Source organism: Scomber scombrus, chromosome 9 (genome assembly GCF_963691925.1).
Source record: "Scomber scombrus chromosome 9, fScoSco1.1, whole genome shotgun sequence".
NCBI lineage: Eukaryota > Metazoa > Chordata > Actinopteri > Scombriformes > Scombridae > Scomber > Scomber scombrus.
The window spans coordinates 4,435,087-4,579,265 of NC_084978.1; the positions used below are offsets into that span (position 1 = coordinate 4,435,087).

Here is a 144,179-nt window from a genome sequence, read left to right on the forward strand (position 1 = left end):
TGGATGTGTTTCCAGAGCGTGAAACATGCTGCACTCCTTATTTGGAAGCTCGTGGCTCCGAATGGAGAAGATGGCACCGACCATCAGCTGCAACTCTCGGCTTCTTTCTGCTATAAGACTGCTGAATGCCGACAGTCATTGAAAACAATCAATCAAACTTTACACCTTTTATACAGACTAGAACAGTTCAAAGTGCTTTACAGTGAGCTGATTGACAAGCTGATAATAAGACAGAGCAAGTGACAAAATTTAGAATATAATAATAATGATGAGAAGAATAAAAAATGTAAAAAGGGAATTAAAAAAAAGAACAATTTAAAGACAAAAATGATTAAAAATGTTTAAAAACTTTAATAAAATAATTAAAAATAAATAATAAAATAGCTAAAAACACTTAAATAAATGAGTAAAATAAGAGAGAATAAGAGAAAAAAGGTTTATTAAAAGTTAGAGTAAAAAAAAGTTTAAAATATATTAAAAACACACAAAAATGTAGATAAAAGATGAAGTTTAATAATACATGGACTAGGTTAAGAGAGATTAACAGACAAAATAAATAGACAATTGATAAGAAGATAAAACTATAGAATGATAACAATGAAATAATGTGGCCGCCTCTTTTAAACTTGTGGTTGAACTTGTGTGGACGGCAAATGTTTTTTGTTTTTTTTGGCTGGCTCCTCATGTAAGCTTATATAAGGGGCGACCTGAGGGTGACGGAGGGTGACGGAGGGTGATGGAGTGTGTCTGCTGCTTGTGTTTTTCTTTTGTACCCCTATGCTGACCTGTTGTCATTTGCATATTGATGCTTGAATACTGCGGCTAGATTGAGTTTTTTTTATTTATGTGGAGGTAGGTACTCTGTGGAATTGAATTACTCTTCTGGGATAAATAAAGTTGTCTGAATCTGAATCAAACTGGCTCTAATGAAAACAGGGGTGACGTCACACTTCACTACCTCAGAAGACAGATGACTGAAAAAGGCCGTTAAATCTCTTTCTGTCTAGACAAGCTGTCAGTTTAATCAATTACATTTACATTTTATCCAGTTAGCTGATGCTCTCATCCTCAATTTACATCAAGTTCTATAAAGTTTATTATCCAAAGCTTCTTTAAAAAGACTGTAGCAGTAAAGGAAAAGCAGTTTAAAAAAAGAAAAAAAGGTTTAAAGTGCTTCGGTTTGTTTTATGAACCTAAACTATTGAAGACCTGAGACTGACATATTTCACAGAGTCAGCCCTGAGAGCAGTTTGCTTCCTAAGTCATATCGCGAATGTTACACGATGCTGTGACCTGAGCAACGATCCATGATCCCTTCACTCCATTTTTTTTGAGTAGACGTTCACCCAGGGGATGCAGAAGTTGAGAGACACTATGACATTAACAAGCTTCTAACATCAAGACCCAAAAAGCCAAGCGGAGCAGAATGGAGCCACAGAGTAAAATGAGAGTTGGGGGGGGTGGGGGGGGGGGGGGGGGGGGGGGGGGGGGGGGGGGGGGGGAGACAGCAAGAAAAGCAGAAACTGTTACTGGAGAATTCTGCAGGGACGATTTCAAGCTGGTAAAAATCAAATCTTGAAGCTGTGAAAATGTTCCTTCACTCATATATCTCATAAAATCTTTAAACTGGAATCCAGGATGTGCTATATAATATGTAATATGGTCTTAATTACAGGGACAATCTGACTTTCATTGAAATAATTACTCTATTTGAACATTTGGAGTAAATATTTATCTATTATTCATTTCATGTTTTCGCAATTTTACACTCTATGCAGCATGTGTTGAATTGGTTGCTTGCTTGTAGACAGATTTTTATGACACTAGCAATTAGTTGGAATTAATTACTTGGGTGTGTTGAATACTGTAATTGAATATTCTTCACATTTTTGTTCCCAGCTAAATGATGGGATATTAATATGCAATTAGTATCCTGTAAAATAAAGTGTTAGCATGTCATCCTATTCAGCTGAAAATGGTTCGTTTCTGAGGATTTTATATCTACAAGTCAAGTCAAGTCAAGTCAAACTTTATTTATAAAGCACATTTAAAAACAACCTCAGTTGAACCAAAGTGCTGTACAGTTGTTAAAATACAATATAATCACACACAAATATAATAATAAATAAAACAGTAAAGGAATAATAAAAGCTCAATTTTAAAAAAAGAGTAAAAGTAAAGATAACACTATTGAGTCCTGCTTTTGGTGTCTGAGATTTGAATCCTGTCCTTTTTCTGTCCTGTTATTCCAAATGTAGTACACGAAAAAAACAAGGGAAGTATATTTAATAAACCCAGAAAGGCAGGTGTGGATGAACCTGGTTCCACAAATATCTGAGAGCAGATGTTTTAATGAGTGCAAAGAAGCAGCACGAGTGTGAGGAGATGGGCTGAAGCTGGAGCAGGACATCTGTGCAAGCGACAATATACTGTATATCTGACTGCTATCTTACAGTTTGAGCAGAAAAAGAGCAAATCTAAGCACATGCAGGGACTATCTGAGTGCGAGGGCAGGATTTTGAGGAAAATAATTACACAATCTGAATGTGAAATCAATAAATCATGCTCCCAAATTGAAATACCATGCTCTTGCATAAAGATAGGGATGGGGGGAAATCCCCATAGTCACATCTGTAGTTGTGTGTTAGAGCCTTTTGGCCAAATGAATAAATCGCTGTAATCCTAAATTATGATTCTCAAATGCTCGACATCAAAGCTCACTTCAAAGAAAGTGAAGAGTGTGTGAATATTGTTCTGAAGGCTGCCCACCTGCAGTCAACACTCAGGTGACACACACACACACACACACACACACAATCATGTTTCCATCACTTCAGAGGACATTGACTTACATTTATTTCCTGGAAAGTTACCCTTACCTTAATCTTACCGTAACCCTACCTCAAGTCTTCACCTAAAATGTAATGATCGATGTTATGGGAACTATTTGTCCCCAAAAAGGAGGGGAGTCCCCATATGTCACTGTGTAAATAGTTTCCCCACAACATGAGTCGGGTCCAAAAGTCTATTTCCATTCACCTGAACTGGAATTTGCCATGAGTCAGAGGCTTGCAAACAACAAAAAACACCCATGAAAGACTCATATAAAAAGCAATAAAACACAAACAATACCATAAAAAGATAACGGCAGGTGTGAAATGCTGCGTTAAAAAGTAGTGACAGTCTATTGTGGCCTTGTTTAAAATGGATATTGCAGAAGAAAAACCAAACTAACAGTAAAACCAAACCAAACTAAAGTCAGAGCTGAGAAACAAACAGTTGATGCTGTGTAGAAGTGTTCACCATTAAAAGCAAAAAGCACCAACACACAGTTAGCGCTACCAAGCATTGAATCTGTGAGGAAACTGGGGAGCACTTATCTTTAAAAACCATTTGTGCTCCTGATGTGAAGGCTGCAGATTGTTTGACCTGCTGTGAGCTTGTTTTTACCTCAAATCTTTGTCTCTGCAGGTCATTTTCTCAGGTTTATGTGATACGAGGCACCCGCCATGACTGTGCTTTTACCGGTTAGCCTCCTGCAAGCGGACTTCAATGAACTATATCGTTAAAGGCAGATTGTGGGGACATTTCATTCTTTCACAATCTAATATTATCGTTTGGCTAGAAACTGGAAAAAAGGGATTAATGGTAAAAGACTCATCAACTGGTTAAAAACCTCTCGTTATACAGTTTATAACACTTCCAGTAGTTGTTTTGCTAGTTGCATCCGGCAGCTTCCACTAAAACTATGTTAATCTTACAGGGAAAGTAAAGGTTTCAAATGAAAAAAAAAAGTGTTGTGCTGCACTTTCTGAAGCACCTTTGGACATATTTAGTTCCTCTTTAAAGTGGCCAGGCGTCAAGTGCTGAGCTCGATGTTTATTTTTCATAAATGTCTGATTTTTCATCCTGATAAGATGAACGACAGAGGACCAGAGGCTTGAAAGGGTCGGAGTTCGGAAATATTTGTTGTACTTGCAGCTTTCCAGCGTTGTGGGTTTTAATGTGTGTGAGCAAAGCAGGCTGGAATTTTAGTGTGAAACTCAAGCCAGTGTTAAAACGCTTCACATTTAGAGCTGTTTATACCAGACTGGTTTAACTAGCACAAACTGAAGCTGTTACTTGGAGACAGAGTGAAGTGCAAACCCACACACTACACTTTAAATGCACACTTTTTCTTTCCCAGCATGCTCTGCCTTCTTTAAATGTTACACATCTTTTTTTTTCCTTTTTCCAGAAAAGTCCACAGTGTTTTTGTTTGTATGCTATCAGGATGTTATCTAAACTATTAAACACATTTCATTGGAATTAGGTTATAAGCTGGTTCTGGAGAAAAGGAAAGCAGTGATCATATATCTCAGTCTTCCTCTTCAATCAGCCAATGATGATTTTTATCCATCGTTGATAAGAAGAGATATGATTCCGATGTATTTTCTTCAGAGGTGATAGGATATCTAAAAACAACCATTTGTGGTTCATATCCAGGAAACACTTTACTCTGAACGTTTGATCTCTTTCTCACTAATTTTATCTCAGACCTGAATTAAAAGAGTCTGACAGTCAGTCGTGCATTGCCCTGAAGATTAAAAAAACAAAAAACAAACATGTTTTCAGTCATCACAATAAAAAAAAGTAAGTTAAAAATAGTTAATTGTGAATCCTTGGCAGAGTTAAGCGCTCTCGTAGTGCTTTTAAATGTACCTTAGGTGTTGTTAGAGTGCTTTTAACCATTCACCATACTATCTAATGAAGTAATTTGAACTAAATATGAGTAATTGAAAGAAAGTCAAGGAGAAACATTGAAAAAAAATGTGGAAAAAGAGAAGTTGATCCAGCCGCAAAGGCAACAGAAGGATAGATATTACAGAGAGACTAGAGGGAGCTTCTGTCTGTGTGTGGCAGGGTTGAAGAGGACTGTGTTTACATCAAGGCTGAGTGTGTTTATTGTGTGAACAAACCTGTTCAATTTGCATCTGTGTCATTATGTCTTCGGTAATCAGATTGTAAACCGATCTCGATCTCATAAAAAGACGTGAATGTAAACACACACGTCGCGCTCTGAGACTTTTAATTCACGCGTCTTCAGGGTGTATAAACGAGTGGCGTATGTGTACTTTAAACATTCACACATATACATTCTGTGTACATCCAAAGCAGATGATCAGGGAAGCACAGATGTGGGACCTGAGAGACGAGGTGTTTAGTATATATATATATATATGATGTAAATGTGACAAAAAGGAAGTAGCATGTCTGAAAATCTGATGAAGGTAAGAGAAATTGGACTTCAATGTCTCTGCGATGTCAAGCTTACAGTAAAAGTCTCTTTGCTCTCACTAATATTCAGTATTGATAGATTTCACCTCTTTAAATCAACCCAAACATAAAATAAAAAACTATATTATTGGGAGAGTTTTCTGATGACTTACAGCAGATCTATAACACAAAAACAAATGTCTACTTTTCACAAATAATCTCACCTCAATGTTCATTTAGTGGTTTTAATGGCTCTTCCAATTGTATCACAAGATCTTCCTCAGCGGACAGAGTTTACCCAAATGTCATGGAAATCTGCATCTTTAAATGTTCCATTTTTCTCAGCACTTTCTGGACTTTTCTGTACACAATTGATACTTATTTGTAATGTCAGCTGGATGTGACTCTGTCCAGAACAAAATGTTAGCCTTGCATATTTCTGCAAGTCATGGCAACGTTCAATCTCCGATTTCATCTATGTGAGCTAAATTTCTTATTTGGAGGACGATCGGTTGGGTCGTTCGCTAGATATTAAGCTCGATGGATAAAAGTTGGAAAAGCATCAAAGCAGCAGAGATCACCTTGATGCCAATGTCCTCTTTCCATTTCAACTTGCAAAACCAGATGTTTTTAACGAGACATTAGGACCTTTGCAGCCATTTCTCGGACTAAAACTTGTGTTTTTTGACACAAACTATGAATATTTCCCTTAACCTAATCAAGTGGGTTTTTTTTGCCTAAACCAAACCAGATCTTAACCACAGCGTTGTCACACCATAAAACAGTTATTCAACCTGTTGAACCTGGCCATCAACATTGACACGTAGACATTCAACGTATCTGTGGTTTAATGCCAACATTGAACTGGACGTAAAAAGATGGCTTAAGAAAATGAGAAAATACAGATACAAGATGGTGTGGAGTGAAACACCTCCACAAATGATCTGTTAACACATCTAAATGACACACAAATATGTTTTCTATAGGCTCGTTAAACACAAAAAACAATAAACATTGTAGGCGTTGAAGAAAATACTTTTTTGTACACACTCCTAAAATACTCCTTCAGCTGATCCTCCTGCTGATATTTTGAGTTATCTTGAGCAGACTCAACAAATGCTTAATTCATACTTGCTGATATGCATATTTCTTAAATAGAGCTGTAATTTTTAGGTGGAGCTGTTACACTGTTGGATTATCAGTTGGTCACTTTTCAGGGAGATAAACATGTAAATCTGCAGGAAACTCAGTAGGGGATGATATGTTGATGAATGATATAATCGCTGTGGGAGTCGCCGTAAAGTAAACACACCACAAGTGCAGGAGAAGATAGCGTGTGTGTGTGTGTGTGTGTGTGTGTAGCGGTGGAGGGATTTGTCCTTGTGTGTATGAGTGTGTGGTCCATACACACAAAAAATTTGATTTGTTAATTTTCTTATACACATAGATATCCACGTGTATATCTAAATATAGCAACATACTGATAGGTGTACTGTATGTTTGTACAGATTAATCTATGTGTGTGTGTGTGTGTGTGTGTGTGTGTGTATGTGTGTGTGTGTGTGTGTGTGTGTGTGTGTGTGTGTGTGTGTGTGTGTGTGTGTGTGTGTGTGTGTGTGTGTGTGTGTGTATTCACTTCTACAGTATGAGCTTGGCTGTATTGAAGGTATGCATGTGTGTCCATGTTCATGTTTCTATGAGCAGCATCTACACTGTATATATGTGTGTGTGTGTGTGTGTGTGTGTGTGTGTGTGTGTGTGTGTGTGTGTGTGTGTGTGTGTGTGTGTGTGTGTGTGTGTGTGTGTGTGTGTGTGTGTGTGTGTGTGTGTGTATTCACTTCTACAGTATGAGCTTGGCTGTATTGAAGGTTTGCATGTGTGTCCATGTTCATGTTTCTATGAGAAGCATCTACACTGTATATATGTGTGTGTGTGTGTGTGTGTGTGTGTGTGTGTGTGTATGTGTGTATGTGTGTGAGAGCGTGTCAGTAGCGTTTCTATGCATCAGCAGCGTTTATCAGCTTGTCGACATCAGTGAGTTTATTAACTAGTCTTTTGTCGGAGCGGCAGCTGGTCGAGCGTTGATAAGCAGCTCGGAGGAGACGCTGAACAGTTTAGATCTCTCAGCTGATCTCAGATATGTTCGTCTAAACAACATCTTAAGATGTTCTGAACTCACTCATGCTGCAGCAGACACTGCTTTATGATCTACTTTACTTTTTACACCCAATTGGTCGAGTAGGACACAAAACAGATCTCTCTATTCTCTATCTAGCTGCTTTATAGACTCATTTTTAACCTTTTTTTTAAAAAATAGTTTTGCTATGAATGTACCTTTTCATAAAGAGATTGGCTGCACACTGACAAAAAACAAAAACAAAAGAGACTCAAAGATGCAATATAAGTAATTTATTTCATGCAAAAAGGGCAGAAAGTCCTCCAAATTTAACAAATACATAATTTGACCATTCACTCTTGAACTCAGCACTTCTAAACCTCTGTTGACAGTAATTGGCCAGACAAACATCATTTGTCTCTGCTTTCCTAAACCTTTAAAAGTCACTTTTAAAAAATAATGTTTTTTTATGATGTGACAACGCTGTGGTTAAAGTCTGGTTTAGTCACATAATCCGCTTGGTCTGGATTAAGTAAAGATTATAGTTTGGGTTAAAATGATCACTTTGTTCAGGTTAGATAAAGTTAAAGGTAGGTGAACTCTGTTGTCATGGCTACAATAACAACCGCAGGGTTAAAGTTAGGTGAAGATTGTTGTTACAGTGTTTAAAAAACTTCCAACTCAGTGAAATATGACACTCAGTGAATCAGGAAATGAACAGCGGTCTACTGTGACTGTCGGGTTAATGCCACCATCCAACCCTCCTCCTCTGAATCAGGAGAACTGTTGACATATACCTGAACTGTGTCACTGCTCCACGTCTATAATTACTACATATTTCAAACACAACTACTGTATATGTTAAATTTAGGTGACTGACATGTTGTTTTTCTTGGGAGGATTTGACAAAAAGTGTTTCAGTCAAAGGACCATCGTCACCACAACTTAACAACCACATGATTCTAAGTTTCAAGTTTATTTTATTTACACAGCACTTAGATAAGCAAACAGATTTTGCACCTAAGTGCTTTACAAAGACAAACATATGTACACACATAAAAAAACACAAGGACATTATATGTACATGACAGATTGTTGGTTAAGAGATGAAACACCAGAAAGCCAGAGAATAAACGTCTTAAGGTGAATCTTAAAAGCATCGACAGACGCAGCTTGTCTAATGGCTTCTGACAGGCTACTCCAGAGTTGAGGGGTCACTACAGAAAAAGACCTGCCCCCCCCCCAACAGCCATTTTTTCCCATGAAAGGGGCGCAGCAAACATGTTTAAGTGGGAGGATGTGAGGGGTCTGGTGGTCCTGTTAGGGGTGAAAAGTTCTGAATTTTATAGAGTCAAGACCATGGAGAGTTTTATAGACAGTCAGAAGAATGTTAAAGGTCATTATGTAATGAATGGGGAGTCAGTGTAAGGATGCAAGGATAGGGGTGATGTGGGCTTGTTGTTTTTTTTTTGGACCTTGTTAATAACCATGCAGCAGTGTTTTTAATTAGTTGTAAGCGGGAAATGATAGCTTGAGAGATGCCTACATAGAGGGAAATATATATAGGCTACCAGACAAATGGCAATGTCCAATCAGGAGGAGATAGCTAAAAGGCAAAAGGTGTTTTACAAGAGATAATAAGCTCGGTCTGGTCAAAGAACCTGCATGGAAACCATCATTTATACACATATACACACTTATATGCACTTATATATACACAAAACAGATGTGAATGTACTTCTCCAGCATGTACAAATATGTGAGCACAACACAGAAGAAGAATCTGATGAGTGTAAATCCATTTATGGATGCACGTGTGAATATTGGAGAGCTTAGTAAAAGAAATATGTAAACTTGTTCACTTTATGCACAAGTCATCGTTTTGTATTTCTAGTGGTTTAAGTGACTTATGAAGTCAATAGTCTCCACATAACTCTCATCTGAACAGCAGCTGACAAATGGATCCTCAATATTCCCAAAGTGTTCCTCTTGTGGTCAGAATCAAAGATCAGCAGCAGGAAGAGTAGCATACAGTTAAAAGTGAGGCTTCATTGGCTTCATCTGCATCTGTCTCACCATGGCTGTGAGAAGAAGGGGTGTTGACGGGTGTTGCATCACCTCCACCCCCACATGGCTGGTAAGCTATAGGCTCATTTGTGATGATGTAATGTTATATTTAATGTCATGTGCGAGCTGGTTGGGCAAAAATAGACTCTTTGTGTAAAGATAAAGGAGTGGGGGAAAATAATTGGGTGTGAGCCGTCTCAATGGGAAGACACAGTCATCGTTTCTGCTGCGAGTGGGGCCCTGCAAGTATTAATTAACCTTAAAAAAATGGTGTTAGTGGGGGGCATATATAGATTATATAAAGAAATATATATATATAAATCATTTCCCCACAGCTATGTCTCTAACTGTTTGTATTATAGCTGTTCTATCCATGCCTGAAGGGAGATGTTAAATAAAGATTAACTATAATGAACATATTTATCATTCATGATAGTCTGTAATTTAATACCTATAACTTTATTTATTGAATGATTAATACGGGACAATGGGAGTGCATGAGTAGATAATGTTGCCTTGCAGATATCATTCGCTGTTGGGAAATGATACTGTAGCATTTGGGGGTTTTACAAGACTCTTAATTTGCTGCTGATGTTTCTGATGAAATGTCTTGTTACCTCTGAGTGCTCTGATGGAAGACTTTGATTATCTCCAATCCCTGCAAGGTGACAAGCACGAACTTGGTTTGGGTTTTAATCAGCTCCCCAGGTAAATATGAAGAATCAGGTGTCGTAAAATCAACTTTTAATTTGGAGAGATACTGTAGAGGAGGCCAAAAAAATCCCACTGCAGCTCGAAATGCTGCTGCAAGCTTTTCCTTCACGATTAAAAACACAACGAAATGCACATATTGAAGCTTCAAACCAGCTCCTGCTGGGCCGGTCAGCACTTTGCATGACAGCTCTGTGCACACCAGTGTCTAAATGTGTGTGTGTGTGTATGTGTGTGTGGGTGAATGTGAGATTTTTGGAAAACACTTTGTTCCCAGCATAAAGGTGCTATAAATGTAGTCCATCCATCATCTGTGGAACTTCCAGAAAGTTAAAAAGCTGTAAAAAGGGACAAAACTAAACTTGAGAATCTAATATTTCTTACACCTGGAGCAACAATTAGGCAGTGAGCATGACATGTAATCACAGTCACAGTTTCAATTAATAACATTGTAGCAAGTAAAATGTCTGTCAAATGATTATATGCACAGGGTTTACAAAGTGCATTTTTTAAATTGATTGACAACCATTTAACGTTATGTACTAAACAAAAAAAGGCCAAACTTGTATCCAGATTATCTAATGTGATAATATTCAACTTTCTTCTACTTCATATTTTTGTAATCTGAATGTCTGAGTTTTTCCACTGTTGCTCGGGAAAAATAAGCTATTGCAAGATGAGACTTTGGGGTTCATAAATTTACATTGGTTATATGTCCTTACTTTCTTTCATTGAACATACTAACTAATATATCTGCTGATTAAAAACAAGGATGGATTATTTGGTAATTAAAAGTCACAATGGTCCAGTGGGCCCCATTAATGATATGATATGGTAAATAGACTGTACTTATACTGGACTTTTCTAGTCTTTCAACCACTCAATGCACTTTTTCACATTCACCCATTCACACACATACACATATGATATGATATTAAATAATATATAAAAAGCCAACAGGTGCTGTGCAGATGTACTAGTAAATTAAGGAGTAGTAAATTAAATATTAATATGTTGAATGCATTATTTTCATGCTCATAAGTTATAACGAGCTCTTATGTAAGATGTACAAGGAAAAAAACAAAGATAACACCCCCCCCCCCAAAAAAAAAAAACAGGCTAAATATATGTTAATGGGACATGTGAGATGTTATTGAAGCGGTGAGAGTTACTTGCCTTATTTCCAGGTATATCAGTGATCAGAGAGCCACATAGCACAAATATGAATATAGGAACCACAGTGTGATATCACATACCTGCACATGGAAAATGATTGATATCTTTTTCCACAAGCAGCCAAAGTAGTTTAGTCAGTCGGTTCGGTTTCAGTCGTCTCTGTACTGAGAGCAGCGACGTTTCAGCATTTCTTTGTGCTACTTTTTTTGTGCCAAATCTTTCCATCGCTGCTTTGATGCTCACTTTTTCTTTTTTCCTGACTGCTGATCTCCTGCAAAACCCCTCAGCCGGAAAGCTTGTTGTGTTACCATGACAACCAGCAACAGTGAGATGTCATATCATGAGTTTTAAACATGGTGATTTTAATATTTATTGCTTATTTATTCTGTGTTTGAAAATGTAAGGGGCACTGTGTTTTCTTTCTGATGTGATGCAATGTTATTATAAACACTATACATCAACAATATGATAAATCTCACTGCACCCACTTTGGGAGCCTTCGCCCGAAACAACACATTATAACATGAGCTTTCCTTAAAAGTGCTGGCAGGTAGAGAAGTTAGTTAAAAAATAGGTTTGATAATTTGGCAGGAGAACACACTCATGTTTATCATGCTGTGCAGCTTTCTCTGAACTGAGCACGCTCACTTGTATTTTGCGCTATTTAGCTTTGAACATTTTGATTTATCACTTCCTGCGGGTGCATTTTATACCAGAATTATTACAAGTGCAAGTCCTCAGTGAAGTGAGAGATTCCACCCTTGTCTTCTACATTTAGGACAGAGGTGTGTTGCAGATAAATCAGGATCAGTGCAGGATGTACTTTGGCGAGGGAACTCCTTCTGCAGCTACCAATGTAGAGGCTTTTACACTGTAACGCTTACTAGTTGTGCACCTTAATTGAATTTGGCAAGCTCCTGGTTTGGAGTGGATGGCAGGCAGACTGGCATGGTGAGCAAAGATTCAGTCCTGTGCCAGCTGGCTTTAGTCTCCCCCCCCCATCCCCCACTTCCACCCCCCCATCCCTCCCTCCCTGCTGACTGCAGTGGCCATCCTGTCCAACTATTTGCTTTTTCTGTGTCTGTGTGAAGAAGGCTGAACAGGAAGGAGATGAGAGAAGTGGTTTCAAAGAGAGCGAGCACAGAGGGTCTGTGATATTTTATCATAGAGACATGAGACTGATCTGACTTGTGTGTTTCCATAGCTGCTTCTTTTTTCTTTATAGTGTCTTTTTTTGTGTGATCCAAAAATGTCAAGACGTCCCCCGTGTGCACATAAAGCTGTCTGATGCAGAGTTTAAACCAGAGGTCAGTAGAAGATTACAATGATGCTTTTTGACACATTCATTTTAAAAGATCAAATAACCAAAACAATGTATTTTAGTTTAACAACATAATAGAAGAAAAGAACACATTATGGAGGATTCATGAACATTATCATTAGTGACTTGGAACATTTTAGGTTTCCAGTTTGAGGGTCAGGACCCCCGCAAGATGAATATAAAGGTTTATGGGTATGTTCTGGAGTACTAGAAGTCACACTTGTATCCATAAATTAGACAAAAAATACCTTGTAATCTAATATCTTGTTCCCAATTCTTTCTTTTTTTTCTACTTATACAGAAATTACACATTTCTACAACAAATGGCCTTTTCTTCAAGATAGAAATGTTGCTTTTCTGATGTTTTTTAATGGAATTTTTGCCCTTCTGAATTCTTTAAACTGCTTTGGGCCTCATATAACTCCACCCTTTGATAGGGCAATATATTAAAGTAGTCAAATTATTATTATTAAAGTATTAAAGGGAACATATCAAGTTATTTTTATAATGTTATGATGGTGCTTATTAAACTTAGATGTTCCAATACTCGGGGTAAAGGTATCTAAAATGCTCCCTGCAGGACTTCAACCTGCACTAAAAGCTTCATTTGCAACATTACCTCCACCTCTCCTTATGATGATGTCACATTGTTTGTGCACGCCTATAAACACCTGTCTGTTCTGTAGTCTTTGTTTGTTGTTAAGGCTGTTGCTATGGTCATTCCATGGGTTGTTGCGTTGTTGGCTAGCAAATTTTGGATCAGATTCAGGCTTGAACGTGTACAGATGTTTTTTTTTATAAGTTTATATTTGAATACAGAAGAAGAAAAAATATTGAAATTTGACTACTGTTAACAAAGTCTGCTGAGGAGCTGGCTAATTAGATCACAGTGGGCTCATCATGAGGGGATCTTAAAGAGACAGGAGCTAAAACAGCCTGTTTCAGAAAGAGGCTGCACTGAGAGGCTGCATAAACTTTTTAAACTTTAAATCATGCAGAAATATTCGAGAAGAGCCCCAAAACAAAAAATATAAACCTGGAAATATGCATGATATGTCCCTGTAAAGGAATCACAAGTTAAGCGTTGTGAATCATTGAAAACTTCAAAACACAGCCTTCATGTTTGCATTTCTTATTGCTTCCTCTAACCTGCACTAATTTGGTGGCAGTTTATGACGGATGACCTGCTTGTTCCTCTGAGTGTCTGCCTCTTTATTTTTTATATATGTATGTCTCTCTTTTGGTTCCCTGCTTCTGAAGCTCAACTCAACTGGAAATGAGCATTCATTCACGCTGCAGGAAATGTGAAAATTAACTTACAGAATAAGTAGAGGGCAGATGAAGAAGAAGGAAAACAAATATTTAAGAGGAGAGATAGGGGAAAAAAAGTTAAAAGGCGCAGAGGTTGAGATGTGAGAAGAATGGAGAGAAAAGCAGGAATTTGCAGTTTACTTTGCCTGGGAGGGGTTATCCTCCGCTTCCTCTGAGAGAAGGAGAGGACAGCCACCAACTACCCCAAAACATTTGAAAGAGTAGAGAGAGAGAGGGAGGAGAGAAGAGGAGAGAAGTCAAATGAGTTTAAGGAGAGAGTTCACCAGAGGAGAGCTTGTCCTTAAGCCCTGTAGCACCCTGTAAAAGGAGGGAGACAGACGTAAAGAGCATTCCTGGAGCCGACACTTGAGCATCAGTCCATGAACGCCAGTCTGCAAACTGCCCGAGTATTTACCTTAGGTTGCGAGGTCGATGAGAACTCATCCGTTTATCCTGGCAGGGCTGTCTGAGCAGTCAATAACAGCAGGCTGAAATGGCAGCAATAAGACCTCGGGACCCTTCTCCCTGAAGAAAGAAAAAAACATGCTGCCTGAAATCACAACATGTTGTCAGTTTTATTTCGCTGGCGGTCTCACTTAGTGTGACTTTCACCGTGTGCATCAAACTGACAGGCTGTAGCTGCCACACTGAACTCATGTCCTCTGTATTTTGGTAGTTTGGGTTTTTTTTTTTGTTACCTGTCAGTATATGAATATTATTAATTCAGGTGGAAATGGGTTGTAGAAATTTTCAAACAGTGATCTGCATCCATTTATATTTTTTAAACATAAGCCTTGGTTCTTTTTTTTGAACGCTGAAAGAAAATGCTTGTATTGAATGCATTTAATAATAATAATACTACATTTTATTAATAGAGTGCTTTTTTAACAATACTCAAAGACGCTCTACAGAATCAAAGACAATTAAAACAATACAACTATACTGTACAGAATAAATGAAAACACAATCAATAAAAGCAGAGAAGAAGAAACAAAAAGAAAAAAAAAACATTGAAACAATCAAACTTTAAAAGTGGATTGAAGAAGATTTGATTTATAACATTAAATAAGCTCTATATCACCTTCAGCTTTATTTGAAGTTGCTTTCAAATAGCTGTGATTACTTAACTCCATTAATCATGTGTATTTGTTTAAAAAAAACAAAAAAACAATATAATATTAAAGAATAATCTGGAAATTATCAGATAGTGTTAACAGAAGACTCAGCATTTATAAAATCCTTGTTATGGCCGTTGAATCAGATACATGCAAACAGATTAAACCCAAATATGAATGTGACCATTGCATGAACCCGAAGCGTAGAAAAAAACAAATTACAGTACTAAACGTCGGTCAGCCTCACAGCTTCTTTGTGTTTGTTGATCATAACACTCTTCACTTCTGGTCTCTATAGAGATTTATTCTGTTTAGACAGCAGATCTCTGTCAACCAAGTTAGAACAGACTGAATATCATGTCCCGTGTGTAAATGTTCTGCTGTTACAAAATAAATGCAATCATATGTAATTTGAAATAATGAAGCAGAGCGGTCTTTATCCTTTCACAACAAAAACTCCATTACACTTTGCTGAGAATGAAATCCCACCCAGCCAATAATGAAAATATCCTGAAATGTAAGAAATGTATTGGCAGGAGATAGAAGTTGACTTGAGGAATAATGAGCAGATACTCAGCGGTTCCTTATTCTTGGAAAGCTGAGTAGAACAAAATACACCCTGGATTAATGCTCTGTTCAACTCTTTTTGTTTTGTGTGCACTTAACTTCTTAAACCAATTATAGAGATGAATGAGACTTCATTCTGTTTCCTGTAAGAGAGAGTGGACTGTATTCAAAGAAAATGTCTACTAGGTGAAGTATTGCAGCCGAGCGTTGGACAAAAACATCCTTTAAGAGGTGGTTTTATTTTCCTCTTACAGTAGGTCCATCCTTTAACCTTTGTGTCGTCCTCCTCGTCTGTTTTGACTGTTCCTTCTTTCCTCCCTTCCTTCCGTCTGTCCTTCTTCCCTTCTTCCTTCTCTCTTTCTTTCCTTCCTCTGTCTTTCCTCCTTCCTTCTTTCCTTCCTTCCTTCCTTCCTTCCTTCCTTCCTTCCTTCCTTCCTTCCTTCATTCCTTCCTTTCCTTCCTCTCTTCCTTCTTTCCTCCCTCCCTCCTTCTCTCTTTCTTTCCTCCCCCTAGCTTCCATCCTTCCTTCCTCCCTTCCTCTTTTCCTTTCTCCCTCCCTCCCTCCTTCTCTCTTCCTTTCCTTCCTTCCTTCCTTCCTTCCTTCTTTCCTTCATTCCTTCCTCCCTCCCTCCTTTCCTTCCTTCTTCCTCCCTTCCTTCCTTCCTCCCTCCCTCCCTCCTTTCCTTCCTTCTTCCTCCCTTCCTTCCTTCACCCCTCTTTTCCTTCCTTCCTTCTTCCTCCCTCCCTCCCTCCCCCCTTTCCTTCCTTCTTCCTCCTTTCCTTCCTTCCTCCCTCTTTTCCTTCCTTCTTCCTCCCTCCCTCCCTCCCTCCCTTCCTTCCTTCTTCCTCCCTTCCTTTCTTGACTCGAGGACAACAGGAGGGTTAACCAGCTTGTCTCATCTGCATCCAGCTGTACACTGAGACGCTCTGTGGGAGGGAATATATTTAGCGGCGCTCCAATAGGAGCTGATTTAAGAGGACATGGTTCCCATCACACACTGTTCCCTCAGAGAGCTAACTGCTAACTGTCGCCTGCTAATATACTAGCATTCATCCACTGGGTTCATCTTTTGATGTAATAATGGGTTAACTGTGACCTGGAAGCCAGTTTGGTTGTAAATAATTAAAAAAAGAAAAATCAATCAGTTTTATTTATTTAGGAAAAACAACTTTTAAATCATTACCGGTGAGAGATTCAAATGGAAGACACTTATTATGAGTTATTTCCTCTCTAAATTTAGAGTTTATTATCCCCTCAGTGAGGAACCACATGATGGAGGAGTTAATGGATTTATTACTGTTTATGATTTTTTAGTTGAGAGGACTCGTTTGTTTTCAAAGCAGAAGAGGCAGTAAAACATTCATACACTGCGCTGCTTTAACCGAGGGAACATCCATTAGGGTTAGAGTTAGCAACAGTAAAAAAAACTAAAAATATATAGGCTACTTTTATTGTACAAGCAATGGTAATGGTTTTCAATATCTGTAAGCTGATAAATTATTATTATTATTTCTAAATGTTAACTTCTCAAATACGTCAATACACATGTTTAAGCCGAACTTCGATCCAAAATATGCAAATGGGAAAAGGAAATAACCCCAAAGTAACACAAAGGTTTCAAAATGTAATGAAGGATGATGTAATCTCATTATAATACTGTCATTAGTGGTCATTTACTGATTGAGGTTTTTTTAACCACAGGATCCAACAAGAGCAAATCAATTATAATCAACTACAATTTGTATAATTTTAAAAGCAAATCAGTGAATTTCAGGAGCGTGACCTTTTTGAGAAAAAACATGAGAAAGCGTCTTTGTAAATGGACTCGACTCCCCCTCGTTCTTTTCTCCTTTTTTTTATTTCAGTCTGACAATCTCGATGTGAAGAGACATTTATTTGACGCGTTTGATCAAGTGTTCCTAATGCGCACTTATGTCTGGCTGTTTAGATCAAGTGCTCCTCGAGTGCTTCTGTTTTTATGAAACCATTTTATATTAAATGTGGAATTCACTTAGCTCTGATATTTATTCCACGTACCAATGTCTCAGCTGCTTTAATCAGAATATGACACATATAGCACAGGTAATGACCAATTAACAGTGTAATAGAACAGAATAAATGCATATGAAGTATAAGAGTAGTTTCCTTACAAGAGAGATAATTGGTATCTATTAAAGAAAATTACAGAATATACAAATATATTTACATTTCTACCAATTTTCAATCATGTAGACCTTCTGAATCTACCAAAATTGATTTGTTAAACATTTGGGTGTGTTGTCTAAATGCAGAGAGACTTAAAACCTAAACTGTATGATAACATTGCTAATATTGAGTCACACATTTTGCACATATTGAGCATTTGGTTGCATAATTATGAGACACACTCAAGCTGTCAAATCGAATTTATATTACCACCATTATTCTGTGAGTCTGATATAAGCAGCTCAAATGCTGCCAACAAGTTGTTCAACAGGTTAAAAGTGAATGAACACTGTATTTATTGCTGATTAATCAATAATGAATCGGTAAGGTATTAACCAGCTTTGTGCTGTTAGGAAAACATATAGGGTAAGGGTTACACCAACATGACTAATAAAGAACAGGAAATACTCTTATAGCTACTGAAAAGATCTTTTAACACCATACATGTGAATAATTTGCAATGCTTTTTTTAGATATGCTCCCTATGAAGGATAAAATCGCTCCATGCTGCTGCAACCTGCCCAGTAGAAACCAATGTGTGTATTAAAGATGAATGCTTTCTGGTACAATTTGCAGTCGAACTCACTAGTTACTGTAAGTGTATTTAGTCTTTTAACCTTTGTGTCGTCCTCCCGGGTCAAATTGACCCCGTCTGTTTTGACTGTTCCTTCTTTCCTCCCTTCCTTCTTTCTCTCTTTCCTCCCTTACTTCTTTCCTTCCTCCATCCCCCTTTCTTCCTTCCTTCCTTCCTCCCTCCCTCCCTCCTTCTTTCCTTCCCTCCTTCCTTCCTTCCTTCCTTCCTTTCCTTCCTCCCTCCCTCCTTCTCTCTTTCTTTCTTTCACCCTACCTTCCTTCCTTCCTTCTTTCCTCCGTCCTTCCTTCCTCCTTCCTTATTGCCTTTCCTCCCTTCCTTCCTCCCTCCTTTCCTTCCTTCCTCCCTCCTTCCTTACTGCCTCCTTTCCTTCCTTCTTCCTTCCTTCCTTCCTTCCTCCCTCCCTCCTTTCCTTCCTTCCATGCTTCCCTCCTCCCTCCCTTCCTTCCTTCTTCCTCCCTTCCTTCCTTGACTCGAGGACAACAGGAGGGTTAAAGAGATGACAAGCAGAAGAAGTGTAGATACATTGGATATTGATTTATTAATTAGGTGTTTTTTATTGGTCTGTTTAGAGAGTTATTTTTGAACCTTGGCAGTTGGAATTAAAGGTGTGTCTACTGTGAAAATGAATGATATGCATAATGAAAGATAAGAGGCTTAACTTGAATAAACTGCACCTTGATCATTCAGCAAATATGTTTCATGTATTTTGACCCTGAGCTATTTTTAATCTGGTAATCCTATAATAAAAAAAAGCTTGTTATATAGATGGTATTAGCTGGACATGTAGACACAGACGGGGTGAGGATGTTTCGAAGGTTTTTTTCCCCTCCCTTGAAAAGACGAACGTACTACAGACAGATGTCATTTCCTACTTTCTGCTCTCAGTGTGAGTGACACTAACAACATCTGCCAGCCATCATCCTGTTCAGCTCAGAGCACATAAAAGTCAAGTCAGTGATGGGACATTAGACTAAAAATAGCATCTCATTGCCTGGCGATAACGGAAATGCCATGTTTTTGTTTTTTTGTAAGGTGATTCATGTTTTGCAGTTCAGCAGAAATTCAACACTAATTTTAACCTTTTGTTGTTTTGTTTTTTTACTTCATAGGATTTGATTGCTCATATTTTATTGATTTCATTTCAGTCATCACTGTTTGTTTTTTCCTCGTCTTATTGGTTGACATTTTTCTTTGTATCCTGGTTAAATGCCTTCAGACTTCACTGAGTCCTTAAATAGCTTTTAACTATGACTTAAATATTTTTTCCTGATTCACAATGTCAGCCAATCATCAATACAAATGATAAATGTAAAAAAAATGGTTTAAAAAAAGGCATTCTGCTACCAACAGCTGGTTTTAGTTGGGTGTTTTGTTACCATAGCAACCCCTATTGGCACATTTGATCTCACTATTCCACTAATTTTGTCAGATCTGTGACTACATACTACTTTCAAATTGATCTTTAAATGATATTCTCAATGTTACTGAACACAGAAACTAATATACTCTAAAGGACTCTAATGTTTATGTAATGATCCTATTGTTTATATAGGTTATACAATATATAATGACCACCATTTTCAATTATTTCAACTTTTTGTCTGAGAAATCACATTTAATTCTTGATTTGAATGGACGGCTAAAAAAATACTACGATACCCATGAGCCTCGGCCACAGAGCTATTTGAATTAAAAACTGAATTTATAAGCTTTACTCGCTGCTGTAGTTGAATTCACTTGGAAGTAAAAGTAAATTACTGTTTGTCACTGTTAAGTATTATCAAAAAATAATCATTGTTTTGTCCTTCACATGAAGTCTTTATCTTTATCTTTATGTTGTATTGTGATTCACCTTCGGTCAAACTCTAGTTTACATAGCTTATCTTTTTCTGATTGTTCATCACTATCACTGCATTTATTAATAATTTAATTTACTTTTTACAGTTTAACAATTGCATTAAAGGCCAACTGGTGTCTATGGCTTTAATTAGAAGTATGTCGAGCTAGCATGAGACAACAAAGGTGCTCAAATCTTAGAGTAGTCATTTTGTGCCAAACTTCAATATTTACCTAACTTTTACAAACATTTATTCTAACCACATATTTCTACTGATATTAATGAACTATATCTGCATGGCTCCATCAGTGAGATTCTCTTTATTGGATTCAGTGATTCAGCTAGCCTTTTATTAGACCAACATGTAATATATCCAGTTTGTTTAGAATTACAGAGCTTACTTTTTCCTTTATTTTGTTTAATAAGACTACTTCTCTCTCTGTCAGTTGTATCTTCTCTCTAGATAACAAAACCTCACTTCTCTAGGTTTTGTTGTAGTTTATTCAAAACACGAGTAACTGATAAAGTTTTAATGGACGAAAGCCGGCTTAGGTAAAGTGGCCGTAACGAAGAGACAAATTACAACATTTCATCATAACAAAAGTCCTGGACTGTGTTGAGCATAACAGTGTGACAGCATCCGAGGGTGATATTTACTTAAAGTGGGCAGGAAGGAGTTTTAGTTATGCAAACTTTCCTCTTAGGCAGAGCTGCTCTGCAGGCATAAATAATCTCACTGGTGGGTTTAAACCTCAGTGGGTGAAGCTAAAGGATCACTGTGACTGCTTTAGAAAACCGTCAAAGTGAAGCCCAGTAAAAAAAAGGGAACTTGAATGCGTTTCCATACTGGTCCCAGTTTTTAAGCGATGCTGGTACACGACGAGTCAGAGGTTATTTTCTGTGTTACAGTTGTATCTTAGCGCGTTAGCTTTGAATTGCTCGGGGTGTGTTTGATTCGAGGCCCGGTGAGTCAGCCTGCCAACACAGTCAGTTTCCTTGTGATGAGCTCATGTAATGAATCCTATTTTTAGCTGAGCTCCTGCTGTGTGTTGACTGCTCTGCTTTTGAATTCGGTTCCTTCCTACAAACATCTGAATTGGTTGATGGATTATGTCACAAATGGACCTCGTACATGTTGACCAGGTGCTGAAATTAATATAATAAAAACATAAATTAACACAAGAACGTGAAGTAAAGAAACATACAACTTACTAGTGTATCTCTTAACTTAGTGCAACATGTAGGGTCAAAGGTCGTGTTCCTTATGTCTGACTAACGTTACAGACACGCATGGAACTGTCTATATCGTAAAGTCATTTAGTTATTTTATGCGTGTCATGGGAAACGACACTTGGTAAAGTTTTCCTCACTAAATTCCTGGTTCTGTTGAAGCTACTTAGCAGATAAACATCTTCAGTATCAGAGAAACAGTAATAAAGAGTGATGAAGTAAAGAAAAAAAAAATATATGAGGAAATATGTGGCCCTGATTTATTTTATTAAACACCAAACAGTAGCTAGTTCTGCCTATTTATGGTGCTTGGTTGTTGGACGTGACAGTCAACAGCAGTACTGAATTAATGATCCTTTTACCAGTTGGTTTTATATTAACACATTTCAAAAGGTTCACTCACACTGACCCACAAAGTTTCATCTCTTTCAATCCTCTTTTAGCTCATTGTTTTTGCATTTGTATGTTTGCATGGACTGTGTTTGTTGTTCTCTTACATGCCAGTTCCAGCAGCATTCCTCTGATAAACCTCGCTGTACACTACTAACCAAATAGCTGACATACTTAACGACTTCCTGGTAAATACTGTGGATCGTATAGTAGCTAAAGATATTTTTCTCAGGAATGGATGGGTATCAAACAGAGCTAAAATGAGATTGAATATCAGATCTAAATTCATCGGTCTGACAAAAACATGACTCCAGATGAAAGCCAGTGTTGCTCTGTGTCTGTTGGATGAGTGAATAGTTTCCTAGCAGGGGAATTGTGTCTAAATTCTTCACCATCCAGTGGCTAAAAATTGATTAATGCAGCCTTAAAGAGTGTTGAAGTGTCCCATGTGCTGCCATCAGTAGTTCTATTATTGTAAAAGTTATAATCACAACAGTGGCATGTAATCATATTTAAAGTTGACACGGCAAACAAATTACTGTAGCAGTCATCTGCGTATTTATACAAGCAGGAGATACAGAGCAACATTAGCATTCATTTGAAGTTGTATTCGGGTCTACGTGATGAATTTAAATCCTATATTCTCTCCTTTTATATCTTTTAAGCTCTTAACCAACTCCTGAGAAGAACATCTGGCTCTTTAGCTGCTGCTGCTGCTGTTTTCAGCAATGAATGTGAAACAAAACAGTAAAATGTTAGACTGAAGAATTGAGATAATGGATTTTTTAGCCCTAAAATTGTTCATAAAGCTGAGGGGAACTGCTTACTGGAGGATATTTATCTATGAGCTCCATGCACATATGACACAAAGCCATTATTGCCATGTTTAACTTAAAAAATATTGTTAAGTCTCTCTTTAAGTCAGCACACTTCCGTCAGTCATATGACTTTACCCTCAAACAAATACATGTTTTGTAAGTCAAACATCCTAACATGATAACCTTGTGTAACCTCATGTTTTAAACGTAATCTCACTCATCTTTGCTGGTATTGTTTTAGCATCGGGGCTGTTGTGAGGTCAAGGCTTGGCTTGGTTGATCATCAACTTATGACATGAAAATTATGACTATAGCTCTGGCTTCCTAACTCAGTCAGGATGAGCTCACCTTGCAGTCCGCTCTTTCTTATAAACTGTTTCTGGGAGAAGCAAGTGGAGAACATTTATTTTTATCTTTTTATTGTTTCAAGTTTCCAGTTCTCAGCAGGATGACGGGTTTAATCTAGTCGATAACATAGATAGCAGACAGTTTCTCTGTAGCTAGACGTTGTATCATGCTGCCTCACACATGGCTGTGGACTCTGAGTCAACTCTGTAGTGCCACTGTGCCAGGAATTACTTGCTTAAGACTACCAGGATTATGGCACTCCAATAAAAAGGCATACACACACACACACACACACACACACACACACACACACACACACACACACACACACACACACACACACACATATTATACATGCTTGATTTATGTGCATTATTACTTCACGGTAGACAGCTGCATAACTGTGTGTGTTGATACCATACATTTGGCTGTTTGTCATGCATGGGAATGTGCGGCCATGTGTGGCACTACTAAATAAGTAATACAAATATCATTGAATTCTTTGAAGCTAAAAATATATATCTTTAGGTCCTTAAAACCCATTTTCTTTATTTGAATGAGATAAGTTGAAACTTGTAACTACTTTCAATGCTCCCATCTGCACAATTTGACATTTTACACCAGTGCTACTGTAAACTAATGTATCATCTCCATAGCAACAACTTCCTGTACTTCCATTTTAGGCTTTTTTTTATTTTATTTGGTTTGTAGTTGGATATAATCTTTAGCACCTTAAAATATGAATGAGGACAGTGACATTGAGTTACTTGCTACAGTTACATTTCTAGTATTGATGAAATGGCAAAAACATGAAAAAACCCCCCATAAAAGATGGATCGAGGGTCTCTTTTCCTCTCTCCAAAACTCAGCTTACTCTTTGCTGAATTGACCAGCTGACTACCTAAGAAATTAATTGGCTTTTCCCTGCAAGCAAGCCAGCTGAAGTCGTCTCGTTGTGAATCTTTGGTCTGAATTTAGGCTTAAGAATCTGAATCTTATTGCGGTTTGGTTGCCCGGGCGATGCAGTAAGTGTCATTTAGATGATAAAACACACCCACACACTCCTGACGGGACAGATCATTATGTCTGGTAGCTTTTAATTATTTGTAAGTATAAACTGATCAAATAAACTGTATCATTAAGCTCCATTGTTGTCCAAAAACACATCAGTGAGTCACACTGTTCACTGGATGAACTCAACCTTCATCACTATGAACTAATTCACTTTATTCAACATCATGCTGCTGGAGATATTCACTAGGAGCACCAAATGTGGATTAATTAGACGGAGATAATAGTCCCCGAAAAGACAAAACAATTGCTTTAAATGACATTGCACAGCTGTTTTAGGGAGATATCTATCAATCTTGTCTCTTACATTACTTCAGTCGATCAACATGTGCAACGAAAAAATCACTAAGCGGAAGAAGACAATAGACACTCACTATAAAATAATAAATAATGTAGACTATCTATCACTATAAGTCCCAGACATGGAGAGAAAGTGGTTAGTGCAGTTTTTGTCACTAAAGAGCGATATCGGTCCCTGTGGGGGGAAAGAGGCTGTCGCAGTTTAATGTATAATCAATAACAACAGCACTTTAACTATCTGTCACCATAACAGACAAGGTGGGCAGAAATGAGAGAGAAACAGACTCAATAAGTTGTTGGTTTTGGTCGTGGGATTTCTTAAAATAATAGAAATGTAAAAATAAAAGCAGATTTATCCTTTACAAATAGTTTTAGTCCAACTTATTCAGTAACAAGAATTAAATAAATATTAAACTCAGCTTTTATTCTTCACCAAATTGACCAAAATGACAATTATTCAACATTCCTTCAGAGTGGAAAAGCTCTGAGCAGCATGGACAGATAAATTCAGGGACTTGGAGTCGGTGAACTGTCTTAAATTTAGAACTGGTTGTAAATATATAATAAATAAAAGTCTTCCCAGTATAGCAGTATAACCTTGTAACCTCAATGTGACATGTTTTAACGGACACTGCCTCAAACACTTGCTGTGATCTTTCTCTGATAATGACCAAAAAATGTATCATTTGGACAGAAATGCTCAGCAGGATTTCCCACCGCTGTGTTTGCGGTCAGGCCAGACAGCTCGTTCAGGTAGCAGTTCAGTTTCCGTTGTCGCTAACGAGCAGCTACAGTGATGTATATGTACGTCTGTGACCTTCATGGTCGTAGGTCTTATCGACGCTGCCTAACAGAAACAACCATTAAGGTTAATGGGACTGGGAGCAACGCGCTGGTATCCGCTGGACTCATCCCCATTGTTCCGCTGTGTCTCTGTGAGGTCAGTTTGTGTTGATAGGACTAAATGTCACTTTTAATGGCCTGTTTTTAATAAAGACTTTATTGGATTTGAGTTTACAAACACATACTATGAGGCAGATCTGCACTGGGAGGAGGATTCATCTTACTGGACGTGTTCAACTTCAGTGACGTGAAGCCAAAGACATGAACAAACAAAGTAGTGTTGAGAAGATCTGTTCATTAACCAGTTAGTTAGCGGACAAAACCTATTAATAGGCAACAATTTTGATGATGAATGAAGTGTTTAACCTGTTTATCAAGCAAAAATATGCAATTCCAGCTTCTAAATATTCAGAAAGTCCTCTAAGTCATTAATTTTTTGGGACATTTTACACTCACTAAAGTAATTCTTAATTAAATAATCATTAGTTTTACCCAATCACTAGTACTGAGAATCATAGGAGGCATAAAAGGAAAAGGCAATTAGCATTTTTGCTCCATTTATTGTCAATCAATGGGATTATTTCAGCCTCAAAGACTGAAATAAGGATGCTTATATAACAATTCATCTGCCCTTCTTCTTGATGTTAACAAGTTTGAAACCTTTAAATTGATTTATGATTTTTTTTCTTACAACAATTCACATTTCAAAGGGTTTTAATGACAAGAATGGTTCAATAAGCATCATTATCATCTCATATGTAATGATATAACAATAATATTAAAGACACTTTTTGATCAGTCATTCAGATTGGTTGCAAAAATGGCTTATGTTAATATTTTCCTGTCAAGAGACCACCATAAAAATAATGACTGTCCTCTTAAATTGTGTTTTCAAACCTGTGTTGTTTAATTAAATCAGAATCTAGTTTGTTTTCCATGTTGGTCTGCTGTCAGTCTGGTCCTGGACAAATATTTGGCTATTCATCGGCAGTGGGAATGTGATCAGACCTTGATCCCAAAAACTAGGTGTTGTCTGCAAGTTTGAGCTCAAACTTGCAGAGACTTTATCAAAGCCAAAGCAGTAGCAGTGCAACCAGTGCAATATGTTGCATATGGACGGACCTTCATCAGGACCTTTTTTTGTGTGTTTACATTCCTGCTCCCCCAACACAACCAACCAATAACCACAGAGAACGTTCCCATGTGTTTTTCAGTAATGCATTTTGGTTCACTTTAATTTTGTATGTGTAAAAACAAACTGAACCAACAGAAAAGCAACTAGTTTATGTCTTGTGTCTTATCAAGAGTTTATCATGACGTTTTTATATCTTTTAACTGTGAGTGTGATCTTAACTGAGCAGCTCTACTGACATAAGCTTATCCTTAAACACAGAGCTGGCTGATCCAAACACACACACACACACAAGCTGTTTTGAAAGATGATAACAAACCACCTATTTCCTCATTTTGCTATGAGAACCTGTTTGTTTAATTTATATGATGGTCCGCCCTCCTATTTCTTTTTTTATTACATTATATTTCACCAGCTCGGTGTGTGCGTCTTAGCCTGAAGTTCTTCATATAAAAAGGGAAGAGATTTGTTTGCCAGTTGATAGTCAAAAAAGGAGGTAATGCACTTTTTAAACGTTGAATACGATGATCACAACATCGACATCATCGACGCCACAACAAACCGTAAACTCTGGCACTAACGGGAGATTTGATGACCTGATTTTGCCATCAAACAAAAAGCTCAAGTGTCATTTATTACGTCCACATTGCAAACAGACTGCGTATTGTTTATTCATACACCTTTACATATGAACTAATATAACCAGCATGTGACCTCCAGTGTTTAGACAGTTGAGGGTTTGGTAGATTTGCTCTGGCCTTGGACTTTGCCCTGAATCACCTGAATGAGCTAGTGCCCTAGTTAAATTGTTGCGGGTATTATTGTGTTGTAAAATACACGTTAAATTATGCATGAGACAAGAGACTGCATTGTTCTCCGGTGAGAGAGAAATTAGACATGTGGCCTGGCTGCAGTGCATTGCATCAGTATGTAATGAATTGTCCTTTCGAGGCTGTTTATCCTGCTTTCTTTCATTTTGTCGTTTAGTTTCAGCTTAGCTTGTAATAATGTAATTTATTATAAAGTATAACATGTTTAAAAGGCATATTTGAAGGTCTAATATTACCTGGAAAGATTCAGTGATGTTTTTTTAACGTGGTGTGCTTCTGTGTTGACTCACTTCTTAGATAAAGGCGAAAATGAAGGTTGCAAATTACCTCCTGCTTTCTGTGCTTTTATAACTTGAATTAAGTTTGAATGATAGTCTTAATAATAAAAGTCCTTGCCTTCCTAAAGATACCTTATTTCCATGTTCCTCTTATCATTAGAAATGATATGATTATAAGGTTTTATGAAGGATTTTCATTTGCTACATGAGACAATCATAAAAACGGTGTTAGAAATATGAATGAATCAATAACTGAAATGAAAACATAATACAGACCGCTGGCTTACAGCCTCACATACAGCTACCAGTTTAATCATCTTAAGTGTTTCAGCAGGAATGTCTTGGCTGGTCTCGATTAATGTGGAGCGTGTTTATTGAAACAATTTTTGTGAACTGCGTAAGTTACTCTGACCGATGCAGCACTTTGCAAAGTTGGTTTAAAAAGTGCTCTGCGGTAAAGTTTATTTTAAGGTTTAAATCAATATATAATAATGTGAAAGTTTCACACCACAAACAAATCCAACGCTTGTTGATTTTTCAGACTCAGGCATCTCAGCGGTTGGCTGATGTGTTTGGCAACGTGCTGTGAATCAGGAAGATGAATGCTTTTCTTAAGTTTCTTCCTGCTGTTGCCTGTTATTAGAGTTTATATTGTTATGGGAATATAAGCTACTAGTGACTTTAAGGTTACTGGACATGCTGTTGTCTATATATGAGAAACAAAACACAGATTTAACAGTATTGGAGCATTTTTTTTTGTCTGTTGTGAACCTGCAGAATAGTGATGTTTAACTTCAGGAATGAGGAAACGAAAGTACTGACATAACTGTAATAAGTATGAAACTGTGTGTGTGTGTGTGTGTGTGTGTGTGTGTGTGTGTGTGTGCGTGCCTGTGTTTACATTTGAACTCAAGGAGACTGAAGAGGTAATGACTTATTGACTTATTACATCATTGACTCGTTCAGTAGTGCTCTATTAAATGATCATCAGACTTCTCCACATTTGTCCTCCATGTTTTTTTCTTCTTCTGTTCACTTCTTTTCTTATTCCCTTTCAACTCTGTGCTAACTTTGTTATAGATTTTGCAATCACTGTAAAATGTGTGCGAGAAAAGAGTTTGTTCAGATGTGACTCAGTGTCTCTTTTAGTTGCTCTTTGGACAGTCCAGCGGATTTTAATGGCTTCTGCTGTTCAACTGTCCACTGAGTCACCCAGCAACATGATACTCAGGAAGCTCTTCTGTCTGTAAGTCAGTCAGTCAGTCAGACAGTCAGTCAGACAGTCAGACATGCAGACAGACAGTCGATGAGACGGTCAGGACAGACACACACAGGAAAAAGGCCAGCAGTGTTGAAAGGTCATGTTTTTGATGACTGCCCAGAGCGTATAGGGACCGCTCCTGATTGCTTGTGTTATTAAGTGTTCTGACACTGAGTTCAAGCCAATATCTGAACAAAATACCAGCTGACGTTTATTCCTCCGCTTAGACGTCATTTGTTCAGCTCAAGTGTTTACGGTAGGTTTATCTCCCACTAACAACATCTGTCTAATCAACTAATATCTACCTATTTATTTTGCTCAATTGTGATTACACGATCAAATTGAGTCAAGAAGAAAACATCAAGTAGAGACACAAATCAGGTGTGCAGTAATAATTCACAAACTACAAGATAAAACTAAGCTGCTTTATAGGAGCCTCCTTATGTTTCATTGGGAGTGTGTCTATGTTCCCTTAGCCCTATGTTTCCCTCAGTTTAATAATAAAATAAAGAATTTCACCTGTCTTTCAAGCATGTTCATAGATGAAACATGCATCAGGGAAATTGGTGGAATATCCTTGAGGGAACATAAGGCCTAATTTTGATGGGAGGAAAATGTCAGAGTTAGAAATCGGGAAACAAGGTGGTGGGGAACATATTTGATTAATTTTTGGACCTACAGTGTATTTTTTATTTAGATTAATTCAAGTTTATTTTACTGGAAGATTATAAAGATTGAAGATGTCCTTAATAATACATTTTACTGTGCTACAAGGTGAAAGCATCAATATAAAAGACACATTAAAAAAAAACCATAAAATATCATAAAAGTAAGAGCAGAAAAGCAGCGACAAAGTTTAATTGAAAGTGAAAGATTCTGATTAAATTAAATGTTTTAAGTCCTTTGCATGCCATGTTCATTTATCCAATTTAGTTGCAGAAACTGTAGCCCAAAAATATATAATTCATACTGTTCGGTATCATTAAAACCAGACCTAAGTATGTTTAATAGTGCAAATAGTGCTTGTCACATGTTACTAATCGGTTGCTGCATCCTGCTCCCTTAATCTTAAGTATTCCCTGCTGAATCAGGATGCTTGGTTGGCTTAATGTGGTGATGATTACTCAAAAGTTTAACCGAATTATGAAACCACTTACAAAGGCAAACACTCATGCTACCTGATTTTTGTCAGAGCTACACTTCCTAGTTAAACTTTGACCTTCTGTATTAACTGTCGGCATGCAGTTTTACAGCTTGAAGGAGCATTTGCAGCCATATATGTCAAGCACGCTCCCATTTAGTTTCACTTCACATACATTGGTAGCGTTGCATTAAACGTCGAGGCTGTCTAAAACCAACCTAATTGCTCGGCTTCTTTTGCGCAGTCGTAAAGCTGCGTCGAGTGATGTCAGCAGCACATCTGGAGATTGCAGCAATTAAACCGGCGAGTAAATGAGAGAATAAGAGAATTCACCTTTAAGTAAGTGGGCCCTTCTTCACTTTCATTTCTTCTTCCTGCAGTTGAGTTTTTTTATTCTCAGCCTTGAGGCCTTGAACCGAGACTCCTCTGACATTTAACGGGGAAAATGTCCATGAAATACCATCCAGAGTCAGCCGATATTAGGAATCAATAACATGATGACGCACAGACTCAAATAACTCTCAAGGCAAGGTCCCATCAGCATCTGTCTGTCTTGTATCTGTATTTCTGTGTTGCTTTCTTTCTTTGATCATTTCTTCGTGTTTATGATCTGTTTTTTTATTCTCTGCATCTATTTTGCTGCCTTCTTTCCTTCTCTTTCCCCCTGCTTCATTTCTCTAGCATCCTTATTTTTCTCTAACATTATTATCACTCACATGAATGATTCGAGGCTTCATCCGAATTCCTCAAACGATATAGCTTAATAAACCTGGAACAGCAGTTGGAGTGAAGCATGCAAATGAAAATTGCAGAAGTGGTCTCAGTGGATTTCATCAGAGGTGAAAAAGACTATCTTCTCTGCACAGGGCTCTTGCATACCCCCAGAGAGCGCAGAAAGTTTATTATTATCAGTTTAGCAAATTGGGAGGCGTAGTGCTCTGACTACTAGATTAGCTGCAACCTGAATGCGCCGTAGAAGAAGGCGTATTGAAACAGTCATGAAAACAAATAGACACTTAGTAAGGCTAAATACAATGCAGAAGCTAAAGGAGAAGCATCTGTCTTGTTATTGAGAAAGAGGAGCCCCAAGACTGCCATCAAACTCAGATTAGCATTTAAATTAAATTGGAAATTCATCAAGTAGGTACAGAAGTGTGTGTGTGTGTGTGTGTGTGTACTCATCTCGTGGGTGCAGGAGATTGTCGTCCTTTTTCCAGAATGACGGCAGAAGTTCGTACTTCTTCGCCCGCCTTGATACACAGAGTTAATACTCCACTCTGTCACAGTTGAGTATTAACAGTTGACAGCTGGATTGTCCCTCAGCAAGCAGGTACATTTGATTACGGGCGTCAAATAAAACATCCGTATGCACGCACTTGAATGAAACCTCAAGAGCAAGTCTGCCCAGATGTCTAAAGGGTAATTTCGGTTTGCATGGCAAAGAGGAAAAGTTATGAATAATGAGGGTTTGGATAGAAGGGGCGCTCAGAACACAGGAGCAGGCAGATAATTGGAGTGAATTAAGACAGAAGGGAGCGATACAAAAGGACGACGGCAGCTGGTGTTACACTGGAAGATGGGAAGGGTGTAGCCTTAGACACAGAGTGGGGTTAAGATTTTAATAAGCATGTCCTAAACTAGGACAAAGCATTTACCCTCCCACCCTGTACGGTAATCAGTCATGTTTAGCTACTTGCCATCAGGTGTAAAGAAGCAGAGGAATTCATGTGTTACCTTTGAGGTTTTTAGATCCTTCCCTGTAGTCCTTTTTTTATGAGAGTGGCTGAATCAAAATATAACATATCTAGCAAAATAGTGACAACAGCTGTCTGATTTATGTACTTTAATAAAGTATCCGCAATGCAATACAGTACATATTTGTTCATTTGTCACTGTAATGGTGGATACTGTACTCTAGTGGCACTACAGATCAGCAAGTTTCAAAAACGCTTACACACCGGCAGCGTGATGCAGCAAAAAGCAAAACACCTTGTAGTTTATGTCATTGATGGCAGCGGAAATAAGCACATTAATGACCTAATGAATAGAATAGAATAGAATAGAATAGAAAGCTGTATTGTCAATATATTTGACATATAATGAGATTACAGGTGCCACTTCATTTGTGCTTTAAATAAAATAAAAACATGACAACCAGATAAAAATAAGACACACACAGCTAAAAAAAAAGATGACGAAGTAGGCTATATACAATAAAATATATATTTTTTTAAATATGCAGCATAATATGGAGGGTATTGCACTTAATAAAATACAGTGCTGGTAATGATCAAGAAAAAGAGCAGAAATGAAGATGAAATATCTATCTCTTCACAGATGAGTCTTATTCATGACTTTTAACATCAACTAGTCGCTTTTTAGTTGCCTCAGCAAAACCATAACAGCAGTAATCATGTTAAAGTTGCCTCAAGCACAGGAAAATGTTCTCTTCATAGTAAACTCTTTACATATGTGTCAATGTTTTCTCGATATTTTGCCAAAAAAAGAATATCTCCTCCGAAATGATTTTGTTAGTGCAGATTAGTAAAGTAACTTTGACCCAGTTATGTTTCCTTTCTTGGTTCATGTCCAGACCACTTCTAGGCTCATGTGGCTTCCTCAGGACACATTCAGCGTTTCGGGAGCGTTATCACTGCCAGAGGTCCTGATTGAGTTCTTTGGTCCCTGACAGGGCCCGACTCAATACTGGCTTAACGGGGATTCTCAGTGGGGAGACGGCCAACAGATGGTGTTGGGGGGAAAACACCACAACAAACATCTGGCAGCTCTTGATGATCATTTTAAATCCTAGAAGTGTGACTGTGTGAGTGTGTGTGTCAGTATTTGCAGCTGAATCAGGCCTTTCTCGTCTTGTTTTGGCGAATGATCAATTTGAGTCACGTTAATATTTTATTCCATAAAGACATTTGTTCATTTTGTTGCTGTAGTTTGCTGTATACAGATCTGCTGCTACAAGTCTGATATTGTACATGCTGCGTACACCTCTGATGGTCCTGTGTCACAAACTTTTGAGGTTGAAAACTTTTAAAGGTCAAACAAGCTTTAAAGGTTTAAAGGTTGTGAAAGGCTTAAGGTATCATCCTATCATGTCCACCGGATGAAAGTAAGTCCAATATTCACTCTGCTTTCAGCTCAGGTTTGGCTTCTTCTAACTCCTGACAGAATTATCTGGCTGTTTAGTTGTTGGACGCTTCACTTTCTTCACCAACTAGTTGCTGCTAAGAGTCTCGAACCTCACAGTCAGAGATGTACAAGCAGAGAACCAAACCAGTTAGATAAATGATGCTAAAATTAAGTTAAGAGTTAAGTTTTATTTGCATGTTTTACAGTCCTCACTGGCCAACTATCTGATTCTGGTCCTCTACAGACATCCACCAGCTCTGGATGCTATATAAACAAAGATAAGATTTCACTACTTTTTCTGATTCATTACTCAAAACTTGCTTAACATAGATATCCAAAATGATACAATAGCAATAACTGAAAACCACAAAAAGCATAATGTATCCCATCTTATTTAGCTTTAACATTAACTGTTTTGAAATAGATGCTACTTCAGCTTCTTGTATTTTAAACTAATAACTTCTAATGACATCCAGCATGTGTTAGAAGCCTTAAAAAGCAACCAAACTCAACATCAATTATTAATAATGACAATTTAAATGGCTTTCAAATTAAACACATAAACTGTGTAATATATCAGAGTTGATATTTATGTATGATATATAAAAAAGAGCCAGTGGTAGTTATGAACACTCACATACTGTATACGGGTCAATGACGTATAAGGATTTAGAACAACTCAATTGTAGAATAATAAAAACAAGCATATCTAATGCAGTAGTTCAAACATTCAGAATGTTGTGTACCTGAAGCTCCATATTATACATTTGAAATTAAGTGATTTTAGTGGGTTTTTCAAGTTTATTTGGCACTGGCCTTTAAAAAGAGTCATGTGGTGCGACCATGATTCATCTTGAAATAAATTAATTTACTTAACACGCTTCACATCTTTTTTTACAAGTTTTCAGTAATATAAAGTGTTTGGAAACAAAGTATTTGAATTTTTTTAAAAATCTTTGTAAATGATGATCTTTTATTTATATAAGACATTTCAAGATGAATCATGGTCGCACCAAATGACTTTTTTTTCAGGCCAGTGCCAATTAATCTTGAAAAACCCACTAAAATCACTTTCAAATTGTAATATGAACTATCAGGTACACAACATTCTGAATGTTTGAACTACTGCATTAGATATGCTTGTTTTTATTATTTAAAATTGAGTTGTTGAAAATCCTTATACGTCATTGACCCATACTCGTCCTGATCAACATATTATGTGTAATTTATTATTTCCATTGCGCTGTTTGTTTGCCCACTGCAAAGTTGTGAAAAAAGGCTTGAGAATGGTTCAGAGTGTAAAGAGAGGAAGCATGTCCATGTCCTGGATTGGATTTGACTTATACCATTAACGCAGTTTGACTCCCATCTTGCATGAAAGCACCAGAGTTCTGCCAATGTCTCGGTCATGCTGCTTGACTTTGTATAAGTGGATCTATAGGAGTGACTGTGGTGTAAGGAAATGTGAAATGATACAGTCGGGCTGACGGGTCGCTGTGTCGAAGATAAGAAGCAGTGTAGCTGAAACCTGAATAACAGTAAGAGGAAAAGGAAAGGATGTGGATGAATAGACGATGATGGACAGCTGAATGTTGGAGGAGCAAATAGAGCTGGAGAATTTAATCTAATACAGTTCCAGCACTACTCGGCTCGACTCGGCTCGGTACGGTTCCAGGAACGACCTTTTCCATTACAAAAAAGTACCTCCTCAACGTGAACGGGGTCGTCATAGCACGGCTCCACGAAACTGCCGTGACTTCGTTTTATACGCGACACAAACACATAAACAATGGAGGACATTGAGGCAGTGGTGTACTTGCTGCTGTATGAGGCTTTCTGTCACACACAAAGCAAGAAAATTGAGTCGTACGGCTCTGACGCTGTTGTCGGTATTTAATGCCGGGTTTGATTCTTGTGTGGGACGGCTCATGACTCTTCCAGTGACGACTCTCTGACCAATCAGTGGCCGGCAGTCTGGTGACGTCACATTTAGTATCGGCTTGGCTCGCTTGGAACCTCACCAGAGCAGATACTAACAAAGTACCAACAAGGTACCAGGTACTTTCCCTAGTGGAAACGCAAAAAAAACCGAGTCGAGTCGAGTCGTGCTGGAACTGTGTAGTGGAAAAGCGCCATAAGTGGTAAAAATGATGTTTGGAAAGTTTGTAATATATGAGTCAAAAAATAATGTTTCCTCTCAGACACAAATTCTTCGATTTCCAAAAAAAGGAATTTGCACTAATCATTTATGTTGCACTCACTGTCTTAAAATAGTAATAATTTAAAATAATAATATTGTTTAAAATGTATAAAATGTGTATCTTTAATTCATGTTGTATTATAGGAGCCACTTTCTCCTTTTTTACTTAATTCTAAATGAATGGTTGGATCTCACAGTATTCTGTCCGTATCAAACCTGACACAATAATATTTTAATTTCTATTCTTAGAGCAGGATGACTCTCCATCATCCAGTCTATTGTAATAAAATGTGAATATGTACATATTGTAAATGTCAAAGCCACTGCACACGTCATACGCATTTAAAGAGAGTCCACTTACCAAACTCAAGCGTCACATTTAGCTTCTCCACCACTACACTTTAGTTCGTGCTGCAGTACAATATAAAGTGTGCACGCACCACTAATGAAATGGCTTCCCTGAACCTCTTATTTCTGCTTATTGCGATGCTATGTGTAAAAACACAGCGAGAGGTCATGAGTTGGAAACGGCTCTCCCACTGGTTGAAGTATTCTGATCAAATTGGATGATAGGTCTCTCTGGAAAGATGTTTTATCTCTCTGTCTTTCGTTCAGATCATTTCCTGTGGCTTTAATCTGAGAAATGTCAGCCCAGTATTTAAGAGGGGAGAGGTTGACTCTGTTTATTTGTGTGTCCCTTTTTGTTTGTATGTTTTAGGCAGAATATCTAAAAAAAAAAACATTAACAGATTTCACTTAAGGAAGGGGCTGTCACATGTTGGAAAGATTGTAAAACCCTCTGAGACAAACTGTGATTTCTCATTATAAATAAACCTGACCAAATTTGGTAGAGACTTTGGTTATGCTACAAAGAACAAGTGATTTACTTTTGTGTGCAGAAAATAATCTATGTTTTATGTTTTCCCATGAAATATTGTACCCATGTGAATGAAATAGAAACAATCTGGTTCAGGTTTCTCATAATTTAAAGTTTATGATGCAACAAAAATGGTAAATTTCTCATTAAAGCTTCAAATCTAGAGAATTGTGCAGCTTGGTGAAGTTATGCACTGCCTGGGAGATTTCTAGGATTGTGTGTGGTCTGACTTTATATAGTCTGCTAATTAGTTCCAGTCTAGTGTGTGTGTGTGTGTGTGTGTGTGTGTGTGTGTGTGTGTGTGTGTGTGTGTGTGTGTGTGTGTGTGTGTGTGTGTGTGTGTGTGTGTGTGTGTGTGTGTGTGTATGTGTGTGTGTGCGTGCATGCGTGATGTAGCCTAATGCTTTCAGCCACTGAGTCCAAAAGTTCTTCTTCTTGATACTTTTTCAGTATCATTGTTCAGAAAAAGAGCAACAAATATGTTTTGTGAGATTTATTTTAACCTCACAGATGTTTTCTATGTATCATATATGTATGCCTTTGTTTGTGTATTTGTGTACTTCAGTTTTTGTAAGGACCAAATTACATTCAGGCTATTGTTGGGACTTTTGTCCAGTCCAGATTTAATATACTAAAATAACAATAAACTTTGTATACACATTGTGAAGCACCTTTCACACCAGAAATGCAACTCAAAGTGTTAAAGGAATTAAAAGCACCAAGTCCCTCACCTGAAAATAGACTTTACATGAACATAAATACATGTTAATGAAACATAAGATGGATAATACCTTGATAATAGTAATAAGATTAAGATAATAATCATTTTGATTCATAAATGTTTGTTCCAAGGTGGAATAATTATGTTTTCATCACCTTGTTAATGTGAGACCTGAAGCTTAGATCTGAATCTAAAAATAACATCAAGATTTATGACCTCAGATTTAATTTAAGGACTTAATTTCCTCAGATTATTAAACAGCATTTCTTAGTTTTATTCTAGTTTAATTTAAAGAAATGATTACTCATTAATTCATTTATTATTAAGACAGCATATGAGCTTATAGTTGCAGTGTCATTTGGTTCAACACAGATATACAGTTGTGTGTCATCTGCAAATTATGGAAACAAACATTGTGCTATCTGATGATGGTTCAAAAAGGCATCTCACTCATGCAACCTCAGAGTAGTTATTATCTTCCTCAGACACACAAACTTTGACTGAAGTAAAACTTTCTCCCTTTGAAGTATGTTTTGAACCAATTTTACAAACACACTCAGAAAGACCATTGATTAGAATATCATAGTCAGCTGTATCAAACGCTGCTTTTAAGTCTGAGTGGATAATAATTGAGACCGTATTTTAATCAGAGTTAGTCTGAGGTCACTGATTATTTTAGTAAGAGCAGTTTCAGTGCTGTTTGTTCTAAAGCATGATTTTCCTCCAGGATGTTGTTTTCTTTAAGAAGTTTATTTGCACTAAAACTACCAGTGCAAGTATCTCACTAATGAAAGGAAGCTTGGGTATCAGCCTGTAGCTGGTCAATGTGTTTGGGAAGATGCCTGTTTTCTTGACAGTGTTGCAAAGCTTAATGTTATACAGGTGAATCTTCCTTGAGGTCATCTGTCTTCACATAAGCAGCATTACTGATGGCATTTCCCTCTTCAAAGGCCTGTTTGAAAACTTTTTTTACCTTCATTTATTCAAGGCCATTTCTCCTCGAGGCAGCCTCTCTTTTGCATTAAAGCCCTGACCACATTCACACCTGGAGGCATCCCAGACATCAACAGTCTGGCCTGCTGGGAACTGAGCAGCTCCACTGGAGCATTTGGGATTAAGGGCCTTGCTTAAGGGCACCTCTGTGGTGACAGTGAGGGAAGGTTTGCTTTTTCACGTTCCCACACCCAGATTTCTCCTGCCGATCTGAGGATCAAGCTCTCTGCTCTAATCTTTAGACCAACACTGACTTGGTTTTAGTTCTGCAATTAAGAGGTATTTTAGTAATTGATTGAGCTGTTGAATGTCAGTTTACAATTACATCCATTACATACAAGGAGATCCTCAGATTGTAGAAGCTGCAACCAGATAATCGATCAGAGTTTGATGATAGCCGTGATTGTTGTCAATTAATTCTCAATCAACTAAGGAATTCATTGAGTTAGGGAGTTAGTTAGTATGGGTTAGGGTCCTCAGAAGTTTGGAAGTACAAACATGCTAGTGTGTGTGTGTGTGTGTGTGTGTGTGTGTGTGTGTGTGTGTGTGTGTGTGTGTGTGTGTCGTGACCCAGCGGGCACAAACCTTCCTGGTCAGTTACAGCTGCACTCTAACAGCCTGGCATGTTGCCATCCATTCCCTGTGGTAAATCCATTAGTCCGATCTGCATTTGTGTTAAAGCCCGCAGAACACATCCAGCGTGCTTCCCGTGTCGGCGTGCATTAACACACATGGAGCCAACTGAAAGATCGACTGTCTGTGTGTGTGTGTGTGTGTGTGTGTGTGTGTGTGTGTGTGTGTGTGTGTGTGTGTGTGTGTGTGTGTGTGTGTGTGTGTGTATCTTGTCTCTTTAAGTGAATATGCCAGATCAATCTTCACACCAAACATTTATCCCTGTTGGTTTTACCACTCCTGCATTTAACCTTTATTTTAGTCTTAATACTATTGTTGAGACCAAAACAAACTTCTCCTCATCAAGCTTTTATATTCCTCCAGATCATTGTGAGCAGGTCTGGCTGGTAATAAGACCAGGACATCAGCCTGTATTTGAACTAACCAGATTATAACAGAGTGTATCATCCAATAGAAACTATTTTGCTATGTTACTCAATACTGGGGTCACTGTAAATAAATAACACTGCTGTAAATCTCTACTGTACCAACGCTGCTTCCATCTACTCTACTCTACCTACATCTCTTCCCTATAGTAATTATGCATCACCAAGACTAAAATTCAGTTGTTGTGTCTGGTCCATACAGCTGCATTTGTACTTTGTCAAAACAAAAGAAGCTTAACCAGAAATGAAATGGTGTTATGTTTCTTGGTGGTGTCTGTGCATTCATGTATGTGCAGGGCTGGATTAACTTGCTAATGGGTCTGGAGCAGAATTGACCTGTTTGTGACTTGTTGTAATATTTTGATTACACATAAATGTATCTTAGGATATTCAGCATGTGAGCACAGCACTGTATCATCATTAAATGTTGACACTTAGCATCTCAAGCCCAGACGTTTAAGACCTCTATTATTCCAGTTTATATTGTGCTTTGATGATTCATATTACCAAACAAAACTGCAATGGATCAAATTCCCATGAGAGAATCACCTCACAGTGAAACCCAACTGAGAAAAATGTACACTCGTCTATGTATTCTATCTTGTATACTTTGTGTTTTCCTTTGTGGACATTTACATCACACATATGTGCTTATATACTTGTATTATAAGTGTTTTTACTGTACTTAAATGTATGAATACACTTAGATTGTGTGCAGTTTTATGATTCAGATACTTTCAACTGAGCATAGTCATTATAGTATTCTGTGAGGAAAGCAGGAGTGTAAAGAGCAGTGAAATGTTTGTATGTGCTGCAGCTTTATTGAGAGGAGGGATACAGCAACAGAGTTTAAAAGGTATTTAAGAGGAATGTGATGCAACAAAATAACATGAAGCACATATAATCTAAATAAGATATCATTTAAAGTATTTTTGCAAAAAGTATATTTGCACCACCCTGATGGTTTCACAGGCGAGCCCTCCACTCCCAAAATGCTGCAGCCACACAGTCTGGAGATGTGTGGTGGGCTTGATGCTCACTTTTTTTATATGTAATTAGTTTTCTTGAGCCTCCTTTATTTTCCTGTGTTTGTCTATCTTCTCACTATCATTCACTTTCGTTGCAATATTTCTTTATTTCCATGCCATGTTTGCATTCTAGTCACATCTTACCCCTCGGGATCTTGTAAGTGAACAGACGAATCTGTCCTAAGCCGGTTTAATCATTTTCTAAGTGCGAAAAACCTGAGAAAAGACGGCGGGTGTAAGAGGTTTTGGTATGATTACATGTGTTAATAATGGCCACTTGGAGTTGGAAGTATAGGGATGATTAAATCGTTTAAATACGGGGATAATGGAGTACAGTGTCTCCTGAAAGGCGGAAAGTGTTGCACTCGGTTGTTCAGATGAAATGTGATATAAAAGTTGTATAAAGAATGAATAAAGGAAGCTATAGAGAGAAGTTCATAGTCTGTCCCCTTTCTTACCTCTGCACAGCTGGATAATCCCCTTCATGAAATGGGTGTGTTACAGAAATTGTTGCAAAGAAAGATGAAAGTCTGCACACTGTCGCTCCCATACATGCAGTTCATTGATATTGAGACGTCCATCAGTGATGTTTTGAGCTGCACATTCTTCTTCAGACATCTTTTTAAAATAGTTTCATTGGTCCAGCACTTGTTTGAAGTTTATGGGTTGTGTGTGTCTATTACTCTTTTGGGTACAGACATTGTCAGACATAGACAAACCTGGGGGGAAGAAGTTTCCAAAGCTAATCAACCATCCAATAAGCAGATCTGGTGGAGTATACTTGCAGCTGAATCCAATATCAAAGAGGCTGCTGCAGTTTTCTTATTGCATATTTTCAGTCACCTTAAAGTTAGACTCTCTGGAATGAAAGGAATACTATACTCACAGTGTTAACATACATTGGCACTGTAACATGGACTCAAATATTAGCTTTGAAGTATATTACATTGCCAACCGACATAGCTACCGAATATTGTCATTCCAGCAGAGTCTTATACTCGACTGCTGGAATCACGGATCAGCTCTCTTCAGCAATGAAGCAATGACTTTTTTTTCGTTCAAAAGGTCAAGAACAACTTTTTTCTACTGACTATATACTCACTGAACAGCACCAACAGTAAACAGACAAGGTTGGAAACTAGCTGGTGAACAAAGTTGAACATCTGGCTGCTAAAAAGCCAGATGTATTTCTCAACAGCTGGTGGAGACCAAATCAGAGCTAAAAGAAGAGTGAATTTTGGACTTACAGTCAACAGATGGACTCAAACATGACTCCAAATCAATGTTAATGTTGCTCTTTGTAGAAATAGGCGACCGTTTCTTACCATCTGTTTTATTAGGTAATAGTATGCCAATGTTTAAATCTTGTTGTGTTGCCATTTGGTGGCTAAAATGTGAATTAATGCAGGTAAAAAAGTATATTTCTCAGACAGTTTGTGTTCAGGCAGTCGGCTCAGAGCTGGCCTCTAATGCTTGTGTGCGATATGGGAGCAACTTTCAGTGGAATGAACAGGTGTGATCTTAAACACCATTTCTCCTGACACAGATGATTCATTTGAACTAATGAACTTCACTTTTCTCTACACCCTTTCATTTTAATTGGTGCAATTTCCATTTTCAAATGAAAAATGAAGCTGGAGAGCGTCCAGACCAGTTGATAGATAAAGCAGATTGGGGTGAATACGCTCCCAGATGGGAACGAGGCATCAACACAGGGACAAGCCATCATGACTCCAGCCGGACTTCTTTCTAAAACAAAAGGTGCAGCTTGTGGCTGAACTTTAAATATTTTATGAGATTCACTCTGCAGCAGGAATGTTCTGTCAGCTGCTTCCTTAATGGCTGCAGGGAGACACAGAGTAAACAGACCTGAACTCCAGTAGGACCAACAGTTATTTTACCTCATAGTTAAACTTAACTATTGAAACTTTCTCCAATTATCGGTAGCTGTGTTTATGATCATATTCAGTACATTAACCAGGCTGTTGGATGTCGCCTTATTCATGGTGCTTAACACAAAATGTTCCATCTGTTGCCTGAATTTGATCTTTGCACTTGTTATTATTCATAATGTAGATCATTGTGAGATTTAGTTCATTCTGCTGTTGGGTTGTTAAATGTTCACATGATGAACCGGTTCTGACAGCTGTCCATATGGCCGAGCATCATGGGTTTTGTTATTCAGGGGGTAAATCTGTGGGGCGTGGACCTTCTCAGTCTCTGTCAGGCCGACCTTCACCGTCTGCTTCCCGACTGCATCGCCATGGAGATTTATATTCATTCAACAGCAAAGCCTTGTGCTATCACTGGTAGATCAGGCCCAGATAAAATGATGTGTGAATGAAAATGTAGGTTTTAATAATCTCAGGTTGTGAGCAGGAGGATTCTGTCCATGATGTATCATTTCCTTTTACATGCTGCAGAGGCTTTTCTCACTTTCAGACATTTGTTTCACATTAGAGATTTGTTTTAAGCATAAAAATATAAAAAGAAAAAACGTTTTTACTTGACAAATAATGCTGCATTTTGAGATTGGAGAGATTTTTTTTTCAGTTAAAAAGTTCTACATGGTGTTTTTTGGTGTGCATGAGACACCAGGTAATTGTTCTAACGCTACACTAGCAGTGATATTATTTTCACTTTACATGTTAGAGCAATTACATCTAGAAGGTTAATGACTTGTAGCAGTAGTTAAAACTACTGTTAACATAATTACAACATTTTTACACAGTTTTATGCTACAATTTACCATGAATATGAATTTTCATTAAAGGATTTATGTTAGTCTCAAAATGTGGCCAAACTAATTTAACGTTTAACATCTGTCTAATCCAAGATGATCATCCGGTGCCAGGTCACTGTAGCAGCGGACTTCAGATGTCTTATTTGCATATTTCTGATTCAGTTTGATACGCTTATGTTAATGCATGAATTGTAAAAGATACTGAACCCCAAATTCCTCCCTATGGCTGTGCCAGCGGTGTGTGTGTGTGTGTACTTTATATTAGATCCTGATGAGCAGGTTGGCACCTTGCATGGGAGCATCAGTGTATATATGTGTGTGTGTGTTCTTGGGTGAATGTTGGCATGCAGTGTAACGAGCTTTGAGTGTCCCCAAGACTAGAAAGGCACTTTGTAAATGCTGTCCATTTAATGCATGATGATTATGATTATATTAATGTCATAATTGTGGTCTTCTGTCTGCAGGGACTCTCTGCATTTATGGTCACATGAATGTCAGCGCTGCAGGCCAGATGCCGGAGATGGAGGAGCTTATTAAGAGGTGAGCATTAATGCATTAATCAACTTTTATGTAGAATAATTATTTGTACCTATTTGTGTTTGTCCTGGATACACAACACATCAAAACACTGTTTTTCTGTTGTATAAAAAACGAGGATACGTAGTATAATGACACTCTATATGGACCTAAATCTATACAGTAAAGAAGAGTGTAGCTTTAGTTTGAGAAGTGGAGGAACACAATAAAACAGACAGTCTGGGGGTTCTTTCCAGGAAAAAAATGTGCAAATTGGATCCCATTTCCTGTATTTGTTTATGAGCAAGACTGATATATTGGTCAACTGATATTATCAGAAAATTTTGGCCTATCAAAGATATATCAGTATCTGTGATAATACTATCCGATATGTGCCTTTTTTGTAAAATTATAATTTGTTCTCAATCTAAGTTAAATATACCTAATACGTATTTTTATGTTTCTATATGTTTTTTTATTTATAGTTATTTATAATTGATACATTACCACTGAAGTTTACTGTTTCAGTGCACTGATTTCACTTTAAACAATAACGTTTATTCTTGAACTGTAAAATATCATTATATATATTTGTCACAAGTGTTTTGATAACCACATTTGAGGGATCACTGCAGATAATCAGTGCTGATCAATATTGGCATAGTTTTTTACTCCCTAATATCGGTATTGCATCGGCCGGGCCCTACTTTGTACATATACATATACATTTACGGACTATGATAACCAATAAAAAGTGCGGGAAGTAATTAAGTTGGTCATCATGCTAAATTCTTCCACAAGAGTGCTAAATATGCATATTTTCTATCAAATGAAAGCAGAACTTGGATGAAATGACCACAAGCCATGAGATATGTTGGCTTTTTATTGCTTTTTTTGTGTGTTGCTCTGGATCGTTTGTTCGTACATCAAGAAAAAAAAAACATGTCTGTTTTTAGAAAGTCTTTATCTGGAAACAAACATGGCTGCTGCACATCAAAATATAAATGACCTACCTTTGTTGCTCCTTCCATGGTCTTCCTCATGTCCTGATTTTTGTTTCAGAGGAGGAATTTTGGGATTGCTGCAGCATTGCTCACCGCTTCTTTATTCTGTGTCTCACCCTCAGGCTTGTTGGTTTGATTAAAATAGGAATCCTGCTGAGACTATTGGATGGTGTTTTGTGCTGCTTTGGGATGTAAAGAGTCCTCCTCTGCTTGGTTTACATCCCTTTTGCCTGGAGGTTGAGAGACAGTTAAGAGATATGGATTTTTATTTTAGATCAACACTTTGAAGGTGCAACTCGACCCATTTATGGCTCTGACTGCGTATTTTAACTAACAGAACCTCAGCCTGATAAGACAAGCAATATATAGCTAAAATGAGGTTAGACACACAATAAGATGAATTACAAAGCATCAGGAATGCACAGATAAGCAGAAAAAAAGGTTTATATCAATGCACTGTAAGAAAGAACCTAAAGAGGACTGTCAGGTTTAGCTCTCAGTTCAAACTCTGCTTTGCCTGTCCTCTGCTGTGCATTATCTACCAAAAAATGCCAGATTCCCCCATGGGTGCCCGACCTCCTGAGCACCCAAATAATTGGCAGAGAATGACGAGGAGAATTGTGATATTTGTTGATTTTATGCTCTTTCTCATGCATGTCAAGGCTAGTTTATATATTTGGATCTACATTATTTGTAACCGTGGCAGCAACTAAATTACTCTCTCTAAAGTAACTGACCCAACACATTATTTTTATAACTTATACGTGATTTTAACTTATCTTTTGTCACTTTAAATATCTTGTATTCATTTGGAATTGGGTGTTCATCACTGTTAAATTCACTATTGTCAATTAATCCTTAAATTAATGCTCAATAACTCACATTTATTTGTACATATGTAGAAAAAAGAAGAAGAAAAACAAGTCTATCATGTATAGCAATGTGTGGACCTTGTGTATTTAACCACATTTCTTCTTACTTCTTATTTCTTCTTATTTTCAGTTAAATTAAATAATAATGGAAAACTGAACTCCCAAAAAGGAACCTCCAAAAAAAAACAAAAAAAAACAAGAAAAACGTGTCAGTTTTGTATCATGTATGTGATGCATGTTTAAAACAGCAGAAAGACACTTGTTGCATACCAAATACCATAACAACTCAGTAGTAGTAGCACCCCTTTAATTGTTGGTCTGCATTCATATAGAAACTTAAATTGTGTATCAACAAATCAATAACATGTCAGAGGAAGGTGTGGAGAGGTGTAAGTTTGAGTAACGATCAGATCTAGTTAATAAATGTTGATGGTGAGGGTTGTTTCTAGTATAGCATGTGTGATTAAGTGATGGAGGGTTTACGCTACGTGTCCTAGCTTCATGCTGCGATGTTATGAATGGGCTCCATCTCCGTATCTTGGCCGTAGCCTTCAGCAGCCTTGACAGAAACACCTTCAGCCATCAAGTGATTTATGCTTGGCTTCACACTGAGCCATGCAGCGCCCTACATACATACATCCTGATGTCACACATGCAATACCTGCCAACATCTAGCTTTCAAAATACGGGAGGTTTTATCAGCAGAGGGGTGAAGGGTGAGAATTAAGTGAAAGGTGACGTTTTACTTGAGTTGACAACGACTACACTGCTCGTTACTGTAAGTGAAACAAAACAGTTGCAAGTAAAAAGCAAATCCATACTTTATCAGATCACCTGTTCAATAAGCATAAACATGCAGGAAAGCTGCTTCCTTTACACAACCACAGCGTGCTGGTTAACCCTCACATACTGTTCATATTCTACACTCTCACAGTATGTTCTGGGTCAATTTTTTTCTGGGTCTAATAATCCCCTCATTAAAAGTGTCTATACCAAATAGTCGATCTGATCAATACATGTGTGATGTACAACCTTGATTCATGTTTCAGAGAGCAGAGAGAGTGTATTTTTTTGCTTTTACTCCACTAAACATCTCCTACCACACAATATCATGTCCTATTTGACATAAGACATGAAAATATAACATAGCAATAATGATTGAAATGTATTTTATTGACACTGAAAATTCTTCATAAGAAGAAATCCTCATAACTACTATCTTATTAAAACTATTAATCTAACCAAAAGACATGTCAATAGATACGGGTCACATTTAACCTGGAATAGCCTCAAGGGACAACAATGTGTAGCACCTATACAAAAGTATAACATTTTAAAATATTTTCATTTTTGTGTATTGGGCCATTTCAGGAAAAGTCTTCACATTTCAGGGTAAGAGAACATTTGTGGTATTTTTACAGCTGTCAAATAGGGTTTAAACTAATAGCACAAAAGCTGTCTTTATGTAGCCTAACTGTTTATCTGAGTTTTGCCACGTATCCTAAAATTTGACAAATTCTCCAATACTTAACTTCTGGCTGAGATAAACCAGCAGCTGCGGTGAGGAGAAGAGCTGAAGCTGGAGCAGGAAATCTGTGCAACAAACAATATATCTGAGTGCAAACATCCAGTTTGAGCAGAAACAGAGCAAATCTGAGCTCAAGCAGGGGGGATTTTGAGCGAGATGGTTCTGAGCGAAACATTTCTGAAAATCTGAAATCAATGAATCGTGCTCTCAAATTGAAAGTACAGCCCCATAGCAAAAAAAAACAAACATATATTTGTGTGATCACACATGTTGCATTGCATGTACTGGTAGTGTGGCATCTGATTACTGTCTTATCTTTCATGCACCATGTATAGCATATGCAAAATATATGCTGAAGTTGGCCTTCTGGCAATAGAATGATCTTTAAGATTGGTTCCTTTGCCAAATGTGCTAAATTTAATATACTTTTTCCTGCATGGGATTCAGGATTTTATACGAGCTATAATAGCATTACTCTTGCGTATAGAGATGGGAACGTTCCCTGGTCGCTTAGCAAGACCTTTGGATCCTACAGTTGTTATTGCACACTCTGTGTTTGCAGGCAGCTTGAGTCATAGCACTATAATTATGTTTTTCCTCTCAGAGTATCATAAATATATATATGTAAGTGTTCTCTGTGTCAAATTGCACCTTCCCACATAGATGAGTTCTCCCTTTTAAAATGAAATGTTAAATGCATAGATTTAAACATGCATGAGCCTTAATTTGTGTAAAACGTATCATTTTTATCATTACCATAAATGACTAAATTGTGAGTGTGCATGTGTGACTTAAATGAAGAGGGAAACAAAATCCAATCCAACATTATTTGTAAAGCACTTTAAAACAACCACAGTGGACCAAAGTGCTGCACAGAGTAATACATAAAAGACATAACAGCTCACATGAGGCATGACATTACATATAAAATACCAATACAATAAATTAAAAGACATAAAACAGTACAAATTTTTTTTTTAAAATACAAAAAATAACAAAATAACTGATTAGACTTGACATAGGGGAAAAAGTGCTGCAGTATAGAGTTAGAGTATCAAAAAACTAAGGCTGCAACTAATGATAATCATAATTCTTAAAACTCAAGGTAATATAATCAAATGCCCAAATATATTCAGTTTAATATAATGTAAATAATTTGAGAACCCAGAACCATAAAATGACAAAAATGAATGTGCAGTAGCAGTTTAATTTACTGCCAATTGATTTATTGATTGATTTATTAACTTAATCATTGCAGACAGAAAATAAATATACATTTCCGCAGTAGAACGCAGTGAGGAACAATCAGAGAATCATTCAGCATATATAACCACAAAGTTACGCAAGAAATGCAACTTCTATAACTATAAAACCTTTTATGTAAGCAAGCCATACATTGGGCTTAAAGTTGCAGCCCTCCATTTTTTGGCTATCTACAGTGTGAAATGACTTTCAGCAAACAACTTTGATTTTTTTAATAGTTGTCCAGGATGATCTCTGATGCAGATTTTATATAATTATGTTGCATATGAATGTACAGATGGCTCGGAGGCATGTCTCCCATGAGCTTGTTTATCTATTTGTCACCTTTAAATGCACAAGAACATCATACATCATATGTGCATTAGAAACACTGAATATGGATCCTTTTCTTTTCAATCCATCAAAGTATGTCATCATAAGTATTAAGTAATATTATTATATAAGAGTATTGTGTTTTTAGTTTATATAGTGTAACTCACAGCAGAAGTTTGAGCTTTTCAAAGAGATTTCGAGAGTATTTGGAGCAAAAAAATTGAAGTTGCTCAATTTTAAAACCTTTAAAGAGCAATCCTGATTTTAATCGCTTATGCAGATAATTAAAATGGCAAAATTAAAAGGATCTCACTTCACATTTTGTTAGCAATGCTTCACTGGAGATTTGATTTGAGTGGCTGTATTTGTTAATGATGCCTCCTTCCTCTGTAACCAACAGTCAAAGTTTTTTTTCTTTTTTCTTTTTTTAATCATAATAATTTTTAATTGGGCTTCATAAGTGTGTAGGTGTTGTTTTGGTCGACTCTGCTCCTGAGAGATGATTTAACTTTTCTGTAAACTAGAGAAAATCTTTTTTATGAGTTGTATGTCTTCATGTTGTATGTTCAGGTTTTGTCACTAGTTGTCAAAAAGATGTAAAAAAGATGTAAAAAAAGATGTACTGGGTTCACTTAAAGACAGGTTTGCAGAATTACTACTGTTGTTTGGGTTCAGTGTGGGGAAAGTGTGCCAATATCCGTTAGTGTATTTCTTCATGTATTAGCCCATATTTCCACTTAACTTTCCACTTCTGATTCAGATTCAGTTTAATTTTCATTCATACACTAATAAATAGAACAAATAGTTAAAAGGAAAACCAAGCAGCATAAAGTGCCTCAATATCTGCACGCAGTTACAGTTAGTGCAAAGTGCATAAAACAGACTTTTAATCCCTGGAGTTCATGAGCCTCACAGTTTTTGGGTAGATCCTGCACTTCAGCCTTGATGTTCTAGCTTTGAGTGATACATGATGCTCTGCTTCTGCACCTGGTGAGATAAATGTCCTCCAAGGAAGGGAGTAATTTTTTGGGCAGATTTAACCATCCATTGCACATTTTCCTGTCAGCCGCAGAGTTCCCATACCAAACAGTGATAGAGGATGAGAGTATGCTCTCCTCCACACACCGGTAGAAAGAGGTCACTTGAGCACCTGGAATTGAATTTTTTTTTTATGCCATACCCAATCCATGGATGAGTGCATATTTTGTCCTCTGATGGAAAACAATACATTTAAACTATAAGAGACTTTGCTTATAAGAGCATGCATCAGCTCAATTGCTCTTGACCCTGAAGATCCTGAAACTCTACCACTGTCACCACTGTGTGACAGATAATATCTCCATAAATATAAATGACTGTCACACTACAGATATCTTCAACTAACACCTCATATTTCACATATCAAACTCATCCTGCAAAGTAATAGCTCGGGTCAGGGACGTTCATGCAGCCACAGAGAGCGATTCCTCCCAGGCTTTGTTTGAGCTGTAAGTCAATACACTGCAGTCGCTTAGACCCAGAGCGATCCGATAGCAGCGAGAGAGAAGCTCTCTTTCCTCTCCAAGAATCAGCTTTCCCTCTCTCTCTCTCTCTCTCTCTCTCTCTCTCTCTCTCTCTCTCTCTCTCTCTCTCTCTCTCTCTCTCTCTCTCTCTCTCTCTCTCTCTCTCTCTCTCTCTCTCTCGCGCTCCGATGTTTACCTTCCCTCCTTCCTCACAACCTCAGGTGTCCTGTTACAGATCCTGTTTTCTGGATGGTTAGTTTCAAACAGGGAAGTTCGGTCTCAGACAGCACAAATCTAAAAAGAAAGATGGAAAGATGGAAAGAGCTTGTCACCTCTGCCCACTTGTGTTGTTACAATACAGTTGTCAATTGTTTGTTCATTTATCTCTCTGTTTGCTCCGTTAATGCAGTTGTTTAGTCAGTTTGTCATCTACATAATCCAATCAGGTGTGAGTCAGAGGATGGATAATCTCTGTGAACTACGTCCTCCAGGCTGATAATGATGCTGACAGTCAGTAGTGGAAGAGAGTCATCAGTCTGCAGTCTGTACTTCGAATTTTGCCGATTTGATCTCAAAAAATTGTATCACAATGTGACAAAATTAAATCATTTTTTGTCCTTAAGATTTAAAATAATACATAATAAATAAGCCATTTTACAGAAGTAGGTTACATTTCTTATATTTAAGTAAAACTTTATAAAATCTCAAAACACCAACATATTTTAGCAAACCAGCACATATTGATATGATGTCATAATAGCATATAGCAACAATAAAGGCTACATTTTAAACAAGAAAAAAGTTACACATATTACCAATGTATAAGATAACAAAATCATTTTATAAGTATATATAAATAATTTAAATTTGCCTGAAATCTACTAAAGTAGTACTGTAGGTAATGTGAGCAAAGAAGTTGCTGATTAACTATCCCATTCACTCTAATGTAGAAATACAGAATCCTTTTTGAAGATCATTTTAAAAAGATTTGACATAAATACAATATTTCCATAACTTTAACCATGGTTGCCATGTGCAGAAAGCAACAAAATAAATATTATCATTTATTTATTCTTCATGCAAAATGAATAAAACGTTTAAATTAAAAAGTAAAAATCACCCCTGCATTTAAGAAGTGGCAGTTTTGACCCTGAGTAACCCTGATTCATTTTCAGCATACAGGCCTCCATTCATCATCCATTCATCATCCATCATCTCAACCCACCTGTGGATCATTTTGACACATTGGTCCTTCACCGCAGCAGCTCACAACACAATCTGACTCTATTCTTACTTTTTTCCATCCCTCCTCCATTCAAGCCCTACTTATGCCGTTTGGTTGCTGCTGGAGTGCAGAGTTGGCAGGCAACACGGTACAATGTAAGACTGAATAATTCATTCAGCAACTGCTTATTCAATCTCAATAAGAAATCCTCCATTCAAACAAAAAAGCATTTGCTGTCGTATAAAGCTGAGCATGCACACACACACACACACACACACACACACACACACACACACACACACACACACACACACACACAAACTGTGGCACTGAAAAAAACAACAACACATTATGCCTAGTCTCGCATTCAACCTTCACATCAAATCTGTGAATCAACATCTGTCAAGCCTCTGAATCTCTTCTCCTTCTCTGATGGAGAGGAGTCAGCAGAAGGTGTGTGTGTGTGTGTGTGTGTGTGTGTGTGTGTGTGTGTGTGTGAGTGTGAGTGTGTGTGTGTGTGTGTGTGTGTGTGTGTGTGTGTGTGTGTGTGTGTTTGTTTTCGGGGAGTTTGAGTGCTCCATTAGACAGTGTTTTCAATCCCTTTCCAGTAATGCCTGACAAGATGATTTATCTCACCTGTCAGTGATAGTACTTGTGCTGGTTCAGCCTCCAGTGCCTCCTCTATTTCTTTAATTATCCTTTCCTTGATCCTATTATTTTCAGAAAATGACACCCAAGCTGCAGGATCCTTCATCAGCCAGTTTTCGCTTCTAAAATGAATTCACCACGGGTTTACCTTCCACTAAGGACAAGGTCATGTCCTCTTGTATCTTTATTCTGGATATTGGAGGGATTGAATGATGAAATTAGGTTTTTTTTAAAGAATAATACCAATTACTTTAGACTTGGTAGCTTTAAATTTGATTATTTGTATGCCTAATATAGACATAATGTAAAAACAGCTTAGTTTTATTATTGAATATTTTAGGAGGTTCAATTTTGTTTTACATTATTTAAGAGAACTCACAAACTTCTGCATTTAAATTATTACATTACATTGAATAAAGTTGACTGAATAAAGTAATAATATCTCTATTATGACCTCAGCATCGCTAAAATCCTGACTATAGCCCTGACCTGCCTTTTAAATAAAACTGGTCTAAGAGATATTACATAATTTATAAGTTATTTAAAGCATTGCAACGATTATTTACGGTGCTTCCACAGTACATTAGCTACTTTCCTGTCACACCAGCCTCACAAGTCAGCACTGAGATGAAGAAAGAGAGCTGGAAAGAGGAAGGGGGAAATATGTCTTTGCCAGCGTGTGCACTGACACAGATATGTCATATTTCAAGTTGAAGTGCAGAACAATTAGCTCATTTGTGCAGACAAGTGGCTCTGAGCTAAAGTCTGCCCAGTTATCACAGAGTCGTTCTCTTTGATGCACAGATGTTAGAAACTGCTGCAGAGAGAAAGATAATGAGAGTTTATCATCTTACTGACACACATACAAACTCATACTAACAACAGCTTCCAAAGAATATACACTCAGAAACACAAGTTAAGGGTGAATGTCAACATTTCTACAATCTCTACACCAACATATAGAGGACAGCCGTGCAGTTGCAGTTGGAAGTTTTTTTTTTTAATGATGTGGAGGAAGACGAGGAAACAACACTTTTTTTTCTTTGGGTTTCTGTGATGCTGTCGTAGTCGTCACTGTCTCTCCACGCTGCTGATTAAAGCCGGGCAGATGATTCACTGTGAGGAAGGGATTAGACCAGGAGAGGGAAACAGGAGAGGGAATTGTAGGGCTGCAGGATACACATAGGACATGCAAAACTAAAGATGTAAAGGAATATTTGGTAAAAAAAAAAAAAAAAGATAGAGCCTTAAAAATGATCCTTTAAAGATGCCACATGAAGAACTTAAAGCTCTGATGTGTTGTGATGTTATTGGTAATTGTAATGGTTATTATCTCACTTTTATTGCTCATTTTACTGACTACTAAAAGCCTACAAATGAATTGAGAATGAAAAGAGTTGTTGAAACCCTCTGCAATGTTCTCTCGTTGACCTCCCTGAAGTGCATAAAAAAGCTGAAAATGACATTTTTATCACCTTAATACTCCTTTTCTACTGCTATTCTTCTGTATGTTTTTTTATCACAAAGCTGCAGCACAGTCTGTTCAGGAACAAACTGAACTGCACCTCTCCTCCTGTTTTGTGCATTACAGCGATCCAACTGATGTTCCTCCAAATCACACAGAATTTAAAATGAAATGTAAAAACTTGAAGTCCTCCTGCAGTGGTTTATTTAAAGAAATGTGACATTTCCCTGAGCACACAGGAGATGTGTTATTGGCCATAATTTAGCCCGAAAAGGTTGAGAGTTTCACTGTTTGCACAAATCACCCCATATTCACCCAAATCTAATCTGAAACACACATCCTTTTTTAGTCTTTATGTCACCAAATTTAGATTCACACATAACATCCATGTTTGAATAGGCTCTTAAATCCTCAGTGTTTTCCCTTAATTCAGAAAAAAGACATATTTCTTAAGATCCAAGCATATATTCAGTAACTCCTCCTGTATTAAAAGTAGTCTTCAGCATCATTTCACTGACATTTCATTTGATGTTTCCAAACATAAATGCACAAAAATTAATATATGTGCGTCGATACTGAATGACAAACAAGGTGATGTATCGTAGCACCTAACAGCATCTACACTGAAGGTTTTCAGTGTTGATGGTGCGGTTATGACAGCATCACTTTTGATCTTCCACTGAGATAAGAGGATGAGCGTGCTGAAGAGAGAAGTTTTCCTCCTGATGTTTATCTGACAGATGTGACGGACATGTTCAGTCTACCAGTGAATATGCAAATCTTCTTTTACTACATGCAGATAAACCAGAAAGATGTAGAAATTTGTGAGTGCTGACAATGTCAATGTGCTTTGTGGTTAAGATATGAAGGTGGCATGTTTAGCAGTACGGAGAATCCACCGCAAGACTAAATTTAATTGAAATTTAGTTGATTTATGAGCTACTTCTCAACATTTTCCTGCAGCAGTATCTTCAAGCAAAAACCCTTCATGTATAAAAGCGATTCTGATAGTGTTTCAGTCCTTGCAGCCAAGAGAAAGAGCTGTGAAAGCAGGTGTAGTATTTCCTCCAAACATCCCATTCAGAAAAATGACACCTGCTCTTTTATTGCATGAACTGTGATGAAACTGTAGACGGGCGCCATGCGGTGTAGTTTATTTAAAACCACGTCCTGTCTGATCACATTACAGTGCTGACTGTATCTTTTTCCCCAACCTCTGTTCATCCTCCACTGTAGACAGAAAACAATGTTTCTTTCTAGCTTCTCTTTGAGTTCTTGTTTTGCCCGTTTTCTCACAGTCTTTCTTGAATAATCTCTCTTTTAAAAGATGGCTGAAACTATACATCTGGCATCTTTTTGGGGTTATAAATATGACCTAAAGCAGTGAAAATGAATCTGTATAAGAGCAAAACTCTTCTGTTTGTGAGTTGAAGCGCAGCATCACACACACACACATACGTACAGAGGAAAGCTGTGCAGTTGCAGTTGGAAGTTTTTAATGATGTGGAGGAATACGGGGGAAACAACGCTGTTTTCTTTGGGTTTCTGTTTTGCAGTTGTAGTCGTCACTGTCTCTCCACGCTGCTGATTAAAGCTTCACTGTGAGGAAGGGATTAGACCAGGAGAAGGAACCAGGAGAGTTACATTTTACAGCTACAGGATACACACAGGACATGCAAAAGTAAAGATGTAAAGGAATATCCTGCACATATTTGGTAAAAGTCGCCTCTGCAGCATCAGACGGAGCCTTGAAAGCAATCCTTTAAAGATGCCACATGAAGAACTTAAAGCACCTGTCAACATATGGCTTTGAAAATAAGGGAGATATTTCTTCCTCTCTGGCTCCAGAGATCTAATCAGCAGGAGCCTTTACTGCCTGCCCTGCTGTAATCCAACAGACGGTTGATGTCTTCTTTGTGGCTTCTTGGGCGTGCTTATGTTTAACAGACTTAGCATGATGGTTAACTCCATTTCTCACACCGTGACCAATGCTAAATTCCACTTTAAACACCTTGCAAAATGCATCGGTTGTCAGGAATGAGGAGAAAAGTATTTGTACACAGAGAGATTTCATTTTTGTTTGTTTTGCTACTGAGGTCAACAATGTGTTAACTGCTTGAGAAAACATCATGCATTTGGATATTTTGCAGACAGATTGCGTCTTTAAAATATTAACCAGAACAGTAATTCATCTAAATACAGGTGCTCATGTCTGAATGTGTTCATGTCTCTCCATCAGCTGACGCCTCGGCTGCTTCTGTGTTTCTATTTCCTCCTTAAACGTTTCCTTTCAATCTTGATTTAGTTACATCTTCTTCACTTTTTTTTCTTTTTTTCTTTTAACACCATTACATCCTGCACTTCTTCCTTATTTCAGTCTCCTCACTCACTCTCTGGAAATGTATTCACAGTGGGAATACATCAGCAGTCAAGCTATCAAAACTATTACTGCGTGATATTAATGTAGCTGCTTTACATTACTGTCATGTAAAGCAGCAGCAGCACTACATTAACTAAATGATTAAAACTGTCAAATTAAAATGTCAAATTAAAAATACTTCTGCTTCACTGAAGAGTTCACTAGCCAGTCGTGCATATTTTAATATTTCATGCCAAAGGGGTTCGTTTGTTTTCAACACCCATCCAGCGCGAGTGGACGGTGGTTTGTTGGTTGCTATTTTACTGTCTGTCTTTAACAAAGGCAAACAAGTAACCAAGCAACAGAGAGGACACTCACATCTAATCAACTGCAGGGACAGAAACAGAGTGTTATATTTATGTAGTGCAAACGTCTGTATAGATAAAGAAGAGGCAAAGTTGACTCCTGGCATAAATATGCATTTTAAGCCTTAGACGACTGTGATTGGAAGAGCTGTGCAGCGAGACAAAGACTGCCACACTCAGAGTTGAATGGATATCCTCATAAGTATAGAACAGTAATATACATGCATGGTGTGTATGTGCTTGTATACATCACTCATTCAGTCTATGTGTGCGTGGATGTTAATGTATCGCATTGACAAAGTATATTTTAAGTTAAGTTAAGTAGCATCAAATGGAAATAAACAAATAAAGTGCCTCAAAACTGTACGCAAACTTCATAAAGTCATAAATTGCAATCTAATAAATTAACATCACACACAATGACACAAAAGATGGATAATTATAATCTTAACAAAACTGGGTATGTTTTATTCTCTTATGCAGATGTCTTTTGTTGCAGCCCCAACCCCTGTAGTTCCTTTATTGGAGGATTGAGCAGCTCATAGTTTGGCTGCGTGGCTCAGCAGCAGGGATGTGTGGTCTCTGTGGTCTCTGTGGCGGTTTAGTAGCTTACATCGATTACTGTGGCAAAGCTCAGCTGCTGCACGCTGCAATGTAGATATGTGACGTTTCAAGCATCCTGTGCATCTTCCCAAAATGCAGTTATTCCCAACAGATCTTAAACTTTACAAACTGTGCATGTTAGTAACATACAGCTACACTAACATCAAGCCTTCACTGCAGTGTGCTCTAGAAAATCATGTTATACAAGATCAATCAATCTTATGTGTTAAGTTTATTTTTAATCCAGCATGTTCATGATAGGGAAAAAGTGAAGCTATCAGTCTATGCAAGTGGTTGGTAGGAAAGTATTAGTACTAATGTTTCGGGGTTATTGCACCCAATTTCTTGTAAATACAGCCATTAAAACACATCATGGGGAAAAAAATAATATAATAATCATATTGTCCTACTCCTTAAAATTACTTTCAAACAAAAAACAATGCATTGCAATCACTTTACAGTCTCTGCTAGAACAAACTTAATGATCAAGTTTCTGGAGACATAAATATTAAAGCAATTTGAAAAGGAATAATATAGAGTAAAGGACATTTTCACACTAGTTTGACTCTGAGTGTTGTTGCCTAAAGTGAGGTTTGAAGGTCTGTCTGAGCTCAGCAAATGTAATGACACAGAATGATGGATTAATGTGGGGAAGTCATACCAAGGTGAGATTTGAACAAACTCTGCAGACGCCTCCTCTTTTTTTCTCCATCATCTTTCTATTTGTTCAAATGTCCTTTTTTTTCTCGCCAGCTGTCAGTTTCACTCACGTTGTGGCCTATCTGTCTCTTCTTCTGATGTCTTTCTCTTTACTTTCTGTCTGCTCATCTTTCCATGTCTGTCTCTCCCTCCTTTATTAACCGTCTCAGTTTCTCTGCCTCTAAAAGAAAACAAACTCTTTTCTAAGCTCAATGAATCCACTTTGGGAATCCCTTTAGCTATATATGCACTCAATATCACACTCCTCCCAGATCTTAAGAGCTTTACACGGACGTCCATCCCCAGGCAGGAGACTCTACTCCACACTACCAACACAAACCAAACTCTCAAAGTCCCAAAATATACTCTGAACCAACAGGAGAGATATCAAAATTAAAATATGTTTAGTTACTGTTGTGTATATTATTTTAAATTATACTCTGAATCAAATATGCTGTGTGAAATTGTAATGAATATGAAAGTTTTATGCAAATATTTTAAAGGGTAGATTTTTTTTTTCTGGTATTTTGCCTTTAAATTCAGTCCGCTAAGTCATGTAGAATAGATTATGTAAATTTGGGATATGTACAGGCAGACCTTGACACTTGACACTTGCCAAAATGCACACAGAAACCTCAAGAACACTCTCCTACATGCTTAACATGCTTTTAGCAGCAGAAAGCAGCAGCGTAGCTTTGGATGAGCAGTGTGGCAGCAGGCAGGAGAAGTGTGTGCACAGATGGCTGAAGTACACTGCCATCATTAAATAGATGCACGGATATATGTTGCAGTGAGAGGAGAATGAGATGTGAGTGAAGAGGAGACTTGAGTTGGGCTTCATGCACTGGCTTCGATTCAATAGTGGAGGGTGACAGAAAACAGTTGGTGGATGTGGTTGGTCATTTATTGGAGCTGTATATACACGGTCGCCAATAAAGTTGGAATAAAATATTTTTTACCTCTTCCCATGAAATGATTGTGACAATGTGATGTTTTCTTGATACATTAAGTGTATATATTCTCAAAAGTGTATCCATCAATCTCATTGCACCTGGTCAAAGGTGATTACTGATGTGTATAAATAGAAAATAAAAAGAGGAATGTGTTCGAAAACAAAATTATTCCAACTTTATGGGTGACCGTGTATATATATGGATGTCTTTTGTCTGCATATGTTACGTTCCTTGTAAACGAAGAAAAGCTCAGCTGGAGACTGAAACGTATACAAAGACGCCAAAATGTCTGTATGGATAATCACAAGTTAATAAAACTTTATTTTGAAACCAATAAAGTTCTCATAATGCAAAGTAACACAAACAAAAAGGGATGAAGATCCCAGCTGAAAGCAACAAAAGATGAGGAAGCTACTGAGCCAGCCATCAAAAGGGAAAATTTAACCTAAACTCAACCAAAACAATAAAAAAAAACTAAAAAGGATGACCTCCAACCTAAACTAAACCCCAGCACTTAAAAACAAGCTGAGAATGAAAAAGAGAGAAAAAAGTTCCCCAAATGGTGCTGCAGGCAGTCGGCCCTTAAATCCTCTCTCAGATGGTCAAATTAAATTCAGGTGCTTCACTCCTACAAAAAAAAGAGAAGAAGAGAGAAAGCACACCCAGAAGCAGTGTGCAACAACACACACACACAGCTTACCGCTCAGAAGACGATCAAAACAGGATGATTTGATTGAGACTCATGAGATGATTCATTCAAATTAGTTTCTACCAAAGTTACCAGAGAAAAACATCTAGCTGTGAAAACTGGGATAAACTTTGTTGAAAAGTATTAAAGTGCAGTATTATAAGAGACACAGAACATTTCCACTCAAAATGCCAAAGATCACAGAAGTTGACGGACCTAAAATCATCATTTTGCATCAGCAAGTCCACTCTCACAGGAACATCAGCAAACACACTGGATACTCAAGATGTGGTATTCAAGCTGTTATAAAGAAATTTGAAGAATGAGGAGAAGTCTAGGTCATGGTTTTATTTTTCAGCATGATAATGATCCTAAGCACACTGTTAATGAAATGAAATTATACTCGGACAGAAAAACAGCTGATAAAACACTGACAGTCATGGACTGGCCTCCACAGAGTTCACACCTGAATATTATAGAGACAGTAGAGGCTCACCTGCACAGAGAAAGAAATTAAAGACAGCTTAAATCTAAATAAGAACTCCCCAAAAGAGTTCAAGAGGTGCTCAGTGCCAAGGGAGATCACACTAAACACAGATTGTTGCCTGTAGAAGCTATTTTGTTCTGAAAATGGTGTTTTGTCCATATTTGCTGTATTTTCTGTTTATATCTTAATAAAGAGACCGAAAAATAAATATGGACGGTCATTAAAACTTTGCTAAAACAACAAAGCTAGTGTTGGCCTAAGACTTTCACATGCAGGTTTTGAAGTGAGGTGCCACCACAGTGATCAAGGCTTGTTTACTTCCACCTACAGCTCCGATACATCTATAATTCAAACTTAAACAAACCTGAACTTTAACCCGTGAGTCTGCTGTAGGTGGCTCATGCAGTAAAGAGGAAATGTTTTTGAATATGTCACTCTGATAGGCTTCAGCTGAAGTGAATGAGACACTGAGCTACTGAGCTAATATTTGCAGAAGCTAGTGTTTATGCGACTGTTGAACCATCAGGATGTATCCTTTAAACTTAGACCTGCTGAAAAGTTCATGCGTCTATTTCTGTGGAAGTTTTAAGTCATCTGGCTAAATACTGCTGACCTGATGAGGGCCACAAGCTGAAATGCATTTGTCTAATAATAAAGTTGTTTATACTAGTGAGTGCTGCTGCAGTTTTAACCCCTTCACGGTATTTTAAACCACATTCGATTTAAAGAAAGACTGGGACACTTCCAGTCCGGCCAGTTTGCAGCATTTAAAAGGACAAATCTTAGAATATGACATTATTTTTAATCTTAAAAAACATTGTGATTGTCAGCTTATGAATATGAGTATTGCAGTTAAGTCTGGATCATCATCACTGCTTGTTGTAAGAGCTGTATCAGGGAGGAAGAAGGAAGGAAAGAAGGAAGGAAGGAGGGAAGGGAGGGAGGAAGGAAGGAAAGAAGGGAGGAAGAAGGAAGGAAAGGAGGGAGGAAAGAAGGAAAGGAAGGGAGGAAGGAAGAAGGAAGGATGGAAAGGAGGGAGGATGGAAGGGAAGGAAGGACGGAGGAAAGAAGGAAGGTAGGAGGGAGGAAGGGAGGTAGGAGGGAGGTAGGGAGGGAGGGAGGGAGAAAGGAAAAGAGGAAGGAAGGAAGGAAGGAAGGAAGGAGTGAGGGAGGAAGGAAGGACAGAAGGAAGGAAGAAAGGGGGAAGGAGGAAGGAAAGAAGAGAGGGAGGAAAGACAGAGGAAGGAAAGAAAAAGAGAAGGAGGGAGGGAGGAAGGACAGACAGAAGGAAGGAAGGGAGGAAAGAAGGAACAGTCAAAACAGAAGGGGTCAATTTGAACCGGGAGGACGACACGAAGGTTAAAGTAAATGATAGGGGATGTTGTCCTTGATGAGGCTTCTAGCCAATGTATCACTGAATATGTACTGTTCATAGCATTTAAGTAGGTGCCAAAAGATGTAGGCATTCAAAATTTGACTGAGAGAGAGCTAAAGCATCATGTAACAAAAGGGAGCTTTTTCCTCCCAAATGTATTCATCATTATTTCCAGCATAGCATATATGTTGCTCCTTTGATTGTTTTGTTAGACTACTGCTGCAATTGAACTCTTCCCCAAGAGAAAAGTAAAAAAAAAAATGATGGGATAGAAATGACATTTAGGAGAATTTCCATTCATCAAAAGTTGATAATAACAGATGAGAGTTCGGCTGAGAGCATCTGCAAACACGAGAGGATTACAGTTGAGCTGTGTTTATGTTCTACTGTGTAATTGCTTGTAGCTCCAGTGCAGGACAGACAAGGATAAATACCACTTCTACAGGACTTTCTCTGTCATGTAATTATTTGCAGCAGTCGTACGGGAAAAGTACGACTCCTTTGATAATAACCACCGACATCAGTTTAACAGCTGACATACAGTATGCTTCATCAGTTACAGTAAGCGAGTTGAAAGTCGTCTTTTTGGTGGTGTTTGCTGTGTGTCTGTCATCACCAGGCCGGTCTTTTAGCATCTCTCTGCTGGTGTGATGGGCACCAAACAAAAGCAAAGCCATTTACACTTGGTCAAAAGGCGTTGCCGGGCAACCTGAACTGGTGTTTGACTGTAGCTGTCACAGGCTTGAATTTCCCCAGAAGCCTTCAGGAGATGAATGTGTGGCTTTGTTAAAACCAAAATATGTCCAGTTAATATGTAAATAGGACTGTAGTTACTGTGAATAACAGGGATTGCTGGGAAGTATTGTGACTTAAAACCTTTCTACTGCTGTTGTTTCACATATTGTAATTTACTTTGGGTGAGAGCTTCAGCTTGATGCCTGCAGATTATAAATTGCCGTACTTATCTGTAGTTCTTACTTAATTTATTAAAAAGTGAGACTGAATTCTTATCAAAAGTGCTTCATTGTGTGTGAGTAATGATAATTGTACTGCTGACTCATTCGGCATATTAAAGGGGATTATAGTGCCTTTCTCTCCATCAATGACACACACAGGTTTAGGCTAATTTCTGCCTCTGAGGACCCTTAAAGGACGGGTTCATAATTATTCAAGTCTTTCTAAAACAATAGTGAGGAGCCCAAATGAACACTGAAGTCTTTTTGTCCTCCTGTTCATACTGATCATTAGAGCGTCTCTTCATAATTCACTTACAATGGAAGTGATGGTGGCCAAAATCCACAGTCCTCCTTCTGTGCAAACATGTATTTAACAGTGTATCTGAAGCTAATCTGCAACAATAGTGCTTCAAGGTTACAGTCTTTTTAATGCCAAAGTCTCTCTTTTTGTTACTATACTTCCACCACAGCTCAACAGGGAAACACAAAGAGGGAATTTGATGCTAAAAAGACTGTAAATGTGTCAGATATCCACTTGATATGACTAACTCAGATTGCTAAAGCCTCATATAAGCTTCGGATAAACTTTTAAATGCGTTTATGTACAAGATAACCATGTGGACACACTGTGGATTTTGCCCCCCATCACTTGCACTGTACGCACATGTTGTAGAGGATCAGTTGATAATCAGTATGAACTGGAGGACAAATTAAAGACAGACAGCAAATTTATCCTTTAATGACATTTGCTATTTGGCAGAAAGTATGTGAACAAGTAAATATTACACCCATATATGATTATTAAACATCAATCATTCCTAAACCAATATAAATCAAGCATTTATAAATACAATGAGCATTGATCTATTGCTATGAAACCCTCCACTCTTCCTGTTTTAATACTTTCCATCAGTTTTTGGAGCCTGACTTCAGGTATTTCCTTTTATTGAGCCATGAGCGTGTTTGTGAGATCATTTAATAATATGTCTGCCTTTCAATGTAATTAAACCCAAATTTTAATGGATATAGATCATTTTTAACTCTCATGCAACCATCGAAGTTATCATATAACTTTCTTGAGTTGTTGTGCTGTGAGGGCAAGTGGGAATCTTTCCAATCCTTCCCATCCACACAACACAGCATGAAGGCAACATAAGGTCTAACTTGTGATTGGGAATTTCATTTCATCCCATAGGTGTTGGATGAGGTTGAGGTCAGGGCTCTGTGCTCTAACCTTACACACCTAAATCCAACCTTAATGTCAGAGGAAATGTGAACTGGACAAAAAGTCTTTAAAGGTTTAAAATGTACTTTTTTATTTTTTATCTGTAATATTTATTTGTTTTGATTCATAAAACCCATGTGGTGAGGAGGATGAGGATGAGTAGGAGGAGTGCAGTTAGGATTACCATAGCAACACTCATCACCATCAGCTGTGCTTATACCCACATATGCATGATCCTGTTATTCCCTTCTGAGCAAAATATAACAGCTATATTTGTTCCAAAGCACAAACCTACTAAAGAGTTCAATTTGATCTTTTATTTTTTTTTTATTAGCTTTAATTGAATTAAAATTAATCATCACTCTTCCCCACTGCAACTTGAATTTTCCTGGATGCATCTCATGTAAAATACTATCAGCAGGCTTATTTATTCTGCTTTAAATTTGGCAAAAGATCATAAAAAAAAAACACGTGTGGAGAATTCACATGGAAAGCCGACAGATCTGACTCACACTGACTGTATCTCCACTTGGTTCGAGATCTAGCAGCACCGTCACGTGCTTGAGACAAATCAGGACTCGAGAATGAGAAAATATTTTCCATTTTAAAAAACGATGTCACTCATCTCTTTTTGAGCTGGCAGTTATTTAGCAATTTAGCCTCAGTTCTGAAGCCCGTCTTTGTCTGATGAAGAGTGGGGGGGTTGGAGGAGGTGAGGATGTAGCGGTGAGGTGGGTCACATGTGTTAATGCCTTCTCAGTATCCACCTCAGTCAGACCGAGCCCCAGGTGCAACCCATTTTCAGATTTCCCCTGTTGCATTACGGGCATATCCGACATCAGGATGAGGCAAATAAATGATTGATAATTGGAGGGGAAATGGATTTTGCTATAAGAGAAACTGATGTAAAGTAATTGAATGAAGCTGAGTTCATATTGAGTGGTATGGCACGTGTTTATTCTACTTCAGGATATGTGTGTGTGTGTGTGTGTGTGTGTGTGTGTGTGTGTGTGTGTGTGTGTGTGTGTGTGTGTGTGTGTGTGTGTGTGTGTGTGTGTGTGTGGGGAAGCTGCCAGAATCACGCTTTGTGCCTTCGGGGGAAATGGTTATGAAGACAATTAGTCTCAAATGACTCACAGCGCTTCTTATTCCACATTAACACGAGCGGCTGTCTGATGCCTCGCGCTGCTCTGTCTCTAATTTGAGTTAAAATCACACGAGGAATTAGTCAGTGACTTTGGGGGAAAAGGGGGAAGAGCTGCTGCCTTGTTCCGTTCACTTCTTCTTGTATTTTGGAGCTCGTGACTCACTCGTATTTGTTTTCGGTCGCTCTGAAATCACAGAAGTCGAGATGGAGCGTTGAACGGGAGGCGGAGAGGAACATTAAATCTCCCGTTCTTAAAGTTGCATTAAGTGATCTGCGACTCTTTACAGACCTCTGTCAGCATCTGGTGTTTGTCTAGTATTCAGTCAGTAAATCTTTGTGGTAAAGCCACAGCGTTATGACTACAATAATTGACACAAACAGTTATATTTCACAGCAGACAGGAGTGTGCAAGTTAATTAGAGCTCAGTTAATTAGATTAGATCCAGTTGTAGTTTATTGTAAAGATTTATTCTAGTATCTAACATGGTATTTTCAAACTAAAGCTTTTTGATCGCACTCTAACACCAGCCTTAGACTGAGCAGCTATTAGTATAATTGTTGTTATGATTATGATAATGATGATAATCACAGTTTGTCTTCCACTCCACATTATTAAACTTGATCAAGTGCAGTAGAGACACACATATATTATACATTGCGTTAAGCTTGATGCCAGTTTTGAAAAACCAGCGTCTGTTAGTGAAAGGATTTTCATCACGCAGGCTTTTCTTTAACGTGTAATGAATTCTTTATGTGACAAAATAACTCATTAGCTTTTGCAGAAGCAACTTATATATCAGTGCAAAGCAAAAATAAAAGGTTTTCTGTCGAGCGAAATAAAACTATTATGTTCCAAAAGATAAATGAATTATAAGGATTACAGGGTGAGCTCAGTTTTGAGTCATTAAATATGGATTATTAGTGTAACCAGCTGTACAGCCCTGTGTTGGTTTCTCTTATAGACTCATAAGGTCTTTGCCATGTTTAAGAGAACATTTTGGCATGTGATCATCCTGCAGCTATTTCACCAAATTTGCAACATGAGATAATTTCCTCTCACATTAATTTTGACATATTTAACTCATCGAAAGAAACATCAGATGTGTGATGCATGCATGAGAATACAGATGGGCTGTAGGACTCCTAAAAGCTTTCTGCAGTTTGTAAGTGATAATCATTTCAGAAATTAAGGCTTTGGCACCATTTGCGCTCTTTCCAGTGTATCCAGTACTTTTTGTGAAATAGCTCTTCTTCCCATAAATGTGGGTCACATTGTTAGCTGGCAAATAAATTCCTACGCCGTTACCCACAAAAGTTAATCCGTGAGGCTACTTTATGTGTTTACTTTCACTCAGGCTCAGAGACAACATGTTTTAAATAATTTATGTAAAGGTTCATTTGTAATGATTTATGAAGCATCCTCTGCTTGCTCCATAAACTTCTTTTGCCACAGTTTGTGTTTCCGGGATCTTTACAACAGAGTGTGAGGCATAGTCAGAATGGACATAACATTGAAAAACATCAACATTTTCCTTGAGGCAGACTGAGTTATAATGATTTAAACACACACTTGGGCCAAAATACAAGTTTAAATTGACCACCATTGACATTATAGCAGTTCCCCAGGCTCACAAAGTCCAGCAGAAAGAGTTTAAACATGGAGAATATGCTCTACAGTCTTAATTGTTTCTTATATTCAGCGGTTTCTACATGTATTGTGAACAAAAGAGATGAGACATCACAACAAAGAACTACTACAAACAACTACTGATGCATCTGGGCCTCAAAAATCATGATGCTCCAAATCTTACTATGTATAACAGTTAACATTCATATTGTCTTACAGGAAGGAGGTATCGGTTTATGTGACTGTGTCCTTTTTCATCCAAGCAATCTAAATTAAGTGGCTTTTATCACACTGACGCATTTTCTATTCTGAACCCTCTCCGGTGTATTTAGTGTGCGGAAGGTTAGTGGACAGTTATTGTCCTTTCCTGCCTACAGCATTGGTCACACATCATTAATTGTCCCATTCAGGAAGATGGGGTTGCCACATTACGGTCAGGCAACCATCTCAGGAGTCCAGATGAGTTTCGCCAGTCTGAAATGGGCTCAGCTATTCCTGGTCCATTAGCATATTACATCGTCAGGAAACGGGATGCCCTCATTTAACTCTTAACTTACCGAGTTGCCTTTATTGCAAATCGCATTTATGAATCTAGAAGAAAATTGTCATTTAGTCCTTTGACTGTCAACAAAAAAAGCAAAAAAACATGAACACAAGCATATCAGTGTAAGAAAGAGAGTTATTTACTGTGCAGATATTGATACTGTGTAGTGGGGGTTGACTATGTGCTAACATACTAATATAATAAAAGTATGTGTGTGCAAAAAAGCAGAAAATAAATAATTTAAATACCAATACAGATATAAATATAAACGTGAGCAAATACACTGTTTGTCAGGATATATATGTACAGTTAAAAAATAATATATATGCATCTACACAGTGCAGGAGAGACACAGACACAGTTCATGCAATGTGAATTTGAATGAGATATGGAGGTGAAGTGGAGTTGGTATATTTAGAGACTTATACTGTCCTTGTTAACGCTATCGCTATTACCTGGGGAAAGAAGCTGTGGAGGTGATTGTTGGTTCTGGTTCTGGGGCTCTCAGTCTGATTTTCCTCTGAAAGGGGAGTGTTTAGAAGAGGGGCTGGCAGGCAAGGCTAGACAGGAAATCAGTGTTGAAGAAAACATAAAGAGCTGCGACATTACAAAGATTGTGTCCCAATAGACATCTCACCTTATTAGAATAGAAGAGCAGCTTTCTCAGTAGCTCACTCTTCTCATGATGTCAATGACCATGTGAGTCCAATGCATGATGATGTCATTCTCAGTGGCAATCAACATAAATGGCTCTAGATTGTTTGCAGACAGGCTGCTTTTGATGAATTGGAGCATTGAAAATCGTTCTTTCACAGCAGGAACTTGTTTGCAAGCCCAAGGAGATGACATGCATGTGACAAGATGTTGAAAAGCAGCACAGTGGGCCATTTTAGCAGGCTGCACAGCTTTTATTTACAATATCAGTCTCCTCTAGCTTTCCTACAGATCCATCATCCATTGTTCTTCTTTTGTATTCATCCATATGTGATGCTTTAAGCCTGTTTCACTGTCCAGCTAAACTTCTCATTATCCACCGCAGCCCTGTTGCTAATTTAGTGCTTCATCTTGAACCATATCTCCAGTCCTGCGTTTGTGTCATACATCTTCTGGGGATGACCTCAGTATCTGTGTCCAGAATTGTGTTGTGTACATTCACTTTGTATGGTCTCTCAGCATTGCTTAGTATTTCATATTGAACCTTCTCAGTCCTGTGTTTGGTCTTCTTTGTTTGTGAGGCAGTACAGCCTGTGCTTCAATGTCTGCTCTGTCCTCCCTCTCTTCAATGTTTCCATTTGTTCATGTGACAAATGCATCTGCAGCCGACTTCACAGTTGTGAAATTCATGACAATGCTTTTGAGGTTCTCTTGTGTGGCAATCACCATTTGACAGGTAAAGAGGACGTCCATCCGTTTTACCTGGAGGCACTTGGACATGTGGAGTGGTTTGGTCAAACACTCCCAGGAACATCAGTGCCGGTAACACACTTTTGTATCTCAGGAGGCCCTCTTTTAAAGCCTCATGCTTTGGCACATGCTGTTTTTGCCAGACTGCCAGATGAAGAGGCCATCATTCAGTTTACCAAAATGTCAAAAACACCATTTGAGACCATCGGGTTTGGCCTGCCACCGTGTCATCTGTGGCTTTAGTCTTGGGTTTGTTTCTATCACAGACTGACCCTCTGATAGGACTCCCTGATGGACACAGCCATGTCACTCAGTAGATTGAACAGCGTTCCACTTTCAGTGACAGCTTATAGTAATGTCAGTCAGCACAAGATAAATGATGTTGGCATATCACCACACATGCAAGAGTGGGAGACTGAGAGGTCATCAGGGCTGAAAAACCTTTGAATTCACCCTTGCATAGTGGACGTGATTTCCCTATACACATGTCCTTGTCAAATTCAGATGCTTGAAGACTTCTGAGAGCAAGTTCACATCATGTTGGCAACAAACTTCTCATGCACAGTCTCAGTAACATACCTTAAGATGACTGAACAACGATCCTTATTATATTGTGTATTGTGTCCAGCTGAATAGAGACCAGTCCAGAAAGGAGATATTCTATTCAAATTAAAGACCCAATGGTATCTATTACTTGAGTTCACAGTAGTCCTGGAGAGTAGGCTAATAAGAGGCCCTCTAACTCTTATTCCACTGCATTGATGTAATATTTACATACTTTCCTAATAAAAGGATGAGCTCCAAAAAGTTTCCATGCTCTATGGTGTTGTCATTCAGTATATATCCTGCTTCACATCTTCCCAAGCACTTAAACCACATCCACTACCCGCTCTAAAACCTGGCATCTCTTTCTCATTTGTTCCGTGTGCGCAGACATCTGACTGCCAGTGAACATGCTGTGGATATCTGCTTTTAAGCACCTTAGGAGATAAGCTTCTGGACAGGTTCGCTGTACGTGCCTCCGATCTGACATTCCAGTAATGAATATGCTGCTGTCACGTTTTTTTTCCTCCCCAAATGCCAGATATACGGAACAAAACAATGTATGACGTCTGTCGCAGTAAGTGAGCCACTCCCTGCTGGTGCCATCTTTACATGTGAATACCTTCAACACGGCTGGATTCCTGGTATTCTGTTGCGGGCGGTGGTCTAAAAATATCTGTAACATAGAAGGCTCAAGGCAGGAAAAGTAATCTCTGTCCTCCTGCTCCTTGCTCTCCTCTCACTCCCTGACACTCTCCTCCTCTGGGGATGTTAATTCAACCTGATTCAAGACATGAGGAGAAACACAAGTGGATGAGGTTTTGACATAACGATACAATAAGGTCCAGGATTAGATTCCCTGGTAAAGAGGTTCCAAAAAAAGGCTGCATTGACGTAATAATCCAATACAGGTAATGGACAAATTGTTGTTTAATAAAAAAATAAATGCATGGATGTCTTCATTTCATTTATATATGTTCTCTATTAACACCAAGACAACAGCTGGCTTCTAAACATTTTTTTCTCCAAGTGTCAAAAGAGCACTGTTCAACCTATAGCCTAATAAATAAAATAATAAAACAACAAATATTGCCAGTAGACTCATTGTTAATGTTGATTTAACCTTTGTGTCGTCCTCCCGGGTCAAATTGACCCCGTCTGTTTTGACTGTTCCTTCTTTCCTCCTTCTCTCTTTCTTTCCTTCCTCTCTTTTTCCTCCCTTCCTTCTTTCCTTCCTCCATCCCTGTTTCTTCCTTCCTTCTGTCCTTTTTTCCTCCCTCTCTCCTTCTTTCCTTCCCTCCTTCCTTCCTTCCTTCCTTCCTTTCCTTCCTTCTTCCTTCCTTCTTCCTTCCTCCTTCCCTTCCTCCCTTCCTCCCTTCCTTCCTCCCTCCTTCCTTTCCTTCCTTCTTCCTTCCTTTTTTCCTCCCTCCCTCCTTCTTTCCTTCCTTCTTCCTCCCTTCCTTCTTCCTTTCCTTCCTTCTTCCTCCCTTCCTTCTTCCTTTCCTTCCTTCTTCCTCCCTTCCATCCTTCCTTCTTTTCTTTCTTTTCCTCCCTTCCTTCCTCTCTCCTTTCCTTCCTTCCTTCCTTCTTCCTCCCTCCTTTCCTTCCTTCTTCCTCCCTCCTTCCTTTCCTTCCTTCTTCCTCCCTTCCTTCCTCTTTCCTTCCTTCTTCCTCCCTTCCATCCTTCCTTCTTTCCTTTCTTTTCCTCCCTTCCTTCCACTCTCCTTTCCTTCCTTCCTTCCTTCTTCCTCCCTCCTTTCCTTCCTTCTTCCTCCCTCCCTCCTTTCCTTCCTTCTTCCTCCCTTCCTTCCTTGACTCGAGGACAACAGGAGGGTTAAAAGAATAATCACGTTTTTTAAAAGGTACTTTTAACCCACCAGGGAGAACATAAGAGAGCTGGCTTGCTAGCAAATGTTTAGTACCCGTTAGCTTCTTTGTACCGCAAGTTCTGCTCTTCCTCCACTCTCGCCTTCATCTCTCTCCCTCTCCTCATCCTCTTCACGGTGCCTGCCACCACGATCATCAGCCTCAGGTGGTGAAGAAGGTCCTGCAGCAAACATGTCAGAATGTTTTGCACATTTGGCAGCATTTGGCTGAAGGGGCCTGTCTTTTTTTGGCCCTGCAATTTCTTGGCACCTCCCTTGAGTGTTGTTATTTTTTTTGCGGATTTGTTGTTTAATGAAGGCACTGAGCCCAAAGGAAGCAGGGTTGAAATATGTGTTCAGGCCAGCCCAGTGTCAAATAAGAAGAGAAACAATGAGCTGTGATACCTGTTGTACAAAAACAAAGAAGAGACAGTCGTGTCGGCCCACTGGGAAAGTTCCCGGTCTGCTAAATGGCCGGTCCAGAAGTGAGAGGGGTCACACATAATCCTACCTTCTTTCTTTCTGACACTGGGCTGTACATGTTTGTGAGAGGAGAACGTGAGCTGACGCTTCCTCTCTACACACCTCACAACATGCTGCAGTCTGTGTTCATAGAGTGTGAATATACAGAACCAAACAGTAATGGAGGAGGAGATATTCACTGATGTCTGTGTAGAACTGAACCAGCAGTGATTGTGACATCCTGAACTTTTTCAGCTGCTTTGGGAAGTTTAAGTGCTGCCAGGCCTTCCTGGTGATGGCTGATGTAGCTGATGTAGACATTTCCCCTTTCTGGTCCTCCTGGATGATGGTTTTCAGGAATTTGTGGGACTCTGCTTGCTATTGTTCTCTGAATGAGTTGATTAACATCTGTATTCCGTACATTCAGCTCCAAGCTGTTTTCTCAACACTATAACATCAAGCATTCAGCCTCTTATCTGTGAGCAGATTCAATTTGTGATTATACCGATTAAAGGGATAGTTCTGATCTTTTTCAAGTCAGATTTAGTTTTTTTCAACCATCTGGATTTGCAAGAGCACAATATCATACGAGAGCCTCCACAGGATGCTGATTGGTCCTAACAACTGGTGGTTCTCAAATTAAGGTTTAAGCATGATTTGTCACCTCAAAGTGATTCTGATGCAGGTGTTTCCAGGAGGGATTACATGTTTTTTAGTTTAAAACCTGAAAAAATTCAGAAGGAGTTTATGTTTCAGCAAAGGAGAGCTCCTGTCAGTCATCTGTCAGATGTCTAGTGGTTGATCCAATCACCTGAAACATAACTTTGATCTGTGAGCGCTGACAGCAACGTGAAGTTTGTGTTGACTGAAAATTCAAGTTTGATAAACAAAGTATCAGTAAACCATGCATGTCCATGGCTGCTGCTCTCAGACACAATAGAGAGACATTGTTGTTCACCACTTCCTGTGCAAGAAAATGAGCCTTATCTGAGTCTAGAATTTCAATTCATAATAAATAGGATGAATCTTCCACCTCTGATTCAGATGCATTTAATTTGTGATTTACATTAAAAACATGTACATGTGTCAGATGGAAATATCAGAGTCCAAATGAGAGATGAGACCTGTAGTCATGTGTTTGTGTGTGTGTGTGAGAGAGATATCATTATTGAGGAAAAGGTAAGGCTGTATTGTCAATAGAAAAAAAAAACAAAGAGAGAGAGAAAAAGTGAATGAGATTTGATTAAAGTCAATCTGTGCATGTTTGTGTGAGTTAGACGAGTCTGAATAGATCCTGTAGAAGTGTGACTGAATGAGTGCCGCTGTGAGCAGCTGAAGATTATGATTGCTCCTCTTGTATATTCTGCATTTCATTTCATGCAGGTGGTGTTTTCCTCTCTTTTTTTAAATATTTCAGTCAAATCTGTTGACTTTGTGCTATTTGAGTATTTCAGCTCAGCTTTTGTCATGAGCATAGTTCCTTTAAGTGAAGCATTTGCATCAATAATAGCATCCTGAGCTATTTTGAGATGATGAAAATGATGATGCATATGTGTTTGATAAGCTGTCAAAAAATAAATGACAGGAACCAATCTTGAAATACCTTGAGTCATGTTGTATTTCTGACTAATTCTGTTCGTCTTACTGACAGCGTCTTAAAACTGTGAGATGACTGCAGGGACTGAGACAGCCTTAAGGCGAGCTCTGTGAACAACTTTAATAATAGATATGCACTTTCTGCAATTTTCCTGACCGCCCTTTTGATTTTCAATTTTATTAAAAGTCTGACCTGCAGGTTCTCATTTTGGCTGCTTTTCTTTCTTTTCTAAAAAACTATAAAAGAAAAAATGAAAAAACGATTGTTTATATAAAAGATAAAACACAAAACACAGTAATTGGTTTTCTAGCTACATGATGAACTTTTAAGTTCACTGAGGTCAACTCAAAGTAAAATACTGATGCAATATTTGTCAGCAGTGCTGATAAACCCTGGTTAGTATCACAAATAACTTTCCCATCCTATTCATAACCTTTAATATTTTGTAATTTCCTCAATTCCTTTTTTCTTATATAGCAAATATAAACTTTTATGTAATTTAAAAGTGAATTGTGGCACTCAATAGGTGTACAGATCTTTCACTCTGCACTATTTATTTGGTTATCATATTTAGATTAATATGTATCAGCTGTATTCATTAAAATGTGTTATTTTATATTTTTCCCTCCAAATTGAAACAAACACTGATTCAAATGAGTGTGTCTGATAATGATAAAGAGGTTAAATGAAATATAAACAAAAACAGCATCAGTATTAACAGCAGAGCCACACCTCAGTTGATTTTAAATAAAACAAGTAATACATAAAACTGGTAAAATGATCTGGTTTCAGGTAAACTGCATATAAACTGAACACATCTATTGGCTATTTTAGGCTGGACTGACTCACCATCTGTCCCATTTTGAGCCGACCCAGTATGGTGCAGGTTCAGTCTGCTGTCTGGGCCATGCCTGGTGTTGGTCCTGATAAAGGTGTGCAACATTTTGCATAATGTTTATGCAAAAACTGCTGCAGACGTGCTGTAACGTCACCAGTCTACAGCGAGTGGGGGGAAGCATGGGGGGGTTGGAGGAGGTGAGGATGTAGCGAAGAGGTGGGTCACATGTGTTAATGCCTTCTCAGTATCCACCTCAGTCAGACCGAGCCCCAGGTGCAACCCATTTTCAGATTTCCCCTGTTGCATTACGGGCATATCCGACATCAGGATGAGGCAAATAAATGATTGATAATTGGAGGGGAAATGGATTTTGCTTTAAGAGAAACTGATGTAAAGTAATTGAATGAAGCTGAGTTCATATTGAGTGGTATGGCACGTGTTTATTCTACTTCAGGATATGTGTGTGTGTGTGTGTGTGTGTGTGTGTGTGTGTGTGTGTGTGTGTGTGTGTGTGTGTGTGTGTGTGTGTGTGTGTGGCTGTGACGTTACTGTCTTTGCCGCTGTGGATCATGTGGGGCAGTCACGGCCGTTCAGCTGAAAACTGTCTGTTTTCAATCAGCGGCTGATTGATTGGTGCATCTCCATCTAATAAGCTTCATTTAACTGTGCAAACAATTGGATTTGCTTGTATAAACCTGTTAAATGTCGAGGCAAATCAAATCATTACCATTATTTTGTTTTACTTTTATGTAATTGTGTATAAATCTTCTGAAATCTGGGAGCATGGTGACAGTAATTGATCAGACAAGTTGTAAACGAATCCGCCATTTAGCCGGATTATATAAACCACTTTATTCCGAGGTAAAACTGAACATAAACCATTGTTCTGATGTCGTAAATCATGCTTGTAATTACACTCAGATTTTTTCTGTGAGCACAGAGAAACTTTCCACTTAAAGCAGATGAATGTGAAAATATCCTCTGACTCTGCACATACATCATTCTGCACAGTGAAGCTCGAATGAAAGGACCAAGAAGATGGATGGCTAGAGGGAGACTTTCTGCAGTATGAGCACAGAAAGTACTGTACATTATAATCTAGGGTAGAGAAAGATAATGGGAACGGTTACCAAGAATGTGACTACTTCCAATCTTGCACACAACTTTCTGCAGTGGGACTGACTGTTGGGAATACTAGCCTGTTAAAATTCTGTATAGCACAGGAAAACTGTGTCAAATGGTTTAACCCTCCTGTTGTCCTCGAGTCAAGGAAGGAAGGATGGGAGGGAGGAAGGAAGCGAGGAAAGGAGGGAGGAAGGAAGGGAGGAAAGGAGGGAGGAAGGAGGGAGGGAGGGAAGGAAGGAAGACGGAAGGGAAGGAAGGAAGGAAGAAGGAAGGATGGAAGGAGGGAGGGAAGGAAGGAAGGAAGGGAGGAAAGAAGGAAGGAAAGGAAGGGAGGAAGGAAGGTAGGAGGGAGGGAGAAAGGAAAAGAGAAAGGAAGGAAAGAAGAAAAGGAGGAATGTAGGGGGAGGAAAGAAAGAGAGAAGGAGGGAGGGAGGGAAGAAGGAAGGAAATAAGGAAAGAAGGAAAGAAGGAGGGAGGGAGGAAGGAAGGACAGAAGGAAGGAAGGAAAGAAGGAGGGAGGGAGGAAGGAAGGAAGTAAGGAAGGAACAGTCAAAACAGACGTTGTGGTGGATGTTTACAAAATGAAATTTGGGTAATAACTACTATATTACTACTTATTATCACAGGTAGAAGTGATGGTCAAAACTATTAAAATAAGACCCAGTTCACATGAAACTGTGATTAACCTTTAATTATTTACATTTCCTGGCATAAGCAAATACAAAACATCAGGTGCAACCATCACAAACACTTTGACTGCCAACACTTTTAAACCAGACTGAGTTTCATACTTTTTCACTGCGATTCCTCCTGCGCTCTTTTATGGTGTAAAACCGAGGTGAGGTAAAGATAACAGAACCTAATTGGAACAAAACTCCAGTTTGACCCGTCAGCTCAAGTACAGAAATGGGAGACGTTGCCGTTTAAAGAGAGGCGAGCAGCAGCTGCACACATCTGCTTAAAGAGCTCTTGTCACAGCAAAGAAAATAATCTTCTGAGACTGGAAAAATAGAGTTTACTTATAGGAGCAAATTACAGACCGACAGAGTAGAGGCGGGCGCCTTCACTGTGACTAAAACACCATGTCAAATATCTGATTGACACTTACGTAGGTGTGTAATTCCAGATTTGAAAGTTAAAAAGCTATAAATTATGTTTGATTTATTGATTCTAGAGTCTGGTAGGATTTTGTAGTTTGAAGTTTATTTGAAAGAAATTACATACAGGTGTCGTATTAAGCTGTTGCCGTTTGTTTATTGTGACGTTCTGGTCGGAAAAAAAAAAAAAAAATGGGTAGATTTCCAAAAGCCTGAGGTTTTAGAAGGATATAGATGTGATAAAACTTTTCCTCCAGACCAGAACTCAATGCATTAAATACATCAAAAACTGCCCTTTTACCATTTATCTTATAATTCAATTTTAGTCACTTTAGCTGTCGACTTTTTCTTTGGCGGATACAAAACGTATAAAGTACCGAGCTGTAAATTTAAGAATAAACAGAAAGAGTAGAAGCAATAAATATAAGTGCTGCTTATCATCATTCAAGTGGGAGAATGCTTATTTCTGCTTATTCTCATTAAAGAGAAAACAAACCTGCGTAAAGCACCTTTGTAATTTAGTTTTACTCAGGAGCTTTCAAGTGTAATTATTTATTTTTTTTAAAGCCTCAGTTTTTGCTCTTTCATGGTTTGAGCCAGCAGGGGAATCTGCCATGACCCAGTCCTCTCTCTTGACACATTTATCTCTGTTTATGATGCTGAGAAGCAGCGTTTTATACCAGTTTGGACAGCACCCATCGCCTCTGGTGCCAGTCTGCATAATGGCAGGCTTGCCTTTGCCTGCTGAGAGGAAACGCTAGTATCCAGACAGCTAATGTTTGCAATTAGGGAATCCCACTGAGGTTTTTGGCACCCGCCAACATGTTTTTTTGTTTTTTTTTATGAGAGCCCATGTTCAGCTGGAGGCCTTCCTTGCTGAGATGATGTTTACTCATGCGTTGATTTGTTGGAAGTATCCTATGTGGCCGTGTTTGCATGAGCAGGAACACAGAAAACAGGCTTGGAGTTTGGAGGAAGTTCAGGGTGAGATGTGGAAGGGTGGGATCGGGTCATTGAGCTTATCACATGGATCAGAAAGTGAAGCTTGTAGATAAAAAATCCTGAATAGCTTTTCAATGAAAACATAAAAAGAGAACTTGCATTGAAATATCAGCCAGAAGTGAAAAGACGATTAAGTTCTTGTTTCTCACACACTCACGAAGAAGTCAGCGAGTTGTTTCAGGTGTCTAGAAGTGAAAGTCCAGTTGGATCATTTTTCTATGTTTAGATGGATATAGTCTCAATCTTTCCCATTGAAACCTGTTGTCTGATGTTATTATAATTAATGTCTGTTTCCCCCAACTAATCAGATCTTTAGAAGTAGGAGCAACAATACAAACATCATCTCCCTTCATACTGTAGCTAGCTGTAGTTCATGCAAAAACAGTTAAAAGTGCAACACAGCTGTGAGTAAGTCAACTTCTCAAATTGGCATATTTCTCCAATCATTGTGAAAAAATGTCACTGCGCCACTAGAAGAAATAGGCTAACATGAACATTAACTAACATGACAGAATAGTGAAGTTAAACAGTCTTTCAGTCTCAACCTGAGCATGATTTTTTAAAAAGCATATCAGAGGCTTCATGCTCCAGTCGGAAAGATTCAGCGTCGCTTGGGGAGCAATGATATACTTTTCCACAGCTGTGCAACTCAGAGAGGAGACACCTGGAAAATTTTTGTTTGTGTGACAGCTGGAATTATTCTTTTTTTTTTATTATTATTCAGCTGTTTTTGATGATTAATCATTTTGAGTCATTTACTAGGAAAACACGTCCCAATTTACGAGTTCAAGCTTCTCAAATGTGAATATTTTCTTGTTTCTTTAGTCCCTCTTTGACAGTAAACTGAATATATTTGGGTTGTTGACTGGTGGTCGTCACAAAACAAGATATTTGAAGACATAATTTTCTTATATTTTACAGGCCAAATGAATAATTGATCAATTGATAATGAAAATGATAATTTGTTGAAGCCCTAAATTGATTCCACCCTATTGACTCTCTTTGTAAATTCCTCCCGTAAAGAAAGCCCAGAGTCTATAATTTACTCAGAAATAGTCCCTCCTCTGACGCAGTTATGCTGTTGTGTCCCTCTCTAGCACTGCCAGGAGAAAACAATGAAGCTCTTAAATCTTCTTAAATCATGTACCAACGCTCGGTTTATGACGTCAGAGTCCTTGGTGCACTCTCCTCTGCATGTTTAAGCTATTGCTATATCCTTCAACACAATTTTGTACAAACAATGTTACTTGGGTAGCATAATATCAGTCAGTTTGAAGAACAAAGTAAAGTAAATGAGCAAATACAAAGCAGAAATAAAAGTTTATCCATTTTCAAATTTAGAAAAATGGTAAATAATAAAATTTAAATGCAGAAAACATCATTGTTCTTTGTTTTTTCAGCTAAAGTTGAGCTGTGAGGTGAGAAATCAACTGCTGCAAGGTTGAACTACCACTTCTACTTCTTGTCTGACATGAGAAGAAAAGTTGCATTTTGCAGCTTTAAACTTGAACACAATAGCAGATAATTTCACCCTGTTTAAGTTTGGAGAGGCCTCCGAGACAACTTAAGTGCAATCAGCTGACCTCAGTTGAATCGACAGGCGATGCTAAATCAGTCAAGTGTTCTGTCAGACATTTGATTTCTCATCCTGCCTCACACAGCGAGCACTCCGCCTGCAGTATCGAGACTTTCAGGTTGTCGGCCGGGACCACCGAGGTTCATGACTGCGAGTCATCAGGGCTGAAAAACAACCCTACTCTTTAGATCCAATCAGCTAGCACTTCAGCGGCTCGTTCAGCACAGCCACCTGATACGGCTAAAGGCTGAAACCTCGCTCCGGAGTAGCAGAGAGGGCTGTGATGCAAACGATACTCTGAAGCAGTGTAGATGATTGAGATGATTTTCACTACCTGACACAATTAGGAAACTTTTTTTAAAAATTTTTAAATCAGCAGTGATTAAGTAGAGGCACAAAATGACCCTGAAGCTAAATAAAGCTGTAAGTCAAACAAAGCCAAAACTGTACCTTCTGTCTGGTTAGAAACCAGCTGCCAAGTGACAGGTTGGAGCTTTAAAGCGTCTTGTCTGGTTGAGGTATTTCCCCAGTCGCCCCACGTCTGTCTCTAAATGCCTAATTGAGTCTGCTGCTTGCTGATTGCCTCTCAGGAGTTCAACTAAGCTGCATGTCAAAGGTCACATGTATCATTTGTCACCAGAGTTATAACTTCAGCTTTGCTTTCATACCTCTGACTCTGAGTTTCTGCAATCTCTTGCTCCGTCTGTCATCCACATGCTCCCGAACTTATGAAGCAAGACTTAAGAGCGTCTGACAGCATGCAGAAAGGTTTCTTCATATTACATCTGGTCAATCGATTTAGAACATATGCAAAAAGAAATAAAAAGAAGACTGAGAGCACAAGCTAGTCGCCATGAATGTCTCTAATATATCGACCGTCAGTGAATTTAGCCACAGTCAGAAGACACGTACTGTCTGATTTGTCTCCACGGGAAAGAGTTATGGGCTCCTGTTGTTTTCAAATATTAAATATACCGGCCTTAGAGGAAAGATGGCTGGTATGTCTGGGCCATTTTCCACAAATCGAACAATTAGCAATCAATTGAGCTTTGGATTAGCATTGAGGATAATGTAGGCACCAGGCTTTGACGGGAAAGAGGAATGTGTGGAATAAAAATGACCACATCTCTGGTTCTGCTGCATCAGTTTTGATCTTGTTTTTTTTCTGTTCATCTTCGGCCCAATGATGTCATCGGAGTGCAATGTTAAATCGGTGAAGCGGTTCATTCAGGACAGCAAGAAATACTTTTATACTTTTAATACCTTTGTTTCAAGCATACTTTGACGTCATTTAAACATTATCGAGTCTTGGTTTTATGTAGTTTAGGTTAAAAACGAAATCTAAAACTTTGACTTTTCACCTAAATGTTTGTCAGTTTTACGTCAATTTTCAGTCAGTGTTTACTGGAAGGTTAAAATAGTACCGTTATGGCTGAAAGATTGCAAATTTGTGGTTCAGCTGGTGAAGTTTTTTTGGTTGTTTTGAAGAGAAACTTTTTCTGCTCCTTCAGCTGTCTGACAGGGCATCAAATCTCAGCAGAGGATTGTAATTGTCCAGGTTGCGATAATGTTGCTGAATAAGAGCTCGGAGCCTAATAAATCTTCCCTGGCTGAAGCTTGAACTGGACAGCAGGGTGCTGAGCTTAATTGTTCCTCCAGAATTAGCGTGCAGACGTTGGCAGCTTTAGAAAGCTGACAGGTTATTAATGATCAGTAAGTGTGTGTTTTGAAAGCTTTGAGAGAAAGCAGCAGTCTGCATCTTATTAACTTATTGTCAAAACCCCAAAATTAGACAAGTCTGACCTTTAAAAGAGGAAATCTGTATGCTGCCTGTCATTTTAAAAGGCGCTTGCTACAATAACGGACATATCAATGTCTCATTTAGGGGAAAGGTCAGACGGTGAAGTCCAAAAATTCAAGATGAAAGAAGATAAGCGTGGCGTTACAAGGCCTTTTTTTATTTTTTTGGGGGGTAATGATGCTTCTGTTGAGATGCTGTCAGTGCTCCCATTTGATCTGATTAGAGTTTTGGCACCGCTGATCAAAGAACAAGCCTCATTTACACGCTATCGCATCCCCTTTGAACCTCAGACGCTGAGGGTAAGATAATTTGGCAGACAGGGACAGCGCACTCCTTCTGACTCCAGCAGTGATCCACAGAGGTGTGTATTAGCATTTTAAACATAACATGGACACAACATAAAAGCAACAAGTAAATTGCCCACAAGTTTTTGGGTAGACGTGAAGGCAGAGCTGGGGACTCGGACTCGCGACTCGGACTCGAGTTGCACTTAAGTCTCACTAAACTGTGACTTCAGACTCGACTTGGACTCGACCTCAAAAGACTTCAGACTTGACTTCGACTCGAGGCTCGAGACTCGCGAACAACCTTTATTTCATGTTATTATTATTATTCTCATTATTTATCTGTCATTCATCTTTTTGTATGATCTCTGGCTCTGAGTTAGATGTAAACACCAACGTCATGCCACGCGCATGCGCCATGTGTGAAGCGCGCATCTTCAGTATCAGACATTGACAATGGCGAGTGCGATAAGTTCAGCAGGAGTGCCTCAGATCATTACGTTTGGATACAATGCCTTCACACTCCCGCTTTTCCCTGGTTCTCCCATATTTCGAAACCATCTCCCGCCGCCCTCCCGTCATTTCTCCCGTAATTGACAAGCCCCAAATTTGTTTGTTAATAATAATAAGAAGCGCACAATAGCAAAGGTTTTATTTTGAAAGCTCAGACAGGAAACCACCGCAACTCTTATTATGCTTAGTGCCACTAACTTAGTGGCTCCGCTACTAATTATTAAAAAACACAACGTTGCGTTAACTATGGTCATTTTATATATATATTTTATAATATCCTCACACATTCCCTGCTGTGTGTTGTGTTAAGCAGCAGATAAAAGGCAGCTTGGAGAAAAAAATAATGAACATGTGTTTGTACCACAGTGTTAAACTGCAGTGCAGTGTTTCTGTGATGTTCATGTTTTGTTCATTTTGTTATATTTTACAACATTGTTAAAATAATTATTTTTTTGTTGAAGAAAATACAGTTATGGAATTGAAATAATTCTTAGTGTATGTTTCTTCACATCACATTGCAGTAGATTCTCTATAGTGAACCTACAATTGGTACATTTTCATACTGTCCTATATCAAGGTCTAGGTCAAGGTAATAGTCGAAGGTAGATTTGGTTACAGTTTCAGGAGAGGGCATCTCAACATACAAACAGATACTACAAACTTCAGTGACAGCACACCACAAAAACAGACATGGGCAGGTGCTCGCAAGGCTAACTGATCAGGATGAAAGATTGTACAGCTCTAAGGTCAGAATTTGAATTTGAATTAGTGTTGGCGAGAGACTTGAGACTTGACTCGGACTCTTGACCAGAGACTTGAGACTTGACTTGGACTTGACCCTCAAAGACTTGAGACTTGACTTGGACTCTAGCTCAAAGACTTGAGACTTGACTTGGACTTGTAAAAAATGACTTGTGAACAGCTCTGCGTGAAGGACAAAGACACCAGGAAAAGAAAATAGTAATGATGCTTGTGTAGTCTCGCCGCTGCCTCTCCTCATGTGAAGCCTTCGAGTGTGAGGGACCGCAAACATCAGGAGGATTACTGTAATGCATTACCAATGTCAAACACGTCTGAGATTAAACACGTCATTATAGGAGAGCTCTTAAACCACACAAGTCACTCCGAGGACTTTGATGCATTACTCATGTCGGCTACTTTGCCGAACCTTGAGGAGTTTAGTAGAGCCTGTGCCAAGGTTATATGTATGGGGTCAAAAATGCAATATCTGCAGTTTTACCGCCTTAAAATATATATCAAGTTCCCCCATGGTGGATTGTAATTTAGCTCCTAACGTCTGGCCTTCTTAAGCTTTTTCAGTCTGAGTTAGAGGGAAAATGACCTGTATGCATTTTTTCTTCACACTGTACAGAGATGTGTCGTATCAAAGAGTCCTCGGAAAATCCTCCACTCATCCCAAGTTTAATGTCAGATACTTGCAAACATGAAATGACTCAGTTTGAGGACGAAATGTCAGCTGTTAAAAAGCAAAACACACCCTCACATAATGGTCACCTGCATTAAATATTTGCCATGTTTCAGGTTCATATGCATCATCAGTATCGAGTCATGTTCACACCCAAATCTGAGTGTACTGAGCCGAACTATTCAGGTCGAAATTCAAGATTTGAAAGCAGGATATGTGAGTGTAAAGTTGACATTTTTAATATTTTAATTTATTTATCACAATTTATTGGATTATTTCAATTTATCAGGTCTTTGTTTTTCACAGCACAGATGTCCTTCACTGCTAGTCAAAGAGAGGTTGGACAATAGAAATGATTTTATTTGGCTTTTTGTGCACCGTGACAGTGTTTAATGCAAATAAATTCTTCTGTAGTTATTATTAATGTGAAGTGTGTCATTTTCTTTACCACAGAATCTGAGGTTAAATACACAAAATGTTTAATTGTCCATGGTCTTGACATATGTGAAAGTTGAATCACACATTTCTTTAAGACAGTTAGAAACAAAACTTTCTTGTACTTATTTGAAAACTTGATATATTACCATTTTAACTTTGCTGGAAATAAACTGAAACTGACTGGCTTATTAGTAAGTTCTTCATTTAGCACATGATGGTACGTCAGTGTTCTCCACAGCCTCTCTGGTGTTCGGATTTAGCCGGTTACCTTGGAAATAGTTGAGAAAAAAATATTCTCAAGAGCATCTGAATGTATTAATCATAGCAGCATTTGGACAACCACAGATACCAAACTTCTGAACTCATTTATATCCTTTGACTGTGAACATGAAATAAATATCAAAGAAAGATGGGAGAAATCGATAAGCAACAGAAGCTTCATTAAATATCAGCTCTGCTTTCTCATTAAAAGTTTTACTTGTACCAATATCTGAACCCAATTTGGGAAGTCAAGGAAGTACGTTACGCCAAGCAATTAGTGGGAATGGATTTTTTTTATTTTTTTTGCCGATGCAGCTCTTCTTCGTGACAAGCTGCTAAAACAATGATTGATTTCGACATAAAACTTGTCTTAGTGCAGCTTTTTTTTTTTCTTTCTATTCATCACTCTTCAGTCTTTTTGATGAAACAGTCTGAAGCTTTACTCTGCAGATCTGAACTAATGGGTTGTTGTTGTTGTTCTGTCTCTTTTTCTTTTCGTTTTTTTGGTGTTTCCATAGCGACAGCATGCCAAAGCGGATGGCTCTGATCTGCTTCCTGTCTCTGGTCATGCTGATGAGCATCCTGGGAAACCTGCTGGTCATGGTGGCTGTCTGCAAGGACAGACAACTCAGGTGCGACTGAGTTTTCTTTCTTTCATTCACACATATTACTCTTTTTTTTACATTTATACACATTTCAGATTAACTAAAACTGCCATTAACAATCTCGTAATATCTATCATAATCTTCTGTGTATTAAAATTAAGGGGCAATACGAGACTTTTCTGTGCTTAAGTGAGATAAAGATGGGAAGAAAACTTTTTAAAACTGGATTTTTCAAACACTGAGCACAAGATAACAACGTACCATACTGCGTCAGAGAAATGAGAAATATATCTTAAACAATATTTACATATACAAAGAAGAACTGTCAGCTCAGATGAGAGCTATTGTGCGTGAAGCGGCAGCAACTCTGGCACAGCAGGTGGGTCAACCTGAAGATGGCTGGTTCTGTGGGAGCTGCTGACACCACAAAGATCAATTCTTCTTCTTCTTCTTCTTGTTCTCCTGTCCTTTCTACCTCTTCTTTCTCTTCTCTCTTTGTCTCTCTTTGTCTCGTTCCATCTCATTCACTGAGATAGAAAGAGACATCTCAGGGTGACCGTTGTCTCCAGGATGTTAATGTTGGGCAACGGATAAGTGTATGTGAAGAGATATTGATGGAGGCTGGTGTGTGTGTGTGTGTGTGTGTGTGTGTGTGTGTGTGTGTGTGTGTGTGTGTGTGTGTGTGTGTGTGTGTGTGTGTGTGTGTGTCTGTGTGTGTGTGTGTTTGTGTGTGTGTGTGGGAATGTAAGCAACCGAAATGATGTGTCATGTGTTAGCATACTTGTGTTCATGTGTGTGTTCATGCTGTGCGTGTGTGTGTGTGTGTGTGTGTGTGTGTGTGCATGTGTGCATACATTTATTTGATGAGTGTAAAAGTCACCTCTGTGATGTTTCAACCTCCTGAAGAGAGAACAATGACACACCATCCTTGTTTCTCTCTGCCTCATTGTCTTCTTTGTCCACAGGGGAACACACACACACACACACACACACATACACACACACAAATATATATATATATATATGTACTATCTTTATTCCCAGTGCAGACAGTCTCACACCTGCTCAGAGGCTCAGTGTCCCATGGGCGACCGTTCATTCAGTCAAACAAAAAACAAATCAGAACTTTTTTGAGACTGTTTTTGGTACATCATCGGTATATCAGTCTGTTTCTTATAGTAAGGAGGGCTGATATGAATATGCTCTGGATGGCACACATTGAGACAAAGAAGCATCCACACAAGGGCAATATGTTAATTTAAGCGGAAATTCAGCTAAAACATGTTTTCATGGTACACTAATGAGCCAGAGCAAGAGAAGTATTAGAGTGAAAGTTATGTAGCGGGATTAAAATATATCATTAGATAAAAAGCAGGTGTAAAAGAATGTCCAATCTGCAAGAGAGGAAAGCTGCTAGACAAGTTTAGAGGCTGTTCCCCCCCATTACCTAACAAAACACATAAAGTCTTTTCTGTAGCAAGTTGACACCAGCAGAAGGTGATTCAGAGGTGGTAGACCACTCATTAATAACCTCCACACCACCATTGATACCAACCATTTACCTTACGAGGCAGCTGGATTCGCAAGATCACGACATCACAAGATAACGTGAGAATTAATCTCAGTCAGCATCCAATGAACAATCATGCTTGATCTTGCAAATCCAGCTGCCCCGCAAGATAAGAAAGTGATGAGACAAATAGATGTATTTTTGAAAGTGCCGAACCCTTTCCGAAATAGTTTACAAGGATGACTTCTCAGACAGTTGTGTGTAACAAACCATCTGGCAGGTCAGGTTAGCCAACCACCTCTTGTTTCTCTCAGTGTGTCATGTCAAGTGTGCGGACAGGAAACCCACACACAGACAGACAGTCTACATGATGTTTATACTGCTCGTTGGACGGTTCTATAAGCAACTGCACTGATATAAGTTAGTGGTCATAGCAGCTAATAAGTTAGTGATCCTATCCTTTCCTAATCCTATGTTAGCTCTCATGTTTATGTATGACGTTGACAAATCTGCTCTTTTTTATGTGTTTTTCGACAGAATCCAATGACTTTTTCTTGCTTTTAAATAGTTGTATTATTCAGAAAAAAATGACATTACTGTGTGTGTGTGTGTGTGTGTGTGTGTGTGTGTGTGTGTGTGTGTGTGTGTGTGTGTGTGTAATGTGGAAATTTCCAGCTTCGGCACAGTATGAAAAAATGTGTAGCCCCACAGATCCAATGGAAAAACACTGACAATAAAAGGCTGAAACTAACACATATACTACACTGATTTTCACGCCAATAGAACATTTTCATATATGCTATACAGTATACATCTACTCATAATGGCTTTAAAGGAATTAATGGATTAACATTTCTATGAAATCCCATAATAATATAACTGTTTCTGGCACTAAAGAGGCATTCAACACCTCAGGCAATATATTACAAAAAGCAAAAATATGAACTAAAGGCTTATTATTGGTTGTGTTGGCAGTTTATTTACCCTTAGCACGTTCAGATAAACACAATATGTCATCCTAACTAAACAAAGTGCCTCCCCCCAGGTCATGTTAATGGTTTCTGAACCATTATGTGTGTGTGTGTGTGTGTGTGTGTGTGTGTGTGTGTGTGTGTGTGTGTGTGTGTGTGTGTGTGTGTGTGTGCGCGTGTGTCTCTGTGTGTGTGTACAGTGTGCAGTATGTGTGTGTATATATAAGCCTCATTTATTTATATTATGTGTGTGTGTGTATGTGTCTGTGCTTGTGTTTACTATATTACTCATGTTGCTTTGTGTTTTTACTCTTATATTCATGTGTGCTTGGCTGCTTCGTGTGTGTGTGTGTGTGTGTGTGTGTGTGTGTGTGTGTATGTGTGTGTGTGTGTGTGTGTGTGTGTGTGTGTGTGTGTGCGTCCAACGTGATTTACATGCGTCCCACATGCAGCGAGCGGGGCAGACAGCTGGTTGGTTCCAGCACTAACAGCCTGTTTTAAGGGGCTGTTTGGGTTAGTGACGGTCCGATGGAAAACCCTCACAGCCCTCCACTCTTACTGAGGCTATTTATAGAGCGCAGAGCATCCACACTGCAGAGAGCGGGGAGAACAGGCCAGCTGACTTGACCCACTGTGTCACTGGTTTGCTGGTTGGCTGGTGTGGTTTGTCTTTGAATGCAAACAAAGCTTGACAACAAATTGCATTAAATACAAGGACATTATTTGGCAATGCAGTGCCTACCTGTCATAATTTATTACTAATCTGATACCTAAATGACTGACTGCATATCTGACTGACCAGCTCCTTTAGTGCATATTTGTTTCTGGGATTGTAAACTCAACATGTATTTAACTTTTCACAGCAGGTTACTGGTCACTGGCAAATTGTGCTGCAACTCACTTTTTAACATTATTCATTATTCTGATTGATTAATCTTAAAGGTTACATGTACAGACTCTTTTTAAGCCCCGACTTAACATCTGACACACTGACTGGTATTCAGTCACTAAGTTTGTCTTTAATAATAATAAAGTTTAAATAAGTGTCAGCAGTCCTGGTCTTTGTCAAGTACAAAGCTGCACGGGAGACATCAATCAGTGAGGGTAAAAGAGGGGATGTATTTATACGTGTGTGTGTGTCTGTCTGTGTGTGTGTGTGTGTGTGTGTGTGTGTGTGTGTGTGTGTGTGTGTGTGTGTGTGTGTGTGTGTGTGTGTGTGTGTGTCACATATAGTCTGTGTCTTTAGTCTGTGTTTAAAGTTGGTAGTAACCTCATGCTGGAAAAGCAACATTAGCTGAAACTAAAATGTCAGCCTGCAAAGTAAAATAGAAATGTATAACAGAGATAAGGATCTAAAGCAGGAGGGTCAAACTCATGTTCATTCAAGAGCCACATACAACCCAATTTGACCTCATGTGTGCCGGACCATTAAAAAAATGAAAGGAAGGAAGACAGGAAGAGAAGACAAGCAGGAAAGATGGAAGGAAGGAGGGAAGAAAGGAAGGAAGGAAGGAAGGAAGGAAAAGAAGAAAGGAAAAGAAGACAGGCAAGAAAGAAGGAAGGAAGGAAGGGAAAGAAGGAAAAGAATACAGGCAGGAAAGATGGAAGGAAGGAAGGAAGGAAAAAGGGAAGGAGGTAGGAAGAACAGATGAAAGGAAGGAGGGATAGGAAAGAAAGGTGGGAAGGAAGTAAGGAAGGAACGAAAGTGGGCCAGGTTGGACCCATTGACAGGCCAGTTGTGGCCCACGGGCCGCATGTTTGACACCCCTGATATAAAGGCTGGATAAATGTAGGATATTGTGCACAAGAAATCAGAAAATAAAGGTAATAAATCACTGGAAACAGATGCATGCTGGATATTTGGGACATTTTCAATATATTGTTCCAAAGTTGCAGTTATGTTGATATCTGACATGACACCTTGTATCATTTACTGACATTAATGATAATTATGATCAAAGCCAATCATACTAATACCTGCTGTATATTTACCTAAATGCATGTTGCCTAGTGCACGTTTGAGTTGAATGTTTGATCATTTAATAATATTTCGTTAATACATTTTCTTTTGAGTCTTATCAAACGAGTCAGTATACCAAGAAATACATGTTTACATAGCAGCAGAAGTTGATTAAGTACTGCATTTATCTGACACACTGAAAAATCAAGTGTAGCCTCGGTCGTGGTTTAAATCAAGTTGACATGTTTACATTGTTGATATGTATGATATGCATGAAAGTTTGATTGAGCTGTTTGACTGTGACTGATGAGCAAGAGAAGATTTATCATTCTTTTAGAGAGTTACTGGAGCTACTATAAATTTGATTGCACAGCGTTGATGCAGAGCCACAAGTGATTTTTGGCTGAGCACAGACAGCAGCACAGTATCAGAGTACAGACACCAGCTTGCAGACGGCACACAAACACGATAACAGCCAAGTTTAATTTGATTCTGTCGTCAAGTTACTAATAGATTTAACATTAATTAAAAACTGATTTGATCTGCTGCCTGTGATGTTCGTCATTTGAACGCTCAAAAAGTGAGAGTCATTTTTAGATTTCTAAAAATAAAAAATGAAAGCCTGAATATTAAGCAAATAAAAAAGAGAGAGGTTATAGTGTCACCTTGTTGAGGTGCGCCCAAATAATATTTCACATTCAACACTAATGTTTACTCGCACAAGTGAGAGAAATGCTTGAGATAGAACACGGCTGTCATCGAGTAGAGAAGCTTTGCAACACTAGCAGGCATTTCATTGCTTTCATTTTATTTTTAGGGTATCCAAAATCATCTTGGGATATCTCTAATTAGAATACAATGTGACATTGCGACAGAATGTGTGCTTGTGACTTTGTAAAATAAAGCATAGCTGCAGGAACATGAGTTTTAATAGCTTAATTTGGGTCACAGTTACTCATTACCTTCATTGATGTGTTGCATTGATAAAACATAATACTCACTTCCTCTCACACTGAACCGCTCTGCAGCATGTGTTCAGATACTCTCGGTTCAGATGATGAACTTTGATGACAATTTTAAATTAAAAAAAGTGAGGTTTCAATTCACAAAATGATTACTGTAGGCATCCAGGGAAGAAAAGGAAGATAACAATGAATCACTGCTTCCAGGAACAACGCTGCAGATTCCAGCTGCAAAGTAAAGATAAAAGTAAAATAATTGTTTATTGTAAAGTATGTTTTTTGTTTTTTTAAATCTCAGCAATATTTTGAAGTAAAAGCATGACCTTCGCCTGTGAAAGCTGTATTACTTCATTAAAGATTTTATAACAGAAAAATATATAAAAGACTCTGCAAGCTGTTAGTCACTACAATCAACCTACAACCTATTTACAGAATGAATCCACCTTAATCTCTTCCTCCCTCTCTCTCTCTCTCTCTCTCTCTCTCTCTCTCTCTCTCTCTCTCTCTGTCTTTCTGTTTCTACAAGTCTGTGTGTGTTGGAGAAGACAAGACTTGATCGTTTGATGGCTTTTAACTTTTTCACTTTCACTACTCAGCATGTCTCCCTGTCTTCTTTCCTCCCACTCCGGTGAACAGGAAGATGGATGTTTCCTCCTACTCCTCTATTTTCTTGCGTTTGTTGTTGTTCTGCTCCCCTGAAATCTATGGTGTTGTGAGTAATGGAACCAATAAATATCAAATGTGTTTGTCCTTTCCTCTACATTGGTTTTGAAAGACAAACTTAGAACCTGAACTTTTTTCCTGTCTACCTGTTTCTCCTTGATGTTGTAAGTGAACCTCAGCGTCTTGCAAATATCCCCTTAAGATTGTCCCAAAGATTCAAAGAACATGGTATACATGCTTGATTTGTTCTAAAACCAGATTTTGGGACCAGGCTGCAGGGATTTGCTCCCCATTTAGCCTCAGAAGCATCAATGAGATGCTGCACTGGGAAATCAATGTCTGTATTTGTGTGCCTTAGTTTCCCAAAAGCATCTTAAGGCTAAGGCGTGCATGAAGCACATTTTGTGAACCCTTTTAAAAATGATCAAACAAGTGACTTCTACAATTTTGTTAGAGGCTGACAGCATTTCAAAATGTGCAGCAACTTGCAGGAGAAACCAAAAAGTACATGTTTTATGGAGGTTTGCATTGTTTTTGAACATTTATAAGACATGGACACTGTTGTCAAGATGTGGATGTTTAAATTGGAGATTAAAACTCAAGCAATACACATGAAAATGTGTGTCGTCATCGTATTCCTCTCCCTCTTCTTCTACAGGATATATCCCATGTTTCTGTGATATATCTTCAGATTCTGTATCTTCTCTTTTCTGTATGCTTGTCTCACGTTTACATAGTGTAATACAGAAATAATGGCAGCATGACACGTATGTTTGAAACTAACAGGAGTCACTGCTTCATTTTAGCATTAATGAGTAACATCTGTGACTGGAGCAGCAGCTATAAATCATTTAAAGTCTACCTTCTTAAACCTGTTTCCACTTCATACTAAATACTGAATTCAAAAGTATAAAGCATTTATTTGTGCAGTTTACAATATTAAGACTTTGTGATGTGTGTATTTTCATTACATAGCAAAGCTTACAGACAAGTTAATGCAAAGTTACTTCTAATATTAATATTGAAAATATTAAAAAAAATATGAATAATCACCTTCAGCGCCACAGACAGCTGATGTTTAGAAGCGTGCACATTCACTTTCAAGTATTGCTTTGGGAGATGCATGTAGATAAGAATAACAGCATTTGTAAACATTTTTAAGTATCTGGAAATGAAAGCCTGGCTTCGTGCACAGCGGCACTGTCATGTTGAAACAGAAGAAAAAAGACTGTACGTGTCACATAGACTGCACGCTAGCAGGAGGGTGCATGATAAGGCCCGCTACTCTTATTTGGGAACTCCAGTGGACAAATCAGGAATAGCAGTGCTTTTTATTGAAAAGTTTGAATTATTTCTCTGCAATTTTCACATTTACAATGTCCCCCAGTGGCTCGGATTGGACCCCATGCTGGGCCAGTTCTGGCCTGCAGGCTCTATGTTTGACACCCCTGAGTAATGAATTAGTTATAAATAAATAAACATAAACTGAAAGGTAAAAAATGTAATTTAAAATGATTGGCATAGTAGTGAACTAGTATTAAGTCAATGCTGGCTTATGCTAATGCCAGTAGTGTTAATGAATTATTACCCTAATGCTTTTATCTAGTGGAACAAAAGAAAAATACACACTCGGCAAAATGATGTGAGAAATGTGCCAATAAACTATTTGCTCATTATTTATTTAACAAATATGATTCAGTTCCTCTTCATCTGTCAGTTTCCTAAATGACAAAAAGTAATCATCTATCATTTTAGCCTCTTTTTATTTGAATGCAGGAAGTTTTCATTTAAACTTGTCTACATTTTTCTTTTTCTTTCCATATCTGTACATAACAATTCATTAAAAAAATGCTCATATGGAAATACAGCTGCTCTCTTGTGTGTTGTCATGATTAAAATGACCCCTAATGAGCTGTTTTGTTGTTTTTCTATAATAACTCCTCATGCATCTCTCAATCAGCAGCCAATCAACAGCTGTTATTACCTGTTGTTGCTCTATATCTGTTCTTTCTTCATACACCTGCCAATCTCTCTCACATATGTGACTCACCATTATTAAAAAAAATCACATTGCCAGAATAAATTAAAATCCTAAATTAAGCCTTATATATCACAATCATGTTTCCTATGGTGCTGTTAGTTAATTAAATTGAATAAAAGTGTTAGGATTTGACAGTCTGTTAAAGATCTGAATATGCATTTTGAATAATAATCATTCATTACTGATTCATTGTTCACAAATACGAGCTGTAAATTGATTTAAATCTGATTCTCTTGTGTCTCTGAAATGATTCATTGTTCCTTCTCTCATTCTTTCCCTGCATCAGGAAAATCAAGGTCAACTACTTCATCGTGTCTCTGGCGTTTGCTGACTTGATGGTGTCGGTGCTGGTGATGCCGTTCGGCGCCATCGAGCTGGTCCACCATCAATGGAACTACGACGCTACCTTCTGCCTGGTCCGGACCTCGCTGGACGTCCTGCTGACCACCGCGTCCATACTGCACCTGTGCTGCATCGCTCTGGACAGGTGAGAGGCTCCGCTGGTGTGTTAATGTGTGCAGGTTTGATTTAACGTGGGTTCGTAGAGTTATGTTCCACTTTCACCTTCAGCTGAAGTAGATACTGTGTGATTTTGTCCCTGTGGTGTAAACTCACACCTTACCTGAAGTAATGAACTACGCTTCATTGCGCTGCAAAGGTGAGAGACCTGGATTTATGCAGGTAATACAAACCCCTTTATGTGCAGGTCTTGTGTGGAGGCTCTGCTGATACAGCGGGTCTCTTCTATGTTGTATTTCTTAGGTTTAATGAGCTCTACCAGCAATAACGGTGGAAAAAATGTGTAGGGTCTTGCACAAAGCTTTTTGTTCCTGTCACACAGTATGAACAGAGTCACTGAAAACCCAGCAGCCACTAACATGGTGTAGCATGTACATTCCCTATCATATACATACTTCCTTAAACATTTCTCATATGCATTATTCAACAAATAATGGAAGATGCCCACGACTTTGGATGATCTCCAAACCCTTCATGAAAATACTCAACATTTACTCCAATAAAAATACATGGATGATATAGTGTTTGAATCAGATTCACTGACTTAATGTGTTGGTGAGTTATTCCAGGTTAAAGTCAGAATCTAGTGTGTAGTTGTGCTGCAGGTATTTTCACCAATTTCTACTGGTGGTATCTAGTCTTGTAGTTAGCGTTCATCTTCAGCTTCATCTGGAAAGGTTTATAAAGGTGGAACATCCTATAAACTCTTCACAGCTACAAAACCAACCACAATTCATTTTGAAGGAATTACATTTACTCCAAGCAACTATAATTATTTAATTTTACATGGACAATATCAAATGACAGTGTTGTTCCTCATAATGTTGAACCTACAGAAAGTTATCAGCGCCTCTGCAGCTTCTCTCAGCTTTAAGGAGCTTTATAGTTTCAGCTCATTGTTGAACTGTCAGTATAGTTTTTGGCCACAAAAGGCTGTTTACAGAGAAAAAGCTCTAAAAAACTACTGCACACTAACTGTTCAACACCAGACAGGAAATAGACAGTGAGCTGCAAACTAGCTGGTGAATATAGTGAAGCAATAGATGTTTCCCTCAGGAGTTGGAGGGAATGAAAAGTGAATATTGGACTTATCAGGATTTCATAAGGTGGGCAGAAACACAACCTGAATGATGAAGTTGCTCCATAACTGCTGGATGTGTAAAGAAGAAACACGTTCGACATGCAAAAGGTGATTATATGACTATCCATAGCCCAAAGATGCCCAAAAAACAAGTTAATCCAGTTTTATACTAATTTTCATTCACCTTAAATATTCATACATCGTTTTAGAGGGCAACTTCTTAAGACGATGATGATTTATTGGTAGAAAACATTCTGAACAAATTGGGCTGTTTCATCTTTTTTACCACCACATAAAGTTGGTCCAGAACTAAAATGATAGTCAATTGTAAGAGTGAGAAGAGGCAGAATGCAATTTGATTTATCTGATTTAAGCAAAGCCTTTCATTTCGATAGCGTTGATATTAGCTCCAGGTGGAGGACCTGCAGACTGATAACATGGATTGTGTGAGGACTTATAGACTTGATAAATTCCTTTCATTGCATCTGTGGCTAGACTGATGGAATTCATTTTAACGGAGGAGTGGGGGGTAAACAAACTCTGGCATTTTCAGTATCTAACACATTTCAGAACAGCAGTGAACATAAACATAACAAATGATTTAAACTGCAGGAGAGCCCTTTTAATAGTTATTCATTCAGGCTCCCAAACGTGCACAGACATACATTATATATCAGTTTATTGCAGCTCGGACACTGAGAAGGCTCAGTTTTGATTGGCTGTCTGGTGTCCATTTTCTTGTACGGACAATATAAGTGGACACCTGTGATGCAGGTGTTTGTATTATATCCTAAATAATGCAGAAGCTTGCAAACATTCTGATAAAGGAATTGTGTGTGTTTGTGTGTTAGAGAGAGAAAGAGAAAAATAAAAAGAAAGCGAGAGGGACCACCAGACAGTTTAAACTTTTCGCTGTAAAGATAATTAGCAATTAATAATAAATGATGTTTTCTGTCCAGGATGCAGGATGTGTTATTCCCTGTGAAACTCTGTCCTGCTGTCAGGTCTTTTGTGTTTGACAGGACTGAAATACCAGCAGCAGGAATGATAAAGTAGCAGTCAAAAGTTTGGACACAAGTTATCATTCAAGAGAATATGAAGGTGTATCTAAGCTTTTGACTGGTACTGTAGATAATGACATTTAGATGGCACAAAGGCTTATATCCCAGTTATATATGCTCATTGCATCATGGGGGAAAGTAGACAATTTGACAGAAAATACTCTTTCCTGCCACTAATGAGTGATGAGCACTGTCTCAAAGTAGGCCCACTTAATATGCAAGAACAGATTATATCAAATCTGTATCCAGCCCTTTATGTCAGCCAGAGTCAGCAGCCATAAGGAGTAGAGTCTGTTCCCTTTTGGCTCCCTCATGCTGGCACACAGCCCAGTGCACTGACATGGCTGATTACCTGGGATGTATGAAGATGTTGATATATGATTGACTAGTCCATCATGTCTTTTGACATTCTCAAGTTAAAGGGAGAGATTCATGAAGACAGCGTGATTTCATCTGGTTTGCTTCAAAATCCCACAACTTCCAACAGTTTCATTGGCTAGTAAGCTTGTAATTGAGCTAGTGAACTGGGAAATAATCCACCAGGTAACACAACTGTGCCTGTTGAAAGCAGCTTTACAAACTTGCCAGCTACTGTATAGGCCGGTCATTCACTCACTCGCTCCATAAACTGTAGTTAAACTTCTGCTTTGTGTGGCTGTAAAGACACAGGGTCAAAGTCAACAAGCACCTTTTTAATGAGGTTGGAGGCTGTACCTTTAGTGTACTTTGGCACGTTAGGATAATGTTTGAGGTCTGGAAGTAAAGTGGAAATCAATTTGCTGGCTAATCAGTAGCAGTTTAACCTACCACCTAATTCACTATGCTGCTCGCTACCTTGATCATTTGTTGGCTAATTCTTCTGCAGTGTTGGACAGCTTTGGTCAAACTGTCTTAATTCATTTCGGCTTATCACCTCTGAGCACTTTAGTTACTCATTGTCATCTGATTTGCAGTTTGCAGCTGGTGTTATGATGATTTAGTTTGTTTACCAGGCTGGTCAGACTGGTCTTGCTGGTTTTTCAGTATAATCGGCCAGCTTGTTAAAGTGGCTGGATTAATTATTTATTCATTTATTGCCCTCAATTTATAAATGAGTGATTTCACGGTGATCTATAGACCACATTTGTTCTGTTATTTCAATAATAATGATGTGATAATGATGGAAAAAAGTGTATTTGTCAATTAAATATATTCATTTTATTTTGAGTAAATTGTAATTAATACTCATTCTGGAAAAGCATGCACAATGAATCAGATACAGATGCATTTCTCTCCCCAGTATTTATAGTTCTTGTCTGACATTAAACAGACTGTGGCGTGATCAGGAAGCTTCTGTAATTTATTTTTCTTCTGCTACCAACTTAATATTTGTTGGTATCTGATGTGTGTTAGTGATGGAGGGTAGCAGCCCGTGATATGAGTAAATCAGACCAAGCAGAGTAATCCTTATCATGTAGACAGCTGGATTAAACTTCACTTCACCTTGACGATCTCTCCGAAATTGAAACAGGTGTCTCCATAAACGTCTCAGTCTAATCTCTGGTTTCTCACTTCTCAAGCTGATTTGACTTCTCTGACTTTTTAAACATGCTGCAGCATTGTAAGCCCTAAAGACACATTTTGGAGAGAGTTCATCATGCTGTAGAAACTCCACTGGATGTAAAAGTTATTTGAACTTTTAAGGTATAGCAGGTATTTTACCCTTTGTATATGTGAGTATATCATCTAGTAACAATGTGTCTACAATTGGAATAAAAGGAGCAAACTGAGGACCTCTACTCCATCACTGAGGCATTCATTATGATAGTGCAGATTAGTGTAATGGCTGTGATCATTTAGTTTAAGTTAAGTTCCTTCCCAAAAGTTTGTGCATGCATTTTTAATGTAAATGCATATTGGGGCCCACAAACACAAGAAAATGTTCCAAATTGGTCAAGAAAAAAGATGCAAAGCTCAGCAACAGCGAAGGAGGAAATGGTCTCTTCATTCAATTATCAGGCTGGAGGAGCTTTGTACTCTTCGATGTACATACAGCTGCCTCCGCATCCTGGAACAGCATAGCTTCCATTATCAATTCATTCGGTCAATCGCCCATCATTACCCCCGAGTCCCCTCCGTGTCCCCTGTGAATCATATCACATCTCCCCTTGGCTGTATCTTCATCGTCCACTTCCTTTAACTGCCCACTTCTTTTTATTGTCATGTTCCCTTTTTTCAAGAACAATTATATTCATAAAGCCAATAACGTTTCCTTTCTGACTGCTTCTTGCTCATAATGTTGGCAATACACTTACATACAGTGTGTTCTTGTTCTGTATGCTCTCTATAGTGTAATTTGTACTCAGTTTTTTGACACTTTTACTCTCTTTTATACCAATTTAATCTCTTATTTATGCCAATTGCACAATTCGTACCTTGTTTTGTTGTTTTTTTGCACTATTGTTATATTCACTTTTCTCCTTTATTATATATTTTCCCATCTTATCTTATTACTGTAGCACATTTATACTCTAAAACGTCATTATACACAATATCAATTATTACAGAGTGACACAGACATAAGTATTATCTCTCAACATCTTCAAAAACACTTACAATTAAAAATAATGTGACCAACTGATATAAACAGTAACTAAATTGCTGTTTATTGTACAGTTTTTCTGCATTGCGTAGTGAAATAAATAGTTTGCTCTCATAAAGTAGATCCAATGAAGCTTTGAATCACAGCCAACACTCCATGCAGCTTTTTCACTTGAAATAATGAACGACTCAAATTTATAATTAAGGCAATGGTGTCGCTGTAAAAAGTTAAGTTAAATAGACCGACAGCATCTGGATCATTGATACTGTGTTTTACTTTCGTATGTTGAGTAGTTTGAAATGACATGTTGTCAGGCCTGAATCCCATCATGTTTGTGGTTCTATTAAATGCAACAGATGGACAGACTGACAGCCAGAGGAAGTCTGCTCTTATGTAAAACTGCATGATGACACCATGAATTAATGAAGCTGTCAGTCAGTTGCAGCCAAATGTAAGCGAGAGTCTGCAAACCCAGACAGTACACAGCTGAGATGAACTGTTTCTCTCAGTGTGCTCATGTGTGGGCTCTGTGGGATATTTTAAATGTGCAACACACACACACACACATGCACATGCACATACATACACACACAAACACACACACACACACACACACACACACAAACATCCAACAGAAACAAAGGAACTAAAGATTAAAACAAGTCTCTGCAGATTAAACACTGGATTTTTTGGTAATCGTCCCTCGATATCGTGATTTGGAACCCAAACTTCCTGTCTGTTTAGTCTGAGTTGAAGTGCCAAAGTGAGATAAATGCTATTAAAGTAACACACAAACAAAGAATAATGGATTCAGACCACAGAGAAAGAAAGACTCCAAGAAAAAATATTTTTAACCTTGTTTAATCAGGAAGCATCCGCTGAACTATTTCTAGTAATGCTCGTATTGCCACTGAGTTGGACCGGACTTTATTACCCTTACCGGGCCGTACGCTTATTGTTCATATTCTGATTCATAATTAGTCTCTACACCAACTCACATTGATAAATTATCCATCAGTCATTAATACATGTTTGATTAATCTCATAGAAAAAAAAAGATTATAGATTCACAATCATTATATTATGGTACATTTTATAGAGTATGATAAGATTTTTTAATTTTTTAATAAACACGGGTCAAACTTTTGTATTTGTATTTTTAAAAAAGGGATATCAGCTGCAGTCAGGCTGAAATAAATGTGTTTTGGGTGTTTTTTCAGCTCTAAAATGTAAAAATGGGTCAAATTTGACCCTTAACAGTATGTAAGGGTTAAAAAGTATTGTACGCTACATAATACAGCTGTTTTAGATTGGTTTTCTGTGTGAGGCTGCCATATGTTTCTATTAATTGCAATCTCTTTAGACGCTTTAAACTTGAGATACATAATTCATCACACTGAAAATGAAGCCTGTGTCACTGCGTCTATTGTTAAGTTACATTATTGTTAAAAATGTAATGTTACACAGACTTTGTTGTTGTTAAGCCAATACCTGACAGATAATACAGACAGAGCATTTTCCTATACAGGATTATCTTTGAATGATGTTCTTTTCTAGTGTTTTATGAGAATACTTTTGACACATTATCACATATAAAATTTAAGTATATTTTCACTCATCCTTTCAACCTTGAGCAGTTTCTGCACATCTTTAAGTCATAGAACAGGCTCAAACAAGCTCCGCCACTCAGATGAGTCGGGCAATTCCTGTGTAGCCTTGATGGCAAAACTCAGGGTAAGAAATGATCTACAGCAGCAACATCCAAGAAGTTTAATTTAGGGCTTTGTTGAGGTCACCAGTGGGAATAAAGGTCTGCCAATCCTAATGAAGAAGGAAGGATAAAGTGACAGGCAGTTCTTCCTCAGAAGCCCAAGGGGTTAAGTTCCTTGGTGTGAGGGCACCTTAACCATATAGAAAACAGGTCCTGATTTCTCCAGCCAATGTAAGATTTGTTCAAGAAACAGTCATCTGAAGTTGCAAATGGTTTCCTTTCAGCTCTGCAAACAGTCCTTGAAAGAGTACAGGCTGTTGCAATCGTACTTAGTACTTTAGTTTATTTTAATAGAGAGGAAATTCTTCTTCCCTGGCAGCGCATAGCCGTAAACATTACAGCGTTACTGCCATTCACAAAAAAATAATGTTGCAAAAGCCTTCAGCAGCAACAACAGTAGCTACAGTGGACAAACAACAACGTCAGTGAAAGCAGGTGACTCATGGGCACTGAGGGAGACAGAGGAGGAGGATGAGGAGGAGGAGGAAGAAAAGATTGGCTGCTGAGAAGCAAATCGCAACTTGAGAAAGAAAGTAAGGAAAAAAATCTGAAAAAGTTTAGTTATTGTAAGATGACTAAAAGAGGAGTGAGACTAGAACGTTAAGTAGAGACTTTAAGGGTGAGATGAAGAAAAAAGAATGTAAAAAATACAACTGTGTTACCATGGTTATTTGTTGTAAATATTGATGCTATTTATTGTCTTTGACTGTGTGTTTATGGGGTTTAATGGTTTGAAAAATGTCCAAAAAGGTTGTCGTTGATAAACCTCAGTGTATGTTAAAGGCTGATTGCACCTATACTCATCACCAGCAGTTGTGAAAACTAAATGAAGGATCCATTTCATGTCTCCATTTCTGTTGCAATATGCAAATTGACTTTTCCTGAATCACCAACAAAAAAAGAATATTTGAGAAATGCATGTTGGACTCCATATGACTACTCGAAGCGCTTTTAGTTGTTTGTGCCAACAGAGTGTCTGCAGCAGCCTTGATGTAAGAGAAGCAGCCACGTAAATACTAATAGTTTAAATACCTGACGTAGGTGAGAAAAAGTTGGACAGAAAGTGAGAAGAAACAGTCTCTCTTACCTTAACCTTCAAGTTTTAATGCTTGACTATGTGGGAGGGGCGGACAAAGATGATGCTCCATCCTTTATTTACTCCCCTCGTGATGCCCATGAGCAAGGAAAATATATCTGCTTCGATCAATGAAATATCTTTATGGTTGTACTGAAAGCTTTTCTAGTAAAGCTATAAAATCAGTCTGAATCTGATGCAGGATGTAGCTATAAAACAACACCGAGTCCAGTCGACCTTTCCTGGTTGAAAGAGGAGATGAGAAGTTAAACAGTGGAAATGAGAAATTGAGTTTGGTGCAGACAGAGCTGCAGATCAGACAGCTTTTTTTGTCATTGTATATCATTGCTGCTGGTGCACTAGGATGGGGGAAAAGACCACATGGCTTGAGCCCTCCCACTGTTTGTGCCCTGATGAGAAACTATAACACTTGAATACAAATGAAAGCAGAAAGCCTATATGTAAAATATATGCAAGAACAAGCACACACCGTCATGGATCTGTGCTCATATCCTTGTTTACAACAGGCTTGGTGACAGTCAGAGTCTTTTTCTGTCTGACTGTCCAGAGGGGGTCTCATGGAGAAACAAGCATCCTCTACGCTTCGGTGGATTTGTGCAATTATAGACGCTATTTACACTCAGTTGAGGAGTGAAGACGCACTCTTCACTGCTTCACTGCTTCACCAACTTTTTGACCTCATGAATTTCATAACCCAAATAAAAAGATTACAAACTGACCCTCAGGAGGAATGGAGGGGGGGGTAATTTATGATATTACAACTGGAGAAAGGGATGGCATTAAGCATTGGACTTTTCTAAATCTGGTCCTTGGATGTGGTTTTTTGCCATTAATATCACCAGTTAATCAGTGCAGTGGCTGACTGGTCTAGATTGAATCCTATTAACTGGACGGTATAAATGGACACTTTGTGATAGAAGTGTTTGTGTGAAGTCCTGAATTAATGCAGCAATAGGAAATTACAGCAACAACAATGAGGCTTAGCTAAAGAGTTTTCATCGAAGGTTGTTTGTGTAACCGCTAAAATATAATTGCAAATCTGGATATTTTAATCAGCTACCTGTGGGATAAAGAAGAGACCTTTTATAATGAGTTAGGTTTGCTCTGGTGAGGCTAGTAGCATGCAGGTATGAGCTATAACTGCGCTAGAAACCCGGTTTCAATCATATACGGCTTAAATACATCAGTAATTATGTTTTCATTGAAATGTATTTGCTGAATTATGTTTCTATGTTAATGATAGACATAATGAGAAAATGTTAATTAATGTATCTGGCTGCAAAAATGTTGATTCTTGATGTCCAGTGCAGTAAAATATCCACTTATATTATTCACTGCAGCATTATTAACCTTTGTTTAACCTTTGTGTCGTCCTCCCGGGTCAATTTGACTGTTCCTTCTTTCCTCCCTCCCTCATTTTCTCTTTCTTTCCTTCTTCCCTCCCTCCCTCCTTCTTTACGTCCCTCGTCCTTCCTTCCTTCCTTCCTTCCTTCTTTTTTTTCCTCTCTCCTTGTGTTTCTTTCCTCCCCATTACCTTCCTTCTTTCATCTGTCCTTCTTTTCTTCCTTCCTTCCTCTTTTCCTTTCTCCCTCCCTCTCTCCTTCCTTCCTTCCTCCTTTCCTTCCTTCTTCCTCCCTTCCACCCTCCCTTCCTTCCTTTCCTTCCTTCTTCCTCCCTTCCTTCCTCCCTCCTTTCATTCCTTCCTTCCTTCCTCCCTCCTTTCCTTCCCTCTTCCTCCCTTCCTTCCTTGACTCGAGGACAACAGGAGGGTTAACGTCAGAGACAGATGATCTTGGTCTGCAATGACTTGAAGCATCAGACACAACATGCTTGTTAACATTTAAGTGAAATCATGATCTTTCACTAACCTCAACCAAATTGCTTTTGATGCCTGAAACTAACCACACACATGACTCAGGATGTGAACTTCGGGTTCTGGAGGTAGACTCCTGCATCTCAGACGCCCCCGTCCATCTGAACATCCTCCCTCCAAGTCCTGAGTAGCTTTTAATTCATTTAAAACATCACCTATCAACATAATCCTTGCAGTTATTGCATTTGCCAACACAATGTGATTTAGAAAACTATTTAGTCGTACATAAACGTAGTTTCTAGGAGACCGGGTTGAGAGGTGGAACCAGAGAGGAAATATGACAAAAAATGCAAAGATAATAAGAAGCTGTGAAGTAGTTGCAGGTAAAAGTCACAAAATAGGACAATACCTTCTCTTATATGTGTGTTTTATCAAATTTGCATGTCCTAATGTTAATGTAATTTAATAAAAATCGCTTGTATCATCTCATAATTATACAAATGTCTCACTATCCCATTACTTTTCCTCCGTAAGTGCTCTGAGATAACATCACTATGCTACAATATACTATATATATAAATAAATTGAAAGAGAACACTGCAAAACTTTATTGAGTGTTACTTAAAAGATGTTACATTTGTGATTTTAAACACCAGTAAATCAATATCTTATTCATTTTGAGAGAATACATTTACTGCAATCAATCTAGAGCACCACTAGAAGGGTATTCACATGTTATTATGACACAAAAGGGACACAAAGATACAGATTTGCTAGTGACAGCGGACTGAAGGGCTGTGTTGTTGCTCTTCGTGTAAAAGCAGAGGAGAAATATACGGGAGGCTGGCGATGTCGAGTGTTGTTCCCCGCATCCTGAACAAAACAGCTTTCTGTAAAAGAGACGAAGAAAATAGCAGAGTAGAAATGGACATTTTCTCTTGTATATCATCAGTCTCAGAGAGGACGCATGAATCGACCACAGAGAAAGACAGAGACATAAACAAGCAATGAACACATAACAGAAAATAATTTAGAAGGACATAAAGCACAAAAATAAAACTGGTAAACATTTATAACACATTTCCGCCTGGTTATGAATATTGTCATCTCAAATTTAGTAATTTTATTTATTTATTTATTTACCACAAACTTTTGTCACTGCATTCAGTAAGAAAAGATTTCCTGACCCAAAACTAATGCACCTTTGAGCTGTTGACGGAGCGTTACAGAAACACAACATGGTGTAAACATCATACAGGATATATATTTTTATTTCTAGGCAGCAAAGTGAGTATTTTAATCATTTTGGATCAATGAACCAGTAATCCGTTTGGGCCATAGATATTAAAAAATGGGTTTACTAACACATGTCACTTAGATTTATATAATATAATAATAATTATATATATTTTTTCTTTATCAGTGTCATAGCTTCTTGGGTGCATCTAAGCATGATGTGTCTCATTATTCTCCTGAAGAAAAATAAATTACATTACATTAATTTTAGTAAACTCTTTTCAAAGTAGGTTACAGTGTTGTTGTTTTTCTACACACACACACACACACACCACACACACACACACACACACACACACACACACACACACACACACACACACACACACACACACACACACACACACACACACACACATGAGGATCAATGTGGAATTCAGTGCATTTCTTTTTTCCTGCATGAGTAACCCTTTCTTCATTCATATTCTACTATAAACAGGAAATATGTTTTGCTACAATCATAACGCTGGCTGAATAACATTCTTTCAACATATTGGAAAATATTTTTAATTAACATATTTGGCAATTTGTAGGAATGTTGGTATTGAATTTACAGAATGAATGAGATGTATTTAATTATTTTCTATCAGAATGTCTGATCATGCAGCACAATATCTTCTAGTAGTAAGTACAGCAATATTAAACTTTTTATAGTTTATGCATTGACATGAGGTTAATGTAAGAGAACCATTTAAATGTCAATCCAAAACCACATGTGAGCGTCAGGATGTGATGCAGTCAGAGTTATGCATCTAGTATGCTCGCTTTCCTCCCTGATGTCCCCTCTCTGACTTTAGAGTGATATTTTAGTTTAATGCTTCATGCATTGAAAAAACCCATTAATCCAGGCAGCAATTATGTTTGCCAACGCCAACATAATTGGGAAAACTATTTAGTAGTATAGAAACATAATTTGTGTAAGATAGAGTTTGTATGAGACAGTTCATTTGAATTCCTATTATACGCCTTTTTTTACAGCAGACATTTAATGACATGATAGTGTGACAGGGAGCCAGCGTCCTGAAACTGAAGCAGCTAAATGGAATTCCTTTTGTTACGTAATGAGATGTCTGATGTGAACAATGCTTCTTATTTAATCCTCACCTGATCATTTATCTGGATCTTTGTTGTTTCAGTTTGAAGCAGGTTTGGTTAGGTCACTGGCTGCTTAAATAAGAGAAAACGCTGAACGCTGAATTTAAAACAACAAGCTGAAAGCAGAAGAATCAAGGCAGCCATAAACATTTGATGCTCGCAGTTCACAGTGTTCAGAAGAAGAAGAAGAAGAAAAAGAAAAGAAACGAAACATCTGTTGCCTCCGGTATATTTCTGCTGTAAGAACTTGGCTGACAGACAACACAAGCTTGTGTATGTGTGACAGAGAAAATGAAAGAGAAGGAGGATGGAGATAGTAAGAGAAAAGAAGGGGGAAATGGAGTAGAAAACAGATTTTAAAAAAGGAATACGTAGAAATGAAGTGAACAGCTGCAGGATACATTTTCTCATTCATTCAGTGTAAGCTGGAGATGCTGAAAGGACTCTGAGGAAATGAATTAAGACTAAAAATACCAGAACTGCCACAAGGAGGATGCTCCATCACAAAGACATTCAGGAAGGACGTGAACTTAGACAGAAACATAGATGTAGAAACACAAACTGTCTGTTGGACGTAAAGACACAAGAACACCCAGAGAGTGAGATGAAGTGGAAAAAAACAGACAAGAGAATATAAGCAGGAAAAAAAGTTTATGGTGGATGCGAAAAAAGTCCAAACACTGCAGCTCCCAGTGCAGGTAGATTTATTAAGATATCACCAGAGACAGACATAAAGAAAGAGATACAGAAGGAGTTTGAATTGATGTGATTGCATCGACACATATTTAAAATCGCTCCACCTGATTACAGATACTGTGATTGATGATTACACAGTGCGAGCATAGTAAAGTATTTAGTGTGTATAAACTATTTTATTTTTATTTTTACACATTTTCAGGATGAATACAGCTTTTGAAACAATGTGTCTCCCAAAAAATACAATATATACAACACATGATATAAATCATTCTGAAAATATGATTTTAAAGATGTTTTTAAAAAGTACAAAAATCTCAATTCATCAAAATCGAATCCCTATTTTCAACTTCAAAATCTCATTCAAATGTTTTAACCCTCCTGTCGTCCTCCCGGGTCAAATTGACCCCGTCTGTTTTGACTGTTCCTTCTTTCCTCCCTTCCTTCCTTCTGTCTGTCCTTCCTCTCTCTTTCCTCCCTTCCATCCTTCCTTCCTCCCTTCCTTCCTCCTTCCTTCTTCCTCCCTTCCATCCTTCTTCCTCCCTTCCTTCCACCTTTCCTTCATTCTTCCTTCCTTCCTCCCTTCCTTCCTCCTGTCCTTCCTTCCTTCCTCCTTCCCTTCCTTCTTCCTTCCTTCCTTCCTTCCTCCCTCCTGTCCTTCCTTCCTTCCTCCTTTCCTTCCTTCTTCCTCTCTTCCATCCTTCTTCCTCCCTTCCTTCCACCTTTCCTTCATTCTTCCTTCCTTCCTCCCTTCCTTCCTTTCCTTCCTTCTTCCTCCCTTCCTCTCTCCTTTCCTTCCTTCCTCCATTCCTTCTTCCTCACGAGGACAACACGAGGGTTAAAACAACAGTTACAAAACTAAACTGCTGATGACTTGTTCATTGTTTGGTTGTACTATAAAGACCTTCTAAGATGTCAGATGTTCAGTGTTTCTGGTAGCTACAGTTAATTAGCATTAACATTATTACTATTACCACAGTTAGCCGTAGACGTTAGGGTCAGCGTAACCCTTTCGTCCAAATATGGTAACTTCCCATCACTTCTGGCTCCAAAAAACCAAGATGGCGATGTTCAAAACTCAACTCAAGGCTTCAAAATTGGAGTCTACAAACCACCTGTTGACGTCATGGTGACCACGTCTATATTTTTATTTTATTTTACAGCCTTTGGTAACAACAGCTAACAAAGCCAGAAAATAGAAATAGCTATACAACAAAGAGAGCTGTAAATAGATAAAAGAGACGACAGAGAAAAGGGAGATGAGAGTGAATAGGGAATCAAATGAAATCAAGGCTGTCATGGATTCTGTGATGCAGAGTCATTCACTCAAGAGGCAAACGCATCACAGAAAACTGTAGAAAAAGTAAATAGAGCAAAGGCCGGGCATAGAAAACAAGAGGCTGAAGACGTGATAGCAAAGTCATTTAATGCAAAGAAAAGATTACGTTTCCACTCAAAGGAGAAGCTGAGCTGTGACCTTCGTATAATAGAAAATGCCTCCTTGAAATCCTTTACAGACCCTCTTATATCATGAAAGGTATTGTATAAGTGTCATTCCTGGCTTCTACCTGCATTCATTGTGTTCTGTATTATAGAAAGCACTTTTACTTTGCCTGACACCAAGACAGTAAATAGTCCTCTAGTGTCATTTGCAACCAAAATTGAACCAAAACTTGCCGATATGGATTAAATATCTTTGGAGGAAATGGAGCAGATGCTGATGAATGATAAGATAGGGCGACGCTGTTTAATCAGGGTAATTAAGTGTTTGACACGGATCACCGAAGATCACATTTTGATCCAAAATCGTGAGGCAGTGTGTTGTACGGTGGCCCAGAGGTTCAAAACACAATGAATAAGACAGCAAACAAGATTTTAACAAACAGCACATTAACACATTACAACACACAATAAAAACTACACATAATTTGACAAAACAGACCAACCAAAAACCAAACATTTGTCTTTTATTCAGCTCAGAAACATCCAACTCTTGCCTAACCTTTACCCTCCATAGTCCCATCTGCTTTTACTATTTCGAGTTAGAGTGTTTTTTTGACATTATCTGTGGTTTTATGAATTTAATTTAGCTGTCAGATAAATGTTGTGGGTTTTTAAAGGGCAACAGTTGCTTCTATATTATAGTGAAAGGGTAAAATTACCATAGTACAACTCTAGAAAATGGAAATGACTAAAGTGTTCATGTAAGTGTACCTGAAACTGTTTTCTAACTTTTCTCACAATCTTTATCAGCAAATTAAAATCATATCAGTTGTCATGAAATTTATTGAAATATGAAATCTGCATTATTATATGTTGTTGACGGACATATTCATCCCGCAAAGTAACACACAACGTCAACATGGGAAATTAAAACAAATGCATTTTCTTTATATTTTTTAAAGTTTAATGAGCCTTCCAGATTTGTCTGATTAATATACATTGCCATGCATCTTATCATATTCTGTAGGTACAAAGTAGTGTCATATTTTTATATTTTCCAAATCATGAGGGTTGTCTAAACTTTAAACTGCCAACCGTCTGCTCACATACCTTCTTTAACGTCCAATCAAATGTCCTGCAATGAATGTGGAAGACAACAACATACCTTTAGGTTTTTTGGCTGCTCTCAGAAAAACCAGTTCCCATATAAATAAAGTCTGAATAAAAATGTCAGAAATAAACAGAGAGTAATGTTTAGGAGATCAAAAGGAAACAGGGACCATTTAAAGTGCTCCTGGTCAGGACACGCTGCCATCCAACCGTGCTGCGTCTGCTTCTAATCTCTACCAGGTTCATGTGTGCGTGTGTCGGGTCTTTGTGTGTTTTCTCGTGGCTGGCAGCGTGCGTACATACTGCTCTTTTGTGCACGTACGTGTTTGTGTGTATCGAGACAATGCGACAATTCATACTTGTGGGAATTCAAATAGTATAAAGGATCTCTTGACCTTTTTGAATGCCACAGTAGATGCAGACCACACACAGTATATACAGCCACTCCAAATTACTGATGGCTATGAAATGCCATGCACTGAGAGTAGATAATGAGATAGGATCACAGCAGAGGAGGCAGAAATAAACCCACAGTGACTGATGATGGGATAGACTGGATTAGATTTAATACTGCTGCAGTAGAAACCGTGTTCAGCCAACCTTGTGGAGATATTTAGCTGCCATCAGGGGAAATAAGTTTGGGTGTTAGACACTGACATTGACACAAAGACAAGGTGTAAATACAGTTTTGATTCCTTTATGATCACAAATTCAAATAATTCTTCCCATGATTGATAAATTATTTGGATGATCATTTTTAAGGTTTCAATTATTACCTTTTTGGAGGCAGACAAACTCCAAAACAAGCTAACAGACACACAGTTATGACATGTTACCGCCTCATAAAGGTGTCATAGCGAACATGTTAGCAAATAGTTCCCCACTTACACATCCAGCAGACACAGAGCCACGTTATCATCACATGTTTAGTTGTGTTTCTGTCCACCTGATCAATGGAAGTCCAATATTTACTCCCACAATCTCCTTTGAAAAACTAGCATTGCTTTTATCAGGGTTTGTTTGCTAAGACAGCTGCAACTGGAAATGATGTTAATGAGAGCACTGAGACTGAAGATGACAGATTTAGAACCATTAAAACCAAAATAAATAGCTCAGACAGGCTAAAAAGACTTTACAGCGCTGCAAAAAAGGGAATTATGTTCAGTAAGTTATAAACACACTGAAACATGACATGAAAGCACACATAAGGTAGCACACCTGTAACACACACACAGGCACACACACACACACAAGTAAATACACACACGTACACACAGTCACACCATGTAATGGGGGGTAATGGAGGTCTAAGCGACTCGGTTGGGTGACTTCGTCTGTTTCCCATCACACAGGAACACGTTTGAGTTCTGTTCAATGTCTACGTGCACACACACACACACACACACACACACACACACACACACACACACACACACACACACACACACACACACACACACACACACACACACAGTCACTGAGCAAGCCAGGTAGAACTGCAGATGTAGGGGATTTGTCACAGTATCTGTCTTTTATAAAGTTCTCTCCCCATTTGTCCTTCTTTACTAACTCGTTCCTCTTTCCCTTTTTCTTCTTCATTAGTCTGTTCTCTTCGTTCCATCTTTGTTTGTTTCTGTCTTTATTTCTCTCTTCTTTTTCTCCTCTCCTTGCTTATTTCTTCTCTCCCCTTTTCCAGACTTTTTCACTCCTTCTCACTCTCTTTCACAGTGGTTCTCTATCATCCATGCGATTTCATTCACGCGGTTCAGTGTCAGTGTCGTCTTTGTGATATCACTGCCAGACAGCATGCTGGGAAATCCCTGCTGTAGCGTCATGCTCGCTCAAACTTACACACACACACACACACACACACACACACACACACACACACACAGATATACTGTTCACAAAGCAATAGCTGGTGAAAGTCAGAGGGGAATAATACAAAATAAGTGTGTGTGTGTGTGTGTGTGTGTGTGTGTGTGTGTGTGTGTGTGTGTGTGTGTGTGTGTGTGTGTGTGTGTGTGTGTGTGTGTGTGTGTGTGTGTGTGTGTGAGTGAGTGAGTGAGTGAGTGAGTGAGTGAGTGAGTGAGTGAGTGAGTGAGTGAGTGAGTGAGTGAGTGAGTGAGTGAGTGTGTGTGTGTGTGAGTGAGTGTGTGTGTGTGTGTGTGTGTGTGTGTGTGTGTGTGTATGTGTGTGTTATTTGGTATCAAAGGGAGAAATAAAGCATGGCAGGGAGAGTATAAAAAAGAAGATAAGGGTGAAAATGTGGACTTATAGGAGTGACAGATCTGGGTCAGAGTGGAAAAGAAAAGGGAACTGATTGTTAACTTGAAATGTTCTTGATGGGACTACTTCCCAAAAATCCTACACTGTGTTTTGAATATCAAATACACAAACTGTTTCATAAGATAATTCTTCTCTTGAATTTTTGAACTGCTGCTTCTCTGATCTTGGTGCCATGTACCTGGTGTATAGTGACTGTCAAAGAACGGCTTATACCCACAGATACATCACTGAGTGCATCAGTGCAGAGAGTGTCTCTAACAGTCTCCAGGTCTGGGATTTTTATAACTGTCCAAGTGCCAAGTGATGATGGGACATTCCTATCTCCTGCAGCAATGAACTGCAGCCAGCGATTTACTATGAGTCCTAAAAAGAGGAAATGAGGCTGTCACCACAGATGGTTCATGATGACGCAAGCACAGTTGTTGAGCTCGTATGGTTCTTTACAAGAGAGATGGGGAAGAGTATTTGTAGTAAAAAGGTGGACATTAAGGAAGGGATTGATTGAGGGATGAGCAGAAATGGAGAGTCAAATTTGGATGATTAAGGCAAAGTGAGTGAGAGATGATGGCAGAGAGAGAGAGAGAGAGAGAGAGCTAGTAGAAAGGATTAAGAGATGACGTAATAAACACTTAAAAATTAAAGAAGAAAAAAAGAGGATGAGGGCAGGACTGTGAGAAAGACAAAGTGAGGAAGACAGTTGATAAGTGAATATGTTCTAGTACTTAATTTTTGGTGGTTTGCATATGTTTGCAAATCCATTGGCAGCAAAAACTACCCTCTCATCTTTCCAAAAGAGTTCATCCAAAATGAAAAAGGAAACAGTGTTGACAGAGTGAGTGAATGCCAGAAATAAACAAGTATTTTAATGTTTCTTTGCATCTTCACTCTGTTCTGTTTTGAGGTCTGATTTTTGCAGTCTTTGTTGAAGGATTTGAGATGAGACACTGACACTTTGAAAAGTTCGTCTTCAAACTTGTTTTTTTTTATCTTCAAATGTTCTTTTATGTGTAACTTTCTCTTTATGTCCAACTTTTTCTTTTTATAAACAAGTCATATTTCATTTTTAACGAGTTATTTTCTTCTTTTCTATATAACAGGTTTGGATCTACTGTGGATTTAAATGATTAATTCAAACATGCTATCTGTAGAAAAAGAGAAACATTTTTTTATCTGTTGTTGTTTTAAGAAATATATTTAGAGTGCAACAGATGAGAGTGTTACTAGTGCTTTGGGAGAGAGCCAGTGTGCCATCTACTCCCACTGTATGGTATTTAGCTGAATGAGTTAAAGTATTGATTGTGTTTAATCATATTTATCCCATTTTTATCATGTCTCTGCAGATACTACGCTATCTGCTGCAAGCCTCTGGTGTACCAGACCAAAATGACGAACGCGCGAGTGGCTATGATGATTGGCGGCTGCTGGGTCATTCCCACCTTCATCTCTTTTCTGCCCATCATGCAGGGCTGGAACAGCATCGGCATCGACCACCTGGTGAGTACAATGGAGCGTGTATAAGCACGTGCTTGGCAAAGTTTCAATGCGATGCCTGAAATGGTTTTATAGGGAAATGGAGCCAAGGATATTTTGCATCTACGCAAGAGGTTTATGACGTAATACACTGCTGGAGGAAAAGCTGGAGAGCACAAGCATAAGAAAAAAAACTCATAAGAAAGTAGAACAAGACAAAAAAGAATGACAATTAGTGTATACATGCACCGGATAACTACTTAAAATATTGTGAAGCATTGTTTACAATAAGAAGAAAGATGCTTCATGTGTTGCTATGGTGACCGCATCAACATATGAGACACAGAGGCAGTAGGACAAGGCCACTGACACAACAGGCAAGAAGTCAAGCTGCTGCTTTTTTTTTTGTTCACTCCAAAAAAATGTGAAGTATTTAGCAGATGAGTCATAGTTGAGTGTCTTGTTTATGCAGTGAAGTTTGTTTAATGTGATACGAGACCAACGTTTAAAAAAAAACGAAAAGGAGGAAAAGGAGGTCGAGAGGAAACCGAAGACATCACAGTACCAAAATGAAAAGGAATACAGAAAGGAAAAGTAGAATAATCAGGAATGCAGCAATGATTAAAAAACACTGTGATTAATCATATAAGAAACTAAAATATTGATCTTGAAATTTAATTTTGTTTGCCTTTGTGGTTCAAGTTGCTACTGAGTTATTTATATGTCCAAAGACAAATCTAGGTTTTGCAGTTGTGTTCTGCTCTTCAGGACTCAAAAAACAGTTTACAACTCCCAACCTAAACTCAGAAATGATGTTCATATTCAACACTAAACTGCAACAGCAAAAACGTTCTGGTAGAAATGCAGTGCTGGCCTAATTACATTTTCTCTCAACATAATAAACACATTTTGTTAATTAACTTTTTTTTTTTTGGCACTTTGCAAAAATGTTCATATAAATATTGAATAAACCTAGTTCTTATTTTTCCCATCAAAACATCTGATCTAGCAGTAAAATATCCATTAGTAGAAACGAATGATTCATGATTAAATAATTAAAAATTTAACTCTTCATGGTGAGGTTTAGGTACTGGCAGAATACTGCTCATATTCTCCATCCTCGCAGTATGAAAATATGTCATAAAAAGTGTCTATACCAAATTTTTAACCCCAGATCTGTGAAAGCATCAATAGTCGATCTGACTGATCAATAAATGTGATTAAACCTTGATTAATGTTTCAGAGAGCAGAGAGAGTGTAATTTTTCGCTTTTACACCACTAAACGTCTCCTATCACACAATATCATGTCCTATTTTACCTAAGACATGAAAATATAACATAGCAATAATGATGGAAATGTTATTTTATATGTAAAGTGAAAATGAGCAGAGCTTTATGGAACTGTGGGGTTTATTGTACAGTATAATCATTAGAGCCATCAGTCTTCACTGCTACATCATAAAAAGAAATCCTCATAACTACTATCTTATTAAAACTATTCACTATTCATTTAACTAAAAAGATCAATAGATACTCAACCCAGAACAGACTCAATGGATAAAAAATTGTAGCACCAGATACAAAAGTATAACATGTTTGTGCATTTTGGGCCACTTTAGGAAAAGTCATCAAAAGAATAAAAGAACATTTGGGATGTTTTTACAGATGTTAGTATGTAAGGGTTAAAGTTAGAGAAAGATTGAGGTCTTGGTTTAATACAGGAAAAAAGTCTGCAGTGAAGTGAAGCATGATGTAAGATATTTATAATGTTTGAGCGACTCTACGATCTTTCACTAACCTGAACCAAAGTGGTTTTGGTGCCTAAATCCAAACACACATGGGACTTCTTTGGTTCCAGAGTCCTGCATCTTGACCTCCTCCCTCCAACTTCAGAGTTATAAATGTTGTGCTTCATTCCTTCCAAAAAAAAAAAAAAAAGTTCCCTATGTGCTCATAATCCAGGCAGAGATCACATTTATCAATGCAACATAATAGGGAAACAGTTTAGTTGTGTGTGAATAAAACTCTTAAAAGAAATGGTTTACATTGAGCACTTGGTTAAGGTTCTGGTTTAATACAGACACAATTATTTGAAGCACAATATGTTAACAATAACAATTAACCTTTAAGTGAGACCATGATCCTTTATTAACCATCATTTATCAAGTTATTTGATTGCCATTTACCCTGAAACCTCACTTAAATGTGATATATAAATTAGCCCTTAGTTAATTGAGTTTGCTAACACAATGTCATTGGAAACATGAACTATTTAGTTGTACAGTAATTGCTAGGAGATAAGGTTGCCTGTCCACTTTAAGGTAATAACTTCTGATGAGGGGCTCAATTAGATATTGATTTGTTCTAAAAGGGTTGAAAATAAGTAGCTGCTAATTCCTAATCATAATCAATTCCTGCTAATCATGCTGAGTGCATAAAATGTGTAGATGAGTGTAATCAGTAGCACTCAATCAATGAATTATAATATATAAAGAAAAGAACAGCGGTAGAATAAAGAGAAAAGATAAAGATCCAGAGGTGCAGAGGTCTTAATTATTGATCCAAAGTTCTTTAAAGAACCCTGCAGCAATGTCTCAGACCTCTAGCCCATCATATCCAGCTGTGTTATAATCACCAAGGTGTCACATTTAGTTCTTGTCTGGATCTTTCTCTTCGTGGTATAATTAACATTACTTATTTTGTGGTTTGAAAGTCCTGAAAAATTCATTCATACTTCCTGTCCTCATATTACTCCAAGGAGCATATTAGACTATTGTCTGCTGGAGGATTTTAGAAATTAAATATAAAATTGTGGTTGTTTGTTGTGCTTTTCTGAATTGTTGTGCCCATACATTATATTAACTTAAAGTGTCTTATTCCAGCTCAAAGGTGTCTACTCGATGTGCATTTACTGTGTTTGCCCCTTAACTTTGGAATAGTTTATCTCTCTCTATTAGGTCATCCGATCCAATTGACATTGTTGCAAACTTCATGGCACTTACTGCTAATTCCTCTCTTTGGCTCAACTGATATTTTTTGCTCTTTTGTTGATGTTATTACACTTTCTTTTGCGTATGTGTGTGTGTTGAAAGCAGCGATAAAAATACTATATTGGCCCAAATATAAGACAACCCCCCCTCCCCCCTCCCCTGTCTCCTGTTGGGAAAGTTTCCCTGAGATACTGATAATCTTTGAATCCTTTTCTCTTCTCTTTTGAAAGTGAAATCCTCCCATTAAAAACCAAACATTTGTCACACATGAGTCAGTCACGTTCCCTTCCTCCTGTCTTGGAAGCACTTAAAGTTATTTTCTCCAACAGTTAGCATCTTTTCAGACTATCAGTGTGTCGTTATCTGAGTGGTCTATTTCTATATTCTCATACATTTAAATCCTCTGTGGTAGAAAGGCATGATACATTAGCCTTCTTAACCTTTTTTTACGGTTCCTTCTTTCCTTCCTCCCTCCTTCCGTCTGTCCTCCCTCCCTCCTTCTCTCTTTTGTTCCTTCCTCTCTCTTTCCTCCCTTCCTTCCTTCCTTCCTTCCTTCCTTCCTTCCTTCCTTCCTTCCTTCCTTCCTTCCTTCCTTACTTTCTTACTTCCTTCCTACCCATTACCTTCCTTCTTTCTTCTGTCCTTCCTTCCTCTTTTCCTTTCATCCTTCCTCCCTCCTTTCCTTCCTTCCTTCCTCCCTTCCTTCCTTCCTCCCTCCCTCCTTCCCTTCCCTCTTCCTCCTTTCTTCCTTCCTTTCCTCTCTTTTTCCTTCCTTTCCTCCCTTCCTTCCTCCTTCCTTTCCTCCCTTCTTCCTTCCTCTCCTCCCTTCCTTCCTCCCTCCTTTCCTACCTTCCTTTTTTCCTTCCTCCCTTCCTTCCTTTCCTTCCTCCCTCCCTTCCTTCCTTCCTTGACTTGAGGACAACAGGAGGGTTAAACTTAATAATGTTACGGTTTAAATTAGTGTAACAGACTCACTTTAAACTGACTCAGAGACATTAATGCCACAAATAACCCCGTAATGCAGCACTCTCTGTACACTCTCTGTCTAAAACGTATGCATCTTTGCTGTAAATGATAAAAAAGTTTGGACATACTTCCTCATTCAAGTGAACTGGAAGGTGTTGCAGAAAGACAACATGCTGACCCGAATAAAAAGAACAAAGATAAAATAACAGAGAGAGGTGAAGAGAGACAGATGTGCAGACAGATAGATGACAGCGGGAGTGTGTGAGGAGAGAGAGAGAGATAACTCAACACCATTAACCTCGCTTGCCCCCGTGTTGGCCGAGCTGAGTGTCACCAGGAGGGACTGGCTGTCTCTTTCTGGCTGTGACACATCAGGCGCACATCCTTTACCTCCTTTGCTCTGTTTTTGTACATTTCCAACACAATAGCGGTCTAAAGTTAGCACAGTGCAGCAGCAGCAGCAGGGGCAGCGTCTCTCTGCGGGTCTAATTAGCGCTGTTGAATATTCTGAGTAGCCAGTCGGGTCTGGCACTGACTGCAGCAGCAGGCCCAAACTCAACAAAACAACCAGAACTCCATCGCCTGTGGAGACTCAGGTACAAAACACTGCCTTGTTCTACTAGTTTTAAAACTTAAATTGGACAGTGAGCACAGTCTGTGATTTTAACCAAATCACACAACTCTCTGTTTACTAGTATCACTTTCCAGTTTCTGCAGATTTGATACATGAGATAAAAGAAAACTATTAGATGGATTGAAAATTAAGTTGATCATAAGTTTACTTTTAAAACATACAATAATCCTGGTTTGTTGACTCCTTTACTGTTCATCTAACGCCATCAGAAGATCACATTTTTCACATCTCAGCATGTACTAGAGGGGTTGACCCAATATTTTCTACTGGTGCATCATTCTCAGAGGATTTATCCTGATTCATTTGGTGATGCAATGTTTGTTTTTTTTTCCTCTAACACCACTGTGATATTGACATGTGTGGTTTTAAGTGAAATGTTTCCACAAATATTGGATGAAATACTTTGAAATTTCATTCAGACATGCGTGATCTCCTCAGAATAAACTGTAATACATTTGGTAATTACCTGAAATATCCAACATTATGTCAACATTTTTATTTCATGATCAAAAGCCTGCAAATTAATGACATTCCCGCCTCTCTCTGTACTTTGTGTTTAGGTTTAATAAGTAAATGAAATGGTGAACATGGTAAACATTACACCTAGTTGTTGGTGTATGATGTTAGCAGCAAGACATCAGCATTTAGTTTAACCCTCCTGTCGTCCTCCTGGGTCAAATTGACCCCATCTCTTTTGACTGTTCCTTCTTTCCTCCTTCCCTCCTTCCCTCCTTCCTTCCTTCCTTTCTTCCTCCCTTCTTACTCCTTTCCTTCCTTCCTTCCTTCCTTCCTTCCTTCCTTCCTTCCTTATGTCCTCCCTCCTTCCTTTCCTTCCTTCTTTCCTTCCTTCCTTACTCCTTTCCTTCCTTCCTTTCTTCCTCCCTCCCTCCATCCTTACTCCTTTCCTTCCTTCCTTCCTTCTTTCCTTCCTTCATCCCTCCATCCTTACTCCTTTCCTTCCTTCCTTCCTTCCTCCCTCCATCCTTACTCCTTTCCTTCCTTCCTTCCTTCCTTCCTTCCTTCCTTCCGTCCTTCCTCCCTCCATCCTTACTCCTTTCTTTCCTTCCTTCTTTCCTTCCTTCCTTCCTTCCTTCCTTCCTTCCTTCCTTCCTTCCTTCCTTCCTTCCTTCCTCCCTCCCTCCATCCTTACTCCTTTCCTTCCATCATTCATTCCTTCCTTCCTTCCTTCCTTCCTTCCTTCCTTCCTTCCTTCCTTCCTTCCTTCCTTGACCAGAGGACAACAGGAGGGTTAAAGCATCTCTGTGCCAAAGTTCAATGTAGAGCCGCTATGTTCACTGTCTGTCTGCCGTTCGGTGCTTGATAGGTACTAGTGCATTGTGGGTTGTTTGCTAGAAATAGCCGCCTGCTGCTGCTGCTGCTGCTGCTGCTGGAAATGAGGTTGATAGCAGCGGTGTCACGAGTCAGAAAACCAAGAGAACAAGAATTTAAGTAGTGCAGGTTTAAAGAAATTGTCTAAATAGCAAATATAAGCAAGGTAATTAAATTAAAGGTTGTATACTGAAATTATGTTTACAGTTATGACATTTCTAACATGCTCGGTTAAATTATTTAAATGTGAGGATTTACTACATGGCCCTTTTTTACGGTTTAAAGCCACTTCCTTATAAATAAATGACAAATGATGCCAAACATTTCTGATGGTACCGCATCAAGATCATTCATTTTACATATTAAAAGACTGTGATCACCGAATAAGAGCAATTAACTATACCAGCATGAAGCACATATATAATATAATATAATGTATGTACATATTTTGTCATGTTTTTATAGATTCTCAGTTCTTTTTCATCTAATTATGTGCTTTCAAGCTGCTTTAAAAGCTCACAGGAACACCCTTTACACTTAAATGCGTCATCCCATTCATACAGAAGGCTTCAGTTTTACACATGAGAGCGTGGCCTTCTTCCAGCAATATGTTTTGATCACTGTATTATTCATCTCGTAGCCCTGAGCTGTAGTTTCCCACAGAGATGAGATGATAGCAGAGGAAAAAGTGGAATGGGACTTCACTGTGATTAATGGTGACATGCTGAGCCTCCCTCTCCCTCAGGAGCTGTGCTTCCCTTTTACTACAGAGACTCCTCTGAGGGGAGCGTGGGATTTTTAAGTGGGTTGTTGTGATGTCTGAAATCATTTCATTGCTGAGCAGGAGTTAGCTGTTCAGCTGTTAAACACACATGTGGTTACTCTGGTGCTTATTTCTATAAACAGAGCATGGTTTTATAATTCCACCTGTTTGCTAGTCTGTATACGCTCGTCATCACAGTAATAGTAATCTGTGTCAGGATGATTTTCATTTTTGCTTGAATTTCATTAAAATACTGATTCTCTTCAACACTATAAATGACTGTTTATGGTTGCATTAATGTGCTGTGTTTTCTACCTAGGCAGTAGGTCGGTCCATTAGTCCTCATTCAATTATCTCATTTGCTAAATAAACATAATTGAGAAAAAAGACCCATATGAGCATTTTCCAATGTATCACTTTTATGGTTCAGATGTTTATTTTACCTCTAACTAGTTTAAGATCATGTTCATGGTTACCAAAAATCAACATCTCCCTGTTGAAACTTGGGAAACCATGTTGGTACCTCTTAGCTGTGTTAAAAGGGACATAACATGCTTTTTGTGGTCATTTTTGTGGTTGTTCATATGTTATAATGTTGGATACCTGTGTTAAACATGGTCAAATGTCCAAAACGTGAGGTGAACGTATGTAAAATTGACATCTTCATCAAGTTAAGTCTTAATTCCAGGTTGCATTTGGGCTCCAACACATACAGATGTATTTTTAAAAGTTCATGTAAAAAAAATGACTACTGCCTGAAGAGGCTGAACTGAAGGACTGCATGAAGAGTCCGCATACGATAAGTCTCTATAAAAGTGCTTTGAACTGTAACTCATGTAAAGGTATTCAAGTAGAGTTTCAGAATATAAACATAGATCTGGAAATATGCATGATACGTCTTCTCTTACACTGCTGTTTATGACATTAGATGCAATGCAGAGGTATTGTCTGCTTTTGGATGAGGAGGCATTGTTCTCTGTTCTTCTTCTCCCAGTATGACTTTTTGGTGTTGGACATACTTAGGTCTCCTTCAAAGATCATATATAACTTGACTTGGGATGATTGTTTAACTCTTTTTCCTTGCTGTAATCTATTTGCATCAGATTGAGGAAAGGCGCTACAGTGAAGGAAGCAACTCCACTTCCTGTGTCTTCATGGTGAACAAGCCATACGCTCTCACCTGCTCTGTGGTGGCTTTCTACATCCCCTTGGTCCTCATGGTGCTGGCCTACCAGAGGATCTACGCCACGGCCCGCGCACACGCCAAGCAGATCAGCATCCTGCAACGGGCCGGAGCAGCCGGTGACTCTGCTGCTCATCAACGAAACAACCGTATGAGAACAGAAACTAAAGCAGCCAAGATTCTGTGCATCATCATGGGCTGTTTCTGCCTCTGCTGGGCACCGTTCTTCGTCACCAATGTAGTGGACCCCTTCATAGGCTACACGGTGCCGGAAGAGCTGTGGGCAGCCTGCTTGTGGCTAGGCTACATCAACTCCATGCTGAACCCCATCCTCTACGCCTTCCTCAACAAGTCCTTCCGCCGTGCCTTCATCATCATCCTGTGCTGCGGGAGGAAGAGGTACCGCAGGCCGTCCATCCTGGGGTCCCACGCTACCTGCACAGCCACACAGATCAACGGCTCCACACATGTACTCAAGTAAGTGCTCGAAATGTTGTTGTGTGAGCTTTTGTTGGAATCAATAAGGTCATATATGTTGTCAATATTTCATATTTTGGGGTTAAAAGTAAGATGGGAATGATTTGAGCTGTAAAATGCTATATGACAGAATCAGGTCCATTCTCGGCCCTGATATTTTGAGGACAAGCTGAAAATATTTGCGAAAAATTTAAGCTAAAAAATGAAAATATAACAACTAGATGGCAAATTGTCATGTCATTTCAAGTCATAAAGTGCATTTAATTAAGACTTTATTCTCATAATGTCATGACTTTTTTTCAAACAATAACAATATTACATTGTTCTCAAAATGTCAAAATGTTATTCTTTAAATGTCAGATGGTTTGAACCCCTTAATTGGACCTAACACATTCTAGTGAAGGACATGTTTACATCAACACATCTTTACAGTCAGTACAGTGAAATGTCACAGCTTGCACTTTTTGAGGTTATTTTCTGTACTCCAACTGTGAGTTATCTTCAGTTTATCATAATATCTGCATATGAATGTTGCTTTAATAATCTCACAGAGCACAGAATGAACTGTCCATCCATTATCTGCTTTGTGTGTGATAATTATTGCAGACGTTTCCTGAATAATGTACAGTACTGTCTGGTACATGACAACAGCTCATTGTGATAAAGATGATTTTCAGGGTTATTTTTAGAGATTGCTTTATCTCTATAAATGACCTTCTCTGTCCATCGGCTTTCAGTTCAAGGGCTTGACTCATTACTTTCCTGACTACTATCATCTGTAAACATGGAGCACATGTTTCACAGCGATAAGAGCAGGACATTAACATATACTTTGCAATAGCCCACTACATATTTAATCATCATTTTTTTCCCCATTCTCTATTCCTGCCCCTGGATGGGACGATCTTATCTGTATTCAATAATGATGAATTTAGCACAACGGTTTCCTGGACTCCTTGTTTATACAGATCATGCATGTATGTAAACAGATATGCATTACAGCGTGATGGTAAAAAAATAGCATTTTTGCACATTAAAGACAGTCTATGACCCCCCTAGTAATGTCAGCAGCAGTACTTGTCTTCTCCTTCACATATCTCACACATGGCTCCTTCCCCCCCTCCAGCTCCTCCAGCACCTCCAGCCCCTCCAGCTCTCTTTCCTGTCTCCTTTGCACTGCAGTGGCTCGTAAATGACAAATTACTGGGTTGAATTTTCAAATTAGGGACAAATATGTCAGTTAATTGGAGCAGATATTCAACCGGTTATTAGCTGATGACACTTCAGTGCACACAGATTTGACAAGTAAGATGATATAAATACATGTTTTAGATGTATTAAGGGGGACACTAGCTCCTCCAGGTGTAGACATTTTTTTTTTTTTTTTACTTTCTTTGGATGTTTGGCTTTCACAGAATGATGCAGAATGTGACACTTGAAATACATTTTCAATTAATTAATCTGCTGAAAGTGGAAAGTTGTTCTGTGCTCTCCAAAAATCTTGGTTTGAGATGCAACAACAAGTGGAAAGTGGAAACCTGAAACCTCCAGTGCAGCAACATTGAGAATGGACTTAACAGTAAAGTAGGAAATATTTTGTGTCTAGTGGTTAAATTGCTGAAATATATAAATATATATAAAAATGTGCATATTCTAAATTTTCCAATGAGAAGGAGTAGATCTAATTTTAATAATACTATCAAGTTTCAAGTAATTACAAAGCAATGAATAATAACAACAAAGAACAGAATAAAACACATACCCATTAAAATCATTAAACTAACATGTATAAATCATAAATAAAGATTATAAGATGGCCTTTGATACGTTTTAATAGGGTCTTAAAAGATACTAACTTTGAAATCCTGAGACTATTATATATTTTATTCTAATTGTAGTTTTATTTATTTAATGTCTGGAGGGAATCTTTAAGTCAGCGTGTTCATCCTCTTGCACACGGTGACGCAGATCGAGCCGATCCTTTGAGATTTGTATTCGAGCTGCAGAAACGATTTGTTTAAATGATTTGACACTGTGGAAAACCATCTGGGCTGATGTGCGCCTGCTGTTGTAATGTACAGACAACAAATGTATCATTTCCATCCAAGACGACGTTTACATTCGAAGGCGTTATGGAGCTGAAGTGTGTTTACAGCAACACAGAAGTCCTGATAGATTCACGTCTGCTCTGCTGACAGTAAACGTAACATCTTCATTCACACGCTGATATTTCTGGATCACCTCCAGAGAGTTGTTACTGTGCACTGGAAGCAAGCTATTAATATGAGCTCACCCATGTGGAAGTCATTCATATACTCATTATGCTACTCAGAAGACAATACCGCAGAAATAAAATCACCATTAAAGCTCACTCACACCAAAATAGAGCTTCTTGCATTCTTGAGGTCTTTTATTTGTTTAATCTGTAATTACACTGAATATTGTTGATCCATATTTAACCAGAAACAGATGAGATCTGATAATATTAGTCATGTGTCCATTGGCATCAGAGCAGTTCAGGAGGAATTGTTTCCTTGATGTGTTTGTTGTTTTTCTAATGATCGTTTTTCTGAGTTGAGAAATTTGGTGCAAAGTAAATAATTAATAAAAAGCTTAGCTGCTGTTTTTTGTGCACATTGTGGAGGCTTGTAGGGGCTGAAATCTTCTAATAATGAATTTAGCAACATTCATGGAAGCATTTATCTAATAAAACAAAAACAGCAGGATAATATTGGGGATGTAAATGAAACATGAAATCAGTCTAAATCCCGTGAGGTCTCCACGTGATATTGGTCCTGATTGAGCAATACATCAAATCATGTTTTAGATGCTCATGTTGCAAAGTGGTTAAACACTTCCCTAGACACATTGATGATCCAGTAATCACCATGTATATTATAGTTTGCAGTAATGCATGCAATAACCATCTGCAGTTAAATTGCTCCGTAGTGCCGGATAGAAAGTGAAAGTAATATTTAAAATGTGACTTTGACTTTGCATGTTGTATTTTCTTTATGTTGCTGGACCCAAAAGCACAAATTCAGATGAAAATCAGGTGTCCAAAACTAAATGTATTAACCTTTAAAAACAAAAACCAGGCTTCAAACTAAAAGCTAACTAAACTGAAAAAGGAAGGGCCAAAAAAAAACCCAATAGTGAAATACAAGAGAGTCTCAGGCAGAACTGAACAGGCAGGACAGGTGCAGGGCATGAGGCTTGACTATATGAAAGAGAGACTGAGTGGGAGACTGATGATGATGATGATGATGATGATGATGATGAGGGCCAGCTGTGGAAAAGGGTGGGGAAGCTCAGGTGAGGGGAACGAGGTGCTTTTGCAGGGCAAGATCTGCAATGACAGAGAATAAACAAAAACAGTCTTAAGCAGCTTATCCTGTGACACATGCGTCTACGTGTTTCTCAAAGGGGCGACACTTCATCCAGATCTGTTGAATAGCATTAAAAAATAAAGCATCATTGCCGAGGTTTCTGTCTGGGAAGAATCACTCCTTAATCTTTATTCAGTCTCGCTGGGAAAACTGTCTGGAAAGTGTAAAGATGAGAAAAACACATCTGTGTGTGATTTCAGAGAGGATCATATAGGTGTGCTTTCATTAAATAAAGTGACAGACAATATTAACCTGTCTGTCGTCCTCCCGGGTCAAATTGACCCCGTCTGTTTTAACTGTTCTTTCTTTCCTCCATTCCTTCCTTCCGTCTGTCCTTCCTCCCTCCCTCCTGTCTTTCTTTCCTTCCTATCTCTTTCCTCCCTTCCTTCTTTCCTTCCTCCATCCCCCTTTCTTCCTTCCTTCTTTCCTTCCTTCCTCCCTTCCTCTTTTCCATTCTCCCTCCCTCCCTCCCTCCCTCCTTCCTTCTTTCCTCCCTCCCTCCTACCTTCCTTCCTTCCTTATTTCCTCCGTCCTTCCTTCCTTCGTCCCTTCCTTCTTTCCTTTCCTCCCTCCTTCCTTCTTCCTCCTTTCCTTCCTTCTTCCTCCCTTCCTCTTTTACTTTCTCCCTCCCTCCCTCCTACCTTCCTTCCTCCCTCATTTACTCCCATCCTTCCTTCCTCCCTCCCTCCTTTCCTTCCTTCTTCCTCCTTTCCTTCCTTCCTTAACTCGAGGACAACAGGAGGGTTAAGGAACGGAAGTGTGCCGAGCTTTCAAACTGCACAAGACACACTCATCCTTGTTAGCAAGACTGCAGTTCAGTCCTGGTTTTCCGCATTGCCACACCCTCTGCTGCACCTCTCTTCACCCTGCAGTACACAGGGAGTAGAAAAATACACCAAACCAGCAAACTCTAAATCACCTCAGTGTGCTGTCGGACGAAAGCAGTTTGCCGGTGCACCAATGCACTTTGCACCTGCACTCACAAGACGTTTGGGCCCAGAAACCCACTGCAGGTGGTGCATGTTATGGCACTCCATATCCCCTACTGACTGATACTCCATTTAGCCAACTTTAGCTGCAGTGTATGCTATGTTGCTATGTGTGTTTTACCCTTTTCATAATGGAAGTCATTAAAAGTTAGGATTCCTTACTTGGTGGCGTTTGGGACTTACTTCCACAAGATATCTAGGGGCAATATCTGACTCAAATGTTGTGCCTTTGTACAAGACAGGTGTTATACTCGAGATAGTTTCCCGCCCACGCTCTCATTATACCTCCTAGTGTGCTATTGATAGGAACTCCACAGTGCGCTGACACCTCTGGACTTCAGAGGTTTGTGACTGTACACAGGAAGACATCCATTAGTGTGCTGTGGTCTCCTTAGAGATGTGGACGCTGGATGTGTGGGCAGCTCAATGAAATGCTGTTCATAGCATTGTCGTCATGGCTCTGCTTTAGTACTGTACATAAAGACAGAGACATATACCGCTTGTACGCTGTTGTATCCTAATAATATACACGTCACATGATTCACACAGTACAAGGGCATGAAAGCAGACAGCCAGCTACACCCACACGCTGCAAGTGACAAAGAAAGTGATGTATTACTCTGCCGTGAAACATGATGTGTGATTTATGGCTCTTCTTTTCTTCCCTTTGGGCTTCATTTCGACGATGTGATTTTAGCAGGGGGTTTTTTTAGCTTCAAGAAGATTTTCAGTGTCTTCTGCAACAAAGTAATCATCAGGGTGAGATTGATAGGGTTACAAATAGTCCAGATAGTCTCATGATCACCTGGACAGGTTATCATTGTTAAGCCTGAGGTCAGTTTTGTTTATTGGATTGTGAAACGTGTGTGTAGTGTGTTCTACTAATGTTACTGTTGCTGATGAAGCTTGATAAAGGGTAAATGATGTGAAAGAAACTAAAGTTAAGTACATATAGTAAATATAGTAAAAATAGCAAAAACATGACAAGATAACTCCAAGACATATAACAGATATTTATCTTTATGTGAGGATATCTTAGTCATGTAACTGAATGTTTATTATAATTATAATATTTTGTTTCTATATTCTCTTTTATGCACATTGTTCAAAACACACTATGTACCAGTAATACTCAAATACAAGTGTTAGAGGTCTACTTATTACATAAAGGTGCATTACTTGATGATATTTGAGTACAAAAACTAGAACCAGCCAGAACTCTTTACATGAACATTTCTGTATTAATGGAAGAAGTGACAAAGTGTCACACATTTCTCAGCCCACTCATCCTTAAAGGCATGTTTTTCAATGATAATCTTTCCATTTTTGTATCGGCTATGAACAAGCACTAATCAACCAAAGCTTTTGCATGCCACAACAACCTTGCTAACTAGTGAGCGGCTGAATGATGACAGCTGAGGTGACTTGATAGAAATGTTGCACTCAAAAGTGGCCCAGAACAAGTTTAGGGTTAGGGTTAAATGTTTTTTTCTGATCTGGAGTAAGTTGGTATTCGGTTAGGATCTGGACTGGAGTCTGCATATTTAGCATGGTTGTAATATCCTACAGTATATCTTCGATCTCTTAACATTTAAACCAAATGTATTATGTTGAATTGCAAGGGAAAGTATTTATTTTTTTGTTCCTGAATCATTCTTAACATCTTTCCATCTAAGCTCAAAATAAAACTGGAGTTTGGTGATTACAGTTCATTTCAGATGGCCCCCTTTCATGAAATGCCACACCTCCTCATGAATGTACCATAAATGCTCATAAATATCTAAAAATACAGAGTCAGTATCATGGTGCCATAGCTGTTGGATCTCTTCTCTGATTTATGCACACAGGCAGGCTGTCATGTTTTCCAAATAACTGAAAGTGTTTTACACTCAACTTGTTGGTTTACACTTATTCGTCACTGCAGTGATGCACGTGCACACAAAGTATCCCATTCAGAAAATTAGTTTTGCATCATCAAATACTCACACAAGCTCGTTATACAGTTTATACAGAGAACCTGCATTTGGCTGCAAAGCTCTGCCTATTGTTGCTCTGAGTTCATTGAAATCCGTTTTTATAATTTCCTCCTTTCAGTTGATGGAGTTTAAAGGTTGAAACAGGAATTAGTGAAGTAATCAGATTATGGTAATCAGCTGTCAGTTTGTTGTATTTGTTGTGTCTCCCATCGTTGGTGCTCAGTGATCATAACTGTGGAGTTTCTGCACAGAGATCACATGTCAATCAAGCAGTACCGGCGGGACTGTGACTTCTTCCCTTTAATTGTTTTTTTTGTTTTTTTTACTCTTTTAGACTCCACACAATCAGGAGGCGTGTAACACCAACAAGTCATACCAGTCATTTTGTGTTCAGAGCAACGTGCATGCTTTTATGAACAACACAGTTAATATAAAGTGACAGTAATGATGATCATGATTGACAGAAAGAGAAAATATTTATCTGGAAACATTAACATTCATGTGAAGTCATGTCATCACTGCATCCACACAGTTACACCAAGAAACCAGACACAGTAAAAACCAAAGAGTGAGAGTGAGTTTTTCTTTCATTAAAGTCTTATAGAGAGACTGATAGATATAAGAAAATAAAGACTCTTTTTGAGTTCTGAGATTGAAACGTAAAGCCAGATCCTAGAAATGTAAAATTGTTGCTTTCAGGCTGTACTTTGACTTATTGATAAAGTTCAGATTAAATCAGATTAAAGGAATGTTGCTTTAAATAGACAGAAAAGTGAGGTTGTAACTTCTCATAGGACACACACTGTCACATTTTATCCTCAGTTCTTAAACACACATACAGACAAACACTTTTTCAACTACAACAATGTAATGTTCATTCTCTCGCCCACACACACACGCACACTCACTGAATATTTTTACATATTTGTGCCCTTTGAAATGTAAATCAATTAGCTGTATCTGAACTACATTTGTATAACTATTTGTAAGGTTGCATTTGTGTTCAGGACAAATGATCCTATTAAACAAATGAAGCAATCTTGATTCTTAACAAGCCTCAAAGGGAATCTGAGTCACTACAACAAAGAGGAGAAATGTACGTTAGAAAACAAATTAATTTATGTCCTATTTCAGTTGCTTGTGTTGTTTATTTTTTGTTCTGAGAGGGAATATTAGGAGTTAAACAAGAACAAATATCATTCATCATTTCAGTCTTGAATTCCAGCTGGTTTATGTGAGTTTGTAATTTCGACTGAACTCCTGTTGGAAGCTAATTAAGACGAAGCAGGCAGCTGTAATTAGAGCAGAGATGAACACACCTGAGACACAGTGCAACAGTACATGAAGAAATTAAAGCGGTCGATGCACAGTTGAGTCAGATTAAAGTGTCTCAGGTGTGAAGGATGCATTGATCCTGACATTGAAGATGGCTGAATTGATCCTTGGCACGCACGGCTGCAGGCATCCTGCCACCCACAACCCCCACTAACACACACACGGAGGGCGTCATCGCTCTGACTGGTCTGACTTTTAGGAGGTGTCATTTCAGGATACAGGAAGCTTTACAGTTATTTCCTATATATCACATTTGTTTACTATAAATCTATGTGTGGCAATTTAAAGGTGCAGTGTGAAGGATTTAGTGGCATATAAAAGGGAGGTTGCAGATTATAAGCAATACTGCCCCCTTACAGTCATGTAGGAGAACTGTGGCTGTGAAACTTACAAAAAGGCCCTCTCTAGAGCCAGTGTTTGGTAACGAAAGCACAAGAACTTTTATTTTCAGGTGATATACACATTATTAAAATAAACTTATGATTATTATATTCCATTTCTTCCAAGTCCAGTCCACTGAATGCCACTAATTTCTACACACTGCACCTTTAAGTAAAGTATGGTTAAAGGAAAATTACTTATTTATTTGTATCATGGTTCATATTTGTCTTATAGTTTTATTACAATCTTCAGTCATGTTGTCAAAACCACTTTTTGGGGAGTGAAAGTTACCTCACTTTTTACTATGCATGCACCACTACAGGAAACACCACTGGTCATAGTTGAATGAAAAAGCTGAGCTACAAAATCTATTGATGTTTAGAGGAGACAGGCTGGTAGATCATTTCAATGTTTTTGCTTTATCTTCCAAAATCCCAGAGATCTCAGGAAAGTTAAATGTTATAATAAATCATAGGAAAAGCGTTAAAAAAAAAGCAAAACTACTCACACTACTTCGTGCTCTGACACTAAACGCTGCTATTAAACATACATCTCCACAAATACAGTTATTGCATATGGACTCACAGAGATTCTGTAATGCATTTTTAGCGTTGGCCTATGGACCTTTTCTTCTCCTATGAGCACAGAGATTACATCTAATTGTTGGAGAAGAAATATATGCAAATCATAGCACTTTAATGCACCAATGCACTGGAAAAGTCTCATTCATCATTCACCAATTTCAGGCATAAATTGCTTCATCTTTTAAGATGAATCTATGCGTGATGGTGCAGTTAAAGTGGCTTTAATAACTGGATCACTTTTCCATGTGAATTGAGTTCTAACACTGAAAACTGTCACTCTTCCTTTTGTTCAGTTCACTGGAAACACTGACTTTATCTATCTTCTATCTTCTATCTATCTTCATATATTCTTATAATTTTAGCAGTAATAGTTATTGTATGGAAAAAACATGGCCTAACGAGCTGATTAGGTTATTTTGGGGATATGGCAAAAATCCCCACAGTCCTTTTCATTTCAGTGTTGTGGCAGCATGAACAAAAATAATAAAAAATAAAATAAAATAATAATACAATATGACTGCACACCTACTGCTTCAAAGCCTTTACATGACTTTATGTATTTCCAGTATTCTACACATGCTGGATGAGGCGGAAAAATGTCTCCATCTATCTTCTACATCATACCTCTTAGATCATATGACAGGGACACGTGGAGCCTATGTCAGCATGCATTAGGACAAAGGCAGTCTGAAACTTTGCATTGTACAAAATACAGCTTTGCACGCTTGTTAAAGAAGCTAAAAAGAGTTACGACAGATGAAGACGGTCTATGAATCCAGGTCTCCAGTTGGCTGACTTCATGCTGTAAAACGCTTCCAGTAAATCACGCTTAACTCTCGGATCATTTTTTGTGGTTTAGAGAAATGGAAACTTAGAAAACTGCAACTTTTTTGGAAAAACAGTAGATCAAAATTATCCTTATTTCCCAGCTTTAAAAGGTGTTTTCATAGACTCATCCCCCCCAGATTGGCACATCCCAACTACTCAACCCTGTTTCCTAGAAATGGCGTCGATAAATCACAACAGCAAATCTATCTTTCCAGAAACAAATTATGGCTGAATTACATTTCGGCTCAATATAATGAGAAAATGATGTTAACATATTTGGCAAGAACATGTGAACGACAATATATCTGATTTTACAATATTAAACTTTTCATGGTTATGTTTAGGCACTGGCAGCACTTGGTTAGACAAGGTTAGAGGAAGACCGCATTTGTTTAATATGAATACAAGCCAGCAATGATCGAAGCACATGTTTATTAACATTTAAATGAGACCACAATCTTTCACGGACCTTAACCAAAGTGCTTTTGTTGCCTAAACCTAAACACATGCGGGACCCAGGACATTAACCTCGGCCTCTGGTGTCAAAGCCTGTCTGTGTATCTTGTACGCCCACCAGCCACTCTGACCTCATCCCTGCTACTTCAGTGCAATATGTATGTAAATGTGGGGCTTCATTCATTCATATTAAAAAGAGAAAAAAATGTTGCCCTGATGTAATTGGGAGAAAAAAAGATTTAGTCATACATGAATGTAATTTCTAGAAGATAGGGTTGAATCATTCACTCTGTGGCAGGTATGTAACTAAAAGAGACAATCAATGAAGTTGGAAATCATTACGATTTGAGTCAATTATTGCTCAGGTATCGACTTGACATTCAATCAGTGTATTATAGAAACTGACTGAAAAACGAAGAGAGGAAAAAGGAAAAAGCGAAACAGTAATAACCATTAAAAATGAAAAGGAAATAAGGGGAAAACAGGAGGAAATGACATAAAGAGTCCATAAAAATCCACCCTATTTTAAGTCAAACTGCATTCTTCTATTCTGATAATTAATCCCTCCCGGCTTGATGTCCGGTATTAACTTCACATTTCAAAGAAAGTATGTTTAAATTGATCATTTGATCTGGATGTGCATTGTTCCTGTTCGGTTTTTAAAAGCAGCAGTGCATCTCACTGGGGGATTTCATGGGCACAAACTTGTTTTATACAACCTTCATCCCACAGTCCATTACAGCGAGACCATTCAGCCTGACGGAGACAGTGGAGGGGTTCAGCAGTGGTGGAAAAATCACAGCTTGGGTAATGGCTTTTAAAATGCCAGCGGTATGTCAGCTCAGCCTGAGACCGCTTCTTTGATGGGAACAGTACAGGAAAAGCTCAAGAGTGAGACCTGAGGGGAGATTAATGCATGTCTGAGTCACGCAGAGTGTTGACTTTAGGTTCTCGCTGTGCTCTGTCATTATCCAAGAGAAGTGCAGCATGATTCTCCCCGTTCGTCTTCAATGAGTCAAACAGGACGTTCTCACAGGTGTGATCTCTGACTGTGAGGGGTCAGGATGAACAGGGAAGTGATGCACGCACCACTCGCTAAAAAAGGCTTTAAATATCTGGCATCTGAAAATAAAGTTGTATTAAATAAAGATTTCATATCATAGGGATTGAAAGTCTTACATGAGCACAGGTGGTGGTGGATGCACAGTGACCTGCAGTGATCCCTCAATCAGTTTGCTTCATATTTGGTGAATTCAACTCAATCTTGACAGTTTTCGCTGCACATTTACTTTCTGTGGTGATGCTTTTACTTTTTTCCCATCCTTATTTGGTCATGCATTATAGCTCATGTTTTAAGAATCGTCCTCACTGTGGTTACATAAAGCCCAAACATGAGCTTGACACTTTTATATTCATCATTCCAGCTTTTGTTTTGCTATTAACATCTAAAATGTATATATGCAAAGGGTCAAGGATGGACACACACTAACACACAGTCCATTTACCGCTTCCCCTATTTTTTTAAAACATACATCCAAACACCTTGACCTGTGTGTCAACAAGCATGCGTCACAATTGATGGGACCAGTCTCTATTAATATGAACTTGAACTTATGGACTGTTAACAGTAAATCAAATAGATAAGCTTATTTGTAGAAATAAATAATAAAAGATAAATGTATATGTGAAATGCATTCATACATATGAGACATAAATAAATAAACCACAGAACAAGGAAGCATGCACACATAAAAAATAATCATGACGAACATGCATTTACTGATTTTTATTGATTTATTGATTTATTTTCGGCCACTTGGTCTCAGAGGAAATAAGTTGTGAACAGAACACTGACTTAGCAAACATCCAGCATTTATGAGGCAACATAATCATTTATTTGGAGTCTTGTTTCTGACCACCTGCGGAATGTAAGTCCAATATTCACTCTCTTTTAACTCTGTTTTATAGCTCAACCAACTCCTGAGGGAAATATCTGGTTGTTTAGCTGCTAAATGCTCCACTATATTCACCAGCTAGTCTACAGCTAACTGTGTCTGTTTGCTGTTTGGTGCTGAGCAGGTAGTAAACAGTGGGTTTTTTAAAGTTTTGTCTCTGAAAACAGCCAGAAATCACATAGTGAGAGTGAACCAAAACAGGGAAAATTGCAACTGGACAGCTAAACAATGAGCTGAAATTAATTATAAAGATCCATAAAGCCGAGCAGAGCTGCAATAGTCACTGATAATTCTCTGTAGGTTCATCACTATCAGAGACGCCTCTGACATTACACACTTTCACTGTACTTATACTGATCATAGCCGCTTTAAAAATAATTTGCTGTGAACTGTCTAAAAATATAAAACAAAAGATACAAACAATATCACCAACAAAGAAGACACCAGAGTACCATCTGCATGATATGATTGACAGGGGATTTCAGCTACGTGCTGTTTAAACCTTAGCAACGATGAAGAAATCATAAAAAAGAAACATGGATGCTCAGATTTCCCTTTGGCTGTGGTGAGAAGCATCAGACCTGCTGTTAATCAGGCTGTTTTTCTAAAAGTACAAAGACGTGGAGCGTGAAGAGCAGCTGTTTGATTCATACACATGTTGGCTATGATCTATCAGTCAGTTAACACTGGCCAAGTAAAGCATAACACATAATACCTCTATATTCTCCAAGGCATATTAACACAATCCATTATACACAGACACACACACCAACTGTAAGCCTGCTGAGTGTTTATAGTCTCATTGGAGTCATATATCTGAAGCCCGTCATTGCTTAGAGAACAAACTGTATTCAAGAAGCAATTCTTCACAGGAGAGGAGAAAGAAAAGAGAGAGGAGACAGCATGAAGAAAGAAATGAGTGATAAGGAGAGAGGGGACAGAAGGATAAGATAGGAAAGGAAGGGAGGAGATGAGAGAAGAGTAACTATTAAAGAAGAGAAAGAAGGGGAGGAAATGTTAGACAAGAGTAAATAAAGTAAAGAAAGACGAGTAGAGAAGAAGAGACACGAGATAAAGGAAAGAGGGTAAAGGAGAGGAGACATGAAAAGAGGAAGCACTGACACTAAGATAGGATAGGAGGAAGAATATAAGAGGAAAGTAAAGATGAAAGTAGAGATGAAGGTCAGGAAGATGAGATCAGAGGAGACAAGAAAATGAGAAAAAGGGAAGCGGAATAGAGGATGAGAGGCAAGAGAAAAAAGGAGAGGAGAGGAAAGACAAAAGGAAAGGACAAAAATTATGATGAAAGGAGAGGAGGGAGTGGAGGCAAGTTGTAAAAATGGGAAGTGAAAAGAAGAGAGAAAAGGTAAGAAGAGGAAAGGATAGATGAGAGAGGAAGAAAGGTGAGGAGATAGAGAGATAGAGAGAATCAGGGAGAAGATATGGGAAAAGAAAAATCTGAAAAAAGCAAAGACAATGACACAGAGAAGCGAGAGTGAGAGAGTGTTTAATGGAGAGAAAAGGAAAGAAAAGCATAGTTTCAGTGTGTCCTCAATCTTTTATTTATTTTATTTATACTGGATCACTTTCTCCGGTGTTGTAAATGATTTATGTCAGAGAGGTTTAAAGCCTTGACTTAATACGTCATTTCCATCAGTGGTGACGAGCTGCTGACATATGAAAGCTCACACCACCTGCAACGAGCTGAGCAAACACACTGTGGACTCACCAGGCTGGTATGCATACTGAAGCTTCAGCTGATCTGCAATAAAACACAAAGGTGGTTAAACACACAAAGTACTTAAGTGACTTCAACTGTGCTGAACAGTAAAATAATAATAAAAAACACTGTTAAAAGGGGAAATGAAATTCAAATTTTCACTTTTTTTGTGCAGGATTATCTTAATAATGCTCTTTTTTTTTTTGCTTTTATCTTCTATGATGCAGTTCAGTGACAGGAGACATGCATATGGCTATAAAATGAGATAAGATATCCCTTTATTAGTCCCACGATGGGGGAATTTATATGTATGTATTATAAAGTTAGGCTGTTTTTGGGAGGACCCACTGCCGCACTTATATTCTTCCTGGAAAGTGGAACCTTAGTTAGTGCTGAATCCCATCAGATGTTATGTATATATTTCAACCCTTTTTAAATGTGTCACATTATGCATTTGGTCAAAGTTACAAATCTTGAGGTGAACATATGTAGAAATCCTCCAGTAAGTCAGAAGCTTTTAAGACTTTTTGTTATCTATATTGTTGATGAGTTGATATCAGATTGTCGCACATGACCATAATTATCCGTTTTGCAGCCCTTGTTGCTAAGGTTTTTCCATGGTTGTTTGTGTCCACTCTCATAATTTGGATTAGATTTCAGCTTGGATATGTATGGTTGTATTTGAGAAGTATATATTTCAGACCAAGAGCAAAAAGTAAAATCCTAATACTGTTGTTCTTTTCATGGTTCGATATAACTGGAGGTCAGACATGATGCAACTTCTGGAAACTGACCAATCAGAGCAGAGTGGGCTCATCAAGAGGGGAGCTTAAAACGGCCTGTTTAAGACAGAGGCTGAACTGAGGGGCTGCATAAAAGGCCATATCAGACAAATAAGGAGTGTTTTTTAAAGTCATGCAAAGATATATCAGTAGAGCTCCAGGATATAAATATAGATCTGGAAATGTGCAGAATATATCCCCTTTTAAATTCACCTTACTTTATAGGATATATTTACTGTTATAACATAGTCGACACTATAGGATGCTTATATGTAACTATTGTGTTTTAAACTTGTTCCACAGCCTAAAGTGGCCAAATCAATTAACCTAGCTTTACATTTTACTTTTACATGTAATTGTAAATGGTTTGATCCTTGATACATCTCTTACTTATCATATACAACATTTTAACCATGTTCACTTCAACATCACATATTGTGTTCATATATTTAGATCTGCTTGAAGCCGTGCATCCCTTAAGCTTTAACAGCACTTGTACTGAATGCAATATTTTATAGATGCATCATCTTATCATTTTCTTTTTTGTTTCTAAGTGCTTGAGGGCATAAAGGGTTCCTCTGCTCCTTTCTGTATTTCTGTAAAAACATAATGAGATGAATAAATACGCAGGCACAGATACACAGCAGGTTACAATCCTCCTCTATGACACACACATTAAACAATGAAGCACTCCTACCTCAATTAAAAGTTAATTGTCTTTTCAGATGGAATCAACTCAGCACTTTAGCATCTTAAATGTGAAAGAAAATTAGCCCGTTTAATTTAATCCTTTCATCTCATTGAAAGCAGGATTATTTTCATCTGACAGACGGATGTGATCGGTGCAGCTGCAGTGTTGCATATCAGAGCTTCTTCAATCAAATGTGTCAAAGTTTCAGAAATTAGCATAAGATGATGAGCTTTACTCGGCACTGACTGGAGAATAGGTTAAAGGTTAATGCAAGGGCAGTACTAACAGAGATAAGATAACAGACATCAATTTAGCATTAGAGTCATATAACAATATAATAATACATATATAATAGTCTGATTCATGATGGACAGGTTAAAGAAAGGATTAAAAATCAGTGCAGCAGAACAAGAGAGACTGTTGTTTTTATTTAAATCGTTATTCTTCCTTGTCAAAACCTGGTGCCTACATTACCCACAATGCATCCAGACTGCCATCAGTTTTAATTGCAGATTCAGTTGTGTAATGCTAGTTAAGGTCATAGCTCCAGGCTATATTAGTCTGGAGCTGCTAGCCTCAAGCAGAGATGAGAAATGGGCTGCAGAAGTCTGGTAACCTCAGTTCATTTTAAATCTGCACCACCAGGTTTTTTTCATTTACAACCTGACTCCGCTTTACACAATTTATCCAATTAATCAGATTTCATGGCTTAATGCAACTTTTTATTTCTCACATACTGTACTCTCTATAACACCTCTAAATCAATTATCATGTGCAAAATCTGTGGAGTTCCCCTTTAAGCATCTGCAGTTTATATTTGATATTTGTCTATTCTCTCTCTGCTTGCTTTGACCTTTGACTATAAACAAACATAAGCCGCAGAGCCTCCTCTGTGTATGATAAGCTCTGTCAGAGCTTAAATAAATTAACTTTTCAAACTCCCAGATTGCTGTTTTCACATGCAAACCCTTCTTAAAGGTCAAGGTAGAATTTATTGAATAATTTCTCATTGTATCCTTTGATCCAAGATTCTTTATTGTTCATCTCACAACACAACTATAAGTATTCTGGCTCTTCGACAGTGCAATAAATGATAAAAATAAGGATGCTCTAAATTGAATGTTTTTTTTTTACAAGTACATACATACATGTATGTATGTACAATACTCAGTTGGACCTAATTCCATTAACCTTCGTGTCGTCCTCCCGGGTCAAATTGACCCCGTCTGTTTTGACTGTTCCTTCTTTCCTCCCTTCCTTCCTTCCTTCCTTCCTTCCATCTGTCCTTCCTCCCTCCATCCCCCTTCCTTTCCTTCCTTTCCTTCCTTCTTCCTTCCAACCTTCCTCCCTCCTTTCCTTCCTTCTTCCATCCTTCCTTCCTTCCTTTCCTTCCTTCTTCCTTCCTCCTTTCCTTCCTTCCTTCCTTTCCTTCCATCCTTCCTTCTGTCCTTTCCTCCCTTCCTTCCCTCCTTCTTCCTTCCTTCCTTCTTCCTCCCTCCCTTCCTTCCTTCCTTCCCTCCATCTGTCCTTCCTCCCTCCGTCCTTCTCTCTCTCCTCCCTTCCTTCTGTCCTTCCTCCATCCCCCTTCCTTTCCTTCCTTCTTCCATCCTTTCCTTCCTTCCTTTCCTTCCTCCCTTCCTTCTGTCCTTCATCCATCCCCCTTCCTTTCCTTCCTTCTAACTTCCTCCCTCCTTCTTCCTTTCCTTCCTTCTTCCTCCCTTCCTTCCTCGAGGACAACAGGAGGGTTAAACACGATAGAGCAAATTAAATTAAACCAAAAATATGAGGCATTTGGTTGAAGTTAATACAACAAAGAATAAAGTAAATAAAGTAAATACAGTAAATACAGTAAATACAGTAAATACAGTAAATACGACCCTTTGAAAGAGCATGATAAATAAATCCTTACTTTAAAACTAAAGATATATGAAGATTGATTAGTGCCAGCATGTTATAACAGAGTAGCATTATTTGAATTTTCCCTGCTTATATTGAACTTTTGAACTTTAAATAATGAGCAGACTGTGTAAGAGACTATTGCAGATTCATTGCAGTGCTATGAACTTAGTTTAACTCTGACCCATTATTTCTAAAATTAATTTCCCTGTTTTAATTGGGCGTCACTTTCTAAAAAAAAAAAATCAAAGACCCAGAGCTTGTGTCTATTGTACCAATTCAGCAATCATACAGGGAGGAATCCATCAGTGAAGTGGCACAGAGACCAATTTGCTTCACCCACAGGAGCAGAAAATACTAGATATTCAGTTTTGTATAAAGCCACATGTTCACTTTGTGGGAAATCACTAACTGAGGAAGCGATATACATGAGGCAGGTTAATGGGAGGTGAGATTCACCACAAGAAAAAAGTAAATTATACGCTTCATCGAAACACAAAGACAACCTCCGGATATGTGTCGAACATCAGCACTTGATGATCTCTCGCTTCCTTGAAGTTTTTAAGCCCTCCGGCTCGTCTCGTGTATTAAGGATGTGAAAAATATCACCGCACTCTCAGTGGGTCGGGGGTTTTTACTGGCAGAACAAACATCAGCCTCTCTTCATTATTCACTGACTTCTCTCCAGCTGGGAATATTACCTTTGGCTGAAAATATACAGCCGCTACTCAGCCTCCCGCTGCTCTGTCTGCTCTGTATGCAGGAAGCTTGGAGGAGAATCAACATGAAGGGTCATTTCATTCAAAACACACACCGAGATACATATACAAACATAAATACACTCGGTATATATTGGGTGATTGTGTCTGAGGTGGCAGCTTCATGCATCACTTGCAATAATAACAAGAGAGATGACAGGCCAACTAAACATTTAAAGCCGACACACACTTAAACACACACTGTTATGTTTTTAGGTGTTGACAGGAGACTACTTGGCTACTGGATACACTATTGCACACAGATATGCTCACTGTGCACATTTATATCAAGACTTACAGTACAGTACATTACCAGTTTATTAGCTAGATGCTCTCGTCCCACAGGTTGTCACTTTACACTTAGCTAAGGAACAAGATAAGTTAAGAGATAAGATGCCTTTATTGTCACTATTTCATTGTATTTTAAATACACCCATCACAGTGGTATTTGACAGTGGTATTTGACATACTACTACATACATTCAGCATCACATACAATCAATCATAAAACTATACCACAAAAAAAAAAAAGGCAGTTAAAAATTAAGACCAGGCAGGTAAGTAAAACAATAGAGTCTGGTGAAATATTGCACTAGTTATATATTGCACAGATATATAAATGTAGTTTTTAAAGTGGGTTGCAGAGTCATTGTGTGTGTTTATTGAGAGTCTGGAGCAGCAAATGTCTAAGCGGTGATCAAGACGGCGGCGTGTGTGTGTGTGTGTGCACAGCGGCTTTTGGCTCTACAGTTTGGTGTTTTTCGTGTATATCCTGGTGTGTGTTCGAGCTTTGTTTAACAAAGCAGGTCTACAGCCGGCAGGAATGAATACGCTTTGGATTACAATCCAGTGCAGCTGTAACGGCAGACTTTCAGCGGGTTTGTGGACATAGCGGGACCTGCAGGGTTTCCCAACATGAACAATGAGTCACCTGAAGAGGCCGTGTGCTCCTTCAGATGTGCCTGTCAAACGCTCAAAGAACTTCCAAAACCCCCTACGCCCAACACACACACACACACACACACACACACACACACACACACACACACACACACACACACACACACCTTCCTAATATCAGATTAGAGGGTCTATTGACGGCCTTTTCTATAACTTTACAACACACATTGAGACGATTGAGAAATGATGACGTGACAGCTGAACTGTACCAGACTGGACAGATTCTTAGTATGAGAGTTCATTTAAAGTTGGTATAACTTCATAAAATATGAAACAACTTCTTCTCAATAATTTGTATGTTTGGTCCTTCGTTCTCCTTTCTCTTCCTCCCTTCTTTCGTTTTGATGTTTTCCTGTCCCTTCCTGTCTTCCTCTCTTTAGTTTCCCATCCCTTCATTATCCTTTCATCAACTTTCCTTCATCTCCTCTCATCTTCTTTTCCCTTCTTTCCTTCCTGTCTCTTTCTCTTATTTCATCTCACTTTCTCTTCCCCCTTTCTCATTTATAAGTTTTTTCTTCCTTCCTACCATTTTCATTCTCTCCCCCTCCTTCGTTTATTTTTTTCTTTGTCTCCTCTTCTTATGAATACTGTACATCTTGTCTCCAGTGTTCAGTGTACGTGTGTGTGTGTGTGTGTGTGTGTGTGTGTGTGTGTGTGTGTGTGTGTGTGTGTGTGTGTGTGTGTGTGTGTGTGTGTGTGTGTGTGTGTGTGTGTGTGTGTGTGTGTGGTGTCTGTTTGGTTCCTCTTTAACATACCTGAAGCAATACTACACACACACACTAACCCCATTGTTAACAGTGTGTTTGTGTCTGTTTGTGTGTTTGTGTGTTTGTGCAAAGCTCCCGTCTAACTTTGTTGTTTTTTTTCACCACCATCCCGGAACTGTCCCAAAAAACAATCTCAACCATTCTGAAGTGAATGTAAACAGTCCCAAAATCAAATTGTTGTTTCTTTAATTTGTAAAGCAAGACAGAGTTTGCCTGAAGCCCCCGAATCATTAAATCTGGATCTTTGCTCATCCTACACACACTTTGTACCATTCCCAGAACGACGGGACGCCATTAATCTTGAGCCCTAGAGTGTATGTGTATGCATGTGTGTGTGTATTCATATGCAAGATATAACAGGTGAGTGTGTGTGTGTGTGTGTGTGTGTGTGTGTGTGTGTGTGTGTGTGTGTGTGTGTGTGTGTGTGTGTGTGTGTGTGTGTGTGTGTGTCCGAGAGGAAGAGAAAGCATGTGTATGTTTATTTGCATTTTCATTCACGTTTTCATATTTGTTTCTGCATGGCTGTGTGTGTGTGTGTGTGTGTGTGTGTGTGTGTGTGTGTGTGTGTGTGTGTGTGTGTGTGTGTGTGTGTGTGTGTGTGTGTGTGTGTGTGTGTGTGTGTGTGTGTGTGTGTGTGTGTGTGTGTGTGTGTGTGTGTGTCTGTCTGGACTGCATTGTCTTGCGGATATAAACAAAAAAACCAAACAGAGAAAATCCTAACAGGAAGCGTTTGCTTTGAGGCTGTCGAGTTAACGAGTTAAACGCTGCTATGATGCTCTCAGCTGCGTTCAACCACAAGCTCACAACAAACAACTGCAGCTAACACTCCACACATGCTCACTAGCTCCAACAGGAATAGCCGCGTGGAAAATTCCCCCCAAAAAATGTATTTCAGTGCATTGAGATCAATCTCAGTCCAAATATTGTATTGACCAAAAAAGGATTAGTCTCTATACCCAAACCTGAAGTAGACTATTTATTATACAGATCCATACCCGAGCAGATCCAACAGAAACTGGACTCAAGCCCATACAGACCCAAATGAGCTGATTCCAAAGCTTAAACAAACTCTCCCATTTCCCAACCCAAACTGTAATTTGTCCTTTGTCTACAATTATAGCAAATGGTTTTAGTTTTACTTTGTTATATTTGTTTAAAATTTACATCTTTCCTTCCATCATTTTTGTCTGGTTAGAAATAAAAGTTTGCCAAACGGATATTAAAATCCATCCCCTGTTTGACTTTTGGATCAGTCAGAAAGAGAAGCGATGAAACCGAAGTCTGAGACTATGGTTTCTCCTCTTTGACGTAGACCGGCCTCCAAAGTAGAGAAACCATCTCTGACCAGAGGAGGAGGTCTACTTCTCCACTTATTGACCACCTACTATGTTGTCCTCTCATTCATTCCCAGGAGACATAAACACTTCTAATAACCGTCATTACAACAGCTAGAAGCACTAACGAGCCAAGAGTATCAATGACCTCGATGATGATCCTCAGAGTTTAGTTTAGTTTAGTTTTATTAGGATCCTCATTAGCTGCAGCCTTGCTGAAGCTTTTCTTCCTGGGGTTTGAACCATAAGCATAAAAGTGCACAATGCATACAAAATGTAACATCACAACATAATAAAGTAAAAAAAAAGAAGGTATAAATATATGAATACCTACACATACATATATATTTACACAGATACACATACACACACATACATATATATTAACACACATACACACACATATATATACATACACATACACATATATTTACACACATACACATACATACATATACATACACATAAACACAGAAATAATAATGATTTCTCTTGTACATAACACATATTGAGATGCACAATTTGATAAATTCATGCTATTTCATATCCTCAGATAAAATACAGACGTACACGATAAACAATATGATAAATACAATGTTATTACTATACCTATGTATTTATCATTATTTATGATATTTGTTTAAAGGATGTTTTACTAATGACTTAAATTGAACTTTACTGAGTATGTAATGTGTTTTGGTAGTGAGTTCTCTGTAGATGAGTTCTTTTGATGGTGTTGGTTTTTACTTTTGGCAGTGTATAATGTCCGCCAGTGGCCTGTCTGGTACAGTAATTATAGGTTGATGATTTGATAATTAAATACCTGGAAATCCAACATCACTCAGTTACAACTGAAGAAGCCTGTTGGATGAGATTCAAATTTACTTAGATAACTACGATCTGGATGAATCTTCACAGACTCTTTGACTTTTAGTTACTTTCACAGCATATGTCTGCTCACCAGTGTATAGAAATGCCATAATGCTGAGCACGTAACGTTAATAGGACTGCTCATTTAGTGAAGCTTTGAAAGGTTTCTCTCCTGCAGGTGTCATTGGGTGCAAGAACTGCTGGGTTACTCTTATATTGTGTTCTGTGAAACAGGATTACGGGAGAAATTTGATCTGTTTTTGATATTTTTATAACCGTAGTTGTCATTGAGATTCAAGACAGTAATGTTTTATGTGCTGACTGGCTCAATAAAAATGTTACTGTTTATGGATCCTGTCAGGTTTAATACAAATCTGTGTTTTATTAAGAATGTGAATACAGAAGAGATACATTATTTATTTCAGGAATAACAAGAAACCGTCTATAATCCAGTTAGTAGACCTTTGAGGCTGCAATGCATTACTGATGATTATTATTCATTTTGCACTGAAATCACGATTCCTTCTCTTTAAGTTGAACCTCCTCACTTTTATAGACTAGTCTTGAATATTTTTGCTTTGACCTTGTAGGAGTCATCTGTATGAGTCACTAAGCCTCAAAGCCCCCAGCCGTATGACTTATGTTCAGCAGGATGAGCAGGTTACTGTAAATGGATTCAGGCAATTTATTTTTTACTTAAAACAGCAAATGTTACATAACAGCTTAACGTTGACAGCCTTAATATTTCAAGACTTTTACCATTTAGCTTTCTCCTGTAACAGGGGAATACTGGCTCATCTGACAGTTTTACACAGGAATAGAAGTTTCTGGTTGTCTTGGACTTAGTTGCCCTTTCACACAAGGGGCAACTTAGCACGCAACGGAAGATTGTCCATGTCAGATGCATTTCTACCTAGTGGAAATACTCCGTTCAGTTTAGGGGAGGGATGCAGGAAGCAGGTGTCCTCTTTCCTTTTAGTGTCTGTTTTTTTTTGTGCGTTTATCCAGCAGCGTGATAGAAACGTCATCAACACACCTACTCCCTCGCTGTGAGTCCCCCGAAAAATGACCTGCTGTATTCACATGTGGGCTAAATCGGACATTATACTGACTATAATGTTTTGACTGATTCAGACATCTAGCTCTTCCAGATAGCATGCAGAGCAGGTGTGAAAGAGGCTTTAGTCTGTACATTGTCAAGCAGTCTTTTTCTGTCCACTAACAGCTTGCTTCAGTGTCTCAGTCCCTGCTGATGTCTTGGTGGGGGGGGGGTTCTTTAGAGTTTTCTGGGCTTGTTATGTCCGTGTGTCTGCTCCACATCCCCATTAAAAGCAGACAGATTTGGGTCGAGCTCATTAAATGTCAGATTTGGACAAAAATTCCACGGTTACCAATAAGCCACTGAGAGAGAGAGAGAGAGAGAGAGAGAGAGAGAGAGAGAGAGAGAGAGAGAGAGAGAGAGAGAGAGAGAGAGAGAGAGAGAGAGAGAGAGAGAGAGAGAGTGTGTGTATGTGTGTGACAGACACTATAAAGTAAAAATAAAAACAAAATGTGATGAAGAAGGAAGGAGACTGACAGACTGTGTGATGACATGGTACAAAATATGTGTGAGTGTCTTGTTATTGAGTCACTGCAGCTGGTGTGTGTCCAACGCATTATTTTATTGACTGATTAGTTCACTAAGGAGTGTAGTGTAGACACACACACACACACACACACACACACACACAATGCATCATGTCTCCAGTGTTCAAACAGGTGCTGGACCAAAAACACAGTATAAAGAACATTTCTTTATAGCACATCTGAAGAACAGCATGTAGTTCAAAATAGCGCTGGTGTATGTCTCATTAAATTGTATCTAAGGTGATACAGTGTGCAGATCTCCATCTTTCTTTTTCCTCATTAGTTTAGTAATAATGGAAATGACTGTGTTGTTATATTATAAAACTCTACAGATAATAGACTGTATAAGAATATTTTACCAGGTTACCAAATGGATCTTAGCTGTTGTTGTTTTTCTTAAGAGTTTTGTCGCTCTTGTTTATTCAAAAAAAAAAGAAAGAACAGACACACACACACACACACACACACACACACACACACACACACACACACACACACACACACACACACAATTCCTGTCTTGTCTGCTGTCTGATGGGTCGTCTGGGTGTAAACTAACCTTGTTTTTCCCTTTCTCTCTCCCTCCCTCCCTCCCTTTCTCCCTTCCTTTTTCACTCCCTTCCTCCTTTCTTCTCCTTTTCTATTACTCCTCTACTTCCCTTTACCTTTATTATATTTCCTTTCCTTTCTCTCTGGGCTATCCCTTATGTTTCTTTTTCTTCTTTTGCTTCCCATCGCTACGTACTTTATGTCTCCATTTTATTTTCATTTTTTTCATTTTCTCCTTTTTGAGCCCCTTTTTCTCTATCTTCTTTACTCCATCCATCTATTTTCTGTCTTTTTTTGACCTATTCACCCACTTCATTTGTATTACCTCATCCCTTGGTTCACTTCTTACCCTTTCTCCTCACGTTTTTATTCTTCTTTTTTAATTGTAATTCTATTTTTGTCTTTTCTGTCTTCCATATTTCATTTCATTAATATTATATCTGCTTGCTTTCTTCTCTCCATCCTTCTTCATTTGCTTTGTAATTTATTTCATTTCCTCTTTCTCTCACTGGCTACACATCCTCTCTTCCTTTCTCCTTTTTTCCTGAATCATTTTTCCACCCTTTTTTCCTTATTAATTCACCCCCCCCCCCCCCCCCCTTATATTTTGATTATGCTTTTTCATCATGTGCTTCCAACACTTCTTCCACTCTTGTTCCTTCATTGTTTTTTCCTCGCCGTACCTCTCTCTACCCTTTATTTCCTACCTCCTCTTCCTCCTCCTCTTCCTCTTCCTCCTGTCTCTCCAGTGGCTGCTCCTCTGCCTCCAAGCTGCTGCTCTGGTTCTGCAACACCAGGCCAGTGCCTGTCTAGCTGCTGTATGTCTAGGGCGCCTCAAGGCTCTATCAAGTGAGTCTGCTGCCTCACACACTCACACACACACACACACACACACACACACACACACACACACACACACACACACACACACACACATACACACACACACACCCACACACCCACACACCCACACACACACACACAGCAGATGAGCCAAATCGAGAAAAGTTGAATCTGTACAAATATAGAATTAAAATTGTGTGATGAAGACAAGACTTTCATGATGCATGTATAAATGGTGTGTTATGAACTCTTCATATTCCAGCAGCACAGTCTTTTTTTTCTTTTTTTTTAAACATTTAAGCAGCAAAAATCCTGCTGTTTACACCAGTAATTTCTCTCTTTCTTTCCTGTCACAAAACGAGGCAGGTGTGCCACACAATTCTCTAAAGTTCTGCTTTTGTCTTCTTCTTCTGCATCTTTCAAATTGTTGTAATTGCAGTTCAGTCTTCTTGGTGAAAAATTGGTCTGAAAGCAGCAGTGTGCACAGTTGTTTACCAGACAGTCTTTTTGATAACAGTACAAAGAGACTCCAGAGACAAGAATGTTCAAAATCTGCACATACTAATTAAAATCACAGTTCTGATTCGTGAAATCTGTTCTGTAAAAAGATAAAAGGCAAGCTTTTCTGCAGAATGACACAAAAACACCAAATTATATGATGGAACTTATTCCTTATAAAACTATGTTGTTTCTAATTCTCCACCTGTTGAACTCAGGTGTGCACTTCTGAGGAAACCATGTCTTAAACCTCTCCGTAGTTTACAGTTATAGATTTTGCATTTGGTCTCATTAACCTAAATATCAAAAATATTCAATATACATCATACAGCCATTT

General features: G+C 38.4%; 1 protein-coding gene across 1 annotated transcript; it reads left to right on the plus strand.

Moving 5' to 3' along the window:
• Positions 1–42,108: 42,108 nt before the first annotated feature.
• htr4 (5-hydroxytryptamine receptor 4) lies at positions 42,109–118,659 on the plus strand. Its single transcript, XM_062426201.1, has 6 exons — positions 42,109–42,250; positions 43,149–43,224; positions 82,798–82,911; positions 91,278–91,478; positions 110,183–110,336; positions 118,099–118,659. The coding sequence occupies exons 1-6, from the start codon at positions 42,109–42,111 to the stop codon at positions 118,657–118,659; spliced, it is 1,248 nt and encodes a 415-aa protein (XP_062282185.1).
• The last annotated feature ends 25,520 nt before the right edge of the window (positions 118,660–144,179 follow it).

What these genes read in the sequence shown, in the direction of transcription:
- htr4 (XM_062426201.1), top strand. Translation starts at nt 42,109, where the DNA reads ATGGGTTTTGTTATTCAGGGGGTAAATCTGTGGGGCGTGGACCTTCTC. An exon ending in TGCAAGGACAGACAACTCAG is followed by an intron (nt 82,912 to 91,277) that starts GTGCGACTGAGT and finishes TCCCTGCATCAG; the next exon opens with GAAAATCAAGGTCAACTACT. An exon ending in GCATCGGCATCGACCACCTG is followed by an intron (nt 110,337 to 118,098) that starts GTGAGTACAATG and finishes TATTTGCATCAG; the next exon opens with ATTGAGGAAAGGCGCTACAG.